Raw genomic sequence first — 121,896 nt, forward strand, 5'->3', positions numbered from 1 at the left:
CTGTCTTTCCTACTCTGTTCACTGCCTCTTTCATTTATATAATGTTAAAACCAGGTAGTATGATCATTCACCTGATTTTTGGTTCTTCTGAAGGTGCTTGCTTATGTGGACAGTTGTTGAATTAGGTGTTTGTGCAGAGGGACAAATGGCAGCATGTTTCTTTTGGGCCATCTTTTCTTTCTTGGGCTTTTTTTTTTCTTCTTCTTCTTTTGAGACACAGTCTCACTGTTTTGCCTGGGTTAGAGTGCAGTGGTGTCATCATAACTCACTGCAACAACAGACTCCTGGGTTCAAATGATCGTCCTGTCTAAGCCTCCCAAGTAGCTGAGACTACAGGTGCACACCATCCCACTTAGCTAACTTGTATTTTTTGTAGAAACTGGGTCTTGCTATGTTACCCAGGCTGGTCTTGAACTCCTGGGCTCAAGCAATCTTCCCATCTTGGCTTCTAAAAGTGCTAGGATTACAGGTGTGAGCCACGACACCTGGCCTCCCCTTCATATTTGGAGGATTGCTTTGCTGGATACAGTACTCTTGGATGGCAGTGTTTTTTAAAATTTTATTTTAGAGATAGAATCTCACTTTGTCACCCAGGCTAGCCTCAAACTCCTGGGCTAAAGGGATTCCCCCCATCTCAGCCTCCCAAAAGCTGGAACTATAGGCTCTTGCCACTGCACCTAGCTGGCAGGTTGTTTTCTGCTTTTTTTTTTTTCCTTCCCAATGCTTGAAAATGTTGTCTGACTCCTTCCTGGACCATATGGTTTCCATTAAGAAGTCTGTTGCCAGGCAAATTGGAGTTCCTTTATATGTTATTTGTTTTTTTTATCTTGATGCTTTTAGGATCCTCTCTTTGTCCTTGACCTTTGAGAGTTTGATTATTATATGCCTTGGGGTAGTCTTATGTAGGTCAAATCTATTTGGTGTTCTCTAATCTTGCTGTACCTGGATATTTATTTCTTTCACAAGGTTTGGAAAGTTTTATTTTATTATTATTATCTATCCCTTGTTCTTGCTCAACTCCATCTTGAATGATAAGTCTTAGATTTGGTCTTTTGAGGTAATTTTTTATGTCTTGTAGGCCATCTTTGTTCCTTTTCATTCTTTTTTCTTTTTTTCCTCTTCTGAATGTATTTTTTCAAATAGTCTGCCTTTGAGCTAATTCTTTCCTCTGTTTGATCCATTTTTCTGTGGACAGTCTTTGATGAATCTGTCATTCAGCAAATGCATTTCAGTTCCAAGATTTCTGTTTGATTTTTTAAAATTATTTCAAACTGTTTGTTAAATTTATTGAAAAAAAGTGTGAATTAATTTTCTGTGTTATCTTGGAGACCACTGAGTTTCCTTAAAACTGCTATTTTGAATTCTTGTCCCAAGAGTTCATATATCACTGTCTTCTTAGGGTCAGTGACTATATTTTTCTTTGCCTGCTTGGGGAGGTCATTGTTCTCTGTTTGCTATTGTTTCTTGTGGATGTACACCTATCTTTGCATTGAAGGATTAGTTATTTACTCCACACTTCTCTGTCTGGCTTGTTTTATTTTTATTGGATATGTTTGCTTAGAGATTCTTTGTAATTTATCTATTGATTTCTTTCTTTTTTTTTCCTGCTAGGTTGCTGTCTCCTTTTTGGCATTAGATAGTGCCTTAAGCCTAGGTTTTCCTCAGTTCTAGCAAACAGAGTGCTGCCCATCCTGATGGGGGATGTCCCAAAGCAGATAGTCTAGTAGTGTGGGAATGCTGGCTAGGGTTTTGTGCCCAGGGGACCTGTGGAATGAAACTCCTATAGTGTGGTGCTGCTGAGTAGCCACTCTGATTTGGTATCTCCTTTGGCCGAGTTACAGAGCAGAGTTTCTAGGACTGTGGATAGTAGTTCCATCTCCCCCCTTTGTTTCTGGCTGTTCTGGGGACATTTCTCCCTTCTAGTACTGCCAACATTTCCTGTGGGTTGAGGCAAGAATAGGTCTCCTGCCAAGGAACCCAAGTTGGTGGAGAATCTGGTTTTCTACCTTGATCTCACTTTTTTTCAATGTATTAATAGAAACCGAGTCAAGGGGACTTTTTCTGCATGCTTGATGATGCAGGGCAGATTGAGGGGAGGGGCACCATGGACAGGGGAAGTCTGATTCTCTCACAGTCTACTTGAAGTTTTCTTACTTCTCTATGGCCCTAGGAACTGTCTCCTCATATTTTAAATTCTGGGATATTGTTGACAATAATCTCAGTGCTAATATTTGTTTTTCGTTTTCTGGAGGGGTAGGGGAGGAGTGAAGCTAGCTTGCTTCTATGCCATCATTTTTGAAACAGAAGTCTTCCTGAAATACTTTTTAATACCATGAATTGACATATATCTAGGATATGTATAGGCTATTCTTCATGAAATTTAGATATTTGGCCCAACTGTGAAATCTAGCAAATGCCATTATTTGTGGTTTAGTTGAGCTAGAGAAAGAAGAATGAAAAAATGATCTTCCCTTGGGATAAAACTCAGGACATTCCAAAAAAGAGGATCCTTCAGAACAGCCATTCTCAAACTTTCTTTTTTACTACCACTAAGAAATATATTTCACATTGTAAAACACACATACACACACTGAAACAAAAGTTTCACAAAACTATATTAATCTTTAATATGTGTGATATATTCTGATATTTTTTATTCTATTCTCTGTTTTAAAAATGCTCGTCACAACCCCCTAAATTGATTTTATGACTCACTAATGAGTTACGTCCTGGAGTTTGAATAACACTGCTAGGCAGGATAATAGTCCAGTGGATCTGTCCCCAAAACTTAAATTACAAAAAAACAAGCATCTGAAAGATTAAAAAAAAAAAAAAATGGAAAATTAACCCAGCTTCATTAAAAAAGTGCTGCAACACCAAAGAAAAATAACAAAGCAGTAAGAGCCCAGATAACATCTATAACAGGGGAAAGGAAGAAACTAAGAAAAAATGAAACATGGGCCAGCAAAGAAAAGCTGAAAAAGAAATTATCACTCTGAACTGGTCATTTTGCCCGGTAATGAAGATCACAAAGCCATTTTTACACTGGGGAGAAAGGTATGTCCATAGCTATCTCTGGTGTCATGTTCACACATCATTACAAAGCACAAATGAGAGAGAATATAAACATATTTACTTAGGCTTTTACCAAGAACACTTGGCTTTTCTGATTTAGAAATAGTTCGGAGAGGAAAGCAGGGACGTTACTCGGTCATTATGTAAGTGACTGGGTCCCTCTAGTGGTTATTTAGATTTCCTGCGTGTGGCTCCTAAAATGCATTTCTCTCCCTCCCTCCCTCCTTCCTTCCTTTTTTTTTAAGAGACAGGGTCTTGTTCCTTCGCCCAGTCTGGAGTGCAGTGGCTCGATCACAGCTCACTGCGGCCTCAAACTCCTGGGCTCAAGTGATCCTTCCGTCTTGGCCTCCCAAAATGCTGAGATTACAGGTGTGAGCCACAATGCCCCACCCTAAAATTCATTTTGAGGAAAAGACGTTTAGGAAAAATATCTCAATACTCAAGTTGTAATGTCCTGACATACAGGTTTTTTTCAGTGTGTTCTGGCAGCAAAGCTGGGTTTAAAATCGAGAAAGATAGAATATTTGCATGTAATATAATCCAATTAAAAATGAGCTATGTCTCTGGCAAAAGGAACCCTTAAAGCTTATCAAAATTCTTTTATTAAAATTGAGATGCATTAGATACTGTTTGCATGGTTCATTCTACACACACACAGACACATATACACTCTTCTCTAGTGATAGAATTTTTTTCTTTCTTTTTGTTTTAACTAGAGATACCAGCACAGAAGGATCTAGTAATAGAATTTGATCTGTATTCTCATTAAATTCCTTTTATTTCAAGATGAGGAAATGGCTTCTTGAGCTCCCTGTTTAAAGAAAAAGTACTTAAACTAAGTCTTCTGTCTTCCTAATTGCCATGGACAGAGTGACTATTGTAAAATGCTGAGGCTACTAACTTCTTCAATGAATCACAATATAAGAGGATATCCAAACTTAATGAAGTGAATAGAATTATGGCCAAACTAGGGAAATGTTATTGAGAAATACATTTAAATCACCAAACACTTAGCTCATTTGGTTATTGGATTAAAATGCTTCTACTGTTATAGCACATTTCTCTTTAGTCTATTTAAAGATAAGAGAATTGGCATATTGTACAAGAGGCTAATGAAATGCCCACATTGCAGTAATACTATTGGCATCAAGAGAAATTTGGCTCTGGTCTTAAATCTCAGTAGGGAAGTTTTGTTTTATAGGTTTTCTTCACCCCACTCTCTGCCACCAAAATTTACTGAAGCCATAAATCAGGGAAGAATTGTTTTACTTATTGAAAAAAGGTCTTAAAAAATTGTTAACCTATGGTGTGTCAATACTAGCAAGTGAATAAATCCAGACAATATGCTGAATTTATTAAAAAAACAAAAGTGAACAGAATAATTTTGAAGAATTGGCTAAATCCAGATGTTACAATTGGAAAAGTATTTTTAAACAAATCCTACACAGAACCACATTACATACAAACACTTCTTTTATATTGATGGCATATGACCAGATTATATATTCCTTGAAGGAATCGTAGTTGAGGATACATTTTAAATCTTTAGGTCCCAGCACAGTGCCATGAGAATAATAAGTGCTTAATTATTGAAAAAACCTTGTTGAAATAGATGGTAACTGTGATAGGCAGAATTCTAAAGATGTAGCAATTCTGAGCCTGCTCACCCAGGATCAGCCAGGAGCTGAGAGAGACTTCCCGATATGGGTAAACGGTAAGTAAATGAACCTCAGGAATCCACATTCTCACCATGGACCCCTGCAATCCTAGCCAATGGAGAGCCCCTTGACACGTATGGGCCCTGACACTAGCATAGGGAGTTGCCAGGAGATTATACAATGGTACTGCCCCAGGAAGGAAGCTCATCATCATCCCAAACTGAACCTCTGTACCTATTAAGCAATAAATTCCCATTCCACCCTTTCCCCAGATCATGTTAATCACCATTCTACTTGCTGTTTCTATGAATTTGACTACCGTAGGTATCACATAAGTGGAAGCATACAATATTTGTCCTTTTGTGTCTGGCTTATTTCACTTAGCATAACAATTTCTAAGTTCACCCAAGTTGTAGCATGTATCAGAATTTCCTTCCTAAGATTGAGTAATATTCCATTGTATGCATATACTACATTTTGTTTATTCATCTGTTGATAGACATTTGGATTATTTCCATCTTTTGGCTATTATGAATAATGCTTCTATGAATACTAGTGTACAAGTATCTGTTCAAGTCCCCGATTTCAATTATTTTGGGTATATACTAAGAAACGGAATTACTGGATCACATGGTAATTCTATTTTTAGTTTTTTGAGGAACTGCCATCCTGTTTCCATAGCAGCTGAACCATTTTACATTCCCATCAGCAATGCACAAAAGTTGTAATTTCTCTATACCTTAGCTAATACTTGTTATTTTCTGTTTTGTTTTCCTTGTTTGTTTTTATATAATAGCCATCCTAATGGTTATGAAGTGTTATCTCATTGTGGTTTTGATCTGCATTTCTCTAATGACTAATGATGCTCAGCATCTTTTGATATGCTTACTGGCCACCTGAATATCCTTTTTGGAGAGCTATCAATTCAAGACCTTTGTCCATTTTTTAACTGGATTGTTTATTTTGTTGTTGAATTTTAGGAGTGCTTTATATATTTTGGGTATTAATCCCTCTGCCATTCACATTTATATGTTCAATCCACACAGAATTGCTTAAATATTTGCAAATCATATACCTTCAAATCAGATATATGACTTGCTAACATTTTCTCCTAGAGTATTTTTTAAAAATCAGGAATAGGTGTTGAATTTTGTCAAATTCTTTTTCTACATCTATTGATGATCATGTTTTTTTTAATTTTTTACTTTGTCAATATGATGTATTGATTGATTTTTAAAAACAGTTTTATTGAGCTATAATTCACATCCCATACAATTCATCCATTTAAAGTGTAAAATTCAATGGTTTACAGCATCCACAGAGTTGTACAATTTTCAACACAATCAATTTTAGAACAGTTTCATAACTGCAAAAAGAAACCCTGTACTTCAACCACTGGGGAGCAGTCATTCCCTGTTTCCATCTCTATTAGTCAGCTAGGACGGCCATAACAAAATATCACACACTGGGTGGCTTAAACAGCTGGTAGTCCAAGATCAAGGTGCTGGAAGGGTTGGTTTCTGATGAGACTTCTCCCCTTGGCTTGAAGATGGTACACTTTCTCACTATGTCCTCACATGGCCTTTTCTCTGTGTGTCTGTACTCCTGGTGTCTCTTCCTCTTCTGATAAGCACTCCAGTCCTATTGGATCAGGGCCCCTCCCTCATGACCTCACTCAACTTTACCTCCTTAAAGACCCTGTTTCCAAATACAGTCACATTGGGTGTTACAGCTTCAACCTATGAATTTGAGGGGGGAGGCACAATTCACTATCTCTGGACCCCCTAAATTCATATCCTTCTCGCATGTAAAATAACATTTACTCCATCTCAACAGCCCCCAAAATCTTAACTCATTTTAGCATAAACTCCAAGTTCAAAGTATTATCTAAGTATCTTCTAAATCAGGTATGAGTGAGACTTGAAGTAAGAGGTATGACAAATCCTGGGGCAAAATTTCTTTCCAGCTGTGAACTCATGAAACCAGACAAGTTATGTGATTCCAAAGTACAATAGTGGGACAGGCATTCAATAGATATTCTTATTCCAAATGAGAGAAATAGGAAAGAAGAGGTGATGGATTCCAAGCAAGTATAAAACCTAACAAGGCAAATTCCTTTAGAACTGGAGGCTTGAGAATAATCCTTTTTGGCTTGATGCTTTGTCCTCTGGGCACACTGGCATGGCAAGGCCGCTCCTAAAGCCCTAGGCAATGGCCTTGCCCCTCAACGCTGGGCAGCAGCACTGTGCCCTACTGAAACTGAGGAGGTGGCCCCACTCTCTGAAACCATGGATGAGACAGACTTGCCTAATGGGACTGTGCACTCTGGAACTGTGGTGAGAGTGGCAACCCTGATGATCTCTGGATTGCCTCCAGGGTCATTCTTCCCTCTTTGTGAAGGATAATGCATTTTTGTAGGTGAATAGCTCTATTATCTTGTCCTGTAGAATCCAGAAGCCCAACAGCCTTCTTTCATTTTGTCCCATCTCTGACTTCCACATTTTTAAGTATTTGTTACATCAACAACCCACTTCACTACTTTATGGTACCAAACTCTGTATTAGTCAGGGTTCTATGGAAAAACAAACCCAGTAGGAAAATCTGATTAGATAGATAGATAGATAAGATAGATAATGAATTAGCTCATGCAATTATGGAGGCTGAAAAGTCCAAAATCTGCATTGTGGGTTGGCAGGCTTGAAACCCAAGGAGGGCTGATAATGCAAATGAAGTCCTAAGGCAGTCTGCTGGAGAATTTTCTCTTGCTTGGTAAGGCTTGTCTTTTTTTTTTTTTTTTTTTTTCCCTGTTTATGCCTTCAACTGATTGGATGAAACTCACCAACATTGTGGTGGGCAATCTGCTTTACCCAACACTCAACAGTTTAAATGTTAATTTCATCCCAAAACACCCTCAAATGACACATAAAGTTAATCATTACTCCATCCAACCCTTCAGCCCTAGGTAACCACTAATCTACTTTCTGTCACTGTATGTTTGCCTGTTCTGGACATTTCATATAAATGAAATCATACGATATGTGGTCTTCTCTGACTAGTTTCTTTCACTTAGCGTGTTTTCAAGGTTCATCCCACAACTGGCAATGTTGTAGCCTATGTCAATATTTCATTCCTTTTTATGGGCAAACAATATTCTCTTGTATTTATATACTACATTTTGTTTATCCATTTATCAGTTGATGGATATTTGGATTATTTCTTTTCAGCTACTATGAATAAAGCTATTATGTACATTCACATACGATTTTCTGTGGACATATGCTTTCATTTCTCTTGGGTATACTTAGGAGTGAAATTGCTAAATCATATAGTAACTCAATGTTTAATTGTTTGAGGAACTGCCAGATTATTTTCCAAAATGGCGGCACCATTTTAGATTCCCACCAACAGTGCATGAGGGTCCAATTTCTACACTACTTCACCCACACTTGTTATATGTTTTGATTACAGCCATCTTAGTCAGTACAAAGTGTTGTTTTGTAGTTTGGAATTGAATATCCCCAATGGCTAATGATATTGAACATCACTTTGTGTGCTTATTGGCCATTTTTATATCTTCTTTGGAGAATCATCTATTCAGATCCTTTGCCCATTTTTAATTGAATTATCTGTCTTTATTGAGTTGTAAAGGCATTGATTAAGTTAAACATTAAATCAACCTTATATTCTTGGATAAATCCTACTTGGTTATGATGCATTGTACTTTTTACATATTGTTGAACTTGATTTGTTAAACTTTTATTCAGAATTCATTGGGCTGGACGTGGTGGCTCAAGCCTGTATTCTTAGCACTTTGGGAGGCCGAGGTGGGAGGATCGATCACCTGAGCCCAGGAGTTTGAGGCTGCAATGAGCTATGGTTGCACCACTGCACTCCAGCCTGGGTAACACAGTGAAATCTCCATCCCCCAAAATAAAAAAATGAAACAAAAATAAAGAATTTTTGCATATATGTTATTAAGAATATTGATCTACAGTTTTCTTTTCTTGTAATGACCTTGTCTGGTTTTGGGATCAATTCCACAAGGAGTTGCAAGATTCTCCTTCTGTTCAATTTTCTGGAAGAGTTTGTATAGAACTGGTATTTCTTCCTTAAGCATTTGTTAGAATTCACCAGTGAAAGTGTCAGAATCTTTCATGAGAATGCTTGCATTTTGGTAATGGAATTGTTAAACTCAATGTCTAGGAGAGTACGCTGACTATTCACTGGGTGGTGATTGGCAGGGGTAGGAGGAAGTACACAGAGAGAAGGGTTCTATGCCCATGAGTCAGATTAGTTCAAATTGTCTAACCATTGTTCTATATGTGCATTATAGTTAATATTGCTGTGTATTAAAGAAAAACAAGTCCTAATGCCTAAAGTATGTTAAAAATAGGTAGTAAAATTATCCCTTCATAAATGTCCTTTTGCTAGTTTTTAGGAAGGACTGTCTTCTGGGAGTGTCCTTTGTTAACCTACCTCTTAGAGCTAGACATACTCTTGTCCTTAGTCACTGGAATGGTGGAAGAGGGAGAAAAAGTATGATGGGAAGCGCTCTTTGCTAGTATCTCTTCATCTAAAAGATGATTTTAGATTATAAACATAGGTCTACATATGCATTTCTGGTAAAGTATCTGTGTTTGTTATGGACAAAATTCATTATTTTTTTGCAACAGCTAAGCCTTATATTGTCCTGAGGTGACAATATATGATAAAAAGGGAATTAGCCAATGTGCAAATATATTTTTGTTATAATCGATGGAAAAGATGCATCTTGGACATGGAATTGTTAAATCACCCCTGAATAGTGTATATCAGGACTTGTTCACTAGGTTGGCAGCAGAGGGGAAAAAGGAAGTATAAAGGGAGAGATGTAGGCAGATGTATTTGTATTCACATTTTGATAATAGCCATTGATATATATGCATCTCTTTTGGCTATATTATAGGAATACATTTAGTAATTCAATGGAACATATCTTCTTGCTAATATTTTAATAGTATAGATCTGATAATGAATTCTCTGAGAAACTTTATACTAGTGTACTTTGTTGTTTCAAGTCTTATTTTATTTTATTTATTTATTTATTTTTTGAGACAGAGTCTCACTTTGTTGCCTGGGCTAGAGTGAGTGCCATGGCATCAGCCTAGCTCACAGCAACCTCAAACTCCTGAGCTCAAGTGATCCTACTGCCTCAGCCTCCCGAGTAGCTGGGACTACAGGCACGCGCCACCATGCCCGGCTAACTTTATATATATATGTTTTTAGTTGTCCATATAATTTGTTTCTATTTTTAGTAGAGACGGGGGTCTCGCTCTTGCTCAGGCTGGTCTCGAACTCCTGAGCTCAAACAATCCACCCGCCTCAGCCTCCCAGAGTGCTAGGATTACAGGCATGAGCCACTGCGCCTGGCCTCAAGTCTTATTTTAAATTAAGCATTAAGGGAATGCAGTATTTTAATTTTAACTCTGCCAGTACTTTTGTCTAGAGGCCTGTTGTCATTTTTGTTTTCTATGAAATTTTTATCCCCAAGAAAGGCAAGATAATATTTTTTTCTAACAGATTGAGTTGGTGTTGTATATTCTTGGTTATCGAAATACACATATGGTTTTGGGGTTTTTTTCTTTTCTTTTCTTTTTCTTTTTTTTTTGAGACAGGGTCTTGCTCTGTTACCCAGGCTAGAGTGCAGTGGCATCATTATAGCTCACTGTAACCTCAAACTCCTGGGCTCAAGTGATCCTCCTCAGCCTCCTGAGTAGCTGGGACTACCAGCATGCACATCCACCATGCCCAGCTAATTTTTCTATATTTTGTAGTAACAGGGTCTTGCTTTGTTTCTCAGACTGGAGGGATTTTGAATTAGTATATATTCATGATGTGTGAAAAAGCATGATACATACTGTATGATCTCAGTCATGTAAAATTGGATGCTGTGTATATATACTCACAGGACCCATAAACGCACCTTAAGCTGTGAGGTACTTGTGATTGTGGATGACTTTGTTCTTTGCTTCTTGTGCTTTCCAATTTCCTAAAATGCACATATTAAATTAAAAAAAAATAAAGGTTATTTGAAAAACCTGTAAAAAAAAACACTTTAAAAAAGTTCCAATTGCTTGTAGAATAAAGTTAGCATAATGCATAGGGGAAGAAAAAAGAAAGTATCAGAACTTGGAATTTTCTTTGTGGATAGCTTTCAAACTTCAGTTTAAATTTATTTAATAGATTTAGGACTATTCATATTATCTATTTCTTCTTAAGGAAGCTTTGGTAGTTTGTATCTTTCAAGGAATTTGTGCATTTGAAGTTGCCAAATTTATTGGCATAACACCGTTCATAACATTCTCTTACTATCCTTTTAATAATTACACAATATCTAGTGATGTCACCTGTCATACTCCTGATATTGGTAATCTGTAACTTCTTTTTTGTCAGTCAGGCTAAAAATTTATAGATTTTATTAACCAACTCAAAAAACCCCATTTCTCGTTTCATTGATTTCTCTATTGTTTTTTCTATATCATTAATATTCAATATGATTTTTTTTTGTTGTTTTGTTTTTAAAGACAGGGTCTCTCTCTGTCACCTGGGCTACAGTACAGTGGTGTCATCATGGCTCACCGCAACCTCAAACTCCTGGGCTCAAGAGATCCTTCTGGCTCAGCCTCCTGAGTAGCTGCGACTATACGCACGTGCCACTATGCCCGGGTAATTTTTGTATTTTTGTAGAGACAGGGTCTCGCTCTTGCTCATTCTGGTCTCAAACTCCAGGGCTCAAGTAGTCCTCCTGCCTTGGCCTCCCAAAGTGCTAGCTAGCATTACAGGCATGAGCCACCATGCCCAGCCAATATTCAATACGATCTTTAATATTTCCTTTTTTCCGCTTCCTTTGTGAAACAATTTATTATTTATTTTCTACTTTCTTAAGGTGGAAGCTGAAGTCACCCATGATTAGAGACCTTTCTTCTTTTCTAATACAAGGGAACTCTAATTTTTGTGGAAAAATGGAATTAAAGGATAAAAATAAAAAATATAAACTTTATTTCTTAAGACACTTTTGTAGGTGATAATGTCAGCCATTTAGTCCGTCCTTAAAGAACTGAGAGTCCAGGGAATTTAACCATGTCAATGCAGTACTTTTTACATTATTACCTGAAGAAAAATGGGTGCCCTTTAAACATTTTTTAATATTAAGAAACAAAAAGATGCCCGAAGAAGACAAATCAAGACTGCAAGGTGATGCCTAATGATTTCCCCTCGAAACTCTTGCAAAATTGCCCTTGTTTGATGAGAGGAATGAGCAGGAGCATTGTAATGGTGCTCTATCTTCAGAATAGTACCGGAAAAGCTATGTTTCATCTCCAGTTACAATTCTTTGAAGAAATGCTTCTAATCCCTCTTGTTTAAAATTTCCATTGAAAGCTCTGTTCTTGTCTGTAGCTGATCTAGGAGCAACAGTTTTGACACCAGTTGAGTGGAAAGTTTACTCAACTTTAATTTTTTAATCAGAATTGTTTAAGCTGAACCAACTAAAATGTATGTGGTATTGGCTATTGTTTCTACCCGTAATCATTGATCTTCAATTAGGGCACAAACAAGATTAAGTTTTTCCTCACAAATTGATGTGGAAGTCACTGAAGGCTTCATCTTTAACATCACCTCATCCCTTCTTAACGCGAGTTATCCATTTGTAAACGAATTTCTTTGGGGCATTGTCCCCATAAACTTTTTGCAAAGTATCAATGATTTCACCATTCTTCCACCCAAGCTTCACCATAAATTTTATGTTTGTTCTTACTTCAATTTTAGAAAAATTCCTATTTATCTGATAGGGGCTCTTTTCAAACTGATGTTTTATCTTAGTTCCTCAAACTAGATTCTCTTCAGACATAACAAGTTAGTAAGAGTTTACTTTGATGCAAAGAAATTTTGAAATCCATGTATAGTTTTTTCATAATATACATTTCCCACAAATTTTTTGAAGACTCCTCATTTAGGTGTTTAGTTCCTATATATGCCTCTAAATACTGCTTTAGTTCCACCCAACAAATTTATGTTGTGTTTTCACTTTCAGTTCAAAGTAGTCTCCAATATTTCTTTTGGTTTATTTTTTGACCCATGGTTCATTTGGAAGTGTTATTTAATTTCTAAATATTTAGGAATTTTCCAGATAATTCCATCTATTATGGGTTTCTAATTTAATTCCATTGTGTTCAGAGCACATACCTAGTATGTCTTAGACCCTCTTAAATTTGAGACCTGTTCTATGGTCTTGGTCTATCTTGGTAAATGTCTTCTGGGTAGTTCAAAAATATATTCTGTTGTTGTTGAGTGTTCTATAAATGTCAGGTCAAGTTGGCTTATGTTTGTTCATGTCTTCTAGATCCTTATTGTTTTTCGGATTACTTGTTCTATCCATTACTGAGGGAGGGGTATTGAAATATATAACTTTAATTCTGGATTTGCTTATTTGTCCTTGCTGTTCTATTAGCTTTTGCATAATATATTTTGAAGATCTATTATTAGGTACATAACCACTTAGGATTGATGTCTTCTGGATCAATTGACCTGCTGACCATTATGAAATGACCATCTTTTATCCCTGGTGATATTTATTCTTTGTTCTGAAAATGACTTTGGTATTAATATAGTCACTCCAGATTTACCTTGATTAGTGTTAGCATGATCCTGTATTTTTCCATCTTTTTGATATATTTGTGTCTTGTTCTGCAGTGTAAGTTCTTGCAGGTGGTGTTTTTTGTTCCTGGTAGGCTGCATATAGCTTAGTCTTATTTCTTGATCCAATCTGATGATCCCTTTTAATTGAGATGTTTATGCCATTTACATTTAATGTGATTATTGATTTGGTTGCCTTTAGCCTACCATTTGCTATTTGTTTTGTATTTATCCTGGTTATTCTTTGTTCCTTTTTTTCCCCTTTTTCTGCCTTCTTTTGGAATAATTATTTTTTATGGTTCCATTTTATTTCCTTTGTGGGCATATTTGTTAATCTCTTTGTTGTTTTATTTTAGTTGTTGCTTTAGGGCTTATAATATACATCATTAACTTATCATAGTCTACTTTCAGGCGATATCATATCATTTCACTTATGGTACAAGAACCTCAAAACAGTATACTTCCATTTCTTTCCTCACAGTCCTTATGCTATATTATTATCATATATTCTACTTCTACATAAATTGTAAACCCCACAACACACTGCTATTTTCTACTTTAAACAATTCTTTTTTTTTTTTTTTTTTAAGAAATGGGGTCTTGTTCTGTCACCTAGGCTGGAGTGCAGTGGTGCAATCATAGCTCACTGTAACCTCAAACTCCTGGGCTGAAGTGATCTTCCCTCCTTAGCCTCCCAAGTAGCTGGGACTATAGATATGCACAACCATGCCCAGCTAATTAAAAAAAATTTTTTTAGAGGTAGGATCTTGCTATGTTGCTCAGGCTGGTCTCAAACTCCTGGGCTAAAATAATCCTCCCCCTCAGACTCCCAAGTAGCTGGGATTACAGGCACAAACTACCACACCTGGCTAAACAATTCTATTTTAAACAGATTTAAATAATAAAAATATCCATTATAGTTTTCATAAAATTTGAAAATGTTTTTACAATTTTTTTCCAAAGCCTTTTCTACCACTTTCTCTTGCTACCATCTTTTGTTATTTAAGGACTCCAACTATGAGTATACTAGGTCACTTGAAGCTTTTCCACAGCTAGTTGATGCTCTACTCATTTTCTTCTCAGAATTTTCACTTCTGTGTCTCATTTTGAGAGTTCCTACTGCTATATATTCATATTTATTAATATCTTCTTCTGTAATATGTAATCTGCTGTTCATCATATCCAACCTATTTTTCATCACAAATATTATATTTTTCATCTCCCAAAGTTCATTTTGTGTTTCTTTTTGTGTTTTCCATGTCTCTACTCAACATGCTCAGTGTTTCCTCTATTAATAGTATCTGGAACATATAATAATTGAGCTGGTGTGGTGGCGAGGACCTGTTGTCTCAGCTACTTGGGAGGCTGAGGTAGGAGGATCATTTGAGCTCAGGAGCTGGAACTTACAGTGAGCTATGATTGTGCCACTGTCTGGGTAACAGAGTGAGATCCTGCCTCTAAAAAAACAAAAGAAAGGGGAGTCACATGGTGGCATTACCTTCTGAAGTTATTGTGACCTATGACTTGATTCTTAACTTTGTAGATAAAATCTAATCATTTAGAAAAACAGATTCTGGACAATCAAATTCACAAAAGACTGATATTTAACTCAACATGCTAATTTATAAATAAAAGTGTTTTATAAATAAAAATTCATACTGGCCCATTATTGCATTCTCATTTTACTAATGAAAAGCTGTGTGGAAAGCAAGTGTATAATTATAAGGTTGAATGGTAACCATGGAATCAGAACAAAGTGGAATTAAATGGATGTCTTCTGAAAAATACAAGAATATGGTCTCATCTATTATGCATGCATCTCTTGTATGGCTGTGAAGTAAATATTAATAAAATGTTTAGATTGGCCAGTAAGAGTATTTATACTGCCAATTTTGCCTTTCTGGTGACAAGTGACAAGGGTGGATTTATAGAACATAAAGCATTCCTAGGGGATTCTGGGAAATGCCTGGGAAAGAGAATTACCCAAAAAAATGGACTTGCGGGCACATGAGAAGTGGGGCTAGGATTATTTTGTGGCATTAAAGGGAAAGGTGACTCCCAAAATCTAGAAAAGAGGAGGACATGTGTAATTGTGAAAAATCCTCAAATATGCTAGCCTTTCTTTCATCTAAATCTTTGTATATGTTCTTTTCTCGGCTCAGAACATTCTTCTTGCTGCCCTCATACTCCTCTACAGATTTTGCCTCTATCCTCACTCCTGCCCCCTACCATCCCCTACCCTTTGTCTTACTTTACTCCTCATGCTTTGGTCTTAACTTAAAAGCAATTTCTTGTAGGAAGCTTTTTCTGACCTCCTAGATATGAATTCCCATAGTATCTGTACTTCCCTTTCATGGTACTTATCCCATAGTTAGCAGAGAATGACTGCCCTTCTCCTTCATTAGAATGCAAACTTTGTAAAAGGAAAGAAATATTTCTATCTTTCTCTACATATTATCTTTAATGCTCAGCACTGTGCTGCCACATTGGTGTTTATTATTATTATTATTTTTTTTTTTTGTTAGCTGAAACATCCTGATGAGAACAAACTAAGGTGACATCAAAAGGTGCAGTGTACATTGTTTGAGGAGTGGAAAACATGGTAATGAAATGAAAACAGCAGTTTAATGAACTCTTTCAAGAATCTGGGCAGTCCAAAGGAACAAAAGACATTCGGTAATAAAGGCATCTGCACTCGAATGTTTATGGCAGCACAATTCACTATTGCAAGGATGTGGAAACAACCCAAGTGCCCTTCAATCCATGAGTGGATTAATAAAATGTGGCATATGTATACTATAGAATACTATTCAATTACAAAAAACAATGGTGATCTAGCACCTCTTATATTATCCTGAATAGAGCTTGAGCCCATCCTTCAAAGCGAGGTATCACAAGAATGGAAGAATAGGCACCACATGTACTCACCATGAAATTGGCACTAACTGATCAACACTAAGGTGCTCACACAGTAGTAATATTCTTTGGGGGTTGGGGTTGGGTAAACTCACAACTAATGAAGGCAGTGCGCACTGTATGGGGCATGGGCACACCTCTAGCCCTGGCTTGGGTGAGGCAAAGTCATTACTTGTAACCAAAATGTTTGCACCCCTATATCCTGAAAAAAAAAAAAAAAAAAAAGAATATGGACAATGAAAATGGTCCAGACAAGATGGGTGGCTAGCCTAGGGATGTGAGATCAAAGAAAATATTTTTCATCTTTAGGTTAGGAGAGACTTGAGCACATTTAGTGTTGATGAGTATCTTACTCCATTCTAGCTGCTGTAATAAAATAACATACACTGGGAAGCTTACAAGCAACAGGAGTTTATTGTTTACAGTTCTGGAGGCTGGGAAGTCTAAGATCAAGGCATTGGCAGATTGGTGTCTGGTAAGGGCCTGCTTTCTGGTTCCTCACAGGGAAGGAACCAGAGAAGACAGCACCTTCTCTGTGTCCTCATATGATAGAAGGGGAAGGATTCTCCCTCAGGCCTTTTTTATAAAAGCACTAATCCCATTCATGAGGGCCCTTATGACCTAATCAACTCCCAAAGACTCCACCTCCCAATACTATCACCTTGGGGGGTAGGATTTCAACATACGAATTTTGGGGAGAAACAAACATTCTGAACATAGCAATGGGAAAAAGCCAGAACACAGGACAAGATAGAAGATATAGTTTAAAGGAAATAACTGATGAAGGGAAATCTTGGAAGAAACAAAAAGGGATCCTAAACATGGGTAGACAAAACAAACAACAACAACACAGGTATACTGATTACCTACAAGGAAACCTAGCTTTCACTGAGATGACAAAGAGGTAAGCTGAATGCAGATTCAGATTAAGTTTGTAAATTTAGGGGCAGGAAATTGTAGGAATTCTCTTCTGATGGCTGCCATTTTCTCTTTGAAGCAGGAATAACCTGCTAAGTGTATATGTATCTATGTGTGGGTGTCATAATAGGCTTAAGAAAAGTAGTGAAGGTCTGGCTCAGCTGAAGAGAAAGATAATACAGATTAAGGATTTTTAAGCAATGATGGAGAATAATAAATGTGTATTTTATAGTAAAGTTAAACTGCTTTACAAAGAGATCCTCAAAATTCAGCAGCTTAAAAAAGACAGAAGTTTATTTTTCACTCATGTAATAGTCAAAGGAGAATGCTCCAGGTCACTAAGGCACTTAGGTTCTTTTTATTTTGTTTTTCTGCCATTCCCTATGGTGTTTTCCTCATCTACATAGTTGAAGTTGGGTTGCAGGCAATTCCAGCTCTTGGGAAAGGCACAGACCTTGGAAGAGCACCTATATAAAATTTTGATGACCAGGCCTGAAGTGGCACACATCATTTCTGTTTTTGTTCTGTTGGCAAGAAATTAGTCACTAGAGAGGCTGTGAAATGTAGTATCTGGCCATGGGCCCAATTAAAACTCTGTTATTATAAAAAAAATGGAAGAAGAGATTTTGGTGAAAAATTAGTAGTCTCCACCACGGCATGGTTGTATGCTTTTCTCTAGCAATATATACAACTGCTTAAATATAGGGGAGAATAAAAAAGGACAATTAATGAATTCAGTAGTTTTCCCATATAACTAAAAAACCAGAAATCTTAATGGCAAAGGAGTGATTTGAAGTGATAGACCACCATAATATATAGTCTGAATAAGAAAATGAATATAATAGTAGCTATTAGCTAACATTTACTGTTCACTTAGTATGTGCCAGGTATTATTGTAAGTGCTCTAAGTATATTGACTTATTTAATATTCATAATAACCATTTGTGGTACGATTATTCTGTTTTACAGTTGAGGAAATAAAGGCACAGAGAGATTAAGTAACTTATCCAAAATGACACAGCAAATTGGTGGCAGAGCCAGGCTCCAAGCTGGCCAGAATTAATATGGTTCCAGAGCCTACACTCATGACCACAGGATTATACTGCCTCAATGATAGCAGCTATTATCTATTGAGCACTTACCCTATTCCAATAGTGTACTAATACTTCACATGCATTACTTTACCTAATCCCCACCAGAGGATTCTAAGGTAGGTATTACTTCTATTTTACATTTAAAGAGACTAAAGTTTAGTTATTTACAACTTACTCAAGGTCATGTAGTTTATAAGAAGAGAAACCAGGCTCAAACCCAGATCTCTGTGACTTTAAAGCCTCATTTAATATTTTTAAATTTCTAAAGTTTTTTTATTGAGGAAGAATTTATAAACAGTGAAATTCAGCTATTCAATGTGTTTTGACAAATGTATACACCTGTGTAACCAACAACCTAATCAAGATACAGAACATTTCTATTACTCCAGAAAGTTTTCTCCCTCTTTCAATTCTCTACCCTCCGGAGGCAATCACTGTTTTGGTTTCTATTATCATTGACTGGTTTTGTCTATTCTTGAAATTCATGTAGGAATTATTTTTATGTGTAACTTTTTTCATTATGTTTTTGAGATTTATCCATGTTACTGTGTAAAACAGTAGTTCTTTTTTTCCCCAGTATTTAGTTGTATAAATATATCAAGTTGTTTATTTATTCTTTTACTGATGGACATCTGAGTTGTTTCCAGTTTTTGGCTAAAAATGAAAAAAGGTACTATGAACATTAATGTGCAAGTCTTTTGGTAGACATGTATTTTAATTTCTCCTGGCTAAATACCTAGGAGTTGTATTGCTAGATCATATAGTAGATGTATAATATTAAAAGGAAATGTCAAACAATTTTGCAAAGTGATTCCAGATGCTCACTATCATTTGGTGTTGTTAGTCTTTTTAATATTAGCTGTTCTAGTAGGTATTTCATTGTGGTTTTAATTTTTATTTTCCTGATGACTGAAAATGTTGAACACTTTTAAATGTGCACATGACCATTTACATGTATTCTTCTGTGAAGTGTCTGTTCAAGTCTTTTACCTATTTTAAAATTAGGATGGTTGTCTTTTTATTATATTTATAGTGAACTCTTTATGAATCTTGGTTACAAATTGTCATATATATTTATAGCTCTCACTCTGTAGTTTGCGTTTTCATTTTCTTAATGGTGAGTTTTGATGAACTAAGTTTTGAATTTTGGTCAAATCCAGTTTATTAACTTTTTCTTTTATAGCTAGTGATTTTGGGGTTGTAAGAAATCTCTGCCTACCCCAGGGTCATGAAGTTATTCTCCTATTTTTCTTGTAGAAGCTTTATAGTTTTAGCTTTTACACGTAGGCCTATGATCCATCCTCACCTAATTTTTATATATAGTCATGTTCCGTTTAACAACAGGGACACATCTGAAAAATGCATCCTTAGGTGATTTTGTTGTGTTACTATCAAAAAGTGTACTTACACAAGCCTAGATGGTACCTACAACACACACAGGCTACATGGTATAGTCTATTGCTTCCAGGCTAAAAACCTTTACAGCATGGTACTGTGTTAAATACTGTAGGCACCTGTAAGACAATAGTAATTATTTGTGTATCCAAGTATTTCTAAACATAGAAAAGGTACAGTAAAAATATCGTATGATAATCATATGGGACCACCTTTGTATATGTGGTCTGTCATTGACGGAAATGTCACTATGTGGTGCATGACTATATAATATGAAGCAGGGATTGAAGTTCTTTTCTCCAACTATACCATCATTATTTATTAAAGACTTCCCTTTCAACATTGAATCACTTTGGTGCCTTGCTGAAAACCAGATAAATATATACTCAAATATTATATATGTAAATATATATTAAATTATATACAAAATACAAGTATATAATCTACTCTCTTCTGTTGACATATTTATGGATTCTCCTTTTGGTTCTGTTGATACTGTCACTTTATAATTCTCAGGTAGTATAAGTCCTCCAAGTTTGTTACTTTTCAAGATTATTTTGTCTACTCCAGATCCCTGACATTTCCAATTAAATTTTAGAATTGCCTTATTAATTTCTTTAAAAAAATACTTATTGGGATTCTATTTGGGTCTGCATTGAATCTACAGATTAACTTGGGAGAGAAATGACATCTTAACAATATTGAATCTTCCCATTCATAAACATGGTATATATCTAGTTAACCTTTCAATTTGTCTTGGCAATGTTTTATAGATTTTAGTGTACAGGCCTTCATGTCTTCCATTAAATTTATTCCTGAGTACTTTATGGTTTTTGATGCTGTGTAAATATTTATTTTTATTTTCTAATTGTTGCTAGAAATATATTTAAGTTTTACACATGGACCTATTTCCTGTGAGCTTGCTTGCTCACTTATTAGTTCTAATAGTTTGAAAATTCCTTAGGATTTTCTACATATGTAATCATGTCATCTGTGAATAAAGATTTATGTCTTCCTTTATAATCTGTTGGCCTTTTATTTTTTCTTTCCATGTTGTATGGTATAGTAATGCCAGTAAAATACTGAAGAGAAGTCATGAAAGCAGATATCTTTGCCTTGTCCCTGATCTTTGGGGAGAAAGCATTAAATTTTGAACCATTTAGTATGATGTTAGCTATAGATTTCTCATAAGTGTTCTTTATCAGGTTGAAGATGGTCCCTGTATTTCTAATTTGTTGAGTTTTTATCATAAGTGGGAGTTGAATTTTGTCAAAAGCTTTTTCTGCATCCATTGAGATGATTATAAGTTTTTCTTCTTTATTTTGTTTATTCTATGAGTTACATTAATCTATTTTTAAATATTTCACCAACTTCAACTTACTGGGATAAGACCTACTTGGTAATTACGTAACACTCTTTTTAGAAATCTCTGGATTTGACTTGATAATGTTTTGTCAGGAATTTCTGTGTCTATGTCAGGTGTTGACAATTTTTTTCTGTAAAAGGCCAAACAGTAAATATTTTAGGCTTTGTGTCCAAACAGTCTTTGTCACAACTATTTAGTTCTGCTGCTATAGTACAAAAATAGCCATAGACAATATATAAACAATTTTCAAAACAGGGACAGGCCACATTTGGCCTGAGGAATTTAGTATGCTAACCTCTGGACTATGTTCACAAGGGGATATCTTCTTTTCATATGATGTTCTTGTTAGGTTTTCATATCATGGTTATGTTGGCCCCATAAAATGAGTTATGAAGTTTTCCTTCCTCCCTTATTTTCTGTGTTTCTGTAAAATTGATATTATTTCTTCCTTGAATGTTTGCTAGTCTTTACCGGTAAAACTATCTGGACCTAAAGTATTCTTTATGGGAATGTTTAACAGCAAATACAATTTCTTTCACAGATAAAAGGATATTTAGATTTTTTAGTTCATCTGTGTTAGTTTTGGCAAGTTGTGTTGTTCAAGAAGTGTTCCATTTCATCTAAGTTGTCAAATTTAATGGCATAAAGGTGTTCTTAACATTCCCTAATCATACTTTTAAATGTCTGTATGATCTACAGTCATACCTCTCTTTCATTATAAATATTGGTAATTTGTATTCTCTTTCTCAGCTTGATAGAGGTTTATCAATTTTATTAATATTTTCAGTCAACCAACTTTTAGCTGTGTTAATTTTCTCTATTGTTTTCTGGATTAATGATTTCTGTTCTTACTTTCATTTTTCCCCCTTGTTTCTATTTACTGCAGATTTAATTTGCTCTTTATTTTTAGCTTCTTAAGGTAGAAACTAGGATCAGTGATTTTAAATCTTTTTCTTTATCAATATAACCATTTGAAGCCATAAATTTCCCTCTAATTACTCCTTTAGCTGCATCTCACAAATTTAACTGTTGTATCTTTATTACCAATCAATTAAAAATAATTTTTAAATTCCCTTTTTATATATTCTTTGACTCGTGAGTTATGTGGCAGGGTTGCTTAATATTTGAAGATTTTCTAGATATGTTATTAACTCTTACTTTAATTACATTGTGGTCAGAGAACATGTTGCAAGATGACTTCAGTCTTTTGAAATTCATTGTGACCTAAACTGTAGCCCAGCATATGGTCTATCAACATTATTGAAAAGAATGTATATTCTGTGGTTGTTGAGTATAGCAATCTTCAAATGTCAGTTAAGTCAAGTTGGTTGTTGGTATTCAAATCTTCTACATCCTTACTAACTTTTTTGGTCTCTGATTTTTTCAATTACTGGAAAATGGAGGTTAAATTCTCCCACTATGATTGTGGATTTTTCGATTTCTCTCTTTAGTTCTGTTAGTTTTTAGTTCATGTGTCTGAAGTCTGTTATTTGGTGTATACACATTTAGGAGTATGTCTTCCTATTGTCTGGGTCCTTTTACCATTATGAAACATCCTTCTTTATCTCTGGCAATACTCCTTTTTTTGATGTCTACCTTGTCAGATATTAATATGGCCCTGAAACTTTCTTATGCTTATGGTTTGCCTGATACATCTTTTTTCCATTCTTTTTACTATCAATCTATTGCTGTCTTTACATTTTAAGTGTGTCTCAGTGTTTCTAATTGGAATTCAGCCTTCTTTTGGATCATTGTTCCCTTATATAAGGCTTTTTCTCTGTCTGCTTTTAAGATATTCTATCTTTGGTTTTGAGAATTTTCACTACTATATGCCTAAGCAGGATTTTCTTTGTGTTTATCCTATTTAGGGTTTGCTGACCTTAGGAAATCTACAAGTTGTCATTTTTCACCAAATTGGGAGAATTTCAGCCATGACTCTAACCACTTTTTTCTTGTCCCATTTTCTCTTTCTTCTCCTCTTAATATTGTCCCACAGGTCTTGGATGCTCTTTTCATATTTATTCAATCATTTTCTTCTCTTTGTTTTTCAGATTGGATATTTTCTATTAATCTGTCTTCAAGTCAACTGATTGTTCCATCATCTCCAATCTGCCGTTAAGCCCACACTGGAAATTTCCTTTTCCTTTCCCTTTCCTTTTTCTTCCTCTATCCCTTTCCCTTTCCATTTTCTACCCCTTCCCCTTCCCCTTTACCCTTCTCTTCTCTTTCCTTCTTTCTTTTCTTTCCCTCTCTCCTCCCTCCCACCCTTCCTTCCTTTCTTTCTTTTTAAATTATGCCTCTTTATCCAGAAACACATACTGAGAATTTTAAAATTTGAGATACTGTACTTTTTGTTTCTAGAATTTACATTCGGTTGTTTTATAACAGTTTCTATTTGTCTGTTAAGATTCCTCCCCATCTGTTCCCTCATTATGTCTATCTTTTTCTTTAAGTCCTCAAATGGTTACAGTAGTTATATTACAGTCTTTGGTAATTCTAACACCTGGGTTAAGACACAAAATAAGCAAACTAAACAAAAATGGAAATAGGAAAGCAGGAGAAGTAAATGGTAAGCAAAAATAACAAGTTCAGTTTTAGATAAATTTAAAGTTTTCTTTTTAAAAAATATCTATAGGATATCCAAGGAACTATCTGGTCAACAACTAAAAATACAGGCAATATACTTAGTTCAACTTAGCCAATATACTTAGGTCAACAACTAAAAATAAAGGCATATACTTAGTTCAAATCTCAGCTTTTACACTTATAAAGCTACATGACCATGAGAAAATTATTTAATCTGAGTCTTTTTCTTCCATAAAAACATCATGATAAATAATAGATGCAACTATGTCAATCAAGTGGAATGAGGAAAAGATCAAACAAAATAATAAGTATGCAATATAAGGAAACAGCATTTTCTTAATGGGTAGGTAGTATAAAGCGTTGTTTTTTTTTTTTTTTTAAGGCCAGGGAAAGGATTTGAATATATGTATATGAATAGAAAGAGTCAAATGGATGAGGTTTAAGATATAAGAAAGAAGTGGGAGAAAGTTGGAGAGAAATGGGCTTTTTGAGATAGGAGGAAAGAAAAAATATGAATGCACACGGCTAGAGGTAAGTCTAGAAAGATGAAAGGTATTGAGGAAGAGTGTATCTGAAGATCTCCTATGTAGTATATGGCTAAGTTATTTCTTGAGTGTGGGAGATGGAGTAAAGAGTGGTTGAAAAGAATAATAAATGACTAATATACTTGCAATGAGGAAGGGAAAGGAAGCTAAAAGGAAGAGGTTAAAGTTTGCTAAGAATTGTTAAGAGTCCAACTCAGATTGGAAACTATAAATTTATAAAGATATCAAATGTATATAGTGACTTTACTCATTAATGCTCAGTTCTCCATGAATAAGAAGTGACAAGGCATGTGGTAGAAAGACAAGGGGCAAGGGAAGTAAGGCTGCCGGCTGGGAAGACTCAATCAGTAACTTAACTCTTAAGGTTAAGTCACTAGAAAATAGCAGTAAAAAGATAAGCTTTATTGTACTTCTTACAAATAATTACAAATTCTGAATTAGTATTGTTGAAATAGCATTATTGACATATTAATGGCTTTAATGTTTAACCGTCAGAAAAGATTAACTACATATTACTTTCTAAGAATACATTTATATTTCACAAATTCAGTATTTGTTATAAAGACATCAAATCTGAACTCTTAAGAGATTTTTAAATTTGAAGGCTTAAATCAGTCATCTTGATTGTGCTTGTGTTATTTCTATTCTACCATAGAGCTACGATGTATAAATGGAGTCACTAAACCAAAGTCCATCTCTTGATGCTTACAACAAATCAGTTTCTTTAGAACATATAACTTTTATCCTTGTGTTAAATAATTCTACCTGGTAAAACAGGAATGATAATAGTATCTACTTCATAGGGTTGTTATGAAGATTAAATGAGTTAATAAATATAAACTGTCTAGAATAGTCCCTGATAAATAGTAAACACTCAACAAAAGTCAGCCATCATTACCATAATTATAAACCTGTGGCAGAATGACTTCTAAATTACTATTACTAATTTAAAAAATTAAGTACCATTAGAAAAATAAGCAAATAAATGATAGTCTGGCAATTTAAATTATTCAGTGTACTTACTATGCATTTTAACAATGATTTTTACTTAGAAAACAAAGAAAAGTAGCAACTTTAAACCAAAATGCATTCAATAAAATGAATTAACTTTCTCTAAAAATAAAATTTTTAAAAGGGCTTTCTTTAAAAATATTGAAATATAAAATTTATTCAAAACCAATAAAATAATAGCTTCTATGAAGCATGAGCTACATATAGTAAGGAAATACAGCACAGTACCAAAAATTCCATTTTTTCCATCATATTAATATCTTCTTTTAATTACAAATTTTCTCCCTGGAATAATATAAAATAATAGATTAATACTTGCAATATTCTTATACTGATTTAGCATTAAAAATCCAATATAATAATCAGGAGAATAACTTAAAGCAAGAGTGGGAAATATTTAGTCAACTGAAAAATGTGAAACAGAAAAAGTCAATAATGGACCACATGGATATAAAAAGCAAATCTGGTTTGGGGAGGTGGGTGTAAGTGTGAGGTTAAACTAAAGTGGTTTTAAAATTCAGAAGAGGGAACATAAAAATAAGATATTTAGATATCAGTGTCATGGTTTGATTGAAGGCACATAAAACAAAGATGAATGGCTACATGAAAGTCAATGAAAAAGGGAGTGAAAAGAAGAAAAAAATGGAGAAAAGACAAAAGAGAAATGTTTGCATGTAAAAGCAGCCAACATAGAGCAGTAGAAAAATAGAGGGAAAGGCTCAGGAGATTTTTAAAAAATATGGGTCAGGATGCCTGGATTCCTTATTATCTCAGGATTCTAAATACTCCAACAGCTGTCCAGTGTTGGTGATTCCAGTGGACTGTATCTCTGTGAAAAACACAATTTTGCCTTTTTGTAATTCTATTTGAGCAAGTTGGAAGTTTAATTAGCTTTCCAGTGAACCAAATTTCTGCATTCAAGTCTTAACTATATTTAAGTGTTACTGTGGCTTCAAAGAAGCTATGGATTCTGAAGTCATGGGTTTTGATTGAATTGACTGTTTTTAAAAAACTGTTTGGATTTTAATTGTGATGCAGAAGTTATAGTAATAAACATTTGGTTTTGTACAGACATTATTTCCACTCTGGTGGATGAGCTCAATAAAGGTCATATACCCCTGTCCCCTCAAAAAAGGATCAAATATTCTTGTCATGCCTTTGTCCTTACTTGTGCTATGAATTTGAAAATATTATCTTGTCCATTGTTTAAGAGTCCTTGAGACAAATTGGCTGACAAGTTAAATGGTATTCAGACCCAACCACCTGGTTTTACTATTTTTTTTGAGGCAGAGTCTCACTCCATCACCCCGGCTAGGGTATAGTGGTGTCATCATAGCTTACTGAAACCTCAAACTCCTGGGCTCAAGTGATCCTCCTGCCTCAGCCTCCCAGAGTGCTAGGATTATAGGCGTGAGCCACCACACCTGGCCTGGTTTTACTCTTGACAGAAGTGAAACTCACACCATGCATCAGAAACAAATGTAATATTTGAGGACATCTTCGAATCAAACTTTTAAACTTCAGTCAATGACTATACCACAGAAAATGATTATTTAACAGTATAGATTAAATCTGAACATGGCAGATAAAGACAGTTATAAAAAATTCTACTAAAGTCAAATATGGCAGTGAAAGACTTAAGAGCATGATAACTAGGGCAAAAAACTCTGTGGTGCTCCTGCTTCCCTTGGTATCCTAAACTCTTGCTTATGTTCATTAATGGTTGATCTAGGGCTGCTCTGGAGCTTTTGCATGAGCAACCATGAAAAGAGACAAGTAACTGGGTAAATTCAGACACATCTCACCCCTAATCAGACAAATTACTTTATGACATATTGGGTTTCTTCATAACATTTCATTTAAAAAACAGTTTCTTTGGCTTAAAAGAGTTCAAAAATCCTGCTTTTAAATTGGAGACCAATACGATGTCATACTTAAATGGTGGGTGAAATATGCCAAGGACCAGAACTAGCCTGTAGATTGAGGCTCTACATTCCAATTTAACACATTGACTGTCACACTAGAAAAATTTTTTTTTTCCTTGGGGCCACGGTGTTTATTACAAAAATAGAATAAAAACTTTGAAAACAAAACGATCCTTTCTAATTTAATGAAAAATTTGTTATTTTTTTGTTGTTTTCTGTGTGTGAGCTATATGCAACTTGAAAAATAGTTCTCATGGCTCCCAAGGTAAAGAGATGTGTGAGTTACGTATGCTTCCCGAGACCTCAGGCTCAAAACTAGCATTAGTTAAATACAACTCACATGGTGGTTAATAATTTAATTGAGGCTCATGAGCTACAAGAATTTCATGTAAACTTAAAGTTATAACTACTTACTGTGGTGAATGCATTTAGAACCCTGTAGAATATCACTGGCAATAAACAAAACTATGAGTATAGAATGTAACTTTGACTTGATTTTAAGAATGCAGTTCTTTTAAGTTTAACAAATGGCTATAGTATTTTGGATATTTTAATTTGGCAGTGAATTTCCATAATAATTGAATATAGGTGAAATGACTTGGAATATTCAAATGCATCTATATATTCCAATGACCTATAGAGTAAGAAATCATTTTCAGTTGTGTAGTTAACTTTTAAGTCCAACCCTTGCTAACTGACTAAGCAATTGCAAGATCAAACTGCATAATTAGTACTAAAGAAAATACAAATATAATTATGCAAACAATACAGCATAGTGGTTAAGGGCAGGGACTCAGTTTCCTAATCTATATAAGGAAGATAAAAACAGTACCCACTACAATAAAAGAACTATAAGGTACTATTATTTGGTACTATTAGGTTAATAATAGTAACTTCCACAGGTAATATCACAGGGTTGTTATTATAAGGATTAAATGAATTAATTTATGTAAAACATTTAGAATAGTGCCTGGCATACAGTAAGGGCTATGTATTGTTAATATCCATTGCATTCTGTCACTGTATTTATCAAATTTATCCTGTATAAATTAGGTTCTATTTTTAACAAAAATAGACTGTTGCACACCTTTGACTGCAAGGGTCATTGGAATAGAGCAGAGGTTCTTAAATGGAGCAGTACTGTCATTTAGGGAATATTCTAGAAATTTGTGAGGGTATTTTTTGGTTGTCACTATGATAGAGGAGAAAGGGACATCCTGCTTCTGGCATACAATGGGAAGGGACAAACGATGCCAGATGTCCTATATTTTGCAGGGTTGTTCCACGTATATAGGTGGCAATTCTACTAGACGTTGTTAATCTACTTATGCTTTCCCACTAAGATAACTATTAATATTTCATACACCTTTCCTGTTCTTAAACCTCCCATACTTTACCCTGCTTTAGCTAATAACCTTGCTTTTTATTTCACTAAGAAAATAAAAGCAGTCAATAAAGAAATTCCTCTCCTACCAACAAATTTTCCACCCACATATTCTGCCTTCCTTCTTACAGTGAATGAACTGCCCTGTCTTTTCTTGGACACCAACTTCTCTACTTCTCTCCTGGATCCTATCTCTCTAAGCCTACCTTAAGAATTTTACTCTTCCTACTCTCTGTCCTGAATTATCAGTTTCCTTGTCTACTCAATCATTCCTATCAACAGCTGTTTTTTTAATCTCTTATCCTAAAAACAAAACAAAAAACTAACCCTTGACATCACATCCCCCTCATTTCTCTGCTTTACTCTTTATCAATAGTTGTCTAATTCTTGGTGTTTCTATTTCCTGTCTTCCTATTCTTTGCTAAACCTACTCTGTATCAGGCTTTCATTCCCACTATTACTCATTCTAATGAAGGTCATCAATAGCTTCAACATTACCAGATATGATAGTCAATTGTCATTCCTCACTTTGTTTAGCAACATTTGGCACACTTGATCTCATCTTTCTTCTTCAAACACATTGTGAAATATTACATTCTCCTGACTGTTCTCCTATCTCACTAATTACTTCTCATTACCTTTATGAGATCTTTAACTTCTTGAATGCTAAAAATAAAATGCTAAAAGTAAAATTTTGGCCAGGAAAGCCTGATAAAATCTATAGTTGTGTTTAAAACTACAGTTGTATTTACTATATATCACTTATTCAGCCATTTAATTCATTCAATAAATACTTACTCAGCATCCACTACATATCAGGCACTGAAAGTATAGAAATAAAAGTGACCAATACCCTGTCTGCATGGAGCTTACATTTTAGTGGGGGAGATAATTTATAAACAAGTAAATAGATATATACTCTAATGCCAGGCAGAAATAAGTGTTATGAATAAAAGCTGACTCAACAATTTTTCTTTGTCTTAGATCCATTTTACAAAACTTTTTTAGTCTGAGCACGGTGGTTCGTGGTGGCTCACACCTGGAATCCTAGCACTTTGGGAGGCCGAGGTGGGAGGATCGATTGAGCCCAAGAGTTAGAGACCAGCCTGAACAATAGTGAGACCTTGTCTCTACAAAAAATAAAAAAATTAGCGGGGCATGTTGGTGCACACCTGTAGTCCCAGCTACTTGAGAGGCTGAGACAGGAGGATCACTTGAGCCCAGGCATTGGAGGCTGCAGTGAACTATGATAATGCCACTGCATTCTAGCCCAGGCAACAAAGTGAGACCCTGTCTCAAACAAAATAAAATAGAATAAAAATCTATAAAACCTGAAGACAAAGAGGCTCCTAAATTTGTTTATAAGAAGATTTTTTTTGTGTGGCTTTCAAGGAAACAGTTCAGTGCATTTAATATTCAAGAGCTCAATATAGTAAGTTACAGAGTAGGAAGGGTAGTAAGGATGTAGAAACAATGGACATGAATAGAGTGGGTATGAATTTAAGATGTCTGGAAGGAAGAAAATAAAGAAGCCAAAAGATGTGGGTTAAATGAGGAAGCAGAGTAGCAAAATAGGCAACAGTATTAAAGACTTCAAAGTACATGTTCAAGGGATTGTGCCTAAGTAAGAAGAGGGATACATCTTTATCTTGAAGAAAAAAGGAAGAAAAGAAGGGAAGATGAACATAAAGAAATATTTTAGGGTAAAAAGTTATAAGGATGAGGGAAGCTGGCCTTATTCATGCTTTTAAATAATGGCTAATCAGTAAATCAACTTTTCAAAGGTCAATGATATACAACAATAACTTATTCTGATACACAAAGCCCAAGCGAACATTAAATTATGGACAAAGTTATGAAAACATTCACTTTAGAATCTACTTTCTCTTGATTCCTCTTATTGCATATTTCTTCTTCCTATTTTTCATTACACTTCCAGCTCCCTCTCCTTCTTCCTCTCCCCCTATTATTTCACATATTATCTAGAAAAGTATATATTTTTAGTATTAGTTATACTTAATGTGTAAAATTTAAAATCTTCCTTTTTCAAATACTAATTTTTTTTCTTAGAAACTTTTAAGTTACTTTTCTGTGAATTTTAGGTCCTTTTAAAAAAAGATTTTTGGTTTTCCCAATTAACAGGTGTCTACCACTAAAGAGGAGTACATTTTTTCTATTCCTTTACAATACTTACATTATATGGCTGTTATTGACCTAAAACGAACACATACAAACAGGATTTTCATGACATGGCATGATTCATTTAAATATATGAATTTCCCACCAAATAATAAAACAATATTCTTTGGAGACAAACTATTACAACTTCTAAGTATGAAACACATACCTGAGTTAAACCAGCACCGGTTTGCACAGAAGACTTTTTTAATAGTCTTACTTCTTTGTTTATGTATCTTAGCATTCCACTAAGAGTACTAAAGTCATTACTTTCAGAACTATCATCTTCTAGGTTATATTTGAGAGGTTTAAATGAGTCTGACTGCGTATAAGTCAGATCCTTATTACTTTCTTCTAATCCTGAAGGCTGTTCTAATTGCATTTTCTTTAAGTCCTGTAGTAATTCTTCAGAAAGATCTTCATCACCACGAGTTTTGAAACTAAGGTCACTGGCACTAATAGAGCGACGTAGTTTTCTACACTTGAAAAAAGATGTGTAAAAATGTTGAGCAAACTTTGGATCTTGAATATCAGGCATAATTTCTGTTGGAGATGTAAATGAAGCTGGTAGACACTTGATGTCTTCTGCCCTTTCATGTCCAGAAATTTTGGCTTGTAATCTGGTTAATTCTGATTCCTGTGGAAAAATTGGTACATATTATAGTAGGTGCTTAATATATTTTTGTTAAATAAATGAACTACATAGAAAATCACAGATTCTTAGAGGTTATTTAAGTCAACCTTTGTCCCAGTATAGGAATTCTTTTTACAATTCCTGAGACTTTTCCAAGCTTTATTTAAATCCTTTACTATTTAAGATAGCTTCGCTTTGGAACAACACATATGTTCATTTGAAATATGATTAGAGTAGTCTAAGGAATTCCATGAAAACTAGATTTTCCTTACAGAATTTTTTTAGTGTTAATTACAATATCAATTTCTATTCAAGATTGAAATCTTACTTCTAAAAACTTCTCTGCAAAAGTATAGAGGTACACTATCTTTTGTTAATCTGATACATACAGACACAAAAAGACTTCCTTCAGAATTCCTAACTGGAAATAAATGTATATTAGCTATTCTGCTTTATATATCCTTATTATAAGAAAGCTTTATTATACTAGAAATTTTTCAAAGAGAAAACTCTAATAAGGTGATTAATAATATTTAATAAATCAATCTTCCTTATTTAAATAAATTTTTCATTTCTATTATTTTTCTGTATCTTTCATTTGGGTTTTCTGACTCAACTTTGGGATCCTAGGAATAAGAATGCATACACTGAAAAACCAAAAGAATGAAAAGATGACATTTTAGTTTTAAAAGCTAAATAATATAAGCATAGTAGTCTCCTATTGAAATATATTTTTGTTTTCTTAAAGGTATTCCTAAGATACATATTTCTAAATCAGTCACTTTTAATCTGATAGTTTCTGTTCTTAAGTTTGGTGTCTAAAAATACTGTATTTATAACTAAAACTGCCATAACCACAGTGTGCATTACAAAATGGAAGTTTAACATGCATATTTCAATTCTTTCATATCTTCATATTACTTTATCTAGATAAACTTAATTTATATTATTTATAAGTGGCTAGAGTGCTAATTTTTTGTAGTAAATCCTTACATTCACATTCTTATAATCATGATTAATAAAGTAGTTATAGAGTTGACATAGAATAGGGTTATGCACAGCTGGAGTTATTTTTTTTCCCCTCTTATGCATTATCTAGCCATAATTGAGATGTGTTATTTCAGGTAAGTATTATAAGATTCCATTTAACTTACAGTTTACACATAACTTTTATAATGTAGTATACTGAATACATTAAACATAATTCAATATTTTCTTAAGACTCAAAGAAGATCATTGTGTGACTCTATATTATTACATAATGATGCCTTCAGGGCTCTTAGAAAATGGTCTTTGCCCTTGCTCCAGTTGCCCTAAAATATTAGGGTACTAGTTAGGGTACTAGAGAAAGTGAACTTTGCCTCAAACACTGTTCTTTCTCCTCCTCACTTTTGATTTTGTTCTCTTTCATTTACTGATGCTGTCAATGGAATTGCTTTCTATTATTTTTAACGACTTCTAATTATTTGAGTTATGCCTGCTTCAGCTCTTCTATTAGCCTCTCTTCATTTCTCTCTCTTGTCCTCCCGAGCTCCTCTTCAGTCTAGACTTTAGTGCCAGTTGAAACTGACTTTGAGAGCTCCTGTCAAACAACGCAGAAATTCTATTTTCTGACTGGTATATTGGCTATTCCCAGTACATGTTCTAAGATCTCTATATCTATGGTTCATTTAAGAACTGCTGTTACTTAGCCAGTATTTTGGCAATTTCCTAAGTAGTTGAACTTAAAATCTTCTGAATAACTGATACGTGCAATCTAATTGTATTTGTCTCATTGGTAGTATCTAGCAAGTGAGCAGCAGAGATAACTACTATGACAAGGAATACAATGCAGCATCTTAATTTTTTAGGGTCAATTTTTCACAATGAAGCTTTGTAATTTTGTATAAATGTTGTAAACCTCCAGAACACTAGGAATATTAATGTTTTGGTAAAAGCATTAAGGAGTGTTCAACCTAAATATTAAAATTTTAGACTATGTCTATTCAGCTTTTCTCTAGTACTGTGAATATCAAAGGAATTTAAGTGCTCAGCTTACTAACTAGAAATATTCCTAAGGTACTATTTGGTCGAGTTTTCTCCTTTTCAATACCTTCCATTTTGCTATAAAATCACTTACTGCTTCATAACTATCTGTTCTTTTTTAAGGGCTTCACTGATAAATTTACCCTGTATATTGGCAATTTTTAACCAATGTTAACTTTTTAATCTCTATGCATCGATGCTAATATTAATTTCAAATTGTAGATAAAAATGCCATGATCAATAGAGGTGAATAAGTAGCAATAGGCTATGTTAAAAACGATGTTCATATTAAAATGCAGAAAAAAATTCTGAATATAATCTTGTATTTTCTACTTAATGATTTTTAAAGGAACTTTACTGATTTTGAGAAATGCTTCTACTTTTTAGGTGCATCAAGCATAAAACTCTCTAGAGCAAATGTTATGATTAGATGAGTTTATATTTGAACATTTATAAATTATTTCTTCTGTGGTAATATGATGTACATCATATCAATAATTTCCCAAATTCATTTTATTTATATAAATAAAATGCTTTTAATTCAAACAGTTTCAAAAATTGGTCATACAGTCCTCTACATACTACAAGGTCAGGAAAAATAAGTCATAAATTTACTTTTTCATAGGTAAGCTTTCTTACTTTTATATGTTTACTTACTTTAATAAGTAATGCTTCATTTGTAGCTTCAATTACTTCATTCCTGTCTTGGACTTGTTGATGCAAACTGCTTACAGTGTCCTGAGCTTCTTCTAATTCCAGTTTTGCCTTCTCTAATTGTTCATTTAGTTGCTGAACAGAAGTCTTTTGAGAGTCAGCAGAGATCTTCCACTTTGCATGGTTCTCTTGATGTGAAATCATCTATATAGTCCCAAAAGTTGAAAAGGAAAAAAAGAAAAATGGAAAATAGATTGGAATTGGTATCAACAACATTCTAATAATTTCCATTTCCACTTATTTTTCTTTAAAGAATATACATTCTGTTTATAGCTACAAACATTTGATTTCTCTACAAATAAAATACTAAAGGGAAAAAGGGAGAAAAATAACATATAATCTTAAATTTATATAAGAACAGTTAACCAAATGCAATGGACTCTCCTTAGATCCTAATTTGAACAAATAGTTTATAAAGACATTTTTGAGGCAATTGGAGAAAAGCTGAACAACTAGATATTTGATATATTAAGGAATCACTGTCAATTTTTAGATGTAATAATGGTATATGGTTATGTTTTTTAAAATTAGCCCTATCTTTTAGAGATGCTTATTGAAATGTTTTACAGAATAAATAATGGTGTCTGGAATTTGCTCCAAAATAACATATGGATGTGGGGGGAAGAGTAGGAAAGGAAATAAGTGAGGTTGAAGATATATTGACCACATTTTCTGGTATGCCTAGGACTATCTGAGTTTTTGCCTGGTTTCCTGATATAATTCCTAATAGCATTCTTTTTCATTCTCAAAAGGATTCCCTTCTAGATAAAAGAAAATGGTGAATGTATTTATGGATGAAATAAAATTGGCCACGAGTTGATAATTATTAAACATCAAAAATAAATCTAGGAGGATTTATACTATTATACTATTCTATTTTTAAATATATTTAAGATTTTCCATAATAAAAGGTTATTGTGAAAATAACCTTTCTATAGCCAATCTCATTCTCTCGAAAAAATCAGGAGTTTTGCATTAAGTGAATTTTCTGACAATTCCAAAACCTGTGTTTTAAAAAAATACCATTAAAAACAACTGATTCCTTTTTCTAACTCTCTATTACTTTAATACCATATCCTCTCATTTTTAAATTCAAACAACATATACACTTTAAAAATAGATCTTTATCAACTGCCAATAAGGAAAAAAACTTACATATTTCTGTATCATATATAAATATATTAATACCAAATATTAAATAGAAATATTAAATATGAAACAGTGTTGGTGGCATGTGCCTGTAGACCTACTCAGGAGGCTAAGGTGAGAGCATCACTTGAGCTTAGAAGTTCAAGGCCAGCCTGAGTACATAGTGAGATCTCGCTATTTTAAGGAAAAAAAAAACAGTACTAGAACCAATCTTTACACTTAATTTTATGTACTGTTTATAATTTCAAGTGACTCATAAAACTAAAAAAGTAAAACATGAGATAATTGCAGATAAAAACTGAACAGAGGCCCTACAATACAAGTGTAATAAGTAGTTAAGACAAACACTTGAGATGACCTAATTATTGATGGTCACTAAGTTGAACTGCTTATTCAGGAGGCTGAGGCAGGATTGCTTGAGCCTAGGGGTTCCAGGCTGCAATGAGTTATGATCGTGCCACTGCACTTCAGCCTGGGCGACAAAGCAAGACACTGTCTTTAAAAAAAAAAAAGGGAAGAAAGAAAGAAAAAGAAAAAAATGTTGAGCTGCTAATATCAATTATGTAATTATGCTGAGGCCAACAGTCTTCCCATTTGTCTCCGAAGACCAAGAGTTGTAAATTCTTGGCCTGAGGATTGGATTTAGCTTGCTAATGTGTTTTGTTTGGCAAGCACAATGTGTTCAAAGAGATCTGAATCTAAATGCATTTAAGCAAGACACAGTCACCACAAGCCCCATCAATCCCTCACAAAAATGTTACCAAATTCCCTTGAATGGAATTTAACTTAAATGTATTTGCAACCCTTGCCATATTAGAAAAATGCTTTATTAGCATTAAACTTAATAAATAATTTATTTAGATCATATACAAAGATTTTGGGTAATATCTTCAAATGTTTTTACAAAGATGAAAAAATGCTATTCTAATTGATAGGACTGCCCATTTCTATGAAGGCTCAGGACATACCAATAGATAAAAAGGTTCTAGTATTGCCTCTCTGTCTAACCTACTGAATACTGGAAAATGCAAAGAATATAGATTCATATCACATGAAACTGTTTATATCAGTTATTAAGTATCTTAAGTTAGTTTTTTGCAAGTGCTATTTTATAATCTACATATCAAATCATTTAATCCTCACCACAGTTCTATGAAATAGAAACCATTATTCTATGTTATTAATTAATTAATTAATTAGAGACAGGGTCTTGCTCTGTTGTCCAGGCTGGAATGTAGTGGTACGATCATAGCTCACTGTAGCTTGAATTCCTGGGCTCAAACAATCCTTCCATCTCAGCCTCTTGAGTAGCTAGGACTATAAGCATGTGCCACCATACACAGCTAATCTTTAAAATTTTTTGTAGAGATAGCGGTTTCATTATGTGGCTCAGGCTGGCCTCAAACTTCTGGCCTTAAGCAATCCTCCTGCCTCAGTCTCCCAAAGTGCTGGAATACAGGCATGGGTCACTGTGCTCAGCCTATATCCATTTTAGATAGAGAGGTTAAGTAACTTACCCAAGGTCATACAAGTGCTCAGTGGTGAGCTGGGTTTTGGAACCAGGCTGCCTGGCTCAGGAATTCAAGCTCTTGACCTCACACACAGTATATCAGCTTGCTGGATATGAAGTGAAAGTTGTATGTTTAGGCTACCAGAAATGAAGACCACGATATGTCATTATATAATGAATATTTAAGAGCTAGACTCATATTTTTGTCCAGTTAGGTCAACCATTTTGGCAGGCACTTCCAGAACAAATCACATTTTTCTTTACCTCCATATGATAAGCTTCCTTAAGAGAGTCTACTTCTGCTGACAATTTCTTGATTTCTGCTTGCATTCTTGCTTCTAAATGAGCTTCACGTACTTGAGAAGCCCCCAATTCTTCAGCTAAATGGTTTCCACGAGCTTCCTTAAAAATGATATATTAAGTAAACAATATAAAACTTCTTTATTTGGTTATTAAAGCTAAACCAATCTAGTACATTAAGTAGTTTAATTTTTTATATTATATAAACACACACATACTAAGTTAACTTATTAAATGGTATACTTTAAAATCTAAACATTTAAGAGACTAGTAATGGGAGAGTATTAGTATATTGTTTGCTATCATAATAAAACAGATGTTACTAACCAATGCTTTCTGTAAAACCACAGGATGCTGAACTTTGGCAGGCAACAGTCTACTCTTAGGTATGCCCGTGCATTTTTTGCTCACCAGATATAGTTTGCTTATCAAGAGTCAGTTGAGTTTTTAGCCAAATCTACTTATGCTAGTTGTGCTTGTGATTTTAATTATGTAATTTTATTATGTATTATGAACACTGATGAAATATGCATGCAAAAGAAAAGGTTTTATGTAAAAACAAAGTTGTATGTTTTGAAATAGCTCAATAAGTGAGTCACAAACATTTGCTACCCAACTAGAAGCAGTCAAAATAGTTATAAAATATTGTGTAGGAGGCCCCATGAAAAATATAACAGATGTTATACTCTTGGATACAAATGTCTTTTAAGTCTTTCTCTACTTTAGTTTTGTTTGTTTGGTTTTTTGAGGCAGGGTCTTGCTCTGTCACCCAGCTAACATAATGTGATATGATCATAGCTTGCTGCAGCCTTGAATTCCTGGGCTTAAGCAATCCTCCTGCCTCAGCCTCCCAAGTAGCTGTGAGTACAGGCACAAGCCAGCATGCCCAGCTAATTTTTTAATTTTTTTGTAGAGATGGGGTCTTGCTATGTTACATGGGCTGGTCTCGAACTCCTGGCCTCAAGTGATCCTTCCTCCTCAGCCTCCCAAAGTGCTGGGATTACAGGTATGAGCCACTGTGCCTGGCTTTCCTCCACTTTTAAGAAACCAAATTTGGAAAGTGTAAATGATGGAATATAAGTATGGTTTATGCAAGAAATACTAGGTAGAATTCTAATCAAATGCCTCATACAAAAAGAACCAAGGTTTGGCCCTAAATAAAAAGATAAACATATGAATGTATATTTAATTTTGGGTTAAAATATAATATTCAAAAAACTACCAATTTAAATAATTCCCCACTTTAACTTACTTTTTGGATTAAGTGAGCTTTGTTTATCAACTATAACCAATTGTACTTAATTTAGATATGAGATAAAGACGGAAATGAGATAAAAGTAGATTGCTTCCCTTTTCCTAGTAGAACCCCAAACATATACCACTAATAAAAATTCCCCATGTATTCTTTATTAGTCTAAGTATCCAGAAATATGAATAACAACATAGTTAGGTTTAACCAAAATTAAAGATAAAAATATTTTAACTCAACTTCTATGTTGAATTAGTTAACCATATGGAAAGCAGAAAAATTATAAGAATGTTTTTTGGAACATCAATAAACACATTTTTCTCAAAGTCTAAGTAATTACCCAAGGTCAAACAAGTGCTCATTGGTAAGCTAGGTTTTGGAACCAGGCTGCCTGGCTGAGGAATTCAAGTTCTTAACCCCCTACACAGTATATCAGCATATTAGCTTGATGTGTTAATTTTCTTCTCCTTTTTTTAGAGACAAGGCCTCACTCTATCACACAAGCTGGAGTGCAGTGCAATGATAATAGATAACTATAACCTTGAATTCCTGGGCTCAACTGATCCTCCTGCTTCAGCCTCCCCAAGTACTGGGATTACAGGTGTGAGTCACCATGCCTAGCCCTCCAATCTAAATATTTTAAGCCAAGTTGTTAAACTACAACCAAATACTGAGGAAATAAAATTTATATTAGTACTTTTGCTTTTTAAAAGCAACTTACCTCACCCAAGGGGTCTGAAGAGTGGCTACAAATATAAAAACATTTACTCAAATAAGATTTATTAGCTTCATATTTCTTAAAGTGAGAGCTCGAAGTCAGTTAAAAGTCTGAAAGTGCATTATAATTCAGTTTACTGAGAATTAATTAGTTTGGCCAAAATCCAGTTCTGAAGGACTTCCTAGTTACATTACAAAGTTATCTAAATATAACACAGGTAATTTTTTTCTTTTTATAATTGTGGTAAAATATACATAAAATTTACCATTTTAACCATATTTAAGTGGTATTACATACATTTACATTTTCGTGCAACAGTTTATTTTTGCAAGAACTATATTCTATTGTTGAAAAAAGTGAACCCTAAAATTTTTTAGATTTTCAGTAACATAAAATTATTTAGAATTATGATTACTTTCTCTTTAGAGAGTTGCTTTATATCCTCCAGTTCACTAGAGAGCCTTTCTATTTCTCTCTGGGCTTGGACTTGTTGACGATGAGCCTCCAGCAATTCTGTATGAGAATTCTGCATCTGCTCCCGAGTTAGCCTCAATTCCTGCCCCAAATCTATGGCCTCCTTGTACTGAGTGGCAATGTACTGTTCCTGCTCTTTCACAACCTGAAAAGCACAAGATATTTGTAGGCTGCAAAATGAAACATATACAGGAAACCTATTTCTTACTGATTTCTCTCTTAATAAGTGAATTTCCCCCTCCCAACTAAACCCCTGTGAAATTTAACATACAATGATTATTACTCATTGTGAAACTAATATTCAGAAAAAAAAATTTTTAATGACAAAAATGCTGTAATAAATCTGGCACTCTTACTGATACATTTTATACTATTTTAATAAATACAAACTATAATCCTTTATCATTATGAATATAACATTTATGACAGAATATATAATAATATAAAGAGAAAAGAGAAGTTAACATTTGATCATCCATGTCAAAGATAGAAAATATATTTGTATGGATAATCAAAACCCACCCTTAATCCACAGAGCTGGGTTAAAGTCAGGACCTTATCCTCTGCAAAAGTAAAACCTTGTTAGTGGGGCTGCTACTCCTTCTAAAATGTTTTCACATTACTCAGTTAAATTCCTAGTAAAGTATTGCTTCTCAGAGAAAAAAAAAAATCAGTGAAAATCAGCTGGGTGAGTTAGGTTAGATGGTAGGTAATGACACTTCAGGGAAGAAAAAGAAAAGAAACTAGTACAAATCACTAGGGCCCTGATGTCTGGAATGGAGGCCCAAGGTGCAGCTATGTGGTAAGTCAATATAAATCCCATGTAAATATTTTCAGTCGGTCTTTGTTAGAGAACTTGAAATGACTGGGCCAGAAATTATTTTTTTTCTCCACTGGGACACAAACATGGTCTCAGAGATCATACTTGATTTAAGTACATAATTCAATAAATAGATATTCATGCTTACTATGTGATATGTACTGTTCTAGGTGCTGAGGATACAGGAGCGAACAAAGAAAGATATCCTTTGTGGTACCCTTATGTGGTTCATATTTTACAGGGTGAGAGACAGATAATCAGTTAATCAAACACAATCAAGAGGTATGTCTGAAGTTTTAAAGTACTTAAAAACAAGAAAAAGTTATGTCCATGAGAGCTCATAGAAGTAAATTCACTTTTTAAAAAGGCAAGTGGGTGGAATGGGTTCATCAGTCAACACATATGCAAACTGATGATATGAAATCATCAAACTTCATGTGACAATTCAATGTACTTGGCCTCAATTATGTACAATTATCATTCGTTTATCTATTCTCTGGATGGAGTTCTTCAAGGTCAAAAGACTGGATCTTATTAATATCTATACCTTCAATTCTATTACATAGTAGGTTGTCAATAAGTAATTGTTGACCAAATGAGCACATATTGTGGATTTACTACATGAGAGATACCATGCCAAGACCTGTAGGGGATGCAAAGATATTTAAATAAGACATTGTCCTTACCTATACCTAGATCATCAGAGAAAAACACTTTAAAAGGTCAAAGAAGCTAATAGGTACCTGGCCTAAATAAGCAGCCTAAAAATACTCTTGGCACAGTTCCTGTTTATTAAAACCAACTGTTTTAAAACATAAAGATTCATTTCACTCATCAGAAGACTACTACTTGTTCCTTAGGTGAAAAATAATTTGCTTACACTCTCCATTTCTTTCATCCTTTGTTGTGTTCTTTCAGTTTCTTTTTTCAGTTGACTTATCTCCTGTTCATTTTGTAGGATTATAAACTCTTTTTCTCGAATCTGTTCTTTGGCATTTTGCAATTTTTCATTCAAACTTTCTATCTGAATTTTAAACAGATAAACAATATTAATGTAACTAAGGAAAAATAATTTAATAACAACCATGTTCCAAGTAAGTTAAGCTTTAAATGCTCTTATCTAAAATATCTAAAGCAAAATATAAAAATGTGTTTTTCTTAAGGCAACCATAACTTGGAAATACACATAAGAATTCTTGTGCTTGGATGTCACCAAGATGGCAGAATAGGAGGTAACCCACACGTATCTCTTGAAAAAGAATAATAACCCTGGACCCATCCACAGTCACAAGTCTCTTTGCAGGAACCTCAGGATTCAGGAAGGAGTCTGTGAAATCCTGGTAGAGCCCAAGACCTAGGAAGGTCATTTTGAGAGTGCAGATTGATACCTAGGTAGCCGATTGGCCAAGTTTGCTCCTGGATTTAAGATGGAAATAGCCCAGTCCCCCAATGGGCTTGGCTACAGCCCTATTTGGCCTTGAGCCTGCAAGCAAAACCATCTGCAAATGGGTCCATGAGGAATCACCCACACTAGTGCCTTGACAGAAAGGCTTGTCTGCTCGCTGACATTGGTCTCAGCAGTGAACCTGAAAGTTTCCAGGTAACTTTGCTCCAATCCCCTCCTCAGATGAGGCTCCAGCTCAGAGCTGCTCATACCAGGACCCAGAGGGAAACTGGACCATATCTCACAGTCTTGCAGTCTGAACCTCCCTGACAGGCTTGCCAACTTCTATCCCACAGCAGATCCTGAGAAGACAGCCTCTGCTCTGGGCCTACCCACTGCAAACAGGAAACTATCCAGTCTGTGCAGGGACTTGCTGGGAGACACACACCCCTCTGAGCCAACAAGACAGTAGATCCCACAGGGTCCCAGTCTCAGCTCTGGCCCCTACTATTATTGAATATAAGCAGGGAGTTATCCTGTCTGTGCTGAGATCTATTAGAAAAAGTATGCCTGTCTGAGCCAACAAGATGGCTCTCCAGCCTCTGTCCCACAGCAGATCCTGAAGGGGTCCAGTCTCAGCTTCAGATCCTCTTGCTGCAGTTGGGAACCTATCCCATTGGAGCTGAGACCTGCTGGGAGATGAGTACCTGATGAGCTGTCCAGCCTCCATCCTACAGCAGACGCTGAGGGGACCCAATCTCAGCTCTGGTACCTCCTGTTGCAGTCAGGGAACTGTCCTAACTATGTAGGAACTTGCTAGGTGATAGGCATCGCTATGAACAGAACTAGGCTCTCCAGCCTCCATCTAACAGCAGATGCTGAGGAGGCCCAGTCTCAGCTCTGGTCCCTCGTGTTGCAGTCAGGGAACTGTCCTAACTATGTAGGAACTTGCTAGGCAACAAGCATCCCTATGAACCAGAACTAGGCTCTCCAGCCTCTATCCCATAGGAGATCCCAAGGGGAGCTGGCTAAACTCAAGCCCCTATTATTGCAGTTGGGGACCCATCTCACCTGTGAAGAGATCTGCTGGGAGGCATGCCTGACTAGACCACCAGGACAGCCTTCCACACTTGGGTACCAGGCCAGCATTCTCACACAGCCCTAGTACTCTCCTTGAGTGTTCCCCAGATCCATCTGGGCCAGAAAGCCCTGCCAACCTTGGAGCCTCGCAAGACTCACAGCAAGCCTGGGCAATGTATCCCGCTAATGCTGGGACAGCTATAGTGATCATAGCCTCAGGGAATACAACAGTCAGTTTACTTAGAATTCCCGGAAAGACATTTGAAGATGGACAGACACAAACAAAGCTAGACTGTGAACACTAAAATGAATACCTAAGCTATCAATGTGCAGACATCATTGCACATCTACAAGCAGCAAGAATATTTGGGGAAATATGACCTCACCCAACAGACAAAGTACTGGAGATGAATCCTAAAGTGAGGGAGACGTGTGATCTCTCAAAGAACTCAAAATAGCTGTTTTAAGGAAGTTCAACAAACTTCAAGAAAAGACAGAGAAACAATTCAGAAATTTATCAGAGAAATTTAATAGAGATTGGAATAATAAAAAAATCAAGAAAATCTTGGAGTTGAAAAATACAATGAATGAAATGAAAAATGCAATAGAGAGCATCAAGGAGAGAACTGATCAAACAGAAGAATCAGTGAACTCAAAGACAGACTATTTGAAAATACACAGCAAAGCTATCATTCAGAAAGGAGATAAAGACTTTCCAAGACAAATACAAGCTGAGGGAATTTAGCACTTTTCAGATCTATCATACAAAAAAAGTCAAAGGAGAAAAAAGAATGAAAAGGAATGAACAGGATCTTTGGGACAAAAATGGAAGAGAAAATATTTGGGTTATTGGAGTTAGGGACAGAACTGAGAAAGACAAAGGGGTAGAAAGGTTATTTAAAGAAATAATAATAGAACACTTTCTAAACCTGGAGAAAGATATAAATATGCAGGTACAGAAAGGTCAAAGGTCACCAATCAGATTCAACCTAAATAAGAATACTCCAAGACACATTATAATCAAACTCTCAAAAGTCAAAGACAAAGAGAGGATTCTGAAAATAGTGAGAGAAAAGAAGCAAATACCACATATGGGAGATCCAATATGTCTGGCAGCAGACTTCTCAGCAGAAATCTTACAGGCCAGGAGGTAGGAGGAAGAGGTATTCAGAGTGCTGAAGAAAAAAAATTGCCAAAAAAGAATGCTGTACACAGCAAAGCTATAATTCAGAAAAGAAGGAGAGATAGAGACTTTCTAAGACAAACAAAAACTGAGGGAATCTATCACTACCAGACCTGTTATATAAGAAATGCTAAAGGGAGTGTTTCAAGCCAAAAGAAAAAGACACTAACATATTTGTTATACTAATATTGTAATCATGCTGTATAAAGCACTTATATCTTCAGAACGAGACTAAAAGACAAAATCATTAAAAATAATGATAGGCAATATACTATAAAAAATGTAAACTGTGACACCAAAAATTCAAAACATTGAGGGAGAAGGGAGCTAAAGTGTTTTTTAGATTTTTTTCTTTTTTTTTTAATGATCAAAGTTAAGTTGACATCAATTTTAAATAACTTGTTATAACTATAAGATGTTTTTTGTAAGCCTCATGGTAACCACAAAGCAAAAACATATAATAGATATACTAAAAATGAAAAGCAACAAATTAAAACATACTACCAGAGACAGATCACTTAACCACATAGAAAGACAGTAGGAAAGGAAGAGAAGAGTTACAAAACAACTAGAAAACAAGTAACAAAGTGGAAGTAGTTAACTCCTTACCTATCAATAATAACAATGAATTCTCCACTTAAAAGACACAGAGTGGCTGAACACATTAAAAAACAAGACCCAACTATATGCTACCTACAAGAAACTCACTTCACCTATAAAGACACACATAAACTGAAAGTGAAGGGATGGAAAAAGATAGTCCATGTAAATGGAAACCAAAAAAAGAGTAGGGGTAGCTATACTTTTATCAGATAAAATAGACTTTAACTAAAAACCTGTAAAGAGAAATAAAGAAGGTCATTATATAATGATAAAGAAGTCAATTCAGCAAGAGGATATAACAATAGTAAATATATAGGCACCCAATACCAGAGCACACAAATATATAAAGCAAATATTAATAGATCTAAAGAGACAGATCACAATAATAGTAGGAGACTTCAACACCCCAGTTTTAGCAATGGAGAAATCATTGAAGCAGAAAAATCAACAAAGAAACATTACAGTTAAACCATGTATTAGACAAAATAGGCTGGACATTTACAAAAGAGTTCACCCAAGTGCTGTAGAATATACATTCTTTTCATCAGAATATGGAGCATTCTTGAGAATAGACCATATCTTCAGCCACAAACAGGTCTCCACAAATACAAAAAAGTCAAAATCATATCAAGTATCTTTTCTAACCTTAAAGGAATAAAACTAGAAATCAATAACAAGAGGAACTTTGGAAATTGTATAAATACATGGAATTTAAACAACATGCACCTGAATGACCAATGGGTCAATGAAGAAATTAAGAAAGAAATTTAAAAATTTCTTGAAACAAATAAAAATGGAAATCCAGCATACCAGAACCTATGGGATATGGTAAAAACAGTACATAGAGGCAAGTTTATAGCAATAAATGCCTACATCAAAAAAAAAAAATAGAAAAACTTCAAATAAAAAGCCTAACAATGCTTCTTTAGCTCTTAGGAACTAGAAAAGCAAGAACAAACCAAACTTGAAATTAATAGAGGAGAAAAAAATTATTAATAAAGGTCAGAGCAGAAAAAAATGAAATTGAGAATTAAAACACACAAAGATCAACAAATTGAAAGTTGTTTGTTTAAAAAGATAAACAAAGTTGGCAAATCTTTAGTCAGACTGATTAAGAAAAAAAGAGAGAAGACCAAAATAAATAAAATCAGAGATAACAAAGGAAACATTACAACTGAGACCACAGAAATTCAAAGGATCTTTAGAGACTATTATAAACCATATGCCAAAAAATTAGAAAATCTGGAAGAAATGGGTAAATTTCTGGACACATACAGTTTACCAAGACTGAACCATGAAGAAACAGAAAACTTGAACAGACCAGTAACAAGTAATGAGATTGAAGCAGTAATAAAGAGTCTCCCATGAAAGAAATTTCCAAAATTCCTCTTGTTATTGATTTCTAGTTTTATTCCTTTAAGGTTAGAAAAGATACTTGATATGATTTTGACTTTTTTGTATTTGTGGAGACCTGTTTGTGGCTGAAGATATGGTCTATTCTCAAGAATGTTCCATATTCTGATGAAAAGAATGTATATTCTACAGCACTTGGGTGAACTCTTTTGTAAATGTCCGGCCTATTTTGTCTAATACATGGTTTAACTGTAATGTTTCTTTGTTGATTTTTCTGCTTCAATGATTTCTCCATCGCTAAAACTGGGGTGTTGAAGTCTCCTACTACTATTGTGATCTGTCTCTTTAGATCTATTAATATTTGCTTTATATATTTGTGTGCTCTGGTATTGGGTGCCTATATATTTACTATTGTTATATCCTCTTGCTGAATTGACTTCTTTATGCCCAGGACCTGATGCATTCACTGCTGAATTCTACCAAACATTTAAAGGAGAACTAATATAAATTTTACTCAAACTATTTCAAAAAATTGAAGAGGAAGAAATATTTCCAAACTCATTCTACAAAGCCAGCATTACCTTGTCACCAAAACCAGACAAAGACCCAATAAAAAAAGAAAACTGCAGGCCAATATCCCTAATGAACATACATGTAAAAATCTCAAAGAAATACTAGCAAACCAAATTCAACAACACATTAAAATGACCATTCACCATGATCAAGTGGGATTCATTCCAAGGATGCAAAGATGGCTCAGCATATGTAAATCAATAAATGTGATATATCACATCAACAGAATCAAGGACAAAAACTGTATGATCATTTCAATAAATGCTGAAGAGCATCTGATAAAATTCAACATTCCTTCATGATTATAAATGCTCAATAAACTAGGTATAGAAGAAAAATACCTTAACACAATAAAGGACATATACAACAAACCCCCAGCTAATATCATACTGAATGGGGAAAAATTAAAAACTTTGCCACTAAGAAGATCTGAAAGAAAACAATGATGCCCACTTTCACCACTTTTATTCAACATAATACTGGAAGTCCTAGCTAGAGCAATTAAGCAAGAGAAAGAAATAAAGGAGGCATGCAAATTAGAAAAGAAGAAGTCAATTAGCCTTATTTGCAGACAACATGATCTTATATTTAGAAAAACCTACTCGAACTGATAAAGTTGCAAGATACAAAATCAACATACAAAAATCAGTAGCATTTCTATATGCTAACAGCTGAAAAAGAAATCAAGAAAGCAATCCCATTTACAATAGTTACAAAAAATAAAATAATATACATAGGAATAAATTTAACCAAAGGATATATTGGTGAATGCTATAGAACTGCAGTCCCCAACCCCTTGGCCGCAGACTGGTACTGGTCCATGGCCTATTAGGGTCCAGACTGCAGAGCTCCACCACCCTCCTCATCTTCCCCCATCTCTGCTCCCCCCCACCCCCGAGTCCATGGAAAAATTATCTTCCATGAAACTTAGGAACTGAGGTGACCAGCAGGCAAGCAAACGAAGCTTCATCTGTATTTACAGCCGCTCCCCATCACTGGCATGGTTGCCTGAGCTCCCCTCAAGCCCCGCCTCCATCCATGGAAAAACTGTCTTCCATGAAACCAGTCCCTGGTGCCAAAAAGGTTGGGGACCGCTGCTATGGAACGCTGGTCTGGGCAAAGATTTTTTTGTGTGTGAGACCTCAAAAACACAGGTAGCCAAAGCAAAAATAGACAGATAGGATTACATCAAGCTTCTGCACAGCAAAGGAAACAACAAAGTGATGAGAAAACGTACAGAATGATAGAGAATATTTGCAAACTATCCAAAAAAATGCTCAACATCATTAGTCATCAGAGAAATGCAAATCAAAACTACAATGAGATACCATCTCATCTCAGTTAAAATGTCTATTATCAAAAAGATAAAGTATAACAAATACCAGTGAGGATGTGATGAAAGGGAAACACTTATACACTGTTGGTGGGGAAGTAAAGTAGTAGAGCCATTATGGAAAACAGTAGGGAGGTTCCTGAAAAAACTAAAAATAGAACTACCATACGGTCCAGTAATCCCACTGCTGGGTATATATCCAAAAGAAAGGAAATCAGTATATCAAAGAGATATCTGCCTTCCCATGCTCATTGCAGCACTCTATTCACAATAGCCAAAATATGAAATCAACATGTATCCATCAACAGATGAATGCATAAAGAAAATATTGTACATATATATGTACACAATAGATTATTTATTATTCAGCCATAAAAAGGAATGAAATCCTGTCATTTGCAGCAACAATGGATGGAACTGGAGGTCAACATGTTAAGTAAAATAAGACAGCACAGAAAGACAATTATTGTATGTTCTCACTCATATGTGGGAGCTAAAAAAGTGGATCTCATGGAGGTAGAAAGTAGAATGGCAGTTACCAGAGGAAGGGAAGGGAAGGTAGGAGGCGAGGATGAAGAGAACTTGGTTAACGGATACAAAAATACGGTTAGATAGAAGGAATAAGTTCTAGTGTTAAATAGTACAGTAAGGAAGTTACAGTTAACAATAATTTATTATATATTTCAAAATACCTAGAAGAGAAGAATTTTAATGTTCCCAACTCACAAAAAAAGATAAATGTTTGAGGCAATGGATAACTCAATTAACCTGATTTGATCATTACAAGTTATATACACACATATATATCAAAATATCCCATTACCCCCAAAATATGTATAGCTATTATACATGAATAAAAATATTTTTAAAAAAAGAATTCTTATGCTTAATAAGATGCTTATAAGTACACCTAAAATATACTATTTAATATTTAATTGTATAAGAAAAGAAAATTAAGGTACATTAAAACAGTGAATGTTACATGACCTTATGAATAATTTTATAGGTCATATGTGCATGAGGTAAAAATATTGTTAGAGAAAACAAAGTCTCCCTCCCATTGTGTTCCCTCCTAAGAGGCAACCACAGTTACCAGAATTACTTATAAATCCTTCAAGAGATGGAGGATTTATACACATATTCAGACATGTACACATTATGATAAACATGTGACATATTGATACAAGGGAAATATTTAAAATAACATTAAGAGGAGAAAAATGAACATAAAGTGGCATGTACAAGATGATTAAAATTATGTAGTGGTTTTATCATATGTATCCTATAAGAAAGCCATATTATAAGAATGGGCGCTTACAGTTAAGGATTTATTTTTTAAAAATAATTTAAAATATGTAATTTAAAAATAATTTACCTGTTTGTTGCATTCTTTAAGTTCCAATTCTGATTTCTGAAGAGTACCCTCTAATTTAATTATTTTTTGTTCCATTTCTCCTCTATGCTCACGAATGGTCATATCCAAATGTGTAACCTAAATATAAAAGTAACGTTTAACTATTGTTAAATTTTATTCTGATGTGAAAACTTGTTTGCTTGTAATGTGCTTTCAAATTGTTTATTGTGAATGTAACTGAAACATAAACTCATCTCAAATAAATTATTTTTAAAAATAGGAAAAATAATCATTCTTTACTAATCTTGGTTCACAAGCTCCATATATATTATAGAAACTTAATAAGATATGATTATGGTCATCAATAACAAATAAAATGATTCAGATTTCATATTATGTTGGATAAAAACTGCTAAATAATGCTTTCTAAATATTTTTGTTCCTCCAATACTTAGCTGTGAAAGTAACTCATTTAATTCCATTTTCTTCTGATCCAAAGTAATATTTAAGAGATCAAAAGGTTCAGACACTAACCCTCATTCTCAAAATTTATGTAAAATTTGTAAAATATATCAAGATAAAGAGATGACATATTTCTAATTTAATAAATCCTATGTGCAGAGAAAAAATGCTATAAAAATGTCCATTTAACAAAAAACTGGTAACCTCTGAAATCTTGAGTGATTGTGACATAACAGAAAATTTCATTAAAATGTAAATAAGGAAATCAACCTGAGCTGCTCTTTGCTTTAGCTCCCAATTTCTCTCCTTAAGTGCCTGATCCATTTCAAGGAGCTCTTGCTTTTTATCTTCAATCTCCATCTTGCATTCTCTGCAATTGATCAAAGGAAAAAGGTCAAAGCAGAGAGTAGAAATATCATAGTTTTTAAAAGTTAGGCCAACCTGGTTACCTTTCATATAAATTAAAAGCAACAGGATATATGTAACTAACTCAGATGGAAAGGAATACTGTATGAAGAAAATTATTGACATCAATACTATCTACCTACCTATCTATCTATTTTTAGAGATGGAGTCTCACTCTTTTGCCCAGGCTGGAGTGCAGTCACCTAATGGTAGCTCATTGTAACCTTGAACTCCTGGGCTAAACTGATCCTCCCGCCTCATCATCCCCAGTAGCTAGGACTATAGGCATGTGACACCATACCGGGCTAATTTGAAATTTTTTTTGGAGAGATGCAGTCTCACTAAGTTGCCCAGGCTGGTCTTGAACTCCTGGCCTTAAGTGATCCTCTTGCCTCAGCCTCCCAAAGTGCGGAGATTACAGGTGTGAGCCACCATGCCCAGCCAATACAATTACTTTAATAGGGTGTTTTAAAAAGGTAGAAGTTAACTCAAACTGTAGTATTACAATTTAAGCTAATTATTAAAGCACTACTAGGATGTTAAGATTGAATCATTATAAGAATTTTTAAAGATATATATCCATATTTTTCATACATAGATCAAGAGATTGTTTGAAAGTCTTTTACATGTAACAGCTGTGACTTTACTACTACTGAATGAGGCATTTATCTCAAGATTGGTATCCCAGATAGTCATAGTTCAGTCAATGACCATAGTATTTCTCATGGGGATTTTACTCAAAGTAACACCTTACATATAATTATTAAAGTCTAATATAAAAATCTTTTTTAAATATTTTAAATCAATTCTAGCCCCCCTAAAACCTTAACTTTGTATTATAAAAATGCTTAATATTGACACAATTTTAAGGCTTCTACCACTCTGATGCTTATGATCAGAGAATTTTAATTTGAAACTCTAAGTTCTGATATGACAAAGGCTAAAAATATTGATTTTGAAAATCTTCATATGATTTTCCAGGCTGAAATATGAAACAATATTGATAAATGTACTGAATTTTTAAATGAAGATTCTGAGCTTCTTTAATGAGCTGTTCAATATTCTTCTAAAAGTCTCAAGAGTCGTAAGTCTAAAACAAATATTCTAAAAATAATATGACATTAATTCTAAAGAAAACTCTAACTTCTGTCTACGCAAATAGCTGAGCTTCCAAAATTCATCTATTATCTAGAACTCAAGATTTCACTATTTACTTCTTTCATGGATTCATTTACTTAACATCGATTTAGCAAATATTTATTGGATGCTTCCTATGTGCAAGAGTTCTAAATGCTGTGGATTTAATAGTAAACAAGATAGCTGTATCTGACCTCACAGAGTTTACATTGTAATAGGTCCAGGAGAAATGACAGACTATAAAGAATAAGTAACTAAAAAAGAAAAATATTATAATATTAAGTGCTATGTTAGAGCATTAAATTACTTTAGGGTGAGTAGTCATGGAAGGCTCCTCTGAGATAATGTGAAGGGCAAGAAGAAGCTGGCCAAAGAACAATTATTCCAGTCAAAAGAAACAGCTATGGGCAAAGTCCAAAGGTAGAAACAAACTTGATAAATTTTAAGTATAATAAAAAAGGCCAGGAGCAAGGAGAGTGGTATGAAATGAGGCCAGAGAAGTAGGCAGGAACCTAATCATTTGGGCTTTGTATTCTAGGATAAGGAGCTTAGATTTTTTTTTTTTTAACTGTGGTAAAATATATATAACATAAAATTTATCATTTTAACCATTTTAAAGTGTATAATTCAGTGGCATTAAGCATATTCATAATGTTGTACTGCAGTTTACCAAAGCAAAAAGATTGCCACTGTCTATGTACAGTGCTTTTTTCATCATCCCCAAGGGAAAGCTCATACCCATTACCAGTTATAGTAGTTCTATTCCATTCTCCCTTCCCCCCAGTCTATAGCACTCCCTAGTCTGCTTTCTATCTCTACAGATTTGAATAGTTCATATAAATGGAATTATGTAACATGTGTCTGGTTTCTTTCACTTAGCATGTTTTCCAGTTTTAGTCACATTGTAGCATGTATCACTATTTTATCCCTATTTATAACTGTATAATATGCCTTATATGGATATATCATATTTTGTTTATCCCTTCATCTGCTGATGGACATTTAGGTTATTTTCACTTTGTTGGCTATTATAAACAGAGCTGCTAAAAACATTTATGTACAATTTTTGTTTGAATACTTGTTTTCAATCCTCTTGGTTATATAGCTAGGAGTGTAATTACTAGGTAGTATGGTAATTCTATGTTCAACTTAGTGAGGAATGCAAAACTGTTTTCCAACATGGCTGCATCATTTTATGTTCCCTCCAGCAATGTATAAGGGTTCCAATTTCTCCCCACCCTTGCCAACACTTGTTATTTTCTAGTGTTTTTCTTTTTGCTTGCTTTCTTTCTTTTTTTTACTTTTGGTTTAGAAACAGTGTCTCTCTCTCTGTCACCCCAGGTTAGATAGAGTGCAGTGGTGTGATCATAGCTCACTGTAACCTTGAACCTGGGCTCAAGTGATCCTTCCACCTCAGCCTCCCAAGTAACTGGGACTACGGGTGTACTACCACACCTAATTTTGTTTTTTTAAATTTCCTGTAGAGACAGGGTCTCACTATGTTGCTCATGCTGGTCTCAAACTCCTGGCTTTAAGCAATCCTCCCACCTGGGCCTCCCAAAATGCTGAGATTACAAGCATGAGCCACCATGTTGGCCTGTTTTTTTTTTTTTTAAATGACCATCCCAGTGGGTGTCAAGTAGTATCTCAATGTAGTTTTGATTTTCATTTCCAAAGGAGGTTGCATTTTATTCTGAATGTTTTGAGAAGCCATTAGAAGCAATATGATCTGATTTATGTTTTAAATCATAAACATAAATCTATTATGTGGAGAACAGATTGTAGCAGAGGGGGGAGGGGTTAAGAATCTAAGCAGGGAGACCAGTTAGGAAGCCACAGCAATAGACCAGGTGAGAGATGATGATGACTTGTGCTAAGGTGGTAACAGAAAAAAGGCCAGGAAATCAATGGATTTCAGAATATGTTTTGAGAATAAAGTTGGCATGACTTACTAATAGACTGGATTTTAAAAGAGATGGAAAGAGATAAGAATAATCTTGCTGATTTTGGGTTTCAGCAATTGTATGATACTGACATACGGGAAGGGCAGGATTATGAGGAAATAAATGAGTTCTGTTTTGGCCATGTTTGAGATACCTCTTAAAAATATCCAACTAAGATGACAAGTACTTAAAACTACATGATATTTACGAAGCACGAGTCTGTGGAGAGAGAATAATATGAATCCCGGGGTCCAACATTAAGGTTCTGGGTCATCTTCCTGCTCTTTATCCTGTTCTTTTATTCCACATTTTTATATCCTTATTTGTAACTCTGTTTTCCTTTTCTAAATCTAAATTTCCCATACTTTGGCTCTGGTCTGGCTCTCCACCTCCACTCACTATAGCTGTGTACTGGCATAGCCAGCATTGTGTGCTGGTATGGCATTTTATGCTATCAGTGCTAATCTAAGAACCCAGACATTAGAGTTGGACAGACTTGTATTTAATTCCTTTCTTTAGACCCCACTACTTGTATTAATATGTCTTTGGGCATTTTACTTAATTTTCTCAAGCTTCAGTTTTCTCAACTATAAAAAGGTGATAAAATCTATCTGATAGGTTTGTTGTAAGGAAATGAGTGAAAGGTCACATGTGAAGTCCCTGGCCTATGCCTGGCATAAAATAAGGGTTTAATACAAAGAAAAATATTATTATTAATTTTTTTGCTATTAGCCACTGCTGTATACTTCTCCAATCCTTTTTTACTACTATGGCCAGTATAAACTGGTCCAAAGACTGAGGATGGAAATTTTGGCAGCCAGTAGCAACAGATGAATTAGTTAGATGAAGCATGGGATGAGCTGACTAGGATGAGACACAGTGAGCCAAAGGCAGCTGAGAAGTTTAGACATCTAGAATTCAACAATAAATTTTATTATATGACCCAAGGACTCAAAATAATACAGTGAAATATTTATAATTGTGATTATCATTTCTTATTATTTAACTCACCTAAGTTCAGCTGTGAGGTCCTTTATAGTAGTATATTTTTCCTCTAATGATAACTGAGCCTTCTGTAGTACATCTCTCAATTCCTGGAGTTGTCTTAAAGTACTTTTTAATTCTCCATGAGCATTCTGTAGTTCAGTCTCTAGTGCTTCCCGTTTCTGCAAGGCTTCTGTTAGTTCAGTTTCAGTATGGTGCTGTAACTTTTCTAACTCCTTCACTATTAAGAGGGAGAATAATTTTAGAACTATATATAAACCATTTTTATTAAGAACTTTATAAATAACTATAATTAAGAATATTCAATTTTTGGCTCATGCCTGTAATCCTAGGACTCCAGGAGGCCAAAGCAGAAGAATGGATTGAGGTCAGGAGCTCGAGATCAGCCTGAGCAAGAACGAGATCCCATCTCTACCAAAAACAGAAAAAATTAGCCAGGTGTGGTGGCGCATGGCTGTTGTCCCAGCTACTCAGGAGGCTGAGGAAGGATTGCTTGAGCCCAGGAGTCTGAGGCTGCAGTGAGCTATGATAACGTCACTGCACTCTACCCAGGGCAACAAAGCGAGACCCTTTCTCAAAAAAAAAAAAAAAAAAAAAGAATATTCAATTTTATTCATCTGCAAGAGGCAAAATACTAACCATTCATTGTCTCTTCTGGCCCCACCATCTCAAATGCTCATTTTATTTCACTTCTCAAGTATAAATAGGCAGGCAGCTAAGCTCATCTAATCCATTGCTTACCAGCATTTGTTTTCTTTTCTAGTTCTGTCTTTGTCTGATCTAAGATCATATCTAATTGAGAAAGATGCAATGCTTTGTTTTCTCCATCTCGTTTTAAGTGCATTATTTCTTTTTCCATTTTAGACAGCTCTTCTTTGTACTGATCCATCTCAAGCTTTACTTGCCTATTGACAAACAATAAAACAGGTAATTTGGAAACTTAAAAACCAACTGACTTGTCTCTGACTAAAGAAAGTCTACAAGTTATATATGGACAAATATCAGCATAATGTCTAATCAGAATTTTAAATCACATATTACATTTTTAATTTTTAAAAATTCTCCAACTAAAAGACTGTACTTCTTTACACATTACATACCACTAAATATAACTGTATTACCTGGCAATGTTTAACTAGGCTAACATTCTTTTCAATCTAACTACATTTAACTTTCACTTTGTATGTATTGAGAACATCCAGGGATAGGCACCTCATTCATCTGTAATTTCTATTATCTGCAACAAAGACAATAAAGAAGCTGAGCAATTACTCATCATAAAGACCACACTATTAATAGTCACAGGAGGGCCAAATCAGTTGTTTTTACTCGGAGCTTCATTATTATTAGTACTATCTTTTTTAGCTTTAAAAAGGACTAGAGATTCCTAGAGTAGTGCAACTTCTCTGCTTTACAGATGAGAAAATTGGGTGGGTTAGGTGAATTGTCTGAGATAATAAAACTAGTTATTGATAGTGATAGGGTCAGGTTTACTAACTTTCAGTCAGTCCTGAGCTTATTCCAATATGGAAGCTCCTCTATCTATAGACAAATCAACATACTAAGAGGCTGTTTTAAGTCCATTTGTTGGTAATTGCAAAGTAATAATCACTAATTAAATAACTGCTAATGTTATCTTTGATAACAGGAAGAGTTATCAAGTTCATGCTCCTTTGTTTCAACATTTTGTTTTTGTTGTTTTGGTCTCTGAAATTTCCTAAATTGAGTTTGCGAGTAGAAACATTTCTTTTCTGAATTTCTAACAAATTTGGATTTGTTCATGGGGTTTTAAATTTGAAGTCCTTGAGTGAACTTGAGGAAAACTATAAAACTCCTGAAACAATATGCTAAATTATACATGTATAATGAACACGTGTACATCTATGTATAGAAAACAATCCATACCTTTTTACCAGATCCTCAGATATGTTCATGGACCAACTAAGTTAACAACCACTAGATTAGACAAGTGCTAATGACCCTTTTACAGTTCTAAAATTCCAAGTAAACAATTTTTAGTTTGACCAATTAGCTTCTAATATTACAGTAGATATAAAACAGATAATTAGAAAAGAATAATCAAAAGATGCTGGTATATAGTGCCAAGAGCTGACAGCATGTCAGCAAAGAAGTTAAGGAAAACTTATAAAAAGCACATACAAGAACTTAAAACACACAGCAGTCTATAGGTATTTAGCAACAAGCAAACAGAATTCTATATGCCTCAAAGGTGTATCTATATGCCTCATTAGGGTATCAGTATATTTTAGCATGGTGTGTGTGTATGTGTGTGTGTGTGTGTGTATATATATATATATATATATATATATATATATATATATATATATATAACTAATGTATATGATGATAACCCAGAGAAGGTAAAAATGCCAAGAAAATATACTCTAAAATATACTCATCTCATATTCTAGCTTCCTTATTTTAAAAACAGGGATAATAAAACCAGATCATAGGGCTGTTTTGAGGTTAAATAAGTTAATGTGTCCACCTAGCACATAGTCTGGCACACAGAAGGTACTCAATAAATTATTAGTTTCCCTTCGTCTTTTTTTGATATCCCTGGGTAGGCACAAACTAGTTTTCTTTTTTTCTGTCTGAAACCCTGTCTTTAACTCTAAAACAGATCAAAAAAGAAATACAGATATATTTTAACTGTAACACCTTTGGGAGAAAAAAATAGAGTTTAAGAAATTGTAGTTCTAGGAGTGAAATAAATAATAGTGGGAACAGAGAAAACAGAAAAGTCCTCATGAAGAAAAGATTTCTTAGAACTAGGGTACATATTTCTTATGAGATTTAATTATTTAGTTCATAAGTTTCCTATCAGTATTTAGGAATTACTTTTCCTACTGAAAGTGCCTATTAGCCATAATCAAGAAGAGTTTTGTTTTGTCTAGAAGTCAAAAGAGTGGAGGTTAAAAAGGAAGAAGCAGTTACTATCCACCCCCCACGTTTTTGAGACTAAGTCTTGCTCTGCTGCCCAGGCTACAAGGCAGTGGCATCATTGTACCTTACTATAACATCAAATTCCTGGGCTTATGCAATCCTCCTACCTCAGCCTCCCACGTAGCTGGGACTACAGGTGTGTACCACCATGCCCAACTAATTTTTCTATTTTTGGTAGAGAGAGAGTCTCGCTCTTGCTTAGGCTGATTTCGAACTCCTGACCTCAAGCAATCCTCCTGCCTCAGCCTCCCAGAGTACTAGGATTACAGGTATGAATTACTACCTTTTTTTTTTAAGTGAAGCAGAAACCAAGATAATCAGTGAGAGCCAGGATGCGGAAAAGTTGTCAGAGTTTTGAAAGACGAGACAAAGGAGTAAAACAATCTTTTACAAGAGTAAAAATCATTATGATTACCAGGCAGCATTAAGGGAACACTTAAAGTTTGAAGATAAGAATTTAAAGCAAAACTAGTCAAAATGGTTATATTTTTCTCCAGGCTCTATAAAGATGCAGGCATGGAGTAGTCTGAGTTGAACATACTCAGTACTGCATATCACAAGTACAGTGGTAAGGAAGTTGTGGGCATATGCAAATTAGTGATTTTAATGACTAACTAGAATTTAAGCCTGGTAAAGAAAAAAGTGAAGGCATCAGAGAATGGAGACAGTGGTGAAACCAATGGATTAGAGGTCCTGGTTGGGTCAAAGAATTGTTGGATTTGGGGTTTTAGAGTGAATGAGGCAATAACATAGTGGTAGATACATAATATTCAGGTTTTGGAGAAACTGCAGATATTGGAAATGATAAGGTCTAGGGTAAACCATGGAAGTGAATGGCGAGGTATGTTAGAGATCAGGATCATTAGAGGACAGGAATTTAAAAAAATATGAAGTCAAGCTGTCCGAAGAATCAGCTAGATATATATTGAAATCTCCAAGAATAATGACACGAGTGGTAATGGAGACAGCAAGTCAGGTGGTCTATAGGTGCCAGAAACAGAGAGGAATGATATGATCTGATGACATGAGGTTCATGGAGTATAATAATACACTACCTCAGGCCTTGACTCTGGGTACAAGAGCTACAGGGAAAAGTTTTTATTTTAGAGGGCTACAGGGGAAGAAGCAATGTTCTCAGGGGAGTGTCAGGTTTCTGTCACAGCAAGAGAAAAGAAGTAGTGAATATAGGGGCTGTCTCTCAGAATGGACTATGAATTCCAAAAGGCACAGTAGAAGTCTTTCAGAAGTTAGGATAGGGTGAGAGAAAGAAACAGAACATATGGAGAGCTTTTTGGGAATCAGTGTGAGAAATGAAAGTTGACCTGTAAATATAGGGCTTCCTGTGGTGTCTGGCATAAATAAGGATAAAGTTATAATATGATTAGTCTTTGTGAACTCAAGGTAGACTACTATGTTAGTGGGTAAACACCTATCAACAGAAGAAAGAAAGTCTGAAGAACTATGGTCTATTAGCCTTAAACATGGAACACCCGCTTGACCCTGCTGAGAGGGTGGAGGACAGTTAGGGAAGCAAGTTGCTACTCTGAGAACAAAGGACCCCTGTCAATGGGGGAGAGGGAACCTAGGAACATGTGGTTTCAGCTTCAGTGCAGGAAATTAGAATCTTTAGATTTGATTTAATCTAAAGGTGATACCCAGGCATTAGTATACTTTACAAGCTCCTCAGGTGATTTTAATGCTCAATCAAGACTTAGAACCACTGTTATATTTTATTAAGTTACTCCCTTCCATGTACAATTAGATCCCCTGAAAGTTTCCTCTATTTGAGTACATTTTTGCCTGCAATTTTTAATGTTATTTACAATTTAACAGTTGTTGAGTGTCTATAAGGTATAACGAACTGTGCTAGTTGTGTAGGACGCTAAAATAAACCAGATATGATCCTTGTCCTAAGGAACTTACAATACAGTAGGAAGGTTAAAGTATTAAATTATTAATACCAAAAAAAAAGCCATGAAGGATACAAGGGAGATACCAACAAAATGCTCCAGGAACACAGACTATGGAAAAATTAATCCCTCAAGCAAATGCTCCATTGAACATTATCTGATTTTGAAACTCAGATGCTACTGACACTGAAATGGAAATGTAAATAAAACTAACACATTCATATTTTACCTGGCAGAACCAGTAAGCTCAATAACTTTTTGCCTTTTCAAATCTGCTTCATGTGCAGCTGATTCACATTTCTCTTCCATTTTTCTCAATTTTTCAGCTGAACTTTCCCTTTGTTTTTGAAGCTCTTGTTCCAATTTTGATACCTTGTAAAGCAGTTTTCAGTAAGTCTTTTAAATTCAATCACAGCTCAACATTATTCAGACAAAAGATACCTTTATAAATATGTAGGCTAGCTTATCATCCAGTTTCAAGATACATCATAAAATACAAAGTACAGACCAGGAAGCAATATTTTGAAAATATAAAAGCACAACTTACTTTTTAATAATAAAGATATTTCACATACATATTATAATTTAGTGAAGTGGCCACACTGTAACACTAAAGTGTCATGAAGTATTATAAAAATTTAACAAAATAGTAGTAAATGTTCCCCTTTTTATTGTCCCTATATGAAATGTTCTTTCTTCTTGTCAGCCATTCCTTCCTTTCCTTTTTCACAAATTGGCTTATTCAATGAAGGATTCTTAGATTCCCATCCAATCTAAAACATTACAACTTACATTTGCTCACATCATAACCATCATAAATTATTCATTCTTCCTCTGTTCTACTACATACGATAAAAGAGGTATTCTTTCTCCTATATAAGACAAATTCCTTCACAGGTGTTCTGGATTCAATTCCTACCCAATTTCTCAGGAACCTCATACTACTGACTATCTCTGCTCTCTCCTGTACCTTCACTCTCTATACCTTTTTTTTTTTTTTTTTGAGACAGGGTTTTACTCTGTCACCCTGGCTAGAGTGCAGTGGTGTCATCATAGCTCACTGCAACCTCAAACTTCTGGGCTCCAGCAATCCTCCTGCCTCAGCCTCCTAAATAGCTGGGACTACAGGAGCATGCCTGGCTAATTTTTCTATTTTTTGTAGAGATGGGTTCTTGCTCTTGCTCTTGCTCTTGCTCTTGCTCAGGCTGGTCTGGAACTCCTGGCCTCAAGTGATTCTCTGGCCTCGGCCTCCCAAAGTGCTAGGATTACAGGCATGAGCCACCATGCCCAGCCTTTTATATTGTTTTTATATATCAGCATTTAAACATGTTCAAGACTTTCCCATTATAAAAAAACTTTTCTTCATATCCCTACTTTCCTCTGCCTACCACCCTTCCTTTCTTCTCACTCATAGCCCAACTTCTCAGAGTTTTCTATGCTTGCTGTATCACTGTCTCACTTTTCATTCATTCTTCAACCCATAGCAATCAGGCCATTCCATAGAAACTGCGATTATATCACCAGTGCAGTGACCCCTAAGTTGCTAATTTCAATGGACATTTCCCAACCCTCATTTTACTTGGCATTGATTCCAGCAGCCCATGACACTAATTGTCATTCCTTCCATCACAAAATACTTTGGCTTCTATGTATCACATGCCTCAGGGATTCAAGTCAATCTTCCCTCTTCTCATTACAAATTATCTCCCTAGTAACCTCAGTCTCTTATGTCTTCAATGAACATTTATATGACTGTGATCTCAAAGTTAACCTCTTGCTTCTAACCTTAATATCTTCCTTGTTCTTCTAAAATCCCTCACTTTAGAAGTAAATATAGATTATAATCCATTAATATCTACCCCTTCACCTCAAGTTCCAAGAATAAAATTAAAACACTACCCAGGTAAAAAGGGAAGGAAACCAAGGAAGATCTACTTTCTTAATTCTTTTTTTCTTTTTTTACCTTTTTTTAGCCTCCATTTCCCAGTGATGAGATACCTACTTAATTCTTGATTAAACAGCACACACAAAAACAGAAAGAATCTAAAGATGTGTAATAATGTGAAAGGATCCAAAATGGAACCTACGCAAAATGGAATATGAATGAAAGGAAGAAAGAATATACACTAGAAAAGTTACTCTAAATACCGAAGAAATTTTTAGATATAAACTTCTACAGACCCTCAAAGAAAAAGAGAAGACAAAATCTTTTAAAAAAAAGACCACAAAGAAATAAAATCACCAAATAAAAAACACAAATAAATGGTAGAGTTAAGGGGGAAAAAACAAAAAACAGAAGAAAACCACAAAACCATATTAATAATAGAAATATTAATAGAAAACAACCTTAAAAGGAACAAGAATCATAGTCAATTCTGCAAAAACCAATCAGTGACAAAGGATTTGGGTGAGATGAAGAAATGCTTCAGGATGAAGCTGTATAGCAGGCATAGCAAGCAATAGGTCTAGACTTTAACAAAAGGGATGGAGAGCCATAGGCGTGTATCTCTAAAAAAGAAGATACAGAATACCTGCCTGATGTATTTAAATGTAGAGAGAACAGGCTGAGGATGAATTCAGAATAAGTAAATAAAAGACCATTCATAGACAAAAAGTTAAGGTATAGTCCATACAAATGACCCTAAAGGCAAGGTACAGTAATATTACAGGTGACTATCATTTTCTAATTTATATATTTCTATAAGTTTGACTTCATTTATAAAGAGAAAAACTAAATAAAAATGTGAAATATCTGTCAAAAGAATTCAGATAAATTTGGCAATGAATGAAAGAAAAAAGATTAGATTTTAGTATAAAATTCCCTAGGATTCATTGAAACAATGATTTATTTTTAGAACTAAGTAGCAGTGGTATTTTCCTTTGGGATTTTTATTTTAGTGCATTACTTTGCCATTTCTTTAGGGAATATCACAGCACATCCTGATCCAAAAAGGAGAAATTAGAAGGAATAATGATTCAGATAGGTATTATATTTACATCTAAGAAGAAAAAAGAGATTGGATAAAGTCATCTAAATTATAACTACATCATATGGAATGACAAACACGTAATCACAGTATTAGAGATGAAGATCTGATTATATAGCAATAGAACTTTATTACAATATAGAATATTTATTATAATGTGAAAACTTTGAGGTTAAACAGCAATTTATACAACTAACCAAAAATCTCTTCATGATTTTTAAAATTTCTGTTTCATGCAAATAAAATTGTATACGGCCAATATTATATACCTGTTTTTCAAGTTTAGTTTGAATATCTTCCAGCTCTCCATTTCTAATTGTCTCTTGTTGCAACATTTGCTGCTGTTGCTGAAGAGTATGTTGTAGAATAACATTTTGCTCAGAGGTCTCTTGAAGACTGTGATTTTTTAACTTTAGCTCTTTCTGTAAACAATATACCTAACAAATATACATATTTCTCATTACAATGAAATGTTTCAAATAAAAAGCAATATAATGTCGAAACTGGCTTCCTTATTGGATTATAATCCCCACTTCTCACATGGAACAATTGTATTCATGGCTATAGTTTGCCATATGGAAGGGCAGGGTTCATTTCTCTGATGGGGAGATGTATTAGAAGGGCTTCCTTATAGGACTGGCTCTTGGCTGGTGTCTGGGAAGGTGGCTTTTGAAATACTCTTAAGTGGTAAGATCGTTTTGGCTGGCTGAGACAATGAAACATGCTTTCTTTCTGGGAGTCTGGAATTTTGATACCTGTAGGCTGCTCATTGTTCCTTTGTGACCAGATCCTAATAAAAACCCTGAGCTTTGAGTCATAAGTAAGCTTCCTTGGGCAGAAACACATGTTGCCACATTTCACTGCCACAAAAAAGAACATGTTCTGTTTTACCCCTACCACAAGGAGGGAAGAACACAGGCAGCCATGGATTTCTCTACATTCTGGTTCTTTCACCCTTACTAATGATAAATTATAGCCATGAAAACACTGTATAATGTTAGGTGCTATTCATTATAATACATTATTGTTGCTATTATTGCTTTTGTTTATAAAATAATATCCCAGAAAAGTACTCCTGAATATTCATGCTCCAGAAGGGACATAAAGGAATGACAATACCAACTAAGAAATTTCACTCATTCACTCCAAATATTTAGGACCTGAATTTACTGGTCTCCAAAATTGCTTTAAAAGATACCTTTAAAGTTATCTGGGAGCATATATTAAGAAGGAAAATAAATGCCATTTTATCCTAGTAACCCAAATTCTAAAATCTGCCAGCAGAAATTATTTTTAAAATAGTATCAACAATGAAGGGTAATTTAAAATATATTTTATAATATTCTTTTCTCCCAAAGTAAAAGGAGGATTTAATAAGTGATGATACATCAATCATTTAAATTATGTAACCATTTAAAATAATTAAAAAGATAGTAGCAAACACAAAAATTTACAAAGTTTTAAAAAATCACACATTTCATTAATTATGAAAAATATAAATGCAAATAGAAAAATGAAAACTGAAGTATTAGAAAGTGGGTTGTAGTTCCTTAAAAGTTTTCTTATTGTTGTTTATGTAATAAATTTTTTTAAATGAAGGAAAATAAAGCCATTCCTTTAAAGCAAAGAATGTTTACCATAAATATCATTCCAGAAGAAAGTATTTTAAAATCCTTAAAATAAACAGTGGAAAAGAATCATGACTTGCTTCTTTTTTCTAGTTACCCAAATAGTTGAACATTCAGGAGCATCATCAAGGCCTTCGGGGCCAAATATTCTTTGCTCATAAAGAGAAGCTCTTACATTTCAGATTTCTTTATTATATGATGATGTTATAAACTTGGAGCAACCCTAGATATCACAGGCAACTAACCAATTTCTAATCCTACTATGCTCCTTTTTTATGCTAATCTGTTTTAGTTAACTTTCATCTGACTGTATGAAAATAATTTAGTGCAAATATGTGTCAGTAGCACCTGTTTTCACTAGTCGCTCTTGACAAAACTGCAGATCACACTTCTGCAGTGGTTTATTTTAGATAAAACTGACTTGCCTACAAGATAGGTTTAAATACTATTTTGTCTTTATTGGAACATCCTGCCTCACACTTAGTTTTCTATTCAGAGAAAAAAATGGACAAAATATTAAAATAAGACAAAATAGAAGAAAACAAGATAAGACTTCATCAAAACTCCAAGTAAGTCATATCACACAATAACAAGAAAATTTTATTTCAGTAATCTAACCACTGGCAAAATTTCAAGTACATATATTAAAGTATCTAATGTTAGTTGTATTACAAATATTAATGCACAAAATACAACCTGGTACCAGGAAAGGATGCAACAAAAAAAGAAAACTACAGACCAATATCCCTTATGAATATAGATGCAAAAATTCTCAATAAGATCCTAGCAAATCAAATCCAAGTGCTTATCAAAAAAATAATCCATCATGACCAAGTGGGCTTCATCCCAGAGATGCAGGGATGGTTTAACATACGCAAATCTATAAATGTAATTCACCACATAAATAGAAGCAAAAATAAAGATCATATGATCCTCTCAATAGATGCAGAAAAAGCATTTGACAAAATTCAACACCCTTTTATGATAAGAACACTTAACAAAATAGGCACAGACGGGGCCTATCTAAAAATGATACAAGCCATATATGACAAACCCACAGCCACCATCATACTGAATGGGGAAAAACTGAAAGCATTCCCACTTCGAACTGGAACCAGACAAGGCTGCCCACTGTCCCCATTACTTTTCAACATAGTATTGGAAGTCCTTGCGAGAGCTATCAGGCAAGAGAGCAGAATCAAGGGAGTCCAAATAGGGAAAGAAGAGATCAAACTCTCACTCTTTGCTGATTATATGATGTTATATCTAGAAAACCTCAAGGATTCAACCAAGAGACTCCTGGAATTGATCAATGAATTCAGTAAAGTCTTGGGATACAAAATCAATACACACAAATCAGAGGCATTCATATATGCCAATAACAGTCAAACGGAGAACCAAATTAAGGACTCAATACCCTTCAAAATAGCAACAAAGAAAATAAAATACCTAGGAATATATTTAACTAAGGAGGTAAAGGACCTCTATAGGGAGAACTACGAAACACTGAGGAAGGAAATCGCAGAACATGTAAATAGGTGGAAAACCATACCATGCTCGGGGATTGGAAGAATCAACATTGTTAAAATGACTATACTGCCCAAAGTTATCTACAGATTCAATGCAATCCCTATTAAATTACCAACATCATTTTTCACAGGTATAGAAAGAATAATTTTACGCTTTGTGTGGAACCAGGGAAGACCCCGTTTAGCTAAAGCAATTTTAAGCAACAAAAACAAAATGGGAGGTATTAATTTGCCAGACTTCAAACTATACTACAAAGCTGTGATTATTAAAACTGCTTGGTATTGGCACAAGTGCAGGGACACAGACCAATGGAACAGAACAGAAAATCCAAATATAAAACCATCCTCATATAGCCATCTAATCTTTGACAAAGCAGACAAAAACATACTCTGGGGAAAAGATTCCTTATTTAATAAATGGTGCTGGGAAAACTGGATAGCCACATGTAGAAGACTAAAACAGGACCCACAGCTTTCACCTCTCACAAAAATCAAATCACGGTGGATAACAGACTTAAATCTTAGGGGGGAAACTATTAGAATTCTAGAAGAAAATGTAGGAAAGACTCTTACAGACATTGGTCTAGGCAAAGAATTTATGAAGAAAACCCCTAAGGCAATCACAGCAACAACAAAAATAAACAAATGGGACCTGATTAAATTAAAAAGCTTCTGCACAGCCAAAGAAACAGTCATGAAAATAAACAGACAGCCTACAGAATGGGAAAAAATTTTCGCATACTACACATCAGATAAAGGACTGATAACAAGAATCTATTTAGAACTCAGGAAAATCAGCAAGAAAAAATCAAACAACCCTATCAAAAAGTGGGCAAAGGACATGAATAGAAATTTTTCAAAAGAAGATATAAGAATGGCTAACAAACATATGAAAAAATGCTGAACATCCCTAATCATCAGGGAAATGCAAATCAAAACCACAATGAGATATCACTTAACTCCAGTGAGAATGGCCTTTATCAAAAAGTCCCTAAACAACACATGTTGGCGTGGATGCGGAGAGACGGGAACACTCATACACTGCTGGTGGGACTGCAAACTAGTGCAACCCCTGGGGAAAGCATTATGGAGATACCTTAAACAGATTCAAGTAGACGTACCATTCGATCCAGCAATCCCATTATTGGGCATCTACCCAGAAGAACAAAAGTCATTCTATAACAAAGACACCTGTACCCGAATGTTTATAGCAGCACAATTCACAATTGCAAAGAAGTGGAAACAACCCAAGTGCCCATCAATCCATGAATGGATTAGTAAACTGTGGTATATGTATACCATGGAGTATTACTCAGCTATAAGAAATAACGGTGATACAACATCACTTTGGTTCTCCTGGAGAGAATCAGAACCCATTATATTAAGTGAAGTATCCAAAGAATGGAAAAACAAGCATCACATGTACTCACCAGAAAATTGGTTTCCCTGATCATCACCTAAATGCACATCGGGGAAGGATACCAATTGGATATCAGACTGAGACGGGGCGGGGTGGGGGGGGATGGGTGTATGCCTACATGATGAGTGCGTTGTGCACTGTCTGGGGAATGGTCACGTTTGAAGGTGCTGACTCGGGGAGGTAGGGGGTAGGGGGAGGAGATGGAGGTATGACTACATGGTGAGTGCCATGTGCACTGTCTGGAGAATGGACACGCTTGAGGCTCTGACTCAGGGGGATGGGCGGGACATAGACAATGTATATAACCTGAACTTATATACCCCCATGATGAGCTGAAATAAAAAAAAAAAAAAAAAAAAAAGGCATGCTAAGCAAATAATAATATGTATTTTAGCTAAAAAAAAAAAAAAAATACAACCTGGTACCTATATGTTTATTTATTTTTTACAGTCCAGCAAGCTAAGAATATCAAATTTATGCTGACATTTCATTGCACTGTCCTTTAACTTGCAGTTGACTTTATATTAAAAGTAAATACAGAATAAACTGTTTCTACATTATATTCACTAATGTATTACTCTATTCCCAGAGAATTTATTTTATAATTAAAGTCAATAAGAAAGTAGAATTTAGATTATAAAATCTACTTTACACTAAACTTTGTCTAGTATTAATGTGTATCCAAAGTAGAAGCACTCTAATAACTGTTGCTTAAAAATAAAACACAGAAATACGATATGATCCCAGCTTCTCAAAATTTAAGTCCATCAAATTAAATAAAGATATTTATCAATGATCGATATTATTGAATAAATTCTTTATGAAGAAAATATTTAGGCTTATTCATATCTATCTAGTATTTATTTTCTTCTATCATGTTGACAACATAATTTTGCATCAACATATAACTTTATCATTTTTAAAAGCATTTAAAAATTTTTTCATATTAAGTTATAATATTTTCCAAAAATTCAGAACCCCAAAGTCAGTATTATTTTAAACATAAATATATTTATTTTGCCATCTGGAAAAGAATATATGCCTGAGGCAAAAATTCAGAGGACTATATATTAGCTTTCTATGATGGATAATCAACATGTAGTTTTCACATCTGGCTAAGTTTCCACCATTATGCTCTAGGGCCACTTAATTATTCAGCTAGCTATACGATTTGGGTATATTCACTGACTTAAAAGATTAAAACATCTTTATAACATCATCTATTATTAACAGAATAGATGCGCTATGAATCAAATCAGATTTTCTAAAACCTAGCTATATATAATGAAAACCTTACAACTCTGTTACAAGGTATTAATTATATTAACCAGCATTAAAAAGTTTTATAAGACATTACAATCTGCTCTAAAGACAAGTAAGTCAAAAGTAAATGGTACTTGGATTCTTCTCCATGTTTCTTATCAATACACATGGACAAGTGACAGATGATTTTCTAAGTAAGTAACCCAATGCATGTACAGTAGAGCTAATAATTCAGCAGCAATAAATGGGCTTGCAAATCTTTCTAAAGAAAGTTGAATTTCTAAACTTAATTCTCAATCTTTCAGACAAATGGAAAATTTTTGAAGAATTTTAAACCTCTAAATCTAAACAATGTTCTAAGTGTTAATTTAATTCTAAGTGTTTTAAGCATATAATTTTATATTAAAATTACTCTGTAATATTAATAATTTATTGTTCTGGTTCCCTAAAAACAAATAAAAAATTTGAATTTTAAGGTGTCATACTCTATGTTGCATTAAAATAATGTCTGCTCCTAAAAGAATGTAAAATTGGAAGTTACGTGTTACTAGAAAGGTTTTTTGGTTTTAAATACATAAAAATGTATCTCGAAAATAATATGTCAAAAAGAAATCACTTGAAAACTATGCTATCTATAAAAGAAATGTTAATTTACCTCTTCAGATTTCTTCTTTAGCTGTTTTTCAAACTTTTCCTTATTTCCTTCCAATTGACTTAAATGCAAGGCAAGTTCTTCTTTACAAATGTCTAATGCTGAATCTAGTTGTCTGACCTAAGCAGGAAAAAAGTGGGGGGAAAAAAAAAGAAAATCAACTAATATTAAGGAATGCTTATTATTATTATATGCTCAATAATGTTACCTCACTGCTTCAAACAGTGAATATTCAGTCCTACTTAGGATATAAAATGCTATTACAGAAGAGATTTATTGAGAAAATTCATTCTTCACTGCAAACTGAGGAACCAAAGAGGAAACCAGGGAATGGAATCCAGAAGAATAAACAAGAGTTGAAGAAGTAGAGAAGGACATTCCAGGAAGAGGGAATATGCTCAGAAGTAAGACACTGTGAGAGAGAATGGTGAGAAGCTGGCAAGAGTTTAGGGTATTAAGAGTATGAATTTGTTGGATATGGTTACTTGGGAGCTAAGATTGACAACACAGACTGGGGACAACTGTCAAGAACCTGTAGGCCAAACACCCTAGAACACTTTCTTTAAAAGGTAAGTAGTATTTGAGCCTATGTCTTAAGCCACCTTGACTAAGAAAAATAGGAAAATCAGTACAAACTAGTGCATTGCTAATGATGCTAAGGAGAAAATATTTTGGAATGCTGAAGTTATTAAGAAAATGAAAATTTTTGTCAGCTAGAAAAAAACTGAGAAGGCTTTTTTGCTTTGAATCAGTGAAAACATTTTCAGAAAGGTAGCACTTAAACTTGGTTCAAGTGTTCATACAGCTATAAATGGTTTATACTATCAATATTATAAAGCAACTCAAATTCAGTAAGTTTTTTTTCAAAAAGTTAGTTTAAGGCTCATAATTTGCATACATGCTCCATATCCCATCTCTTAATAAGATTCTTGTCTTGTTCCTTTCTTTTCCTGATTGTAATTTTGAGCTTCTTAGGGGTGTTTTATCTCTTAATAATAATAAAATTCCAGCAAGCAGTCTTGAAAGCATGAAAGAAATCTCAGCAAGGAGAAAAAAAGAAAAATGTACCCTCTTGCAGATACTATTCTACATCAGGAAATTATCCTTGCAACTCTTATTTCTAAAAAGGGAATGTTGTTAAGACACACAGTTTTCCAAGATTGTCCCTATAGCCTGTGCATGTAACCATTAACAGCTAAAAAGTCTGTAAGTCTGAATGACTTTGTTAATAAACTGTTGCCCTAGTAATAATTTTTAAATTAACATTTGCTTTATGAAGGTATAAATACCTCTAAGTTTTCTTTCTGAAACAAGAGAATGGGCATTGCTGCTTGTATCATCTTCCACACAGAGAGAAAAAAATAAACTCTATGATTATGTCAGAACTCACTACCTGATAATTAACAACATAGTAACTCATTTAGTCAGGCAAGGTTCATCACTAGATGTTAAAACCATTGGTTATAAGGTTATTAAGGAACAGGACATTCACATGGCCTCAAAGAATCACCCCAGAGTTTGTTTACCAATGACAAAATCGTGCCCTTAAAATAGTAAAATATGGCAGTCACCACCTTAAAATAAGATGTCATAAAGAACCAACCTTTTACTTGCATAATCCTGAAAGTGTCTCCTTAAATTTTGTGCCAGGGGCATCTCACTTGATTCACTTTAGTCCCAGGACTAGGGAATGGCTAGATATTCAGCAAGTCTAACAAACTTCCAGGCAGTGTTGATCCTGACAGTCCATAGACCATGCTTTGAGCAGCAAGGCTATAAAGACCTTTTTTAATTCATTGGGAAAATTTCAGTATGGACTTTGTATTAAATGATGTTATTAAATTAATATTGGCTTTCTCTGGTGTGTAGTGGTAGTATGGCCACATAGAGGAAAGTTTCTGTTCAAAGAAGATGCATGTTTAACTATTAAAGATGTAAAGTATTATGATATGTAACCTCCTCTCAGGTGGTCTGGCAAAAAGGAAGTGGGGGGGGTGCACATGTGTGTACAGAGTTGAAGTAAGTATAGCCAGAGTTTAAAAGACAGTGAATCTAGATGAGGGGTACCCAGATGTTCCCTGTACTATTCTTTCAATTTTTTTGTGGGCTTGAAATTTTTAAAAATAAATCTAATTAGAAATTAATAAATCAATTAAAACTAATAAATAATTAACAAAAATCCACTACTCTGTTGAGTTTCTTATTTGAACAAAGAGTTTGAAAGTTTGAATCTCATACAAATAAAGATCTTCTTACACTGTATATAAACCACTTGCAAATATAGATCTATATATATATATGCATATGAATGAATGAAATCAAAACAAAAAACACCGCTCTGCTGAACCAAAGAATCTCCTCAGATGCACAGTCTGGGGACAACCAGCTGGGGCTATAGGCTAAGCATCTTCAATAAAAGCATTTAAGTTCTTCATTTATTTTCCACTTAAGACTTTCCTTGGGGGAAACAAAAAAGAATCCAGAGTAGAAAATAAAAGGAAAACAAAAGAAAAGAAAAAAATAAATCTCTGAATCCAAGAAGCACTTTCTCAATTTTCGACTTAACACCAGGTAACAATTTGTTTAATTTATTGGTTTCTTACAATGACATAACATCTTACCCCAGTTAGAATGGCCACTATTAAAAAGTCAAAAAAAACAATAGATGTTGGTACAGAGGCAGTGAAAAGAGAACACTTATTTATTCACTATTGGTGGGAATGTAAACTAGTACAACCTCTACAGAAATCAGTATGCAGATTCCTCAAAAAACTAAAAGTAGATCTATCATTCAATCCAGCAATTCCTTTACTGAGTATCCACTCAAAGGAAAAAAATCATAATCGACAAGATACTTGTACTCGTATGTTTATAGCAGCAAAATTCACAATCACAAAGATATGGAATCAACCTAAGTGCCCATAAACTGATGGGTAGATAAAGAAAATGTGGTGTATATAGCACGAAATACTACTCAGCCATAAAACAGAATGAAATAATGTCTTTTGCAGCAACGTGGATGGAATTGGAGACCATTATCCTAAGGGAAGTAACTCAGGAACAAAAACCAAATACTACATGATTTCACTTATAAGTGGGAGCTAAGCTATGGGTATATATGGTCATACAGAGTGACATAATGAACACTGGAGACTCAGAAGGGGAGAAGGTGGGAGAGGATGAAGGATGAAAAATTATTTATTGGTACAATGTATACTATTCAGGTGATGGGCACACCCAAAGTCCTTATCTCACCACTATACAACATATCCATGTAACAAAACTCCACTTTTACCCCCTAAATCCATTGAAATAAAAAAAAATTATTGGTTTCTTGTTACTTGTTCAGAACTTCCTTATGAACTTCTCATTCATTAATCATACTTTTATAAGTGATACAATTTTAAGCTGATCCTTATAACTCTCCTATAGATAATCTCTATTTCTTTTGCAAAAACCAAATTGAGGCATGCAGACAGACATGGACTAAAGTCCTGAAAGGATGGTGGAAATGAGATTATCAGGAGCAGAGAAGTAGACTTCAGACTTCTATTTTGCTGCTACAGATATCCTGCATGTTAGAATCATTTAGTATAGCTTGAGTCATAGAATTTTTGCTTCTATATTTCTTCCTCATTTTGATTTTTTTCCCCCAAACAGTAAACCTAGTAAAGGTACTAAGGTAATAAAACCTAACATCATAATTTATTCCTTTGCTGACTTCCTTTCCATCTCTTATCTGGCTACTGACATATGGAAATACCTTACTAGATGACTGCCTAAATATGTTAGGTAGTGGCCGGGCGCAGTGGTTCACGCCTGTAATCCTAGCACTCTGGGAGGCCGAGGCGGGTGGATCGCTCGAGGTCAGGAGTTTGAGACCAGCCTGAGTAAGAGCGAGACCCCGTCTCTACTAAAAAATCGAAAGAAATTATCTGGCCAACTAAAATATATATAGAAAAAATTAGCCGGGCATGGTGGCGCATGCCTGTAGTCCCAGCTACTCGGGAGGCTGAGGCAGTAGGATCGCCTAAGCCCAGGAGTTTGAGGTTGCTGTGAGCTAGACTGACGCCAGGGCACTCACTCTAGCCCGGGCAACAAAGTGAGACTCTGTCTCAAAAAAAAAAAAAAAAAAAAAAAAAATATGTTAGGTAGTTTAATGAAAACCAGACAATAAGTGGCTATATGGGCTTTATTTAATGAAATTATTTCATGCCTACAAACTTTGTATAGTAAAATGATTTTTTAATGATAATGAACTTCAAGGTTATTCATGAGGAAATGAACTGACATAGCATTAAATGTTAGCAGTTTTGGTGAATACTATAGGAATAATTATTGATAAATATATAATTATGTCTATATGGGTACATATGGTCACAAAATGGGTTAAAACAGAATACTGGCAAAAAGGTAAATAATAGCATATTTAAAAAATATATTTTATATTCAAGCTGTATATGACAGAATAAAGGTAATAGCATACTTGGATCTATATTGACACTAAAAATGCAAAGGAGAAAATACTGAATATGTAGCAATTAGTTACACAACTTTGGGTAACTTTGTATGTGCTAAACAGTTTATATAAGTCGTTTCATTTAATCCTCACACTATTGCTCTTCTAGGGTATTGTTATTCCTATTTTACAGATGAAGAAACTAAAGTTTAGAGAGTTTAAATAACCTGGCCAAGGTTACAGTTAGTTAGCACTCTGAAGCCAGAATTGAAATCCAACTTAGCAACAAAACTGACATTTTACCTAGAAATTCTGGATTTACCTCCTAATTAATCTTCTAGCACAACTGGTGAAAACAAGAAAAACCAGATCACTTTTAGTTTCATTGCCTTCCACTTCCTCTGTTAATTCTTTTTTGGTAATGTTAACAAGTAGCATTATAGCTAAAGTTAAACAAAACTTAAAGGTGACTAAAACCTTTTTTAAGAGAAAAAAAGAGGTTAGATAATCTACAAACTAGATTATCAACTATCAAATAATTAAGATAATTCACAATGAAGAAAACATAATTAAAGAAACTAAATTCATTGAGTAAGGTCAAATATTCAGCTCTTAATTGACTTTTATGTATAGAATTTATAAAGAAAAGTAAAAAAGCAACAAGAATTTCTCCAATAAGAAAAAAAAATTAAAGTATTAGCATACTAGCCTTGATTGTTTCTTCAGATACTTGGTTCTGTAATGCTTTCAAAGCTTCATCTTTCTTCATATTTTCCTTTTCCATTTCCTGAAAACATACAGATTGGTAGAAAAAATATAAGTATGAAAATAAACATTTTACCATCAGTAACAGGCTGATTAGATTTAAAGGTATGTTACAGAAACAAAAACTTACCCTTTTACTTTCTGTCAAGAGTCTATCTAGTGATTCAAGATGATGTTGTTTGCACATTATGTCTTGTTGCAACATGGACATAGTCTTTTCTTGTTCTTTAAACTGTTGGTCTTTTTTCTCTAGTTGAGCTTCAAGCTAAACATAAAAACAGGATTAATTTTAATATAATTTTTTTTAAATTTTGAAATAGTTAAATGTAATACATGTGAAGCTACCACTGAAATTACAGATTTTTGCATTTTGCCAAATTTTTTTCAGCTTCTCTCCTTATAAAAGAAATAAAATCACATGCCTATTTCTTCTCCCTTTCCTTCTTCACCCATACCATGCCGAAATTGGTCTCTATCATTCTTTGGTATATTTCATTCTCATATGTTTTTGGTTTGTTTTTTTTTTTTTGAGACAGAGTCTCATTCTGTTGCCTGGGCTAGAGTGCCGTGGCGTCAGCCTAGCTCACAGCAACCTCAAACTCCTGGGCTCAGCGATCCTACTGCCTCAGCCTCCCGAGTAGCTGGAACTACAGGCATGTGCCACCATGCCCGGCTAATTTTTATATATATATATATTTTTAGTTGTCCAGCTAATTTCTTTGTATTTTTTCAGCAGAGACGGGGTCTCACTCTTGCTCAGGCTGGTCTCGAACTCCTGAGCTCAAACAATCCGTCCGCCTCCGCCTCCCAGAGTGCTAGGATTATAGGCGTGAGCTACCGCGCCCAGCCTCTCACACATGTTTTTTGTGTGTCTACAAATAATACGTAATGTAGTTTTCTGCCTTGAAAATTTACATAGATGATATCAATACCTCTAAGTTTTGGCAACTTGCTTTTTTCACTCAATACTGTTTTAGATATTTATCCATGTTCGTATATATGGATTTAGTTCATTTACTTTAATTGAAATACAAAATTCCATTGTAAAAATAAACTACAGTTTGTCTACTCTTCTAAAGAACAGCTAAATATTCTGCTTTTTCATCATTACAACAATGTTGCAATAACATCCTCTGTACATATCTCTTTATGTACATCTGTAACAGTTTCTCTAGCATAGACTATCTAGTAGTAGATTTCCTGGTTATACCACATACACGTTTCCAATTTCATTAGGTATTTCTTTCTAAAGTGCATCAAAATTTATACTTCCATTAGAAATATAAGAATTCTCACTCTTCACAACTTCACCAGTAATTGGTGTTATCAAACTTTTAAAAAACATTTGTGAAGACAAAATATGAAATTACTGAGTATGTGTATATGTATGTATATTTATTACACACATATTACACAGATACATTCAAGTACAGAAATAAGGTGCTGTATCTACTGATCTATATCACACATACATAACACCATATAGTAAGAATATGGCAGCAATAGGGTTAACTAGAAAATATTTACACCAAGGAACTCTGAAAACAATCAAATGAAAACAAATAACACATTAAAAACTAGAGGGCTTTTAAGCAACTTCAGATATTCCAGAAAGGGCAAAAACTGCAACTTAATCATTCCACTAAGCATAGTGAAAAAAATAAATTCTAGGTTCTATTAAACAAGGAGAAGAACATTTTTTTAAAAAGGTATGAAGATACACTCCAACAGATAAAGCCATTTAAAAGAATGTTAAGTATTATTTCAGAAATTTCTCCTAAAACATGAATACAATGAAGGAAATTTTATAAGTAAACAAGATTAAATGATGTTATAACAGATTTTCATAGGCTCTGACTCAATTATCAGAGAATCCCTTTGACAAACTTATCTTGCCAATTCTCTCCAGCACTTCAATATTCAAGCTTTCTTTTTTTTTTTTCTTTTTTTTTGAGACAGGGTCTCTGTCAACCAGGCTGGAGTACAGTAGCAATAATAGCTCACTGTGGCCTTGAATTCCTGGGCTTAAGTGATCCTCCAACCTCAGCCTCCCGAGTAGTTAGTGCTAAAGGCACCACTATGCTCAGCTAGTTTTTAAAAAATGTTTTGCAGAGATGGGGGTCTCACTATGTTGCCCAGGCTGGTCACTAAGTCCTGGACTCAAGCAATGCTCCTGTCTTGGCCTCCCAAAGTGTTGGGATTCCAGGTGCAAGCCACTGTGGCAAGCCCAAGGTTTCAAATATATCTTCCTAGAATTTCTGTCATTCTAAAATTAATCCTTGAAGAATTTATCAGGGATAAACTCATTTGAAAAATATTTATTTTCTAAATGAGTAATTCCTTTTTTGAGAATCTATTATAAAACAATGCAAAATATGAAAAAATAGCTTTAAAGTTTACAAAAAACTAGTCATGATTTTGAAAAACAGGAATAACTCAAATGACATTCTGCGAAATGCAGCTACTAAAAATTATGTTGATATGTGTTTGCATATATATGTATACTACATACATGTAAGTTTGCAAAGATGGTGAGAAACTCATCTGGAAGATACAAATTAAGATTTTAACAATAATTCTAAATGGTAGGTTTTTTTTTAAATTATTTTATATAAACTTGTTTTCTTTGTTGGTACATAGTTCTGAGTTTTAACACATGCATAGATTCATGAAACCCCCACCACAATCAGGATACAGAACAGTTCGGTTCCTTCACCTTCAAAATTCCATGTTGATGCTTCATAGTCAAATTCGCCACCCACCTTAATCCCTGGCAATCACTGATCTGCTGCTCTCCAGCCTATAGCTTTTGACATTTTGAGACTATCATAGAAATGGATAGTTGTAAAATATGCAACATTTTGAAAGAGGCTTCTTTCACTTAGCATATTGTAGATTCACCCATGTTTCTGTATGAATAGTTAGTTCCTTGTTATTACTAACAGGAGGTACTAAAATTTGTTTATCCATTCACCTACTGAAGGACATTGGGTTGTTTACAGTTTGGGGCCATTATGAATAATGTTACTATAAACATTTGTATACAGATTTTAGTGTAAACATAAGTTTTCATTTCTCTAGGATAGATATTTGGGATTATTGGGTCATATGTTAAGTGTATGTTTAACTTTATAAGAAAATGTCCAATTGTTTTCTAGAGTAGCGGTACCATTTTGTATTCCCACTAGCAATATTTGAGGATTCCGACTGTTTTGCATCATGGCCAGCATTTGCTATTGCCAGTCTCTGTTTTCTCTCTCAGCATTCTAATAGGAACATAGTGGTATTTCATTTTGCTTCTAATTTGCATTTCTCCAGTGACTACTCATGTTGAGCATCCTTTCATATGCTTAATTGCCATCTGCATATCTTTTTTGGTGAAGCATCTGTTCAAATCTTTTGCAAATTTAAAAAACTGGGTTGTTTCCTTTTTGATAAATTTTGAGAGTTCTTTATATATGTTGGGCGCAAATTCTTTGTTGTGATTTAGAAATACTTTCTTCCACTCTAGCCTGATTTTCCATTCTCTTAACAGTGTTTTTCACATAAGTTTTAAGTTGATGAATTCCAGTTTAACAATTTTTTCTCTTATAGTGTTTTCAGTGTCATAACTAAGAACTCTTTGCCTAACCTAAGGTCATAAAGATTTTCTCCTATACTTTCTTCTAAGAATTTTAGAGTTTTTAAAATTTCATATTTAAATTTATGACCCATTTTGAATTTTTTATGTAAAGTATACATTGAGGATCCACTTTTTTGCACATGGATGCCAAACTGATCTAGCACCACTGGTTGAAGGACCATCCTTTTTCCATTTTGAATTGCCTTTCTACCTTTGGCAAAAATCAATTGACTATGTTTGCTGGGGCTACTTCTAGACTTGTATATTCTGCTAATACCAATGTTTTGATTACTGCAGCTTTATAGTAAGTATTAAAATCTGGTAGCATGAGTCCTCTAACTTAGGTTTTTTTTTTTTCCTTGAGACAGAGTCTTACTCTGTACCCCCAGCTAGAGTGCAGTACACACACTGGTGTCATCATAGCTCACTGTGCCCTCAAACTCCTGGGCTCAAGCAATCCTCCTGCCTCAGCCTCCTGAGTTAGCTGAGACTACAGGTGCATGCCATGCTGCCAGCTAATTTTTCTATATTTTAGTAGAGATGGGATCTCACTCCTGCTCCGGCTGGTCTGAAACTCCTGAGCTCAAGCAATCCTCCTGCCTCAGCCTTCCAGATTGCTGGGATTACAGGCATGAGCCACCACGCCCAGCCCAATATAGTTGTTTTTCAAACTTGCTCTGGCTGTTCTAGTACCTTTGATTTTCCACTATAAATTTTAAAATCAATTATCTGGCCAGGCATGGTGGCTCATGCCTATAATAGCACTTTGGGAGGGCAGGAGTTTGAGACCAGCCTGGGCAACACAATGAGACTCTATCTATATAAAAAATTTTTTAAAAATTAGCTGGTCATGGTGGCACATGCCTGTAATCTCAGCTCCTCAGGAACCTAAGGCAGGAGATTGGTTGAGCCCAAGAGTTCGAAGATTGCAGTCAACAGTGATTGCGCCACTGCAGCCAGCCTGGTGGACAGAGTGAGAGCCTGTCTAAAATTAAAATAGTGTAAAAGAAATAAAATATGTATACACAAATTGTTACTGGAATTTTAATTAGCAATGCATTACATTTACAGATCTATTTGAGGTGAACTGACATCTTAAAGATACTGAGGCTTCCAACCACAGAAATGATTTTTCTCTCCATTTACTTAGGTTTGCTTTGATTTCTTTCAACATTTTGTAGTTCAGCATACAGATGTTCCACATATTTTGTTATATTTATACCTAAGTTTTACATTTTTGGAGCTATTGTAAACAGTACTACTTTTGAAATTTTGCTTCCCAATTGTTCACTGATGGTATTATACAGAAACACACCTGATTTTTGTACATTAACCTTGTAGCTTATGCCCTTGCTCATTTACCAGTTTTAGAAGATTTTTGTAATTCTTTGTGTAGATAATCATGTTGTCTGCAAACACAGATAGCTTTCCTTCATTCCAATCCAAATTTTTTCTTTAGAGAAACAGTGCCTCTGTCACTTAGGCAGCAGTGCAGTGGCACAATCACAGCTCACTGCAACCTCGAACTCCTGGGCTCAAGCAATCCTCCCACCTCAGCCTCTGCTGGTGAAAAATTCTCTAAGTTGTTCTTCATCTAAGAATGTCTTTATTTTACCTTAATACCTAGAGGAATATTTTTGCTGGATATAAAATTGCATGCAGTTCTTTTCCCCCTTTCAGCACTAAAAAAAAAAAATGTACTTCTGTCTTCTTACCTCTATAATTTTCAGAAAAAATCTGCAGTAATTTTAATTTTTGTTCCCCTAAAGCCAGTGTCATTTATCTCTGGGTGCTTTCAAGATTTTTTGTTTTAGTTTTCAGGAAGGATTTTGATGTGTGTGGAAGATTTTTTTTCTTTATACTCTTTGATCTTGTTGCATGTGTAAATTTATTTCCTTCATCAAATTTGTGATGCTTTCAGTCATTAATACTTCAAATATTTTTCTACAATAATCTCATTCTCCTCTTCTTCTTTGACTCTGATGACATGAATGTTAGACTTTCTGATATTATCCCATTGGACCTCAAGGCCTGTTTAATTATATTCCAAATCTTTTTTTTCTCTCTGGTTGCTCTATATTCAAGTTCACTGACTTTCCTTATATCAGTTCCATTTTGCTAGTTAGCCTATCCAAATTACAGTAGTTCCCCCTAACTGCAGCTTCACTTTCCAAGGTTTAAGTTACCCATGGTCAACCGTGGCCCGAAAACATTAAATGGAAAATTTCAGAAATAAACAATTCATTAGTTTCAAACCACAGGTCATTCTGAGTAGTGAGATGAAATCTCACGCTATCTCACTCTCCAGTGTATCCACACTGTATATACTACCTGCTTGTTACTCACTTAGTAGTTGTCTTGGTTACCAGATCAATTGTCATAGTAGTATAGTGCTCGTGTTCAAGTAATCCTTATTTTACTTAATAATGACCCCAAAGCACAAGAGTAGTGATGCTGGCAATTTAGATATGCCAAAGAGAAGCTATAAAGTGCTTCCTTTAAGTGAAGAGGTGAAAGTTTTTGACTTAATATAGAAAGAAAAAAACTGTATGCTGAAGTTGCTAAGATCTATGGTAAGAACAAATCTATCCATGCAAATGTGAAGGAACAAGAAATTCATGCTAGTTTTGTGGTTGCACCTCAAACTGCAAAAGTTACAGCCACTGTGTATAATAAATGTTTGGTTAAAATGAAAAAGGCAATAAATTTGTGGGTAGAAGATATGAACAGAATACACGTTTTGATTGATAGCAATGTGCTACACCAGAAAGCATTGAGCGTACACAAAGACTTCAGCAAGGGATCCCCTGAAACAAGTGACAACAAATCATTTATAGCAAATAAGCGATGGTTACACAGATTCAGGAATAGGTTTGGACTGAAAAATATAAAAATTACTGAAGAGGCTGCGTCTGCCAATGAAGAAGCTGCTGCCATATTTCTGGCAGAGCTGAAGAAGTTGATTAAGTAGTGCACTCCAGTATTGAAGCCTTGAACTTCCGGGCTCAAGCCATCCTCCTGCCTCAGCCTCCCAAGTTGCTAGAACTACAGGCGCACATCAACATTCCTGGCTAATTTTTCTAATTTTTTTATAGAGACAGGGCCTCATTATGTTGCCCAGGCTGGTCAAATCTTTAGTTGTGATAAAATCAGGCTCTTCTAGAAGATTCCCCAAGAGAACCTATATTCATAAAAGTGCAAAGGAGGCACAAGGGCATGAGAGAAAAAGAGACCACATTCACTTTTATTACAGTATATTGTTATAAGTGTTTTATTTTATTAGTAGTTATTGTTGTTAATCTCTTATTGTGCCTAATTTATAAATTAAACACCATAGATATGTATATATAGGAAAAAACATAGTATTATATATATAGGGCTTGGTACTATCTGCGGTTTCAGACATTCAGTGAGGGTTTTGGAATGTATCCCCCATGGATAAGGAAGGACTATTGCACATATTTTTTTACATAGTCTTGTATTTTGTGGCTTATACCTTCTTTTTTACTTTTAACGCAAGGTTAACAGTGCTTCTATATCCTTTTTTCCTCTCAACCAATCTTCAAGCAACTGATATTTCTAGGGAAATAAGAGTCTACAAAATCACTCTTACTTCAATATCAAAAAATAGTAATTAAAGCTGAAATGGAAGGCATACTATATTTTAAAAAAGTATTGAGAAAATGATTCAGAAGGAATAGGGTTCTAATTATAGCTCTTGCCACTTTTCTGTGTCTATTTCCTCATCTAGAAAATAAAAAACACTGGGCTAGTAATGTTTAAGGATGTTTTCAGCACTCACATCCTAAGTATTACTTACTCTTTCAATCTGCTTTTCCATTTCTTTATGCTGTTCAAGATGAATTTTCTTTGCTTTTTCAAAGGCTAAACATATTTTCTCATGTTCTGTATTGATATTGGTTTCTAGACTTCTTATCTTTTCATTCTTTTCCTAGAAATATAAAACACTTTAAAAGAATATAATTGAAAACTAGTTTTACATAAAAGTATATCAGTGAAGCATTAAATATGTCACATTCTTTAAATCTTTAAAGAATCACAGCAGTTAATATTAATACCTCAAACTTTAACAAATGGCTGTTTAAAAATATTTTATTAAGATGAGATTAAACTATTTAAAAATATTGAAAAGCATCAAAGAACTACCAGTTTCTTCAATTCTATTAGGATAAAAATGAGAAAACCTGAATAACAACTTGCCATACAGGCCTATTAACTTAAAAATATAAAAATAAGAAATGAATAATCAGAAGAGTTTAGTAGAATTTATACTTTCCTATTTGGTACATTTCATAATAATGTTACTAAAACAAACATGCTTTAACAAATTACATGCCTAAAAGTCATAGTAAATTTGTAACAACAAAGTTAAGTTTTACCATGAGCTCCTGTTCTAGTTCTGCATTTTTTGCAGCAATAGAGGAATAAGCAACTATTTTTTCTTCCAGCTGTTTCTCTAGAGTTAAAAGTTGAGAACATTTCTTTGTCATCTGAAAACACATTGGAATAAATACAAAATTATTTTTTAAAGATAATGATTTTGCATTTTATAATTAAATACCTGTTCTTCTTTTCAAAGTTTAAATACATTATGGTAATAAACATTTGGGATACAAAGTGAATAACTTTTTAATCCACATAATTATAAGTACTTTAAAAAATAAGTGACAATTTTGAAGAAAACCAAATAGTGAAAGGAAAACCAGGGATATGATATCACTTCTTCCATCTATGTAATATATAAGTAATTTAATTCAGACCCCTACATCCAAATAGGATTATACCCTAATCTATTTTTTTTTAAGTAGCTGTTAAAGACTGAAATAACTATAATAAAATGTTAACAGCAGTTATTTCTAGCAACAGAATTATCAATAGTTTATTTTCATCTTTTTCCCTTTCTGTATTTCCATTTTTTTCTACAGGACTGTATTTTTATAATTATAAAAAAGTTATTAATCTCAGTACTTGACAATTTTCTAAGTAAGCTAATAGCTATAATTAGACACTGCCTAAAATCTCCTGTTCCATGATTCACATAAGTTTCTATCCCATGGGTCTTTTCCTTGGCCTTCGCTATAGACTTTTAGATGAAAAAGCAGACATTTAATAAGTGCCCCTATAGATGACTGCCTCCTCTGGTTTGAAGATTGAGTATAACATATATACATATTGTCCTGGTCCACAATCACCTAATCAGGCATACTTGCCCTTTCCTCAAGTGAAAATGAAGACCATATATTCACAGTACACACATTCTTCTTCTCACAATGTAATTCATAGCATATCTGTATCAGACTGACATGCAGTTGTTTAAAACTGGAGATTCTTGTGCCATATCCCATGTATACTGAATCAGAATTGCTGGAACAGGACCCAGAAATCTACATGTTTAACAGGCTTCATAAGTGGTTCCGAGTTTGCTAAAATTTGAAATCCTCTGTTATCATTCCTTTTATTCCAACTACATAATCCAAATTCTTTACTTACAAACGTGTATTAACCATATTAGCTTATAATGCAGAAGAAACAACAGACTGCAATGCAGTATTAGTTTCACCAAATTTGAGACCTTTTAGGTCATTAGAGAATATTTTCCTACTTTTAACATAGGCTAAAACACAAAGGTTTCCAAATATAATGTTAAAAGAATTTTTTTTTTTTTTTTGAGACAGAGTCTCGCTTTGTTGCCCGGGCTAGAGTGAGTGCCATGGCGTCAGCCTAGCTCACAGCAACCTCAAACTCCTGGGCTGAAACGATCCTACTGCCTCAGCCTCCCCAGTGGCTGGGACTACAGGCATGCGCCACCATGCCCGGCTAATTTTTTCTGTATATATATTTTACTTGGCCAGATAATTTCTTTCTATTTTTAGTAGAGACGGGGGTCTCGCTCTTGCTCAGGCTGGTCTCGAACTCCTGAGCTCGAGTAATCCGCCCGCCTCGGCCCCCCAGAGTGCTAGGATTACAGGCGTGAGCCACCGCGCCCGGCCATAATGTTAAAAGAATCACGAGGTACCATTTTGTTTGAACTTATAAATCTGGACTTAAACAGTTATTATAGAAGCCTACAACAATACTTTTTTTCCTATCTCAAAATTTAATACATATACCCAGCTAATCCAAGCTTACTTCACTTTCTAGTTTGCTAGAGTTCGAAGCTTTCTCTAGCAGTTCCTCTTGAATCATCTGAAACTGACTAGTTCTGTGAGCCATGTTAACCTTCAAATCAGAATTTTCAGCTTCTATTTGTATCAGCTTAGTACGTAGTTCTTCTATGCCAGCAGCAAGTCTTTGCCTCTCTCTTTCATATTGCTTGTTCACAGTACGTTGACTTCGATCTTTTATACATTCTGCTAATAAACAAGAAAGGAAAAGTGTTCTGAATAAGACTTTAAGAATAAAAACCTATTTAAATAAGTTGGAAGATTTAATCATAAACAAAGTTTAGTTTCTGATCTAAAGAATACTAAAAGGGATGGAGAATGAGACATACAATAGGGAAAATATAATTAAAAAACAAGTACTTTCTAAATTAAATATATAACAAAAAGGAAAAGTTCTTTTGAATCAGTCACTTTTCTAGATAGCTAAAGACTACTTCTTTGTACCAGAAATTTAAGAGTCCTTCCCTACCTTTTATAATTCCATTTTTTTGGATAGAAATCATATAAAACATTTTTTTAAGTTACCTGTTTCCTTAAACTGAAGTAAATCAAAAATTTATTTAGACAACTTGAGATTATTAAGAATATTTTTATGGGACTGGGCTTACACCTGTAATCCTAGCACTTTGGGAGGCCAAGGCAGGAGGATTGCTTGAGGCCAGGAGCTCAAGACCAGGCTAGGCAACATGCAAGACCCTGACTCTACAAAAAATACAAAACTTGGTCAGGCATGGTGGCAATGGTGGCACACACCTGTAGTCCCAGCTACTTGGAGGCTGAGGCAGGAGGATCACTTGAGCCCAGGAGTTTGAGGCTGCAGTGAGCTATGATGACACCACCACACTCTAGCCTGAGTGACAAAGTGAGATCCTGTCTCCAAAAAAAATAAAAAATAAAAAAAAGAGAATATTTTTATGTGCCACATCTAGTTGCAGGTTCAAAAGCTACAAATAATGAATCCTTCCTAGTCCCATCTTCCTTCTCTCCAAATAGCTGATGAGAATTCAGTAATGCTTTGAAAAATTACTGAAGGTTATCACAGGAAGTTGTTTGACTACACCTTTTCTCCACTATAAACCTACATTAATATTTATCTCCCACTTCAAGGTAACTGAGCTTTTAGGAGTGCTTTAGTGAGGTATAAGTAGGTGTATACATGAGAATGCACACAGATGTGGAAACAAGTAGAGATGTGCTTTGCCTTCAAGGGGTGTATAAGCAGCCATTTCCCATCAATTCTCCATATCCATAGTATTTCACTTACTAGGCTATCATCTGTCATCAGCTCTGTTCTTCTTTGATGTCAGAAAATCAATGGCTATATATATATATATACTACTACCTTTAATATAATAACTAGTACTCCCTCTGCTAATCCCATCATTCTCTTCCTTATTCTCTCTAATCACTTACATATTCAATTTCTCTGCTGTCATCTCTGCTGCTAAGAGGCACTATATTTGAAGATAGACTATAATAACCTAAACATGCATTTGTTACCCTAGGGCAACCACTAAAAAAATAAACTAGAAAAGTATAGATAATGAATCAATAGTAGAGAAAAGAGGCCAGGGATGGTGGCTCAGCATATTAGGAGGCCAAGGCAGGAGGATTGCTGGAAGTCAGGAGTTTGAGACCAGCCTTGGCAAAATTGCAAGATTCCACCTCTACAAATTTTGTTTCGAGACAGGTTCACGCTTTGTTGCTCAGACTAGAGTGCAGTGATTTCATCATAGCTTACTGCAGCCTTGAACTCCTGAGCACAAGCAATCCTCCTGCCTCAGCCTCCTAAGTAGTATAAGCATGGTGGGACTACAGGCACACACCACCATGCCTGGCTAATTTTTCAATTTTTGAGCCCAAAAGTTCAAGGTTACAGTGAGCTATGATCTCACTAGTACACTCTAGCTTGGGCAACAGAGCAAGACCCTGCTCTAACAAAAAAAATTGTGGAGAAAAAAATTGAATGTTAAAATACACTTGATGCAAAAGGAGGCAGGAAAGATGAACAAAATGGAATAGAAAACAAATACCAAGATGGCAGATTCAAATCCAAAAAGATCGTTACATTAAATGTAAGTGATCTAAACATTCCAATAAAAAAAGCAAAAAATGTGTGTTAGGATATAAAAATAAGACTCAATTACATGCCTTCTATAAGAAACTCACTTTATATATAAAGACACAGGTTAAAAGGATGGAGAAAATATATCAGGCAAACACTAATCAAAACAAGCTGAAGAGGCTATATTAATTTCAAAGTGGCCTTCAGAATAAAGAATATTACCAGGAATTAAAAGGGTGTGACCCACTCAGACACAAAAAACCAGGGGGTGGAGGGAAAAAAATTTAATATAAATAAAAGGGACCATTCAACAGGAAGATATAACCATTTTCAATTTATATGTATATAATATCTTTAAATACAAGAAGCAAAGATTGACAAAACTAAAATATGAACAAACCTACATATATAGCTGAAGATTTCAATTCTACTCTCTCAGTAACTGATAGGACAAATACATAGAAAATCATTAGGGATAAAGAAGACTTAAACAACACTCACCATCAACCAACTTAATGTGGTTGACATTCAAAAAGTACTCTAACCAATAACTGCTGAATGCACAATTCTTTCAAGTGCACTTAGAACATTCACCAAGATAAACCATAGGGTGGCCAATAAATGAAGTTTCAAAATACTTTTAAAAAATGAAGTCATATAGAGTATGTTCTCTGACTACCACTAATAACACAAGAGTATTTGGAAAATCTCCAGATATGTGGAAATAAAACAAACACAGCCTATGAGTCAAAGAAATCACAGGGGATACTGAGATATTTTTAACTGAATGAAAATGAATATAAAATAAATTAAAATTAGTAGGATACAGTCAAAACATTGCTTACGGGGAAGTTTTTACCCTTAAATACTTAGATGAGAAAAGAAGAGACCTAAAATCAATAATCTAAACTTTTAACTTTATGAAAGTTAAAAAAAAAAGAAAAAAATTACACGTAAAGTAAACTGGGAAGGAGTACAAGGGAATCCTGATGGAGATATGTCTTGATTGTGGTATTGGTAACAAGAATATAAGCATATTAAAAAACAAATATGTGATATAACTTATCAAGCTGCATATTTTAAATGGGCACATCTGATTGAATGTAAATTTCATTTCAATAAACTGTAAAGAATGATGCAAAGTCCAAGATTTCTGAAAGAATTTGTGCTGTCTTATCAGACCATAACTAGTAATAACATATTATCCAGTATGTTTGATAATGGAAACCAAATAGTTGACAATCCAGTTCTTTAAAAAACTATCACCAAGAACTGATTGTAATTTATTAAAACAATTCAATATAATATACTTACCTATCTGATTGCCATCTAGTTTTACAGGTTCTGTTTCTAAACTATTTAATGTGCTACTTTCTTGGCTGTCATTACAAATAATAAAACTCTGAGATAACTGACTTGCAGTCAGGTTTGCATGAAGCTTTTGAATTTCTGCCTCTTTTATTGCAAGCTTAATCCTGGCACAAAAGAAAAGAAGTAAAAAATATTAGAAAATATCTCTTACTGTACTATTTTTTACCTTTTAAGTTGGTAAAAATTTTTAAATTCTCACATTATTCAATTCTTAGGCAGGATATGGAAAGTTCTATATACCACTGGTAGGACTGTAAATCGGTTCAGCCACTTTACAAACTTGATAGTACCTAGTACAATTGAAAATGTACATTTTCTATGACCCACCAATTTCACTTTTAGAAACATATACTAGAGAAACTCTCATACAGATGTACAAGGAAACATGTATACAGTAGCTGTGGTCCCCAACCCAAGGGCCCACCAGGCCGCACAGCAGGAGGCAAGCTGCAGTGAGCTAGGGAAGCCCTACCTGCACCCACAGCTGCTCCCCATCGCTCCATCACCACCCAAGCCCCGCCCTGCGGCAGATCAGCGGGGGCCTCAGACCCTCATAGAAGCGCTAACCCCACTGCTAACTGCACGTGCGAGGGATCCAGGTTGTTGGCTCCCCATGAGAATCCAACACCTAATGATCTCAGGCAGTGATGCCGCCCCCACCCAATCCCCCAACGTACGTGGAAAAACTGTCTTCCATGAAAAAGGTCCCCCGTGTCAAAAAGGTTGGGGACTGCTGCTTACAGCACTGTTTGTAATAGAAAATAACTAGAAACAAGGTAACTATCAATAAAGGAGTGGATAAATAAATAGTGACATAGTTATAGGATAGAATCCTACATGGCTATTAAAACTAAACTAACCACACAAATCCATCCATTGATCAATGACTCTATCTCAGTATGGATAACTTTTTAAAATGGTGCTGAGTGAAAAAGCAAAATTACAAACAATATAAACATACAGTACATTTATATTCGTGTGTGTGAGGGCAAACATTCAAAATGGTAGAAAAATACACATCTCATCTTTTGGATACTTACGGGGAAAATGGGACTAGCAGTAAGGATCAAAAGGTATTATCCATCCTGTAATGTTTTATTTTGTATTTAGAGAAACAGATATGAAACAAGTAGCAGAAAATGTCAAGAAGAATCCATTCTTAGCTATGGAATCACAGACATTTGTTATAATACCCTTTGGATTTGTCTGTATATTTTTTAAATTTCTCAATTAGAGATCTCAATTTAATTACCACTAAAAAACATTCTATTTGCTATAACTTCAGAATCTGAAAATTATACCTCAATTCCGAAATCACCAATTTATTTGCCTCACAGCAGCCAATGCAATTGTCTTCCTTTTTTGACAAACTACTCATCTGGTACTTAGAAAGAGATGATTTAAAACCAAGTATTTCTCTTTTTAACTGCAAGTTTAAAAACAAACATATATAAACTATTAATATGTAAGTGGAATGCAATTGCTTTTTTATTCATAACTCCAAGTGTGAAAAATTATATGAATTTCATAAAAACAACCTAAGGTTCATCAATAGGAGAATGTATAAATACATTATGAAACATTAATATAATGGGAAAACTACAATAGTTAAGATAAACCGGAGTAATATAAGTCAATATGGATATAGCTTATAAAATAATACTGGGTGAAAAACAAATTACAATGGCAAACATAGTATTTTTTAAAATATACTACAGAATATATATATTTTTAGATGCATCTATATGTGACCACATTTAAAACATGGATGAAAAGGATACACATGAATTTCAGAATAGTTGCTACTTCTGAGGAAAGAGGAGGAGAACTGGGATCTGACAAGGTACATTAAGAAGCTTTATCTGTAAAATTTTATTCTAAAAAGATCTAAAGCTGGGTAATATGTATCCCAGATTTTGTAAATGCTATGCTAGATTGGTCTCTATACTTTTCTGTATGTTTGAATAATATACAATTTTAAGAAACAGTTATTAAGTGGAGCACTTAAAACACTTAATGACTACTACCTTCAAACTATAACCAAATCACACCTTCTAGAAATAAAAAAAAAATCACATTTCCTAATCATATCATTCTTAGCACTGTATGAAACATATGATCAAGCAACATTACCATACCACCTTCAGAATCATATATCAAATAATTCTTGACACTGAACACAAATGAGAATGTCAATTTAAAATTGCTATCTGCATGTAATTACTTTCTAATTTCAACAGCAAACAGTATTTTAAAAATCTAAGCTAATAAACAGCATCCTAGGAAAGCAGATATAACAGAAGAGCTAAGATTCATATGTTTTAGTTTAAATTCTGCTACTTGCTAGTTGATAAGTTATTTACTTCCTTGGATCTAGATTTCTTTACCAATAAAATGATGGTATTGAATCAGATGATTTCTAAGATCCCTTTTTAGTTCATAATTCCATGTTTAATAATAGTTTAATACTGGTAAGATTTTATCATTTAGTCTCATACATTCATATGTGAAACCAATCATAATATTTTTATCTCTAGTTTTTCCCTGATCTTACCTTTACTTTATACCTATTGATAATAAATTCCTGACATAAGTATAGTTAGTTACCTTCTTCCTAATCTCACTTACCTACATGGTCACATATATAACTCAAAGAGAAAGGGTGGCAGACCATTATCATAAAAACATTTTAAAATTCTATGCCATTCTTTTGTACATATTCATGAAGTACATGTTATGATATAACATATAATGATTAAATCAGGGTAACTGGGACATGATTCATCTGAAACACTAATCATTGCTTTATGTTGGGAACACCTGAAAACTTCTAGCTATTTTGAAATATAATAAATTATTGTTAACTATAGTTGCCCTATTGCACTATTGAACACTAGAACTTTTTCCTTCTATTTAACAGTATTACCCATTAATCAACACCTCTTCATTACCCCTTCCCACCACCCTTACCAACCTCTAGTAGCCACCATTCTATTCACTACCTCCATGAGATCGATTTTTTTTTAGGTCCCATATATGAATGTGAAAATGCAATATTTGCCTTTCCGTGCCTGGTTTATTTCACTTAAAATAAAATCCTCCAGTTTCATCCATGTTTCTGCAAATGGCAAAATTTCCTTCTTTTTCATGGCTAAATAATATCCCATTGTGTACATATACCACCTCTTCTTTATCCATTCATCCCTTAATAAACACTTAAGCTGATTCTACATTTTAGTCATTGTGAATCATGCTGCAATAAACACAGAAGTACAAATATCTTCTGGTTACATTTTATGTCTCTGCCTCACCCAAGCGAGGTATAGAGAGGCATGCCCTTCCCCTCTACAATGCTCACCATGTCAGTGTCCATTAGTTGTGAGTTTACCCCCCGCAACCACCTAATCCCTGGAGAATATTACTACTGTGTGAGCACCACAGTGTTGATTAGTTAGTGCCAATTTGATGTATGCCATTTTAATAAGTACATGAAAAGTTGCTCAACATTAGCCATCAGGGAAATACAAATTAAAACCACAATGTATACCACTTCACACTCACTTACGTGGCCATAATAAAAAAGATAAGACAATAACAAGTATTGGCGAGGACATGGGAAAACAGGAACCCTCGTAAATTGCTGATGAGAATGTAAAATGGTGCAGACATTTTAGAAAAGTTTGGCATAAATTTACCATATAACCCAACAATTCTATAATTCTCCTCCTAGGTATGTCCACACAAAGACCTGTAAGCATTCCTGAGAAACTTTGGTTCTCAAAAATAAAAAAAAATAAAAATAAAAAAAAAGACTTATAAGCAAATACCAGCATTATTCAAAACAGCCCACAAGTGGAAAAAACTCAAATGTCCATCAACCAGTTAATGGATAAAATGTGGTATATCTATACAATGAAATGTGTAGCAATAAAAAAGCAAAATACTGATACATGTCACATCATGAATGATTCTCAAAAACATTAAGAATGCAAAAGACCACATATTATATGATTTCATAGATATAAATGTCCAGAAAAGACAAATTTATAGAGGCAGAAATTATTAGTGACTTTCTAGGGGTGGGTGTGGGTACAGGTACTAATTATAAATGGGTACAAGTTATCTTTTGGGGATGACAGAAATGTTTGAAAACTAGATCATGGTGATTTTTACAAAACTTGTAAATTTCCTAAAACTCATGGACTAGCACACTTAAAATGGATTAATGTAATGATATATAAATTATACCTCAATAAAGCTGTTTTTAAAAATAATTTTGTGCCATTCTTATATATGGCACCTGAGAGACAGAGAAAGGGTGGTATAGCAGAATGGTAAGTACGGGGAAAAAAAACAGAGATTAGATAGAAAAGAAATTGATGACTAAAAGCATAGATAGGCAGGAAAAGAAGCTACTAAGCAACCACAAAATGATGGTCTTGTCAAATCACTTCGGTAAAATGTTTCTCTTCCATTATATAATCAAGTATAGTACATTTCCTTTCATACATACTTACTGGCAACTGGGATATAAGTTTTTCCAAACTTCTCAGTTCTACCCTTGAACTTTCAATTTCTTGCTGACACAAATCCAGTCGCTCATTTTGTGTTGCAACACGGACCTTTAATTCTCGGTTTTCATTCATTAGAGAAAATTTTTCTCTAAGTATTTCATCTTTGTCCTCTAACTGACTCTCTAGTGCCAGAATACTTTGCCTAGATTCAGTTAATTGTGCCATGACTTCTGAATTTTTCACTGCCATGATCCTTAATTTTTCTTTTCCATTGTTATTTTCTTCTTTTAACTGCCTATGAAGAAAAAAGAATACAAATGAAAATAAAATATGCATTCATTTTCAATAAGCAAGCATACTTAGTTAATCTCACTTTTAAAATTTTTTGAATCATTATCTGCTCACATTTACTGAATGCCTACTTTCTGCATGCCAGGTACTCATGACTTTATGTGGTTGGCAGGCATTATTATTATTTCCTTTTTACAGATAAGGAAATCGAGGCATTCAAAAGGTAATGTAACTTTCCCAGTGTCTCACAGAAAACAGTAGGGCAGGACAGTCCTACTATCTTAGAAGCATTTACGTTCTGTTTAAAATGTGTAAGACAGGAAATCTAACTCCAAAATACCCAACACAACATTGTACAGTGTCAAGAAAGTTTTGGATACTATGAGGAAAAATCATGAACTCTCTAAATTAAAGTCTAATCTACCATTAACAGATTATGAGGTAGTAATATTACTGAATATACATATCTATCTATAAAAACATGCCTAATATTAGAACAATCTTATGCTTAGAACTGTTACTACATTTCATCAGTTCACTTTTTCGCATCACTGAAATTGGAATTATCAATAGTTCCTTAAAAGAGCTGTCAGCTAAGCAGTAGTTGCAGTGTTTATGTATACATAAACATCAAAAGAACCTGCAGTAAAACTAGCAGAATTGGTGCATGTAAATGGGAAGAAAAACCAGGAGGTAACAATGGAGCACTTGGAACCCACAGAAACAAATGCTTGTGGGGAGGAGTGGGATATGTGTTAAATCAGATACACAGCAAGATTCCTAAAACAGAAGTCAAAAGCCACCAGGCCAGCCTGAGCAAGAGCGAGACCCCATCTCTACTAAATATAGAAAGAAAATAGCTGGACAACTAAAAATATATATAGAAAAAATTAGCCGGGCATGGTGGCGCATGCCTGTAGTCCCACTACTTGGGAGGCTGAGGCAGAAGGATTGCTTGAGCCCAGGAGTTTGAGGTTGCTGTGAGCTAGGCTGACGCCACGGCACTCTAGCCAGGGCAACAGAGCGAGACTCTGTCTCCAAAAAAAAAAAAAACGCCACCAGGCATGGGGGTTTAAGCCTGTAATCCTGGCACTTTGGGAGGCTGAGGCAGGGGGATTGCTTGAGAAGGGGAGTTCAAGACCAGCCTGAGTAACATAGAGAGACCCAATCTCTACAAAAAAAAAAAAAAAAAAGGAAGGAAAAATTAGCTGCATGTGGTGGCATAGACCTGCAGTCCCAGCTACTCAGGAGGCTAAGCCAGGAGGATCGCTTAAGTCCAGAAGTTTAAGGTTACAGTGAGCTATGACGATACCACTGCACTCCAGCCTGGCCAACAGAGCAAGAGCCTGTCTCAACAACAACAACAACAACAACAAGTTGGCACTACATAATTGTGAAGTCAGCTTTAGGGCACAGCATCAATGACTTTTTGTTCTTATGATGGTTCTTTTAAGAAATACTACATCAGCAACATTCTTGATGGCACAGAGGAAGATACTGTGTTGAAAAACATGGACATTTTAGAAGGGTCAGATTCTAAATGTGAAGTGTTAAGAATATCTTAACCAATTTATTTCACTCATATTTTCCTTTTTGTAAAAAAGTAATACAATTTAAGAAATCATGTCTAATTAAATATAATTAAGAATTCTTTTGTAAAGTATAAAACAAAAATTTAAGAGATAAAGCACTGTATCATAGTATAATTAGCAGTATTTTTCTTTCTTAAAAGTGTATCTTGCAACCAATAATATCGGATTCTAGGAAATATTCTAGTTAAGGTAACTATTATAAAAACTATCTTTACCCCCTCTACCTTGGCAAAAATACTAAATGTACTACCTTAAGGAAAGTATGTAAAAACTAGACAAAGCAGTTATTCTAATTGTTCCCCACAATTAACAGTCTGAATTGATAAGAACTAATTAACATTAACCTCTGAGAGGGTAACATGATATACTAGAGAGAGTATAGGAATCAGAAGACCTTGATCTATCTTTTTCTGACTTTGGCTATATAATGGCTACTCTCTGGGCCTCTGTTTCTTCACTTATAAAATGAGAAGGTTGGACTAGGTGATTTTTTTATGATTTGAAGAATTATTTTTATTAGAGTACCTGTTATTATACATATTTTACCAGCTAGCTAATGTGGTCATACTATAAGGACATTATGTCTGTGTTAATTTTCTCTAAATATATGGAAAGCAAATATATTGATCAGTATTACTCTATATTTACAACTATAGTGGCATGAACACATATTTTATTTCACTTATAATTCAAACTTTATACCTAGAAAACAGTTTTGGCCATGAAGCCTATCTTTCTACATAATGTAAGCCCATAATTACAATATACAAAATATGATGTTTTAAAACGTTTCGGCTTTTGTTCTAATTCTATTTTGACACAAAAATCCTTTTTCTACAATAGGATACTGTACCTTAATTTCTCTTTCAGAATTTCAACTTCACTTTTATATAGACCACATTTTTCTTGTAGCCTTTTATTTTCTTTTTCACAGTTAATCAGGTTTTTCTCTAATATTTCTTCTTCAGCTTGAACCTAAAACAATAATTTAAGTGGACATACTAATGTTGTAAGTTTAGGTGTTTCAAACTAAAAATGTACATAGTGATTTGAGAAAGAAGCAAGAGTGCAGACTAAGTATTTCATACATTTAAGTCCCAAGCCTTATACTGAAAGGGAGCAAAGTGAAGTTCCTGAGCAGTAACAAAGGAAAGGGAGGGGGATGCTACTACCTGTCTAGAAATCCTTAAAAGCCCTTAACAGGTGGACAATAGCACTGTCACCTGAAAGCAAAAATGCTCTGGCCTCACATGGACAAGGCAAGCAATTCATGTAGGGATGCCACATCAAAATTACTAAAGACTAATTTCAGTGCAAATGTTCCAGAGAAGTTATTTTGAAACTTTAGTCACAAAATACTCCCACTGAAACGGCAGCCCAAAATGTAAAACAGATAAAAGTCAAGCACCCAGGGTGGAGGGATGAGTGGAGGATTGGGCAGATTCGCTCCAATTCCTTTTTCACATCCACTTAATTATAGGTCTCTGCTAAGCACAGTCAGAAACTGATAATCCTAAGAAAAGGTCTCTTTTCTCCATAAAGTCCTCCCTCTCCCCAAGGATATTCCTCCTATTTGGTATTCTACCTCCTCCTACAGATTAGGTTATTAAAAATTGCTTCTCAGATATTCCATTCCCACACCTTCTCCAAGGCTTTCAAAACAGTGATCTGATTAACTAATTCACACTTAAGATTTCAATACCTAATGAGGTCTTAATGTTTTATACAGCTAAGCGGTATTTACAGTTCTACTATAAAGGAATGGCCTCTTTGTAACCAAATTTTTCCAGCTTTGACTTTAGTATCTAACATAATTGCGAACTTCCCCTCTAAACTCTTTTATCCTTTAGATATCATGATGATATTTTACTTGACTCTGGCTGCTCTTATTTTCTTTTCTACCTTTTACCAACTGGTCATTTTTACTCTGCTCTTCTCTTTTTGCATATTCCCTTTAAAAATTTTAGCTATTTTCTCGACTTTCCTTATTATAATTATGGTATGAGAAACACTTACCCGAAGTTTCCAAAATCTCTCCTATCACCCTCACGCTATGAAAATCACTTCAGCAACATCTTATGAGACCAAAGACTTTTAATTCAAAATCATTCAATTCTTCTTCTTTTTTCCACCTAAACTTTTTTCTGTTTTTTTTTTTTTTTTTTAACTGAGACAGAGTCTCACTCTGTCACCCCGGCTAGAGTGCAGTAGCATAATCATAGCTCACTGCAACCTCAAATCCTGGGCCCAAGAGATCCTCCTGCCTCAGCCTCCCAAGTAGCTGGGACTATAGGCGTGCACCACCATGTCACCACACCCAGCTAATTTTTTCTATTTTTAGTAGAGATGGGGTCTCCTCCTTGCTCAGGCTGGTCTCAAATTCCTGACCTCAAGTGATCCTCCCATCTCAGCCTCCCAGAGTGCTACGATTACAGGTGTGAGCCACAGCACCAGGCCTTTTTTTCTGTATTGTTACCCACTTTTTCCCATAAGGAAAAGAAACATCCTTATTTTATTAAAAAATATGTCCCCTCTGCTTTTGGACTGTCATCTCCCATATCCTTCAGGACCTGTGTGCCATCTTTTATTCCCTATAATTCCAGCATATTTTTTTTCCTTCAGAATGTATTCTCAGACATAATTCCAGCATCTTCCATCTCCCCCTGCCACCCCTTCCACTGGCTACTGTACTTCAAATCTGCTAATATGTTCAGGGTATCCCTAGTCCTAAAACCCCTTTCTGTTAACCTAGCTTTTTTCTACCTTTCTATTCACCACCACTCCCCTTATTTCCTCTTTATCTACCTTATATAGTCTGTTAGCTATCTCCACTGTCTCCCTTTCCATTTCTTCCATTTCAGAGGTTGTGCCTTCTGTCTCTACTACTTTAATAAAGTTGCTCTCTACAAAGTATCCAATGACTCTCTGATTATAAAAACCAATAACCCTGTCTCAGTTCTCATCCTTTTTTGACCAATTTGCATCATCTGGCACTGAAAACCATTACCTTGTTTTAAATCCATTGTATTGTCTTTTCCTATCATACATTCCTGATTCTCTAACTTTTTTGATCACTTCCTCTCCCTATCTTTCATAAGCTATTCCACCATTTTTTTTAACTATCTCCCAGGGTTGTAGTCTTCATCCTATTCTCACTCTATATAAACTCTGTCAACGTCTAAGGCTTTTACCACTTAATTAGGTAGTGTCAATTCTTTTTTTTTTTTTGAGACAGAGTCTCACTCTGTTGCCCGGGCTAGAATGAGTGCCGTGGCATCAGCCTAGCTCACAGCAACCTCAAACTCCTGGGCTTAAGCAATCCTCCTGCCTCAGTCTCCCAAGTAGCTGGGACTACAGGCATGTGCCACTATGCCCGGCTAATTTTTTTTGATATATATATATTTTTTTAGTTGGCCAGATAGTTTCTTTCTATTTTTAGTAGAGACGGGGTCTCACTCTTGCTCAGGCTGGTCTCGAACTCCCAATTCTTAAATCTGTAGCCCTAGTACAGATTTCATTATCTAAGACCAGACTTGTAGATACAAATGCCTATTAGAAACCTACAACTGGATATTCTCCAGACATTTTCAAAATAGAATTCATTATATTTTTTTCCCAAATGGTCTATTTTGATTCCTGACGCAATCATGCACCAGCCTCTCAAACCAGCAATCTAAAGATATCCCATACTTCTCCCTCCCTCTATCTTACTGCCTGTTCCTAATATATTTAAGTGGTCACAAGATCCCACTGATTCTCCAACTTTAACATCTCTCATATCTATCTACTCAACTCCATCATCTTCAATATCTCTTGCCTGGTCTTTCAGAGTCTCCTTGACTTGTCTCTCACCTCTCAAATACATCTTCACTTGATATCAGAGTGAACTTTCTAACACATAGATTCGATCATTTCCTCTGCTTAACACTATTCAATGATATATCACAATCTTAGAGATACCCTAACAGGGGTGGGGAAGCTGCGGCCTTCTGATTTCAAGATTGTTCTTTTTTAAGCACCAAAGAAGGCAAGAAAAGTTTCATCTTTCTCTGCTACTTCCCTTTTAACAAAATGATTTGTTCTGTAAAATTTGGATTCAGTCAAAAGGCCGCACTTAAGGACATAGAAGGCCACATGTGGCCTTAAGGCTGCAGCATTTCCTACTCTGTAAAGCCTTCTTTGAGCCCATCAGAGTTTATTAAATCCCCCTTCATACTTCCCTACCATACCTACCTTATTTTATTATATTAAATACTTCTTATTCCAAAATACTGATATTATTTGTTTACATACTTGTCAATCTTACTAGACTGTGAGCTCTTTGGAGTAGGTGTCATGTGTTATGTATCACTGAATCTCCCAGAGACAAGCATAGTACCTGGCATGCAAAAGGAACTTCATAAGTGTTTAATAAGTGAATACCCATTAGTTACCTATACTCTGAATCTTCTTATTCTACCTTTCTACTTAAACATTCTTTCCTCTGACCTTCTACCTTTCTTTGAACAGAATCATTAATTTCTTCTGCTTTAATTATTATCTCAAAAGGGAAGTCTCCCATTATCAGTATCTCTTTACCAGACCTCTCTCTGAGCTCAGTATCTGAATGTCCAATTTGTGGCATTCTTCCATACAGATTTCGTTACCGTGTGGTATTACTTAAAAATATTAAGTGAATGTAATACATGCATGGTAGTAAAGTCACTGTATTTCTATATAGAACCAGTTCAAGGAATCTTCCCTCTGAGAGGAAGAAGCAAGCCCCTCTCAGGGTGGTAGGTCAAGGGAGATGACTTCAAAGTTACATAATCTGGCCGGGTGCGGTGGCTCACGCCGGTAATCCTAGCACTCTGGGAGGCCAAGGCGGGTGGATCGCTCAAGGTCAGGAGTTCGAGATCAGCCTGAGCGAGACCCCGTCTCTACTAAAAAAATAGAAATAAATTATCTGGACAACTAAAAGTATATATAGAAAAAATTAGCCGGGCATGGTGGCACATGCCTGTAGTCCCAGCTACTTGGGAGGCTGAGGCAGTAGGATCGCTTAAGCCCAGGAGTTTGAGGTTGCTGTGAGCTAGGCTGATGCCACGGCACTCACTCTAGCCCGGGCAACAAAGTGAGACTGTCTCAAAAAAAAAAAAAAAGTTACATAATCTACGCTGTCTTCATTTTCACTAAGGTGATGGAAATGAATTTCCTGCTTCTACTTCTCTAGCTCTACCCTCTGCTTACAGACTTCATCTTTCTTTATATTTTGTTCCTTCTTCTTGCTCTACTCTTTTCCCTCTTGAGATAAAAAACTTTCTGCTGATAATAAAAAGATTGGTGGGCACCATCCTTTACTAATATTTATAAATTATTCAGTGATTTTATTATGAATGAGATCATAAAAATCACTCTCAGCTTCAACTGTAGATATACATATTCTAGTTATGTCTACCTTTATTTCTAGAATATAGACAGTAATATAAAACACTGAATGTGCCCAACTACCTCTTACCTTTTCCAGTTTTTCAGCCACTTTTTCTTTATATTGTTGGAAAGCTTTACTTAGCTCTTCAGCATTATACAGTGCTTCATTTCTTTGTCGTTCAGCTCTAAAATTTAAAAAGTGATAATAAATAGAAATAAAGAATGCTCTAGAGAGACGCCGTAGACCCGCGACCCGGAGCAGCTCAGAGGCGGTGAATAATAGCTCTTCAAGTCTGCAATAAAAAATGGCCTCCAATAAAACTACATTGCAAAAAATGGGAAAGAAACAGAATGGGAAGAGTAAAAAGGTTGAAGAGGCAGAGCCTGAAGAATTTGTGGTGGAAAAAGTATTGGATCGACGTGTAGTAAATGGGAAAGTGGAGTATTTCCTGAAGTGGAAGGGATTTACAGATGCTGACAATACTTGGGAACCTGAAGAAAATTTGGATTGTCCAGAGTTAATTGAAGCATTTCTTAATTCTCAAAAAGCTGGTAAAGAAAAAGATGGTACAAAAAGAAAGTCTTTATCTGACAGTGAATCTGACGATAGCAAGTCAAAGAAAAAAAGAGACGGTGCTGACAAACCAAGAGGCTTTGCCAGAGGTCTTGATCCTGAAAGAATAATTGGTGCCACGGATAGCAGTGGAGAATTAATGTTTCTTATGAAATGGAAAGATTCAGATGAGGCAGATTTGGTGCTGGCAAAAGAAGCAAATATGAAGTGTCCTCAAATTGTAATTGCTTTTTATGAAGAGAGACTAACTTGGCATTCTTGTCCAGAAGATGAAGCTCAATAATTGTTTGCATTGCTTTTTATATATATTTATATATATATATACAATCTGGGTCTTGGTTTTTGATTTACTAGTGTGAAGAAATAACTACATCTAATAAATCAAGTTTGATACATTTGTTTTGAAAGTAGTATTGAGAGAATTGTTGGGGAGGGTGCATCAGTAGCACTGGTTACTTTGAACAAATAAAAGCTTTCTGTAGTTGCTTCCTTTATCAGAAAAGAACATATGATACCGTGGTATATTATTTCCTCTGCACTAGAGAATAGCATTTCTAAATGCTAGGGGAAATTTCCATAGCCATTATTCAGTCAGAACTTGTGTTTAACTCATGCCTAAGGACCATTTTGGGTTTTTTAAATTTGTTTTTGTGTGTGTGTATGTAAAATGCATATGTAAATGATTCTCTTTGTTTTTAAACATTCACCAAAACAAAAATCATGGATAAGCCCATGTGTCTGTGATGCTATCATTCTGAGCAACCTAAGAATTGAAAATTTTCCTGAAGCCGTAACATTTCAAACTAAATAGTTGGTTCGTAATTAATTGGATAAGTTAAAGGCAGCAGTATTAGAATCCGTATCTACATGTATATTCATATAAGTGCAACATTGTGTTTGTAAAATTCCTAAAAGGAAAAGCTTTATCGCTACCAACAATCTCCCCACCCAGATGAGGAAACTAGACAAATTCTGATGTGTTCTAATACAGTAAACAAGACTTAGTTAAATGAACATTAAAGATTCCCCTAGTGAGCAATTCTTTTACAAAAACTTGAAATCCTATGCTGCATTGACTGAAAGTTCATGATTAATGGAATATTTGAGGCTTGGCCCATGGAAACTTATTCAGATGGTTAGAAACGTTGGCAGTTTCAGACCTGCTGACATAAATGAGTAAACAAACTTTTTGTAATCTAAGCTATTGACCTGCATGTTTTTTTCTTACCCCAATTCATTTCTTACATGTAGGCTCAATCTTTTTAGTATTTGGGTTACTGGTTCTGCAGAAGCCAGGAAAAACAGCCTTGTAGTAATCAGAATGTTATCCAACTGTATATTGTTTATTGTAAATACTGGTGAACAGTGGTCAATAAATAGTTTTATATTCAAAAAAAAAAAAAAAAAAAAAAAAAAAAAAAAAAAAAAAAAAAAAAAAAAAAAAAAAAGAATGCTCTAAAGCACTGAGGAGTGTCAAGGAAAAATAAGAAGTAAAGAATGCTCTGTGCATGCTCTGCATTTGAATAGTTAAGTTCCAAAATAATCATTAATTAATTATAAGAAATAGTTAAAGAGAAGCATATTTCTCTGTAGTAAAAAAAAGTATTGGACTTAAACTGTAAAATGAAGATTATACTATAAACATTTTTCTCATGCTATTGATATGAAAAATAAAACAAAAACACTTATAAACTTTAAAATATATATAAATTCTTATGTGTTGGCATTTTCCCCCCCAGGCCTAGAAAAGATAGATTAGGGAAGTAGCCTAAGGCTGGATAATAAATTTTCAAAGGTTAGGTGTTATAGTATCAGTCCATTGTCTGGAATTTTAAGGACACTCAGTAAATTCTGACTTTTGCAAAGGTCAAGCAAATTTTCAAAAAGCAGTAACTCCTACTAATACAAGATACAAAAATCTGAACAACAAAAAAGTCCAACCACTACTAAGCACTGTTTAACACATTAACTGCCATGTGAGTTGTATTTAACTCATGCTAGTTCTGAGCCCAGGGCCTAATGAAACATATGTAACTCACACATCTCTTCACTTTGGGAACCACGTGAACTATTTTTCAAGTTGCATATAACTCATGCACGTAAAACAATAAAAAAATAACAAATTTTTCATTAAATTAGAAAGCATTGTTTTGTTTTCAAAGTTTTTATTCTATTTTCATAATAAAACAGCATGGCCCCAAGGAAAATAATTTTTTTTCTAGTGTAGCAGTCAGTATGTTACAAAAAAAAAAAAAGCCTAACCTTGCTGCCTTACCTCCTAGCTGACCTTGACCTTTCCTTATACTTCTCACAATGAATTGAGAATAATGGGCATAACTGAGCACAATGAATTGAGAATACTTGGTCAATATCACACCACACCTAAAAACATTTTTATATTTAAACCTATTCCCATCACATTCTTTCTTAAGTAAGTGAAGTTAGTGACCCTTCTTTTATCCCAAGTAAATTGTTCTATCTATAGTCTGGATCTTAACTCTTTTCCCTTCAGAAACTTTTATCGTCTGTATTTTCAGCCTCTTCTCTGTTGGCTTCTTTGCAACAAATATAAACAAGTTCAAGCAAAAGTATTCCTCATTTCCTGATCTATGTGGTTTTTAAGTATGTCTATCTGGTTCCAAAGTTTCAGATAAAGAAAAGAAAGTTTAGACAATAAAGGATTTCTTTGAAAATCTTTAAGAATATATTCCATTTCTGAGTTTGCCTAGCTAGAGTTCAGAGAGCAAAGGATACCCGTATTCCTCACTTAAACAAAAACCTCCCCAAATATTGTGCTTTATTCTATCACCCTTCTTTTCAAGCCAAATTCATCCACTTTGCATTATCTACTCTTCCTCACTTTCAATTTTCAAAAAGTCATGACATTTCAGCCACACAGAAAAGAAAAAATATATCCATCCCAACCCAGCTCTAATGAATCTTAACTCTCTGCCTTTTGTACCCTTTTTTCTTTTAAGCAAACAAACCATTACAAATAGAATTGAGGTCCCTTTGTGTCCCTTCCAAATCCCATCCCCCTGACTTCTTACACAGAGATAATAACCCTATCCTGATTTTGGTGTTTTTTACTTAGCACACTCATGTATTAACCTATATCCACAAATAGTATATAGCATCTATTCTAAGAGGCATATTGTTTTCTCATTTTTACATCTCTAAAATTGGTATGTATTTTACAATCAACAGTGTATTATAGTTTCTTTTTCTTTTTCTTTTTTTTGAGATAGGGTCTCACTACGTTGTCCAGATTGGTCTCAAACTCCTAGGCTCAAATCTACCGTCCCACCTCAGCCTCCCAAGTAGCTGGGACTACAGGCATGCACCACCATGCCTGGCCTATCATAGTTTCATAATGACTTTTTTTTCTTAGTGATACCTTAAAATCTGTATAATCTTACATCAAAGAACATCATAGACTTTTTTCCATACTTTTATACTTTATATAAACAGCATCACACTGTAAATATTCTTCCACAAATTGTTTTTGTTTGAGATAGTCCAAGATTTATCTATGTTCACCTACATGACTCTAGTTTATTTTCAAAAATCTACTATATACTCTTCTGCTATATGAAAATTTTGTAACTTATTTATCCATTATTCATTTGATGGACATTGAGGTTGTTTCCAGCCAAAACAAACAATGCTTCAGTGAACATCCTGGTGCACAGCCCCTTGGCAATATGTGTGAGAGTTTCTTTAAAATACGTAACCAGGTATTGAATTGCTAGATATTTTCAAAAAGGTATTTTGAAGCTGAAGGTACTAACTTGGTGTACCAATTTACACTCTGAACCAGAAATATATGAGAGTTTCTGTTATATCACATTGTTACCCAAACTTAAAGAAGTAACAACAGAATAACAACAATTATAAATTATTTAAGCCTCCTAACAATCTATGATGAAGGTAAGTGCCACAAATGAGTCACTAACAGGTTAAATAACTCACCCAAGATCTCACAACTAGTAAGTGTAACCTGTCTCCAAAATCTCTCTACTTAAACACTTTGTGCTATTACCTCTGGCATGGTATTCAATCCAGTGGGCCCTAGAGTTGTAATTCTTGCTTTCTAATTCTACTTCTGCCACTTTCTAAAAGTGTAACCTTAATTTCTCTCTAATTCAGTTTTCTCTTCTGTAAAACAAGGATTAAAGTGCTTAGAAAAGTACACACAGTAAATGCCCAATAAGTTACTACAATTATCATCAAATTAAAAATATTTGCCTATCTAGCAGCATAAAATGACTATAGTTTTACAATCTCAATATAGTTGGAACCTGCACTTTTTATCACAGTAAGACTGCAACTTTTTCAAGTTTCATTGGCCATTTTGGTTTCCTGTCCTTTAAACTACTTGTTCGGATTCTTTTTATTACTGGATTATTTATAAAATCTGGATACTACTCTTTGTGAATTATATTATTCGCAAATATTTTGCCAAGTATCTGGCTTTTCTTTTTACTTTTTAAATGATTTACCTTAACGAAACAAAAAGTTTTTATCTTAATGGACTCAGAGTTTAGCAGTCTTTTCCTGTAATATTTATGCTTTCTGGATCTCATTTAAAAACATTTTTCCCATGCTGTTTTGATTACTATCACTTTGTAGTATAATTTGAAGTCAAGTAATGTGATGCCTCTAGATTTGTTCTTCTTGCTTAGGATTGCTTTGGCTGTTAAGGCTTTTTTTTGGTTCCACGTAAATTTTTGGATTGTTTTTTCTAATTCTGAAAAATGACATTGGTATTTTACTAGGGATTGCATTGAATCTATAGATTGCTTTGGGCAGTATGGTCCCTTTCACAATATTGATTCTTCTAACCCATGAGTGTGGGATGTTTTTGCATTTGTTTGTGTCATCTAGGATTTCTTTCATTTTGTGGTTCTCCTGGTAGACATCTTGCACCTCTCTGGTTAAGGATACTCCCAGGTATTTTGTTTTTGTTTTGTTTTATTTTTTGCAGCTGAGAGAATGCAACTGAGTTCTTATAAAAGTAGACAAGTAGATCAATGGAACAGAATGGAGAACTCAGAAATAAAGCCAAATACCTACAACCAACTGATCTTCAACAAAGCAGACAAAAGAATACACCGGGGAAAAGACACTCTATTCAATAAATGGTGCTGGGGAAATTAGCATAATGCAGAAGAATGAAACTGGATCCCTATCTTTTACCACACAAAAAAATTAACTCAAGATGGATTAAAGACTCGAATGCAAAACATGACACCATAAAAATTCTAGAAGAAAACCTAGGAAAAACTCTCCTGGACACCGGCCTAGGCAAAGAATTCATGACTAAGACCCCAAAAGCAATTGTAACAAAAACAAAAATAAATAAATGTGACTTAATTAAACTAGAGGCCATTATCCTAAGTGATGTAATGCAGGAATGGAAAACCAAATACTGCATGTTCTCACTTACAAGTGGGAGCTAAGCTATGTACACAGGGGCATACAGGGAGGCACAATGGGCGCTGGAGATTCCGAAAAGGGGAGCCTAGGAAGGAGATGAAGGAAGAAAAAACATATATCAGGTGCGATGTACACTATCTGTGTGACAGGTACGCTAAAAACCTAGACATCACCACTATACAATTTATCCATGTAACCTGAAAACCACTTGTACCCCTAAATCTATCGAAATAATGAAAAAAATGAATAAATAGTATGCAGAGTCGTCATTTAAAAATAAATAAAATAAAATAAAATGAAATAGGCTGAGCATGGTGGCTCAAGCCTATAATTCCAGTAGTTTGGGAGGGCGAGGCAGGAGGATTGCTTGAGGCCAGGAGTTTGAGATCAGCCTGGGCAACACAGTGAGACCCTGTCTCTACAAAAAATACAAAAATTAGCCAAGTATTGTACCCTGTGCCTATACCCCCAGCTACTTGGGAGGCTGAGGCAAGAGGATCACTTCAGACCATGGGAGTTTGAGACTGCAATGAGCTATGATCATTCCACTGCACTCTTGCCTGGGTGACAGAGATCATGTCTCTAAATAAATAAATAAATAGATAGATACATAAATAAACCAGACAAAACAAAACAAAAACATTCTTTCCTACCATGAAACATCATAAAAAATATTCTCTTACTTTTTCTCTAAAAATTTTGCTTTTCACAATTGGGTCTTTAATCCATCTGGGAATTTTTTGCAGGTATAGTATGACATAAGGATCTACTCTAATTTTTTAAAATTTGATAACCAATTCTCCCAGCATCATTTTTTGAACTTTTTATTTTGAAATATTTCAAATCTATACATTCTTTGTATGGATTCATCAATTTTTGACATTTTGTCACAATGTTTTGTTTCTAACTTGAGAGTTTTTGCACTCAACTATATTCTAGAGTAATTAGTATCCTCCAATCATAAACCCTTTAGCATGTACTCTCCTAAGAATAAGGACACTGCCTCACACAAACACAATGCAACTATCAAATTAAAGAAATCTAAAACTGATACAATACTATTATCTAATATACAACCCATATACAAATTTTACCAATTATTCCAATAATGTTCTTTATAGATTCTTTTTTTCCCTCTGATTCAGGATCACCTACTGTTTTTAATTATCATGTCTCTTTAGACTCCATAATCTGGAACACCTTCTTAGCTTTCCTTAGTCATTCATGACACTGACATTTTTTAAGAGTACACAACAGTTGTTTTATAGAAGATGAATCTAGGTTTGTCTGATGTGTCTTCATGATTAGATTCAGGCTACTCATTCTTGGGAGGATTAATAAGTTGATATTGTAGCCTTCTCAGTATATCACATATGATCATATGGTATCCATTTGTACAACATCTTAATTCGATTCTTCGATCCTTTCTTTCCCCTGATTTGTAATGTCATTTCCCTTACATGTGAAGTTTCCACTGTATGTGTGTTTGCTTACAGGTCTCTGTTTGTACCGATATTACACTGACTTAATTAGTATAACTTCAGAAGACTTGATGTATCCATAGGCATGTTCTCCACCTTGATTTATAACTTTTAAACTGCCATGTCTATTCTTGGACACTGGTTCTTCCATATGATTCTTAGGGTAAGCTCATTAAGTTCCACCAAAAATCCTGCTAGGATATTGATTGCAATTGTACTGAATATATAAATTATTTTGGGGAAATCTGGCACTTTTATACTAGGTTCCCTTCTAGAAAAATGATATATATCTCATTAATTAGATCTTCTTTTAAGACTTTCAATAAAGTTTTATAATTTTCTCTATTGTGTTAAGGATGTCTTTTTATTCTGATGTCCCAACATCTGGAGACTTACTGACCCTAGAGAGAGACTGCCCATCCAAGGGGTAGCCAATTCTTAAAGATAGTAAACTCCAGAATACTTTTCTAGGTCAAATAACCAATCCAGAATCCACTCTCCCTCCCCACATCTAGCTCTGACACTTGGAGCCAATATTCCTCTGTCCTAATCACCTCAGGGCCAGGTACCAAATAACTCAGGAAAGTCCTTATAACCCAGAGCCCAATGAAATTATTTAAACTAACCAATCCTAAACCTGTTTACCCTGTAATACTATTCCTTCACACAAAAACCACAATAAAAATTCTTGCCCAACATTTTCTTCCCACTCCCTCTGCCTCCTTACTGTCCCTGATGCCTCCCCATGTGGGCCTTCTGTATAGCCTATTATGCCGCCTGTTTCTGGCAATCTGTGAGTATAAAAACTTCTTCCTTCATGTCAGTCATATGTCTGTGTTACCATTTGTGATTAAAACAAATGGATGTCTTAAAACATCCACTACGACTGCACATGTATCTTCTGTAGATTTTTCTTATTTAATTTATGGTTTTTTCTTATTTGATTTTTAATTTTTTATTTAGTAAAATGCAGTTTTTAAGTGAATGAATTTTTCTATATTTGTATATTTCCATAACTACTACCCAGATGAAATACAGAATATTTCCAGCACCCCAAAAGGCTCCCTTGTGTATCTTCCTAATCAATACTCTTTACCCCAAAATGTAAGCACTATTTGGACTTTTTTTTTTGAGCCAGAGTGTCGCTTTGTTGCCCTGGCTAGAGTGAGAGCTGTGGCGTCAGCCTAGCTCACAGCAACCTCAAACTCCTGGGCTTCAGCGATCCTACTGCCTCAGCCTCCCGAGTAGCTGGGACTACAGGCATGCGCCACCATGCCCGGCTAATTTTTTCTATATATATTTTAGTTGGCCAGATAATTTCTTTCGATTTTTATTAGAGACGGGGGTCTCGCTCTTGCTCAGGCTGGTCTCGAACTCCTGACCTCGAGCAATCCACCCGCCTCAGCCTCCCAGAGTGCTAGGATTACAGGCGTGAGCCACTGCGCCTGGCCCACTATTTGGACTTTTAACAGCATATATTAATTTTGCCTATTCTTAATTTCTTATTGAATTATATAATATTCTTCTGTGTCTGGCTTCTTTTGTTGAACATTATATCTGTGATATACAGATAATGTGTTCCTCTTTTTCAGACATGCATATTTCATTATGTGAATATACCACAATTTATTGATTCCACTGAACATTTAGCAACTACAAATAAAATTAGTTTGAACATTCTTGTACCTATCTTTTAATAGATACAGAGACTAACTTCTGTTGAAGTAGATGCTGGATCATAGCACAGGCTTATGTTTAGCTTTAGTAGATACTAACAGTTTTCCAAAGTTGTTCTACCAATTTACATTCCCATTAGAAATGTATGAGAGCTCCATTTGCTCCATATCCTTGCCAAAATTTGATATTGTAAGTCTTTTTCATATTAACCACTGTGGGCCATAGTTTGCATGATGTTTCTTTTTGTCATCATTGTTTTGACTGGCTTAGTTATTTGTGGGAAGATTTAAAATTATTGATTCAGTATTTCTAACAGCTATACATCTATTCAGGTTTTCAATTTATTTTTAAGTTAGTTTTGTTAAATTATATTTTGCTGAGAAATTTATTTAGTCTAAATTTTCATATGTTCATCCTAAAATAATTCAGTTATTGGTCTTATCTCCTATAGCTACACCTATGATTGAGGAGTCCCTTTTCAATCCCAATGTTTGTGCCTTTTCTCCTTGATTAATCTTATCTGATGCCCATTTTCCTTGTCATTGTGAAAATAACCAGATTTAGGTTTTGGTAATCCTTTCTATTGTTTCTTTGTTTTCTGGTCATCTATTTCACCCTTACATTTATTATTTAATTACTTCTATTTTCTTTTGATGCTTTTTCCTCACATGTCCTTCTTCTGACTATACAATTAGATATTTTAGTTCATTAATTTTCAGTCATGATTTATAATATACATATATAAGGCTAAATTTTTTCCTCTAAGAATATATTTAGCTGCAGCTTACAAGGAGTGACATGTCATTTTTTTTTTTTTTTGAGACAGGGTCTTGCTCTATTGCCCAGGGCTAGAATGCAGTGGCGTCATCATAGCTCACTGTAGCCTTAAACTCCTGGGCTCCAGCAATCCTCCTGCCTCAGCCTCCCAGAGTGCTAGGATTATAGGCATGAGTCACCGTACACAGCCCAGTCTGCCTTTCTTTCCTCATCTCCTACTACATCTATTTATATGTAAATACAAAAAACTACTTAGAGTTCTTTAGCAATGATGCTCTTTGATACATTTGTATCTGCACATGCTGCCCAGAATGTGTCTGTCCCCACTTATTCACCTGGTGAAAGCAAAGTCAACACTCTACCTTAAAAATCATCTCTTATCTAAGTTGTATAAAGGAAACTAATAGCTCTTCCTTGTACTTTTTATTAGCAGCCATATTATGAATCTGGTCTTCATATATTATATGTCACTATTTTAAATAACAATGTACAAAGCGTATCTGAGTAAGTCTGAATATTAGAAAATTTAACCACGCAGCTTACACAATAGTTATATTTTGTTAGTATTTATTACTGAAAAGGCATCTTGTATTTCTTTTTTCATTTAATCTTCATATCTATATATATCAAAACAATATTGTCTTGATTTAATAGATGAAAAAACTGAGGTTTGGGAAGGTTAAATAGTTTGCCCAAGGTAACAAAGCCACTGAAAGATAAAATCTAGCTGACTCCAAAATCTAAACATTTTCCACTAAGCCATAATGGCCATCAAATACATATTGTAACTTGAATTAGGCTAACCAAATGTTGCTGTGAAAAAATGACCTATAGATTAGTTTAGGGTGGTTTTTAGAAGTTTAAGTACACATGAAAATAAATACTTAACCAATTTATGACAAATTAAGTACTTTTTTCATAACCTAATTTATATCATAGTATAAATCTTTAAAATATTTGTTGTCAAAGAAGAGAAAAATGCAGATTATGATTTTACTCTGCATAAAAGCTGCTATATTCATCCTGTTATAAACTCTTATTACCTCAAAATTTTTAAATTAAAAGTTAATTGGCATTTAAAGTTAATGGTTTCCTCTTCAGAGCTACCTAAAAAAACTTTACCTCAAGACATAATTTATACAAAATAGAAATTTTTTTATTACTTATATATTCCTAAAGGAAGACCCAACCACACTTTCTTATGAATTGAGTTTCTTTTTCTATCATATCTGAGGCAAAATTTTCCTTTTAAGAGTTCATGTGCCGGGCATGATTACAGGGTTCACGCCTGTAATCCTAGCCCTCTGGCAGGCTGAGGGGGGAGATCACTTTGAGCTCAAGAGTTCAAGACCAGCTTAAGCAAGAACGAGACCCCGTCTCTACTAAAAATAGAAAAATTAGCCAGGCACAGTGGTATGTGCCTATAATCCCAGCTACTAGAGAAGCTGAGGCAGGAGAATCATCTGAGCCCAGGAGTTTGAGGTTGTTGTGTGATAGGCTAATGCCACGACACTCTAGCCCAGGTGACAGAGTGAGCCTGCGTCTCAAAAAAATAAATAAATAATAAGAGTTCATGTAACATTTTATTTAATTTTATTAGAGGTAATCTTAAAGGCTTTTTCTCTGTTAGTTTTTTAAATTCAATGTATTGGTTTTAATTAGGTCATACAACTTAATTTTCAGAACTAAGTAAATACCATTATATTAATAATCATTATCAGTCTTCTAGGAATTAACTCCAATCCAGAATGCCAATAACATAATATTTACACATGAAAATTTTAATGGAAAATGAAAAAAAGTAGTGGGCAAAAAAGAACATTAAGTTATTCCAATGTCAAATTTCTGAAATTTTTTCACTTCAAAAATTAACTAGATTTTAAAATATGTAATATATCCTTTTATTCCCTTCAAAAAAATATTTGCTTTAAAAACACATACCTTTTTCCTTGTTTAGTTTGTTCAAGTAAGTCCACTTTCAACTTTATACATTCCTCTTTGGACACCTGCAAACTCTGTTCTTTTTCAATTACCATTTTCTGGCTCTGTTCTAATTTATCTTCTGCCTCTCTATAAAATAAAGGATATTTTTTTAAAACTATTAAAGAGATTATTTCAGGCATGCAAGAATAATTCAACATTAGGAATTCTATTACTTTAAATCAATGAGTTAAGAGAAATATGTAATAACAGACAAAGAAAAGGCATTTTCATCACTTCTCAAAAGATTTTTAAAAGGAATACAAGAATACTTCCATCAATTGAAATACATCTGAAGTAATAGCTCACATGATATTTCATGACCAGATACTGGAAGCATTACCATATAGTTCAGAAACTAGATAAGGATGACTGTTATCAGCCCCACATCCAACAATTTTTTTGACAGATCTACCCAATGCAAAAAGCAATGAGCAGTATAAATGCTGGAAAGGAAAGACAAATTTTACTTATTTGTTGATAATATCATTAGGTAATGAAAATGGAAAATTATTAGGATAAAAGAATATAAGAAATAGTTCAATTACAAAATAATTATATAAAAATCAGTAGTCTTTCCATATACTAGCAAAGAATAGGATGGGAACAAATTCACAATAACCAAACATATAAAATACCTAGAAATAAACTTAAAATAATATGTATAACAAAGAAAATTACAAAATTCTGATGGACATAAAAGACAACTTCAGTGTATATCAGAATCATCTGAACTTGCTAAACACAGACTTCTGGGTCTCACTTCCCCATTTGTGATTCAGTAAGCCTGAGATGTGACCTAAGAATTTGCATTTCTAACAAGTTCCCAAAAGATGCTAATACTACTGGTCCCATAACTACACTTTTAAAACACTCAAATAGAGTAATATGCTATTTAATATACATATATTTCCCACTTTATTCAAAGCAGAAGAGGGGAATAAATTATAAAGTGCCTGATTCCTTATATTTTATTTCTTGAACTCCCACTGAAGCACTGGATATATATTGCTATGCAGAGCAAGAAATGAACTAATTCATATTTAACAAAAGCACATAAATGAGCATCTCAGCTTAGATCTAGCCTTTTTTAGGCCCTATATACTGCACGCAACCTGCAGTCAAGAGGAGTTATGAGTGACTGAAAACAGAGTCAATAAGTTCCAAGACAAATGGTTACTGGGGTAGAGGTAGGGAACAAGATTTAACAGGATATAACACGAAGTAGAAGTAGAAAATAAAAATTTTAAAGCTATAAAAAGTATATTTACCTCAAAACTTTATCTTGGGCTGCAACTTCTGCTTCTAAACTTATAATCTGCTCTTCTAAGATTGGAACACTGGCTGCCTGCTGTTGAGCAGATTCAAGCATAGAAACCTAAAACATAAAAACAACTTTTAGAGTACTTTCTTTCAGGAAATAACTTAATCTTGGTCTTTAGTTTTTTTCCTGTCAGAGAGGGTTCAATAGGACTCCTCAATCATTAGTAAAATGTAAAGCTCATCTTATCTATTCCTTTGATCAACATTTACATGGGCATGTCATCATCATAAGCCAGTCTCAGCGTCTAACCTCCTGCTATTACCCTCAACTTAATATCCCAGTATAACTGATTAGCTATTTGAGAGAAAAAATAGAATCTCTGATACCATCTAGGAAGACAGAAAATTAGACATAAAAATATCAAACTATTAAAAATCATATAAGAAAATACTCAATAAATTTTATTATTTAAAAACTTAATTTTAGAATGCATGCTTACTAGAGAAAATCTCTAGATAAGCACAGTAATCCTACAACTTATAACAGAGTGCAACTGTTGTGGTAGCAGAAATCTTACAATCTAAATGGTGTGGAAGAGAATATCAATAAGAGAACTAATTATCTCTGAAAAAAAAGTTTAGGACATGAACACATGACGTACAGTAGAGGACAGGGGTGAGGTCCCAGATGGAAAACCAGGGATACAGTTCAAAGTCTCTGCAGATAACAGTCACTCTTTTTCCCACTCCCAGAACACTAATAGCAAGGCAATGGCCTACCAGAAAAGAGGTAGAAGGTTTATTATCTGAAGAAACTGAAAAAGAGAGGCTTGGGACTCTGGGACACTAGGTAAAACGATGAGCAGGGATGAGGTAAACCTATAAACAAGGGGATTAATATAAAACCATCAGACTCCAGCTTACTAATCCATCTGATTTAGGGCTACCCCACAGGTGGGAAATCAAAGGATCCTTTGCTAGAGAAACTCAACAGCTCCAAAGAAAAAGACTATCACAAAATAATACTGGTTGTGGGTAGTTGGGTATTTCCCTACAAAAGAACCACCTGCCCCCAAACCATCATTCACAAATGAAGCCCACTGGACAACTTCACCAATACATAGAGAGCTTCCAGACAGCATTTAAATGCTTTTCTCTTAAATATGAACAGCCAAAACACTAATATCTAAAAAAACCTTCTAACACGAAAGTCAGAGATCCAAACAAAAAAAAGAAAGTACCAAGCAAAGCAAACATAAAAAAAAATTATTAAAATTTCAGAGTGCTGAGAGGATACTGCATCAGGATGTTATGAAATATAAAACAATCAGAGAATAAGAAAAAGCTTTAGAAAATGAAAAAAGTATGACAGTCAAAATAAGGGATTCAATAAAAGTATAAAAAGTAACATGAGGAAATCTCCTAAAAAGAATCACAGGAAGACAAGAAGATGAAAAATACCAGAAAAAAATCTGGAAGATTTAGAAGACCAATCCAGGTGGTCCAATATTCACCTAATAGGAAATATAGAAGAAAACAAGGAATAAAATTATGTAGGAAAAATTTCTAGGACCAAAAGACACAAGTTTCCAGCCTGAAAGGTCCCTTGTGTACCCAACGTGAGCAATAAAGTGCTATTCAAGGACACACTGCTATGCAATTTTAAACATCAGGGAAAGAGGGAAGACCCTAAAAACTACCATAAAGTGAAAAACAAAGGGGAAAAAAATTACAAGCTAAGGAAAATGATTGACAATGGCATCAGACTTTTCAAAGCAGCACTGGAGGATAGAAGAAAGCAATATCCTAAAAATCCTGATATAAAATAATTTTAAACCTGAAATTCAATTATGAGTGGGAGAGAAATTAAGAAATTTTCAGACAAGAAAGGAAGCAACTAGAAAATATGCTCCAATTATACAAAGAATAAATTAAGAAAGAACATAAGATTCAGGAAATGGTAGGTTCAATGTAGAAGACCATCAGAGAGGAGTTCCAGGATGGCAGCTGGACAGTAGGCCTGGGGGGCAAAAGGCTCAGAAAGAGCAGGATACCAGAAGTGTAAGTACAAACATTGCCAGTGGTTCGTACCTATAATTCTAGCACTTTGGGAGGCTGAGGTGGGAGGATTGCTTGAGGCCAGGAGTCCAAGACCAGCCTGAGCAACATATCCGTACCCCATCTTTGCCAAAAACAGAAAATTAGTTGGGTGCAGTGGCATGGGCTTGTAGTCCTACCTACTAGGGAGGCTGAAGCAGGAGAATCCCTTAAGCCCAGGAGTTTGAGGCTGCAGTGAGCTATGACTGTGCCACTAACCTTCAGCTTGGGTGACAGAGCAAGATCCTGTGTCAGAAAAACAAAAACAAATTGCTAAAAGGTAAATTATGAATATACTGATGGGGCCAATGGGGCTTTTCAGCAAAAGATTACCAAGGTTGGCATATGTGCAACATCAAAAGGTCAGACCTGCCCTGAAAAAGGAAGCTTCTCGTTGTTATAATATTTAAACAATTTAGAAAATGCTGAGCTGGAAAGTAAAATTCCAATGTCTGTCTTACTGCCTAGAATAAATAACCACTGGTGAGTTTTTTTTGTTTGTTATGTTTAGAGACAGGGTATCATTTTCTCACCAGGCTGGAGTGCAGCGGCACAATCATAGCTCACTGTAGTCTACAGCTCCTGAGCTCAAATGATCTTCCTGCCTCAGCCTCCTGAGTAGCTGGTACTACAGGCGCACACCACCATGCCTGCCTAATTTTATTTTTTTTTAGAGATAGGGTCTCACTCTGTTGCCCAGGCTGGTCTCATACGCCTGGCCTTAAGCGATCCTCATGCCTCGGTCTCCTAACGTCCTAGGATTACAGGTGCAGAGCCACCACGCCCGGCCCACTGCTATGTTTACGAGGGCTGTTGGGAAAGTATCCAGCCATTGTTAATATGTAATTTTCATATTACATGGCTGGATACTTTAGGCCTCGTATATTCTAAAAAGAAAGGTCCACAAGACTATTATTATTTCCTTTAAATAATTAAGTATTTATGACTTTAAAAAGAGAAATTACCTACAATTGAAGAAAAATTTAAAATATAATTAATAAACAGAAAAGTTGAACAAATCACAAAGAAATCTAAATGGCAAACAAGTACACTGCAAAGGTAAACCTCATAAGAAATCAAGAAAAATAATATTTTTCCCTCAAAGTGACCAAAAAAATGTAGAATACTTAATGTTGAGTGCAATAAATGACTGAGAAACATTCTTTCCCTGTAATTTGGTCATTCTGCCTCTGGAAAGCTATCCTAGAAATAATCCCAAACATCAAAAGAAGTTTTATGTTCATTGTTGCATCTTTTCTCCTTGGGCTGAAATAAACCCTAATAGCACTTTGTTTTCTTTGAAAGATATAAAAGAAAAATAAAGCTTACTCATAACTCTTCTACTTAAAACTATATATGTAATATATATATAATGCCTGTAAAAGAAAAGAGTTAAAGCCCCACCCCAACCTTCCAATTCCTCTTGAAATTATCAACAGAATGGAGCAGTCTTTCTTTCCTTATATACATCATATGTATATCTACACACAAACACACAAACATACTCATGTGCACGCTTTATAAAAAGCAAAACAGATAATTATAGGTATGTACCGCTCCATGTTTTTATACCACTAATATATTAGATAATAATTTTTGAATGCTGATTATATACACCGTTCTGCCTTTATACATATCATTTAAATCTCATAATGATTCATATAAGTCAAACAACTTTGCAATTTAGTACGATATATTTATCTCATTTTAATAAAAAGGCTTTGTTGCTATCCATTTTATGGGCATACCATAATTTACCATGTCTATTGTTGGATATTTTAGTTTCCTCTATTATAATTTTGTATAATAGCAATCACACGTAAAAAATAGGACACCACTGAAATAGGGGAATTATTAACTAAGTTACATTATAATCACATACTGAAATATAAGGCTACCCTAAAAATGATCAATGAAAAAGCTATGTAAATGCCTCAGAAAATACTTAGACTATATATGCAGTAAAAAACATAGGAAAAAAAAAAACTATTTAAAACAGTCTGGATTCAACTATGTAATAAACCAATGAAGTGGTTTCTAGATGGAGGAAATTCTGGGTGGTCTTTCTCCCTCTTCTTTTTAAGTTTTCAAAGATGAGAATGTATTATTTTAAAAAGGAAGATAAATAAATAAGCTACACTTCTTTTACCTAAGAAATAAAACCACACAAATTGGTAATATTGACTTTAAGAAGCTGACTTAACTAAATGCAAAAACTATAAAGTTTCCCTAAATCATTTTCAGATATAAAATTCATATAAAATTTATGTCATAACATGTTGATACTATAGTATAATATCATAGTAAAAATTATTATACATAACACACTAAGACAATATAAAGAATATTTTTCCAATTATAAATTTTAAAATGATTACAACTATTTTCTGTTGGCATACTCATGATTCAAGATACATACTTTTGCTCTTGACTGTGTTAATTCAAAGTGGATAGATTCTATTTTAGTCATTAAAGAATGATTCTGTGTGACCAAACAAGTATTCTGTTGCCTAAGTTTATTAAGTTTCTCTCGAAGGCTTTTAATCTCCTGTTCCACAGAGGTAGGAGATGAAAAAGACATCTGAAAAATGAAAAAGAACAATCTATTTTGAATTATTTCAATTAAGGATTACATGTAATTAATGGAAAATGATGAACAATTATGAATAAGATGACTAAGCAGCTGAGAAAAAGGGTTAAAATATTTAGTGAGTGCTGACAAAGAATATGTGGGACAATCAGTACTCTCTCCTCCACTGCTGGTGGAACTGTACATAAGTACAACTTGGAAAACAGTAGTACACTTTGGAAAACTTGGTATTATCCAGAAAAGCTGAATATGCTAAGACCCAACAATATCATTCCTGGGTATAAATCTGACAGAAATTTTTGTACTTTTGCAACTAAAGATATTACACAAAAATATTCATTGCTACATTGTCCACAAGAGACAATAAATGGAAAGAATATCTGAGTGATATATTTATGTAATTCAAAGTCAAAACAATATGAAAGTATACACAGAAGTCTCCTTCCCATCTGTAATAGGTAGGTAACCATTTTTATAAGTTTCTTGTTTAGTCTTCTAGTGATTCCACATGCATATACAAGCAATACAAATTACCCATTTCCCTCACTTTCATATGCAAAAACTAGCATATTATATACATAGTTCTGCACTTTGCATTTTACTTGAAAAATATATAGTTTCTCCATAATCAATACATTGAGAAACTCTTATCCTTTTTTTCTCCACTGCATAGTTTTCATTGCATGAACAAACCATTAGTTTATCCAACTAACGTTACCCCTACTATTGGACACTTGAGCTATTTCTAATCTTTTAATGTGACAAACAATGCCTCATTTTGTGCCTGGTCAGGTATGCCTGTAGGATAGTTTTCCAGAAATGAAAGTTCCAAGTCAAGGTCAATGTATTTGTAATTTTGGTAAATACTGCCAAATGCCTCTCCATAGTGTTACATCATTTTGCACTCCCATTAGGCAATATATGTGCCCTGGAATATCACCAGCAAAATATATTGTCAAATATCTGGAAGCTTAACAATTTGACAGGTAACAACTGGTATTTAAGTATAGTTTCATTTTAAATTACTCTTAATATAAGTGAGATTGGACACCTTTTTCATTAGTTTGAAGAACATTTTTCTTTTCCATTCATGTCTTTTGCCCACGGGTTATTGATTTTTTTCCTTCTCACTTTCTAGGAGATCTTCACATATTAGAGAGATTAGCCCTTTGTCTTTGATATGCATTACCAATATTTTTTTTCCCTATTTGTGATTTGTCTCTTGATTTTGCTCATGGTAAAACACAACAATTTCCACTAGGGCATATACACAATAAAAATGATCAGCAATGTGAATTAGGATAGAGATCAAACTTCTCAGAATTACATACTCTTTGCAGACATGGAATTTGAATGTATTTCTAAAATGTCGGCTCAGATAGCTTCATTAAGCAGCTTCCTATTCAGCAATCCCACTACTGGGTATCTACCCAAAGGAAAAGAAATCATTATATCAAAGATACCTGCACCCCTGTGTTTATCACAGCACTATTCACAATAGCAAAGATATGGAATCAACCTAATATCCATCAATAGATGATTGGATAAAGAAAATGTGGTATGTGTGTATATACATATATATATATATATATATACACACGTACACACAATGGAATACTATTCAGCCATTAAAAACATGAAATAATCTCTTTTGCGGCAACATGGATGGAATTGGACGCTATTACCTTAAGTGTAACAACTCAGACACAGAAATACCTCATGTTCTCACTTATAAATGGGAGCTAAATAATGTGTACACATGGACATAGAGTATAGATTAATAGGCACTGAGACTTGGAAGAGCGGAGGGGTGGATGATGAGAAATTACTTAATGAATATAACCAATGTACACTATTTGGGTGATAGATATACTGAAAGCCCAGACTTCACCACTATGCAATATATCCATGTTATAAAATTGCACTTGTACTCCTAAAATTTATACAAAAAGAAAAGCAGCTTCCTAACCAAAAGAAAATCTCTTATTAGTTGGCTTTCTAAAAGGAAAAGGTCAAATTTGTATCCAAAAAGTTTATGCTGTGTATATGCTACCATATCTGTGTATATACATATTGAGGGTGGGGGAATAAAGAACAGAAAGGAGAGTGGAAAGGGAGATAAAAAGGTTGAGTAAGGAAGAGGGATAAACACAGGTAGACAGATAATATAATAGAATAAGAAAGAGGGAAAGAGTTCCAGACCAGGAAAAGATCTCTAACATCATCAACAAAACTTAGGGATAATGAAAGAAGAATAGTGCCTGCTATCAAATAGTACTGGATCCAGTCTAAACAATGGGTGTACTTTAACTACTTAATAAATAATTGGTGCTCTATTATATACAGTGCATAGTGCTAAAATCAAGGGGATTAAAATTTACCTTGGAGAAGAAGACATTTAACTGCAAAATGGTAACAAATATAGATGTTTAAAAATAGAGTAATATACCAAGATAACTACTTTCTTGTTAGGACATAAAAAGAACAATTATATTTAAATTCTTAAGAACCAAAGACTACAGAAAACATGAATAAAGCATTTAAACAAAAACTGAAAGAAAAAATATTTTAAGTAGACAGATCTAAAACTACAACTACTTTTAAGTAAGTAGGTCTAAAAATAATAACCTTATCTCTTGGCTTTTTTTGAAAGTCAGTACTGTTACCAGATGTTTTACAAACTTTTTTATAAGGTGAGTAATTCAAAAGTCCACAGTGGCTAGGCTGAACAAGATCTTCCAAAATGGGCCCTTCAGACTTTGAGGGATTAGAGGCATAATCGGATTTTTCACTTGGACTAACACTAGAGAAATAAGAAAAACATATTTTAGTTCTTAGGTAGTTTAAGTATTCACTACAAATTGCTATACATTAGATAAAAAAAAAAAAAGAACCAGAAATGCTGCTGACAATTAAGATTCATAGTTATGAACATAAGGCAATGTTTCCACTACATTTTAAATAAACCATAATTAGTTTTAAACTAGCAACCTATGCATTTCCAGAGCCTCTATGCTAGGATTACTTAGGATTCAAAAAATAGTCATAGTAATAAAAGACTAATAAATCCCAAAATATATATTTTATACTCTGAATTCTAACACATTAAAGGTGTTTTACAAATGTAAGTGCTGCTCTAATATTCCTATTTTTCCCTAAACTGAGAGTTATATTCAAAGTACAGAGGCCAGGCATGGTGGCTTCTGCCTACAGTCTCAGTTCCTCAGGAGGCTGAGGCAGGAGGACTGCTTGTGCCCAGGAGTTTGAGGCTACAATGAGCTATGATCATGCCACCGTACTCCAGCCTGGATAGAGTGAGAACCTGTCTCTAAAAAAAAAAGTACGTATAGGAAATTCCAGAGGTATATTACAAACACAATATATAATACTGAAATCTATACATTTTATATTCATAAATTAAAGTCATACTCTGAATTCTCTATGTGATTAAACTTACTTACATGGATAACTCTTCCCCTAAACTTTGCAAACTCCATTCTGTTATTTTCAGTTCATGTCTTAAGGAAGCAACATTTGCAAGCAAACTTTCTTCTTCATTGTCTTTATTATAGTAGTCTGAAGAACTAGATTCCATTTCTTAAAAAAAAGAAATTAAGATTCTGTTGTTTCAGTCAAACTACTCTCCCACTAATAGAATTTAACTGCTGTGACATCTTTCATGGCGGTTTAAAACAAAACAAAAAAACCAACAACCATGAATTTCTCTGACATGTAAAGCCATAATGGAAAGTTAATACAATTTCAATGGACAAATTTTGCATATTAGCCATGGTCTAGTTATTATAGTTTCCCTTTTCCAAGCACATTTGATCTTCCTAACAATTGTGTAAACTAAGCATTTTTATTCCATTTTAAGGAAACTAAGAATCAAATAACTTGCTCAAAATTATACAAACTGTAAATAGTGACACCAAGATTTGAATCCAGGTCATCAGGATCCAAAGACCTTTTAATTATGTCACACTGTACTTTTCTAACTTATTATCATACATCAATTTAAATAAGAGGTGTTTGAACTTTCATAATCCCATTATAAGCTCTGGACATCTGATAAAATGGTATCATAACAGTCATTCATATTTTCTTAGAAGGCAATTTACTACTAGATAAAAGTTATCTCCTCCTCCCATTCAAAATGGTTACAAAATTTAAAAAACACACACTCACATTTTAAGTCACAACCACAGAGATCAAAATGACATTTGGCAGGTCAATCATGGAAACATATGAAGAAAAGCTTTTGATTCTTCAATGGATGATTATCTCTAGTGTCATGAAACTCTTTACCAAATTCCTTTGCACATAAAAAAACCATGATAGGCCAGGCGCGGTGGCTCACGCCTGTAATCCTAGCATACTGGGAGGCCAAGACGGGTGGATCCTTCGCACTCAGGAGTTCGAGACCAGCCTGAGCAAGAGCAAGACCCCGTCTCTACTAAAAATAGAAAGAAACTAGCTGGACAACTAAAAATATATACAGAAAAAATTAGCCGGGCATGGTGGCGCATGCCTGTAGTCCCAGCTACTCGGGAGGCTGAGGCAGAAGGATTGCTTGAGCCCAGGAGTTTGAGGTTGCTGTGAGCTAGTCTGATGCCACGACACTCCAGCCTGGGCAACAAAGCGAGACTTTGTCTCAAGAAAAAAAGACCATATAAAAAATCATGATAAAGCACCACACTGTAACTAATACAACTAAAAAAACTAAAGCTTTATAATCTCTACTATTCCTGTATATCTTTCTGCATAACCTTAAAATTCCATTTGCCTTTCAGATCCCGTTTACATTTTTCATTGTAGCATCTTTCATCATCCTTAGAATTTTGACCACATTCCAAGCTCCAAAAAGTTAGGAGTCCTGTGCATTATGTTCAGGCCTATAATGTACTTAAGCTCAATATTTTGAATGAATACTAAACTGTCAATTATCCCCCTCATCTGGCTAGAATAGTATGCTACATTTATTTCCCACTCAAAAATTCTCAGATGTAGGGAGGAAGATTAAAAAGAATACTCTGACCTTAATGGAAGAAACTGTGGCAGGAACTAAATCAGATGCTATATACTCTTAATAGACAAACTGTTTCTATTCTCTGCTTAAAGTGAGAAGACCTCCTAGACAAAAGTCAATGGATCAGGTCCCCATCCTGCTTTATCTATTCCACGTCTCCAGCTCCCTGTACAACGGTGAAGGAGAAAAGGGAAGAGAAAATTGGGCAAATTCTAAAATGCCATTCGG

The 121,896-nt window shown here is 34.5% G+C and overlaps 2 protein-coding genes across 2 annotated transcripts; one reads left to right on the forward strand and one right to left on the reverse strand.

The window, feature by feature from the left end:
- Positions 1–25,368: 25,368 nt before the first annotated feature.
- Positions 25,369–120,234, reverse strand: CCDC18 (coiled-coil domain containing 18). The gene is made up of 28 exons (XM_045547516.1): positions 120,101–120,234; positions 119,268–119,442; positions 116,469–116,630; positions 111,961–112,067; positions 110,651–110,779; positions 98,850–98,946; positions 94,206–94,327; positions 91,473–91,764; positions 88,257–88,381; positions 86,899–87,059; positions 83,485–83,708; positions 81,735–81,845; positions 81,155–81,286; positions 73,843–73,977; positions 73,657–73,734; positions 68,492–68,608; positions 62,266–62,433; positions 59,239–59,381; positions 54,874–55,037; positions 54,139–54,352; positions 49,913–50,012; positions 49,202–49,318; positions 41,198–41,341; positions 39,439–39,642; positions 37,021–37,158; positions 34,041–34,241; positions 30,894–31,361; positions 25,369–25,522 (listed from the first exon to the last, which is right to left on the reverse strand). The coding sequence occupies exons 1-28, from the start codon at positions 120,232–120,234 to the stop codon at positions 25,508–25,510; spliced, it is 4,377 nt and encodes a 1,458-aa protein (XP_045403472.1). The 3' UTR covers positions 25,369–25,507.
- LOC123635392 (chromobox protein homolog 3) lies at positions 98,999–99,840 on the forward strand. The gene has a single exon (XM_045547515.1). The coding sequence runs from the start codon at positions 99,067–99,069 to the stop codon at positions 99,616–99,618; it is 552 nt and encodes a 183-aa protein (XP_045403471.1). The 5' UTR covers positions 98,999–99,066; the 3' UTR covers positions 99,619–99,840.
- Positions 120,235–121,896: the final 1,662 nt, after the last annotated feature.

This window comes from Lemur catta, chromosome 3 (genome assembly GCF_020740605.2).
Source record: "Lemur catta isolate mLemCat1 chromosome 3, mLemCat1.pri, whole genome shotgun sequence".
Classification (NCBI taxonomy): Eukaryota; Metazoa; Chordata; class Mammalia; order Primates; family Lemuridae; genus Lemur; species Lemur catta.

What these genes read in the sequence shown, in the direction of transcription:
- LOC123635392 (XM_045547515.1), top strand. Translation starts at nt 99,067, where the DNA reads ATGGCCTCCAATAAAACTACATTGCAAAAAATGGGAAAGAAACAGAAT.
- CCDC18 (XM_045547516.1), bottom strand. Translation starts at nt 120,234, where the DNA reads ATGGAATCTAGTTCTTCAGACTACTATAATAAAGACAATGAAGAAGAA. An exon ending in AAAAAAAGCCAAGAGATAAG is followed by an intron (nt 116,631 to 119,267) that starts GTTATTATTTTT and finishes TTCATTTTTCAG; the next exon opens with ATGTCTTTTTCATCTCCTAC. An exon ending in CTAGCAAACTAGAAAGTGAA is followed by an intron (nt 81,846 to 83,484) that starts GTAAGCTTGGAT and finishes ATGTGTTTTCAG; the next exon opens with ATGACAAAGAAATGTTCTCA.